Source organism: Zosterops lateralis (assembly GCF_965231275.1).
Source record: "Zosterops lateralis genome assembly, chromosome: 16".
In the NCBI taxonomy this organism is placed as follows: Eukaryota; Metazoa; Chordata; class Aves; order Passeriformes; family Zosteropidae; genus Zosterops; species Zosterops lateralis.
In genome coordinates this window covers 9,089,815-9,218,082 of record NC_139776.1, presented here as the reverse complement: position 1 = coordinate 9,218,082, position 128,268 = coordinate 9,089,815, and the positions used below count along the sequence as shown (strand labels likewise).

General features: G+C 49.3%; 6 protein-coding genes and 2 long non-coding RNA genes across 11 annotated transcripts; 3 read left to right on the top strand and 5 right to left on the bottom strand.

Annotated features, from left to right (window-relative positions):
- Positions 1-1,544: 1,544 nt before the first annotated feature.
- PKIG (cAMP-dependent protein kinase inhibitor gamma) lies at positions 1,545-18,797 on the bottom strand. 2 transcript variants are annotated; one of them, XM_083873313.1, is made up of 4 exons: positions 18,646-18,794; positions 12,972-13,039; positions 3,854-4,029; positions 1,545-2,608 (listed from the first exon to the last, which is right to left on the bottom strand). In XM_083873313.1, the coding sequence occupies exons 3-4, from the start codon at positions 4,002-4,004 to the stop codon at positions 2,529-2,531; spliced, it is 231 nt and encodes a 76-aa protein (XP_083729439.1). In that variant the 5' UTR covers positions 4,005-4,029; positions 12,972-13,039; positions 18,646-18,794; the 3' UTR covers positions 1,545-2,528. The 2 variants fall into 2 exon arrangements, with proteins under 2 accessions (XP_083729439.1, XP_083729438.1); XM_083873312.1 differs by having other exon boundaries at positions 1,546-2,608; positions 18,674-18,797.
- A 15,797-nt stretch (positions 18,798-34,594) lies between these two features.
- SERINC3 (serine incorporator 3) lies at positions 34,595-42,784 on the top strand. The gene is made up of 10 exons (XM_083873033.1): positions 34,595-34,688; positions 35,190-35,351; positions 35,807-36,000; positions 36,719-36,798; positions 37,504-37,641; positions 38,477-38,646; positions 39,371-39,461; positions 39,861-40,038; positions 40,843-41,070; positions 41,854-42,784. Exons 1-10 carry the CDS (start codon positions 34,650-34,652, stop codon positions 41,990-41,992), a joined length of 1,419 nt encoding a protein of 472 aa, XP_083729159.1. The 5' UTR covers positions 34,595-34,649; the 3' UTR covers positions 41,993-42,784.
- Positions 42,785-44,895: 2,111 nt separating this feature from the next.
- On the bottom strand, positions 44,896-52,462 carry TTPAL (alpha tocopherol transfer protein like). Its single transcript, XM_083873034.1, is given in 7 exon segments — positions 44,896-45,160; positions 45,163-45,189; positions 46,888-47,085; positions 47,803-47,913; positions 49,688-49,881; positions 50,599-51,051; positions 52,399-52,462. Coding segments are annotated over 6 exon segments (1,026 nt in total). The 5' UTR covers positions 51,038-51,051; positions 52,399-52,462; the 3' UTR covers positions 44,896-45,103.
- Positions 52,463-53,297: 835 nt separating this feature from the next.
- Positions 53,298-55,377, bottom strand: LOC310915865. Of its 2 annotated transcripts, none has more exons than XR_014591229.1 (3): positions 55,313-55,377; positions 54,761-54,942; positions 53,298-53,860 (listed from the first exon to the last, which is right to left on the bottom strand). It is a non-coding gene; the product is annotated as an uncharacterized lncRNA (long non-coding RNA). The 2 variants fall into 2 exon arrangements; XR_014591230.1 differs by having other exon boundaries at positions 53,298-53,422.
- A 5,040-nt stretch (positions 55,378-60,417) lies between these two features.
- HNF4A (hepatocyte nuclear factor 4 alpha) lies at positions 60,418-80,153 on the bottom strand. Of its 2 annotated transcripts, none has more exons than XM_083873310.1 (10): positions 79,610-80,153; positions 75,895-76,072; positions 73,564-73,658; positions 71,391-71,497; positions 68,768-68,927; positions 65,822-65,905; positions 65,154-65,309; positions 64,012-64,248; positions 63,239-63,361; positions 60,418-62,589 (listed from the first exon to the last, which is right to left on the bottom strand). In XM_083873310.1, exons 1-10 carry the CDS (start codon positions 79,722-79,724, stop codon positions 62,447-62,449), a joined length of 1,398 nt encoding a protein of 465 aa, XP_083729436.1. In that variant the 5' UTR covers positions 79,725-80,153; the 3' UTR covers positions 60,418-62,446. The 2 variants fall into 2 exon arrangements, with proteins under 2 accessions (XP_083729436.1, XP_083729437.1); XM_083873311.1 differs by having other exon boundaries at positions 75,895-76,069; positions 79,610-80,148.
- Positions 80,154-83,378: 3,225 nt separating this feature from the next.
- Positions 83,379-88,060, top strand: LOC310916051. Its single transcript, XR_014591253.1, has 2 exons — positions 83,379-83,813; positions 86,996-88,060. It is a non-coding gene; the product is annotated as an uncharacterized lncRNA (long non-coding RNA).
- Positions 88,061-98,867: 10,807 nt separating this feature from the next.
- R3HDML (R3H domain containing like) lies at positions 98,868-102,620 on the bottom strand (the record flags this gene model as incomplete). The annotated part of the gene is made up of 5 exons (XM_083873225.1): positions 102,248-102,620; positions 100,902-101,020; positions 100,252-100,384; positions 99,100-99,215; positions 98,868-99,000 (listed from the first exon to the last, which is right to left on the bottom strand). Exons 1-5 carry the CDS (start codon positions 102,506-102,508, stop codon positions 98,868-98,870), a joined length of 762 nt encoding a protein of 253 aa, XP_083729351.1. The 5' UTR covers positions 102,509-102,620.
- A 17,181-nt stretch (positions 102,621-119,801) lies between these two features.
- On the top strand, positions 119,802-124,825 carry FITM2 (fat storage inducing transmembrane protein 2; the record flags this gene model as incomplete). Its single annotated transcript, XM_083873306.1, has 2 exons — positions 119,802-119,974; positions 122,134-124,825. 2 exons carry the CDS (start codon positions 119,802-119,804, stop codon positions 122,774-122,776), a joined length of 816 nt encoding a protein of 271 aa, XP_083729432.1. The 3' UTR covers positions 122,777-124,825.
- Between the last annotated feature and the right edge of the window lie 3,443 nt (positions 124,826-128,268).

Below are 128,268 nucleotides of genomic sequence, written 5' to 3'. Positions count from 1 at the left end.
TTGTTAATCCTGTTTAATAAAATAACAAATTTATATTAAAAGAGAAGTCCTTGTGCCTTTCTGTTCAGGGGTGACTGTTAGGGACTGTGGCCTGTGGTCCTTGTCCCCAGCTAGACCACAGAGGTTCATTGACAGATGTGATGGAGGTTTTGGTAGCTCAATTGCTGCCTTCTCCTGTTGCCAGGTTGGAGCTCTTTGCCAGCCAGAGGGGAAGCCTGTTCCCTTGCCAGACAGCCAAGGTGGATTTATGGCTGCAGGTTGTTCCAACCTCCCCTGTCCTTTTCCCTTCAGTAATCCACGGGCTGTGTACCCCTGCTAGAGCAGCAATGCCATCACGGGGTACTCTCACCTTTCCAGGTGCTTATCAAAAGGCAGTCACTTTTATTCCCCTGTCTCCCGGGTTTTGCAGAGTTGGTTGATGCTCAGAGCCAAAGAGGAGCAGTCTGGGCTGCTGGGCTACACCTTCAGTATGGGCAAGGGAGTGTTTGCCCACAGGTTTTTGGGTCATTTAGTGCTTGGTTAGACTTTGACAGGTCTGGCATGCCTGTGTTCAGCTGAAAAGAAGGGCTTGGAGCATCCCTGTGCTCAGCAGCTTTGCAGACCAGGATGTGTCTGGATTAAGGCAGAGCCCTTGGTCCTGCAACAGTCAGTGACAGTGGCTGAGCTGGCTGTCATTTGCAGGGGGAATCCGATGCCTCTCACCCATCCCCTGAGAGAAACTGGCCAACAGGCTCCTACTCCTCTGTCTAAATATAATTCTGAAACAGATATTTTCTGACCAGAGAGAGCTAAGATTAGTCCCCATTTGACTGCTGGAGGTCTTGTGTAGTGCTCAGTCCTTCCGCACTGCCTTTCAGCTCTGTGTGTGTGTGTCAGCATGAGCCAAAATTACTGTTCTGTGGTAAGCAGAGCTGGAAATGGGGCTCAAAGACACAGCTGTGCAGTCAGCCAGGCCCAGGAGCTACCTGCTGGTTTGCCCCCCAGGCATGGGAAGTGGGAGCAGGCCCTTGGCTGCTGTCTGGGCATGGCTGTGCAATGACACCCAGCCACTCCAGGAGCCCTTTGCCAAAGCAGCAGCCACGGCCACTGCCTGGCTGCCAAATCCTCCTTTCCTGTGGGGGCTGGAGCTGTGGACACCTCTGTGCTCACCCCATGGCCATCACTTCTCACAGGCAATTCTCCCTCTGTCTGGCAACCACTTCTCTGCTGATTTATGGCCTTGTTTTGGCTGATAAATCTCAAACTTGTAACATTCAGTTCTTCCCTAGGCTGTCAGGGAGATGCTTGTCCTTGTGTCACCAGTGGAGAGTTTCCCAGGTCAGCTCTGCCCTGTCCCTGTGCTGGTGGTCAGGCCCTGTCAGGCTGCTCCATTGGGATCAGTGAAACACCAGCAATGTTCCTGCAGTTCTGTGCTGCAGAGGGAAAACACCTCTTCCCACTGGCACCAGTCCTGCTGGGGCCTGGGCAGTAAACCTGGGAAAGTGGGGACAGACTTTTATAGTCTGTGCCCAACTACATCTGCCTCCATCTGTGTGCTGCAAACCCGTGGGGTTTCACAGACCCAAACTCAGGAGCTTCTTGCACAGCTCCTTGTCTCCCTATGAAACCACCCTGCAGCTAAAGGCAAAACAAAGCAAGAAGAAACATCCAGGCAGGAAAAAACCACCTTCAGTACTTGAAGGCTGTGTCATTTATTCCAACAGCTTATGTAGTTTTATCAAACCACCTTTAACACAAAACATGTCTCCTTAAAGAGAGAAGGGTGTGAGATCCTACCAGAGATCATCTCAGCTAAACAGCTTGCAAAGTTAAGCCTGAATGTCAACAGTCAACCCAGCAAAGTGTTTCTCCCCTCCCCTTAACAACATCTTGAAGTGTTAAAACCCGAAGAAAAAGATGCCTGTGGCTGGTGCTGCTGGGTCTCCAGGTGGGGCTCATCCCCACAGAGCTGAGCTTTGGTCCTTTCCTGGTGCTAAGCAGCAGCAGCACAGGTGAGTGGTGTTGATGTGAGGGCAGCAGGACAGGTCGGGTCCTGTCCCCACTGCCCACCCTGATGAGGGGCCATGTGGACAATCCAGAGGCCAGGTCTAAGATGCAGAGGGTGAGGCTTAGAAAAACCAATAATCTAAATTCCTAATCTATGGAAACAGAATAAATAATAGACTAAATCTGCAAAAGAGGAAGGTACCTTGGACAGGAAAATCTGGTGTGTCTATTATTACTGAAACTGTTTTTTCCCCTAAGAGAAAATTGCAGCTAAGGCATCTCGAGAATGGCTCATATCACTACAACCAGGGCAGTGTTGCTCTAAACCATTAGGGATGGGGCCAGAAGTCTCTTGGAGGTGCCAGTCCTTGTGTCTTGTGCCTTCTGTCTGTTGTGGGTCTCTCTACACAAGCACAGTTCCAGCAGAGGCATTTGACAGACAACTTGCTGTTCCAGGTTGGCTTTAGTCCACAGATTCAATGAATTCTTGTTTAATGCTCACAGCAAGGCCCTCCTCCTGCCCATCCCACCCCTTTTTGCTCTCATGGGGAGGGGCTGCTTTCTTGCCCCTTTGGTCTTGCTCCAGGGTCGTTGTCAGAAGAACTGGCATCTCTTTGGCTTTCTGCAGAAGGGAGGATTGGGAAGAAAGCACAGTTACACTCTGCTGAGGACACAAGCCATCAGTGATTGCTATAGTTGATTTCATCCAGAAAAACAAAATATTTTCATCCAGAAAAACAAAACAAAACAGAGGATCTATCACTTCCCTCCTGTGACCAGACACTTGGCCCCATCCATGGCTGGATTAGACTGGGAGATATAATGGAAGGTGTCCCTGCCCGTGGCAGGTGGTCTTTAAGGTCCCTTCCAAACCAAACCATTTTCTATGATTCCATGATTAAAAGTATTGGGTTCTCACTTCACACTCCTGGAGTACAAACACTTCTCAACACGCCTGACAATGCTGGGAGGGAGCCTCAAGGTAGTGATGTGCACCCACTCAACTTTCAAGTGCTCCAGAACTGTCTTCTTGACAGTCTGGCAGCTGCCTGAGCTGCTCTCTGGTAGAGCAGCTCCAATTTGTGCTTACTTTGGATGGGTGGATGGACACATCCTGGTATGGTTGTGCTGAAAGCCCAGTTGGGATAATGAATGTATTTTAAAGTGTTTTTGTAGTTACAGGTTGTAGGCTAGATGATTAAGAAAGCAAGGGGAAAAACTGAGTTTCCCTTCTGCAATGATAGTCTGTGTTGTGTTGCTTATTAGTGAAATGAGAGTGGCAGGTTTGGACAGAGGATTCAAGCTCCTCACAGCCAGCTGGCCAGCAGACACTGAGCAGGGTGATACTGCTGCCACATCTGGGCTGAAGGGGAGGATTTGGAGATGGCTGATGGTGTGAAAGATTTTTTTCTGTTATTTGAAAAACTGCAGAACTATTCAAAGGTTGACTTTTTTAACAATCAATCAACAAAGAAGAAACAAACCACAGCCTGCCCAATACATGATTTTTATAAAGCCTAACTGATGTGTAACTTGCTCTAGAAAGGATCTTGGTCAGTTCATGCCTTGTTTAAGCACCAGTGAGGAAAGGGCCTGGGCTGGAGCATGCAGTGCTCCTGTGCCAGGAACCAGGGATCATTCTGCTCACTGCAAGCACCCCTTGACCTGGAGAATCTCCCACTACCTGATCACCTACGAGCACGAAGGCACTGACTGAAGCAGTGGGGAATGGGATGCTCCTCCTGAGCATCAGTGTGATGATGCTCCTGGAGACAGCACTGGTCACTTGTGCTGCCGATTTGTGCCTGCCCTGCCAGCCTGTGCCAGGAGCTGCTGGGCCCTCTGGGGTGTGTGTGTAGCAGCTCACCTGCTCCCTCCACAGCGAGGTCACCCATGTCCTGGGTCAGCTTGCGCATGCTGATGGTGGTGGCCTCTCTCTGGATGTCATGGACAGCGTTCCTCCGGCCAGCCCGGTCACAGGAGATGAAGTCGGTGTAGGTGCTGGACTCTACCTCCATTGCATCTCTATTGGCTGGCAAAACACTGCAGAGAAAACACAGCTGTGAGGCCCAGAGTGCTCGGCATGGCTCAAGTCACAGCTCCCTCCAGGTTGTAACGTTACAGCAGGAGAAAACGGTGCCTGTGACTCTGCTGCAGCTCCTCTGACAGCAGGTACTGAAATGTCAGATATCACCTCCCTCATGTGGAGCGATCTGTGGGGAGACCCACCACACTGGGGGACCCACTGGGCCAGGTGACAAGGATCCATCCCAGATGCCTGACTTGTTCTGCCTTCCCACTGCAAAGGCAGACACAGCATTTGTCTCTCCTTTGAGTTTCCAGCCTTCTCCTTTAGGCACTCAAGGTCGCTTGCAGCAGCTTTTCCCTACAGAAAAAGCATTACAGAGAAAGCCCTGCTTCCTCCTCAGAATGCCAGGGGAGCTTTGAACACAGGCCAAATTTGGCTCACTGCTTGGGGGATGGGGTGGTGACCCAGCCTGAATTTGTAATGGGAAATGATGGATACCCATTGGAAAGTTGGGGGAGCAGGGAGTATTTTATAGGTACAGGGCTTGGAGCAGTACTGGCCTCCACTGGCTGTTGGATGTCACTGAAGAAGCACTGGGCTGGACTGCTGTGAGATAAACATTTTACCATGTGAAAATCAGCCCTTCTGCAAGACATTTGGATCCCTTCACTCCAGACTTGTGCCAGTGCCAAGTGCACAGCACGAAGAAAGGCCCAGAGCAGCCACTTGTCACATGCAAGCTCTGCTGTGAGCCAGCTCCAAGTTCAGCTGATGAATCCTTAAGTTGCTGGGTTTTCATTTGGGCTGCTGGTTTCCCTTGCCAGTGCTTGCACAGCACACAGAGTGCAGGGACCCCAGGATGGTGTTATGGGCATCCTGGCTCCTGGGCACAGAGCTGGCAAGCACACACTGCCTCAGCACAGGAAACCTCCAGCTCTCAGTTCCTGCTCCTGTATACTCTGTTTGGCACTTTGCTTTTCTGTGTGGAATCAGGAGATTAATTGCTGTCTTATCTGTGATTCTGATCACTGTAAAATGTGCCTCTAGCCCTGCTGATTGCTGGCAGTGCTTGGAGCAGGCCCCGATTAGAAACGCTCGTGTGCAGTGAAAACAAATTCATGCACATTTAATGCACATTCACTCGCTTTTGTGCCTTGGAGTTAATGACCCACAAAGGAGTTTGCTCAGCTTCCTTTACAAATCCTGCTTGATATTGATTTCCCTGCCAGGGAAACCTGTTGGCAGATTCAGGCACCAGCCTGAACAGGAATCACACTCCTCACTCTAATCCCTGATGTTATGGCAGTGGAAAGGACATGCAGGTGAAGATGCAATAACTGGTATAAAAGAGATTAGATTCTCTCTGTTCCTGAGCTGAGGAGGGTGCAGTAACCAAAAACCCAGAGAAACCTACCATGTTTTGGTAGCCCCAGGGACTCCCCTCCTAGTACAGACACCAGCTCAGGGAGTGCTGGCACCATCTCACTGGTGGGATGTGGGGCTTGGCCCACCCAGATCTTGCAGGAGATCCTGTTTCCCCAAAGCTAACAATGCTTGTGAACACCTGCCTCCTCTACAGACTTGGCATCCATCGAGCTCCTGCTAAATGAGCACAGGGAAAAGCTGCATCCTTTGTCCCAGGAAGAGATGCCCCAGATGTTTTTCCTCATCTTTCCTCCTTCCATCCCTGGTGTGCCCTTCCTGGGATAAGGCATTTACTCTGGATGAGCTCAGCGAGCAAAGTGCCTTTTCCCCAGGACAGGACAAACATCCATCACTCCCAGACAAGTTCTCACAGGTCACTGAAGCCCAGACACTGCTGACCTTCTACAGCTGCCAGAGAGATGTCATATGGACTCGAGAGACTTCCCTAGAAGCCAGCCAGGCAAGCCCAGGTCCATCTCCAATCAGTGAGGTCATTTCAGAGCTGATATGCTCCAGTCCTGCTGCCCTTGTACCTTGGGCAGGACCACCAGGTTTCCCCAAACTGGGCAGCAGGAGCAGCCCCTGGGATGCAGCATTTCCCCGGTGTCCCTTGATGGAGCTGCCAGTAGTAGTGGCAGTGCTGTGCCAAGTAACTGTTTCCCCTGACACGGGAAAAGGACGGGATCCTGATGAAAAGCAGAAGGCAGCAAAGTGTGTGTGCAGGTCTGGTGGCCAGGACTCGGTGGCCGGGAGATGGCGCATGGGATTTATTTATTCCCGTGGCTGGGACGGCTCCTGCCTTCGGCTCTCCGTGCAAAGAGCTGGAGACAGGCAGGTTTAACAGGGAAGCTTTCATATTTGAGCAATTCCTCCGGGATTTTCAAGGTGGGTGGCTCTCAGAAACCTGGCAGGCAGATCCCTCCCCGCTGGCAGAGAGATTCCAGCCTCCGCCTCCGGGAAGTTGTTGGGCTGAGAGGGTGATGGGAGCAGTTGCCTCGATTGTGATAGGAAAAGTTGACTTTTCAAACAGCATTTCCATACTTCCAGGCACAGAACCCACAGTTCTCTGGGTTTTCACTCAGTAACTGCTTTTAACATCTTTCAGGGACTGCAAAGGGACCTTCCCTCTTGCCTACACAGTTCAGTGGAATCTGAAACTGTCACTGTGGACAGTCCCTTAGGGGTGGCAGGGGGTGCAGAGGGAGATGCATCACCTTCTGGCTCCCCACCTTTGGTTTTTCATTCTGCCGTGGACAGGATGATGGCCCTGCTATTGCCAGGCATTGCAGGAATAATCCCACAGCACACACATACAACGTGCAAAGGTTTCCAGGGTGCTTCACAGAGGTGATTCAGCTTGTCCCCAGAGGGGCCTTTCCTGCCCTCCCTTTCCTCTCTGCTGCTGCTGGGAACAGGAGCAGTCCCTGTGCCCACAGCACAGCGTGGCAGCCCACAGGGATGGGGCAGGGAAGCTGGGATCTGCTGCCTGTTGCCCATTCCTCACAAGTTTGCTGCTTGGAGGGAGGCTGTGTCCCCTCTGCCATGGGGACATGGCGCTGCCTGTCCCAGGACAGGTCGCCACAAATGAAGAAGCCCCTCACAAGCTGCTGCTGACACCAGGTATGTCCCCAGAGCTGCCTCTGCTCCTGTCCCTGGATCTGCCAAGCTGCTCTTTGGTTTGGATTTATTTTTCTGTAATGTCTTGTGAGTACTAAAAAATCTGAGCTGTAACAGTCTTGGCTTTGCTGGTGAGGACTTGGCTTCCTGAGTGGTTTTGCTGCTGGATTATAACTGGACTTGCTGGCATTTTCCAGGGAAATCACCCAGCAGCTGACAGAGCAGCTGGCTCCACTCCGGGGGCTGCAGCTAAACCAGCCCTACTCATTCTGGGGCTGTTTTGCACACTTAGAAGGTGGGTGCTAAGAAATTAAAGGGTTAAATGTTTCCTATGCCTTTTGGTTGAACAAACTGAGGCTTTTTTTTGGCTCAGCTCCATGTCCCATTCGGTTCCACTGACAAGCCTGCACTTAACTCCCCTGTCCCCTGTGCCTGTTACTCAGCACAGATGCCAGGGACTACAGCAAACAGTGACTGCAAACAAGGGAAGAGTGGCAGAGAAGGGACCTGGGCACACTTGGCAGGTCCCCCTCAGCACAGGGCTCTGCCCAAGCTCTGCCATCCCAGCCAGTGACCAAAACTGATCCCTGGGACTGGGTAGATGCTACAGTCACACCCAGCCCTGACTCCAGTCCCAAGGAAACCCTTCACACGATACTGCATCTGTCCCTTGTCCAGGTTACACTTCTTATGGCTAGGAAGGGCTATTTTTGGGTGCTGGTGCTAGCTATCAGCAGGCTGGGCTGCAGATTTCCCTCCCTGCCTGCTTCGTGCCTCCTGCTTTGCCCCTTAACCTTTCACCTTTCGCAGTGTTCTCCTCCTCACCTGGTTCTCTGCACAGATCCGTGAGGCATGAGGCAGCTTAGGCCCCTGCTGGGACATCCTTGTCCCTCCAGGCAGCCAGCACTGCCCTGCCCTGCCCTCTGTGCTGTCCCTGGGACACCTGAGGCAGGGAGCTCTGTACCTCAGGCATCCCTGTGCCTGCTGCAGGCAATTCCCAGCTTCAGGAGCCCTGGCAGAGTCCTGTTCCAAGGTGCTGCAGCCCAGCTTTGGCCTCACACTGTCCATTGCCTGGGGAAGTTGGGACCAAGAGCTGCGGGTTTTGGTTGGAGATGCCTACCTCATCCCACAGCCCAGCCCAGGACACGCTCTCCCTCCTGCTTGGTGGACTGAACCAGTGGATTTAACACTCTCCAAACTTCTGGAGTTGTAAAGCCCCGAAGCTGAGAAAAACTTTGCCACGTTTCTGGGCTGAAATTCCAAAGTTCTGCTTGGGAACAGGGACCTGACCCCTTTTTCTGCTCAAGCATCACATCCCATCATCAAGGCATGAAGTGGTGCAGTCGCCTTGGTGCTCTCCATATTGTGCAGTGCCCCTTGCCCTTTCATTCCAGGTTTCAGGGACTATTATTAGATCTCTCCTGCTGGGGTGGATCCATAACAACAGCAAAACATACTCAACAGCCCTGCTGGGCTTTTAAAATATTTACAGTGTGGAATGGTTTACTGAAGAGGGGGGCCTGGTAGAGCACAAGGACGGAAGCACCGGGATTTCTGTGCTCCCTGTGGGTTTGCTGTGAGGTTTCCTGCTGGGAGAGTCTCATCCAGCGAGGAGAAAAAAATATCCTGTAGGGCTGAAGCCAGCATTTGAGGTCAGGGGGTTTCCACCAACTGTCTGACTACGTCCAGCTGGAATTTCAGCAGATTTTCCACTGGGTCTTGTCTGGGAAGATGCGTGAGGGGCTGCACATCCAAGAAGAAGGGCTCTGTAATGGTGGTTTTGGGGTATTTTGTGATTGTGCCATAAAGGCCTCGTTATGTCTCCTGACCCCCAGGCACTAGAGCTCAGATCCATGGCCAGAAACTGAGTGAAGATGCAGCTGAGGATGAAGTTGCTCCTGTTGGGAGCCCAGTCTGGCTGCAACAAGCTGTGTAAGGCTGGTGAGATGGTCTGCCCCAGATACAGAGCTCCCCTGCCTTCCCTTTGGCTCTGTGCTCTCCGCAGTGTGGTGGTGATGGGTCTTACTGGCCAGAACTGGTGTGCTCTAAACTGCTGAGCTCTGAGTTTCCTGGTTTGGTGAGAAAACAGGCAGGAGCAGGGCAGCAGCCTGATCTCCTACCAGGGCACAGGTGTCCATCTCATGTGCTGAGCAGCTTCTGTCCAGGTGAGAACAGCACAGAAAAGCCTCACCAGACCTCAGTGATGAAGAGAAATCAAGCTAGGTCTGGCACATCAGTATTTATGGAAGGTTTTTGCTGTGGGATTCCTTGTAATAACTCTGCACCCTCAGGCTCTCACACTAAATATGATAAATTCAGCCAGGCCAGACATCACAGCTGCTCCAGCCACTGTAATGGTTTTGCAGGAACAGAGCTTCCAGCATTCTCCAGGACTTGCTGGAAAAATTTAATTCCTTTAGGAGGAGGAGAGCAGATACAGCTGAGGTTTAGTGTCCACAAATAGATCCTTTCTTTTCATTTGGCCTGGTTTTACAGTATAAAGATCATTTAATGCCCATAGAACTGATAACCAATTGCTAAGTCCCATGTTTAAGATTAGGCTTAGACTGACTCCTCTATGACTTCACAAACTTTGTGTTCAGTTCTGCCAAGCTCCCCAAACTCCTTCCCCTCCCTCCTGGACTTCAGCACATCCCCAAGGCCCCCCACTGCAGAGTCCCCACTGTCCCAAGGCACCTCCTACTGTCACAGCCACAGCCTGGCTTCCTGCTGATGTAAGAAATGGTCCAGGTAGATTCCAAAATCACAGCCAACCCTGGGGACTGGGGTAGGGCGAGTCCTTGTGTGCTCTGCTCTGATCCCCAGGGGAGAGGGGGAGCTTGAGGGGGGCAGGAGGGCAATGCTCAGCCCCAGTGGCCTCCTGTTAGCATCGGGATGTGTGGGTGATGGTGATGGCTTTTCCATCCATCCATCCATCCATCCATCCATCCATCCATCCATCCATCCATCCATCCATCCATCCACCTGCCAGGAAGGCAGCCCAGCACCCAGCTCTGGCCATGCAGTGCTGCCAGGCTCCATCCCCATGTCTGGAGCAGGCAGCACCCATCTGTCAGGCCCTCCAAGGCACAGGTGCTGAGAATCTGTTCCAAAAATCCTCCACCACGGGAAGAATCACTGTTTGATGGAGCCCCTCTGCTCCTCCCTCCCCTCACTACCAAGCCTTGATGCAGCTTAAGCCTCTTCTGCAGCTTCTCACTAAGTTGATTAATGGAAATAATTGGTCTCTTTGTGCATCTGGAGACAGTTGCCGTGACAGCAGTTGTATTTTTGTTTTGTTCCCAGGTCGAACTTGTTTTTCCCATCTCTCAGCTTCAAGGTGCTAATTAATCAGGGCACTCTGGTTTGCCCCCAAAGACACATGTCCCTCTGAGGGATGGGGGACAGCAGGCAAAGGGCACACTCAGCCCCAGCAGGCCTTTAGGACATGGCAGGCTGGCACCTTTCTCCCTGCCCATTTCTCACCCCCTCAAGGCAGGCTCGCCCTGGATGGACACAGCACTGTGGCTTTTGCATGGCAGAGAGAACGGAGACAAATCCCTCCTGTTCACCCAGAGCAGCCATGAGCACCCACAGGACCCTCAGAGCCCTGCAGGGACCCTTTCAAAGCTCCAAGGAGTCTGGGGCTATGAGTCCCTTCTCCATTACATTCATTTTCTCACAACTTCTTAATTATTTGCCTTTATGTGTCAATGTATTTTTACATGAACGACTGTGTGGAAGATCTGCCAGTGCCTGAATTTACAAAGCAGACAAACCACAGACCAGTGACCCTTCAGCTACACAAGTCCCACAGCTGCTGTGGGAGGCACGTCCCCACTTGTGATATGCAGTCACCCTATCACTGAGCCAAAGGATGAATTCCTGTGCAATGGGGATCCCCTTCAGGCTTGGGTTCCCTGCCCTCCTCCAGATTATTCATGAAAAAAAGTCTCAATTTGATTCCACCTCAAAGGCTGAAGAATCCCCAGCAGCCCCACAGCTCCTCTGATCACACTGAGGGATCAACCTCTGAGTGAACATCACTTTCTAAAACCCCACCTGAATTCCTGGCCTGGGGATGCTCAACCTCAGAACAAGCTCCCCAAGACCTTGCAGGCTTCTCTGGGTAAGGAGAAGTCAAACAGGTGCTGAGGAGATGCAGCTGGGGCTATTTTCTAGCACAGCTGCCCTTGTCACAAACAAGAGGAAGGCAAAGCCACAGCAGCCTTTGATGCTGTAGCTGTTTCTGGGTTGAGGGAGACCTCTCTGCAAGGACAGAGGTAAGCAAGGATGAGTCCTTATTTTTATGCCTAAAACAAACCAGAGCTATTTAGCCCAGCTCTTCTTTGTCATCTGAGGAGCTGAGCTCTGCTGCTGTGGGAAAGCAGTGCTTGCACGACTGGAGAGGGGAGCTGAGCTTGGAAGAGGAGCTGTGAGGGCTGTAACTGGGCAGGTTTGGCTGCTGCTGCTTGAGGAGGCTTTGCCTGGGGAAGCTGTGCTCAGCACAGAGTGCCTGAAGCTGAGAGCCACCTGCCTTGGCACTGCCTCACTGAGGCTTGCTCAATCCCACAGGAATTTGCATCCAGCATCAAAAGAGTCCTCCTGACTCAGAGCAGTGGAAGGGGCTGAGAGAAAGGCTGTGAAGCCTCCTGGGGTGCAAGAGCCCTGGCAGCTCCCAGTGGCGCCTAAAAATAACCAGGGCACCTCTTAAGAGTGTCAGTACAGAATGAAGCTGATTAGCAAAACCAGGCTTAGCTCTGCTCCCTGGAGCTGGCTGCCCTGTGTGTCTGCTCCACTGCTGGGACTCCCACCATGCCTCTGTTACCCAGTGGAATCAGGAGCCCCTTTGGCTGTGCTACCCTGCTGGGACCCCCATCTGGGCAGGGAAAGCTCTGCAGGCCTGCACACCTCCTTTGCTAAAGATTTCTGTGATGGATGCAACATTTCCTCATAGCTGTGTCAGCTGAGAGTAGCTCCTGATCCTTCCTGCAGGCAGGGTAAATCCTTCTGCCTAAGTCCCCAGGGATGTAACATCTAAACCTGAGCTGAAGTGGTGCTCCAGACGTGCCCATAGCACTGCCCTGGGAGTGCTCAGTGATTGTTGCCAGCTGTAGTCTCAGGAAAGGGAAAGCTCCTAATAAAATCAATTACCAAGTGCTTCATGGTCTGCTGAAGTGCAGCCTGGGCACAGAAAGACACAGGGTGTCTCCAGCACATGTAGGGAAGGTGCTGGATGCAAGAGATGAACTGCTCTGAGAGACCTGCAAGAGGAAGGATGTCTGTCTGTACCAAAATCCCTGAGATCCTGCACTGCAGAGCTCACACAAAACAACCCTGGAAGCTCTGTGCAAGGGACAACACAGCTCAGGAGAGGGAAAGCAGTGACATGACCTGAGGACAGAGGGGATGCTCTGAGTGCAGGAGCCACAGGTGAAACCACAGAGAGGACTTGCCATTAATGCAGGAGCCGTGAAAGGTTAAGCTTTGAGGGTTCCCTGGATCTTGCTGGGCTGACTCTACACACAGAACAGAACTCACATTGTTATGTTCAGGCAAACAACATCCCTGTGCAAAGCATGTGGGCAGCCTTTAGCAGGATTTTCAGAGCACATCCTCATGGCTGGCAGGGAGAGGCCATGGAGCACAGCTGGCACTGGGGCTGCCTGGAGCCAGAGCTGCAACCTGGCTTGGTACAAGGACGTGGCTGTGAGGTGTGGATAATACAGCAGGAATGTCATTACAGTGGAATTGTTGGTATTTTTTTTTCCTCTTAGCAGCTTTCTAGTATCTAGTAATTCAGGATAGAGAGGGAGGTCAAGTCACTCAATACTACAGGAAGGAAAAAACCCATTTCTGTTTGTAATGTTTCCTTGTGAATAAAAGCTTTATCAGCCATAGTGTGAGTCCCTACCTGATTCAGAGGACTTTCCTTCTGGACATGACTTCAAACACGCTTCATGCACAGCAGGACAACAGCTTCTGGGAAAGAAGAAGGAAAAAAAAAAAGTAAGAAAACATTATCTGTGCTTGTTTTGGGAAGCATAAAGCTCAGCTGCTCTTCCCACTCTCTGTGATCAGGACAGCAGACGGGTGGCAGGGGCTGGCAGGGCTCTGCCCAGCAGACTCAGATGGAGCCTGGCTTGGTTGAGGCACCAGCCCAGGAGCTGTGGGATGTTGTGCTGATATGGCACCTCCTCAGGAGGGTTTGTGATAATAGACTGGGACTGTTGTGTTAAAGCACATGGAAAGTCCAGCTGGGCTGCACAGAGAAGTCCTCTTTGGTTTTGTTTCATTCTTTGCTCTCCCACAGGTGCTGGGAGAACTGAGACAACTCATGTCCTGACCTGCACTGCACAGACCAGCAGCTGCCTCCAGACTATAAATGAATATTGGTTTGCAGCTCTGCTGCCCTTTAAAGAAGTGAAATTCCCATATCAGCTTCTACGAGGTGAAAGGGGAAGTTTAATCTGATTCTGGTTGCTTTTCTGGGTCTGTGACCAGTTCCTTGGGTCTCTGCTGTTTGTGCACAGCTGAACCTCCTCCTGCTGTCCCCAAGCCCTGCTCAAAGACATTTCCTCTGTGGCCTCAACATCTGTGGGTGCTTTGCAATTCCCTGACCTGCAGAGCCCAGCCAACAAGACACTTGCTTATTTTAGCAGCTGTTTCAGCTTTCTGACTATTTTGGAACATTATGGACTGTGTTTTTCCCTTTGTCCCAGGGACAAATGTTAGCAGAACAGAAATCAAGAGATGAGCCACTTAACCATATAAGCAGTAGCTCATCCAGCAATTCATCTGTCTGGTCCATCTGGGCTGAGTACCACTGGAACTATTTCCCATCATTTTCCAAACTGGGACAGATCTACAGCCTTTCTCTTTATTTTTCTGACCCACTTTCAAAACTTTGTAGTTGGAGCTGACTACTTGCTGGCTCTGGCCCTGCTTCAAGGACAGGGCACTTGCTGCTTTTATGTGTCAGTTTGCCCATCTGTTAAATGGAGCTATTAATACTCCCTCCCCCTGTTAGATGCTTCAAATATTTTAAAGCACTTTCAGCTCTGCAGATGACAGGCTTGCAGAAGTGGAAAATGCTAATTATGATCATGACGGGAGCTAAACAAAGACACAGGGATTTAACAATAAACTTTTGTTAGTCTTAACCCCATTTATAGCAAAGTGCTTATTGGAAACACTGGACCGGAAAAGAAACAGTATTCCCACAACTCTGGGAATATGCATCGCCCTTTTCGGGCACCAAACGTGCAAACAAAACCAGGAAGGAAGAAACACAGCTTTGGAAAACCCACAAGCCTTTATTTTCCTCCTTTTTTTTTGCCTTCCTGCCCTGGCTTGTGTGTTACACTGCCCAAACAGTTAAACCTCCAGCACTTCAGCACTGTTGCAAAATATCTCAAAACACGTGGGCCTCTGCCAAGAGAGGCTTAAAGTAAACTGGAGCAATGATGCTCTGAAGTAGAAGTTATCACTGAGCAGACCTGTTCATGGTGGGACACCCCCATTTTCTCTCTCAAAAAACAGCTGAGTTTGGAGACAAAAACACTTCAGCAGCTGATATTGGCTTTCCAATCCTGCAGGCCTGGCCCTACCTAGATGTTTCTCCCCACAGCCCTTGCTTGGGCATCTGGAGTCTGCAGATTTGAAGCTGACCCTCCTGCTCCATCCACAAAGGCTGATCCTCTTCTGGCTCACCTGGTCCTGCTGCTCCCAGGGTGATGGGCAGAGCTCCAGAGACCCCTCAGCACAAAGGCCAGGCTGTTTGGAACTTTAATGGTGGCACATGGATTGGTGTCACCTAAGGATGGGCTACATGACTTGTTAAGGGACACTTTGTTTTGTAGTTTAGTCCTGGAATACATCAAGGTGCTGTGGATTATTCTGGGGCCCTACTGGAAATCTTCATTGGCTGGATAAGCACCCATACCCCATCAGGAATGAATTACGAGGGCATCAGCATAGAATTAGAGGATCATTTAGATTGAAAAGATCCTTAAGTTCATCAAGTCCTCCAGTAAGCCATGTCCCCAAATCCCACATCCACATATCTTTTTAATATCTCCAAAGATAGTGACTGTACCACTTCCCTGGGCAGCCCATTTCAGTGTTTGACAACCCTTTTGGTGAAGAAATTTTCCTTAATATTCAATCTAAGCTTTCCATGGTGTAACTTAAGACTATTTTCTCTTGTCCTATTCATTGTGCATGATTGCACATGTCAAGATTCCCTCCATGGTGATCAGCTGTTACCCAAAAGGAGCAAACACACAAAACAACCTCAGTTCTCTCAGCATTGCTTCAAAATGAATGTATGTTCCAAAAAAAACCACACCCCAGAATGTTTTTTTGGCAGAATTCAAGACTATTCTACACAACAGCTGTTGTGGTGCTGCTTTGATCCAGAGAGGAAATCCTTCTTGGTTTCAAGCAAGGTGATAGCAGCAGAGAGAAGGTTGTTCTTGTGTCTCTGGGCTGCTGGGTAAACAACAGGCTGCATGCACGGCTGGCCAGGGCATCAGCCTGGTCCTCCCACAGCAGCCAGACTGCCTCATTCAGTGCCCTGTCTGCAGCAGCAGCTGGCATCCTCGGCTTCAGAGGTACAAGAAAACCTCTAATTGTAAAGGAATGCTTTTCATAAGTCACTAATGACTCTGAACCAGGAGGTGTTACAAGCCTTACAATGCAATATCCTCTTAATCATAGCCGGGATTGTTTTGTTACCGAGATAACTACCTGACATCCATTAAAATGCCTTCGGAGCTCTTTGTTCCACCGGTATCTCAGGGCAATGAGCACCACAGACTAATTACACTTTGTGGAAGCAGTAACTCCAGTAAAGTTGGTGACGTTCTGGTGGGGATATGTATGGCTTATTACATCACTGCAAATATCAACAGAAATGGCATTTCGGCGCCCGCCGGGGAGTTCCCCAGGCAGGGCTGGTGACGGGCAATGTGCCTGCAGACAGGAGCTGAGCAAAGAGCACCCAGCCTCCCTGGGCTCTCCTGGGAAGGGAAGTGCTGGGGAACCGGCTGTGGAAACCAGAAGTGAGTGGTGTTAAGTACATATTCCCTTAGGCTCTAAGAGAGTGAGAGTTTTTGAAGTGGGGCCCAGGGCAGTTCATAGTCCAACTGCTGCTCTTCCTGCTTGTGCTGCAGGTTCCAGGCAAGGTCTGGAGTGACTTCAGCCTCTCTAACTGCAACCATGAGGAGCCTGGGACAAGGCCCATGGAACACCTGAACCTTCCCTTCTCCCTGGCTGGTGCTGGAAGCCTGGGGAGCAGCTTTCCTTATGACTTGTCTTTTTCTAGTCATGAGCAAAAGACAACTAGAAGCTTTCCCCCTCTCACCCTCTCTAAAATGGGTCTTGTGATGGAAAACTTATTTTCCTATCAGTCCATATGAACAGCTTTGGTGACATTAAAGAAACCCCTAAGGGTGTGGAGAAACAATTGGAACGTGAAAATGGGAGTGATCAGAACAGGGTGACACAGGCAAACAAAAAGCCAAGTTGAAGCTTCTGCTGTTCCTTATGGCTTTGTAGATTTGCCCCCCATTCTGCCACAGACCTGTGTGAGCCCAGGGAATAATCTCCTTTGTGTGAGGCCCAGGTAAAAGAGGAATGATGGTGGTATTTGGGTGCCCAGACAGGCTGGAGGCATTAATGCACAGTACTGTGCTGCAGGAACTGGCTCTGAAATGTGGGAGATCAGGAAATGTTAACAGCTTGAAAAACGTCTTCCATAGTTATTTTGGGTGGCAAGGTTGTGTGCCTGTGGGTATTCCTCTGAGTGGGATCTAAAGTACATTGATTTTTCTTTGGAACGAGAGGAAAAAGCAAGGCTCCCATCCTAGCTCATCATGAGCCTGTACACCCCCCAGGATCAGGATCAGCCACGGGGTGTAGAAGTGCCAGGTGGTTGGAACATGCACAGCTGTGAACATTCCTGGGTTTCATCTCTTGGTGACCAAGCTGCCTGTGTACTGTGCTAATGGTCTCCAGTTCTCTGAGGCATCTGAGCCTGCACTCTGTGGAAAGTGTCTCCCTAAAGAACGCTCACATCCCTGTGGAACTCTGTCTGAAGCACTCAATGCTGTGTTCTGTGCCTGAGGCACATTAAGCTCGATTGGTATATCCATGTTTATAAATGGCCATTTAACCTACATGTGCATAATAAACAAATGCAGCCATTGAGGATCTCGTCATGGATCTTTTTTCCCTAAACACCACCCCTTCCCAAGAGCTGAAAGGTGGCAATTTCATAGCTGGGTGGCCACACATTAGCAGGGTGGCCCTTTCCAGCCAAGAGTCTCTGGAACCAAGCGCTGCCCTACAGGAACCAAGGCAGGCACGCCGAGCAAAGAGCCCAGAGCTCGAGGGGATGTCACCATCGGGGAGGGGATGTCACCATGGGGCACTCTCAGGCACCCAATCAAGCCGTCCCCACTCCCCAAGTCCCCCTTCACCCTGACAGTGCAGCAGCATCCCCGCTGCAGCTGCCTCGTGCTCTCTGACCCCAGCCCGTCCTCCTCCTAGTTTGAGTCACCAGCACAGCCACCCAGGGCACTGCCTCTGGGTTCACAGCTATTCTTGGCTCTTGATCTGCAGAACTATTTACCCCTTCCAAGCGAAGGGAAATTTCCCAAACACGCCTTTGGGGCCGAGGCATTACATGCATGTGAAAGCTGCCCACCACGGCTCGCTACCAGCTGCTACGGGGAATCCAGAGAGGGGGAAGACACACAGCTTCGAGGTGGAGGAATTCGCAAAGCCTCCTGAGAATACCACCACACAGCAGTTCTTTTTTTATCCCAAGTCTTTTGCCTTTTCAAACATTTGCTTGGAAAGCCGGATGCCAAGCAAGTCTCCGAGCCTGCGACGCTCTGGAAGCTCTGCCCGTGCCCGCAGCTCCGGGGGAGTCCCGGGCAGTCCCATCACTGCTCCGACATCCCGAGGGATGCGCTCCCTGCACGGCTCCGACATCCCGAGGGATGCGCTCCCTGCACGGCTCCGACATCCCGAGGGATGCGCTCCCAGCACGGCCCCGACATCCCGAGGGATGCGCTCCCTGCACGGCTCCGACATCCCGAGGGATGCGCTCCCAGCACGGCCCCGCACTGCCGGACCGCCGGCCGCCTGTCCCATCCCCTGCGAGCACAGAGCATCTCCCTTCCCCGCGCTGGAAGGGATTCCCCCCGGCAAACCGCTCAGAATAAACGGACACACGTTAGAAATGAGGCCAGAAATCCCCACGGGGGTCACTGATCCTCTGTGATTTCTCTCCTCGGAGTCTGCTCTCCCTGCTCCCCCTTGGCGGCGGGTGCTGAACCGCGTTATTTGCAGAGCGAAACCGCAGCCACCTCCCTGCCATCAGCCTGCCAGGCTTCTCTCTCCCGACAGCAGGAAAACCGGCACGCAGCTCTGCTTTTTCAGCCCGCGCTGTGCCGGCAGCAAACCCCTCGCCGCTGGCAGTCGGTGGGTAAAAGTTCCCCGTGTCCCCGGACAAACCCGGCCCCGTGGCAGGAGAAACCCCCCGGCAGCGCTCCCGGGCAGGTGTCCTTGTCACCCACCGCCCCAGCCGCTCACAGCCCCACTTACAGCCCGGCTCCGCCGCTCCTCAGCTCCCGGTGCCGAGGAAGATCCCAGCTGGATCCCACCCTGCCGCCGTCCCCGCCCGCTGTGGCAGCAGCCAGAGCCGGCCGGGAGCCCCGCAGCCACTTTGAGACTTGCAGTTTCCTTCTGCTGGGAGCTGCTAAATGAAGTTGCACTTGTGGGGCCAAGGGGCGTGTTCTCCTCCCCTGGAGTCAGTCCCTGCCTGCTGTAATCCAATGCTCTGCCCGATGATGTCAAGCGGCTCCCGCTCGGCTCCTACCTTACAGGCGGCAGGAGGGATCCGTTTCCTTTTCACAGGGATCTTTGTTTAGCTTCGGCTTGTAACCCCATCCCCCGGCAGCTGCGTGTGCCCGAGCATCCTCCCTTCGGTGTTCAGCGCTGGGGCTTCTGCTGTTGGGCGCTCCCTCCTGCCGGCTGCTCCCCCCGGTTTCTCCAGCATAATGCTCGGATGTGTGCCCCACCTGCATCCCACCCTCCATCCTGTCCACCAGGGCTGGCCAAAGACACCATCACCCCCCGTGCAGCCTGAACTATCCTACCAGGTGTAGCACTGTGAAAGTACCTCCCAAGAAAACCCAGATTTGTGTTGTTTTGGAGTGCTTCTTGCTCCACTGCTCCCATGGAGTAAAACCCAGGAGTGCTTCAGCTCATCTGCCTCTGTGTGCCAGTTGTATTTGGGGGTGAGGTGCAGAGCTAGTTGGTGACAGCACCTGGATTTAAGGGGGAAGGTGCTAAGGCTGTACCCCATTTAAAACACACCACCTTGTAGCCACCCTGCTGTGTGAAGCACACCCCAGGAGCTCTCAGTGAGCTCGAGGTCACTACAGAAGAAGAGGAGATTTTGGATGTTCTTGGTACCACATGGACTGAGGAATGATGCTGGCATCACCCCCTGGTGTCCCATCAGCCTTGCAGACCCCACCGGGTGGCTGAAACCAATCAATCGAGTTGTTGCAGTTTGATCTCTGGTCCTGAGCTCCTGCCCAGCCTCAGCAGTGTGGAGGGAAGGTGTGTGAGCACACAGGAATGTACCCAGTGCTGCCTGAACTCTGCCTGGAGCAGGGCTCATCAGTGCTAATGGCTTTGCTGAGAGAGTGAAAGATTTGTTCCATCTCTGCTGTGAGAACACTCAGGTCCTCGTAACTCAACTGGGGAGCACAAAAGGGTGTTTGCCAAGGAATGGATCCAGTCCCCACTCGGGCTGGGCGAGTTTTTGTTTCAAGTTGCATGCAAAGCGAGTGGTGTGAGCCAGGAGCACTTTCCCAACCCACTGTCTCTCTGAGCACCAGACAGGCACAGAAGCAGCATCTCTGCATTCCTGCAGCTCTCCCATGACAGATGGGATCCAGAGCCAGGCAGTGCCAGGTGAAGAGCACCAGCCTCTCCTCCCACCCCGGCACCACCCTGCACACTTGGACCTTTTCCACCTCTGCTGCCATCACCACCTCCAGCCAGAATCTGTGTGTGCCCAAAAACGTGGTGACTGCTGTGAAAGATACCCACAGGATCAGAGGAAGAGATAAAATCACCAACAATAACAGCACAGGAAACACCCTGATGACAATACTGAGGCACAGATGAAGGAGAGTGGACCTCAACAGAGTAGAACACACCCATGCTCAGTGCATCCCTAAACCGACCTCATGCAGCCTCCTGACTCAATTCAGTTTTAGCTCAAAAGCAGCCCCAGGAAGCCCACTTGATTTCCTGAGATGCATTACCTGGCAGAACTCATCCCTCTCCAGCTGCTTTGAGTCACACATTGCTGCTGCTCACCCAAAAGTAGCAGTAAGGGATTCACCACAGTGCCCTGCCTGTCTTCATCAGATGCCAGGGAGGGAGGAGGGCTCTGCTGTGCCAAGGGCCAGCACAGCCTCAGGAGACTGCAGTGCTGGTCTGGCCAAGGCTGCAGTTTTCCCTTTACTCCAGCTTACATTTGAAAAGGATCCAGAAGGTTATAGCTTCACACTAACACTTGGACTGCAGGGTTTGGAGGCCAAGTCTGGTAAAGATGCAAGTGCTGCACCAGTTACCCAGGAATTTCCTTGGCAGAATGTGGCCAGTACCATTATAGAACAGACAACAAAGTACAATGGCAACAGCCAAGTCCTTTGGAGAGCCAGGAGCTGTCTGTGTGTACTTCTAAATTAAGAATGTCTTGCTTGAAGCTCCCAATCCTGCGTGTGGTCCTGGATACAAGCCCCCCAGAGCACCTACCACAAAGTCCATCCTTTTCTGCACATACTTGTGCGTCCTTACAGTGACTTTTTCATCTAACACCATCCCCTACAGTCAATATTTTCCATCAAAACTCTTTTTAAGTAAAAAAAAAAAAAACTGGAGTTTCAGTTTTTCTACAGACTGTATTTTTTTTTTTTGCAAGTGGGAGAAAGGGTGGCAATCCCAAGATGCCAGAGAGTTTGCCTGAAATCTTAATGTATTAGGATAAAAATGCATGACTTTCAATGTATTCAGTCTTCCTGTTCTTAAGCAAAAGCTGGCATTTTACAATAATACACCCTAACTTCTAGCTGATCCTCATGCTCACCATCTCTTGTCCTGTTGCTTTGTCCACCATGAGACATTAATCTGGAGGTGGTGGCAGATGTTAGAGCTGCCCTGTGGCTCGCCCTCTGTGACGGATGGTGTCAGAGCCTTGAGCTGTCTGACTCAGCTACAGCCACAATCAGCCTTTAGTGGCTCCTACTTTACTCACACTTAGTCTTTGGTGAGGTTATTGTATCCATCTGCCTCATACTGTGCAGTCCTGCGTAGTCCAGGATCGATGGTGATGCCATTACCACTCTGGACAACTGGAGGTTTGGCTCTGCTGCTTTTGACCTTGCAGTTGGTCGGCAGTGAACTGTGAATTTTTTAGTTCTGTGCCACAGAGTGGGATGCAGAGAGCAATGCCCCAGGGAAAAGATGGTCTTGTGCTGGCTGGCAGCCCATGCTGTGGGTGCCAACTTCACTACTCTGGTGCCACATAGGATGGGAGAGCACGGCTCAGGGAAGAGCAAGAAGCTGCCCTGCAGTTGACAGTCAACCTTTAGCTGGAAGAGGGACAAGACCGAAGCAATCTTAGAGGGCAAATGTCAAAGTGAGGTGAGAGTATCCCCAAGGGTGCAATGTGAAGAAGCCCAGCCCTGAAGCAGCACTGCCGTGCTGGGCTGCACGCTGTCTGCCCCAGCAAGGAAAACCACCAGCACAAAGGACACTCCAGGAAGCTCTGGAGCCCAAGGAGACAGGCTGTCACTTCAGAAGGGTCTGACCTGCCTCTGACCTGAATGTTTTTGCAGCCTGAGCCTTGCTTCCCTGAGAAGCCCGTGCTGCCAGGGTTAGGGCAGAGCTGTGGCAGCGCTGATGTAGCAGCAGCCTCCTCACGTAAGAGCAGCTTCCCACTGCATTTCCCAGGCACTAAGGTCTCCGTGTCACTTGATGTCATCCAGATTGCAAGGAAACGTGGAATGGCACAAGATACGCATGGAAAAAATGGGACAAGCTGGGTTTTTTTCCAGACTTCCTCTCGTAAAATAAATACTCTAAATAAACCATTTGTGATCTAAAAAAACCCCACAGAACATATTTCACTGATGTGCTGGGCTCCCCAAGGCAAGAGTGGATATCTTAAGCCATCAAATAACACTTAGAGATTCACGAGAAGAGAAACCAACAAGTAAAAGCAGCTTTAGTGACAAGCCACTCTTTTTGCTGTCAAGGGAAGGACACAGTTTGCTGTTGATTAGGGAAGAGGGAGTGGGTGTTGGGATGTCTGAATGAATTACCCAGTGGTCAGACCCATTTTGTTTTTATAGAAGTTGCTCATCCAGAAAGGTTCAACAAGTGGAACCATAAAAAAGCTTATAATGAGGCTAAACTCATTAGTGACCTCCTTCCAGGGTCCCCCCTATTAACGGGCAGGGTTGAGGAGTTGAGCAGGGCTGTGGGGAGCCCCTCTGGGCACTGGGACCATGGGGACACGGTTGTGACTGCTGGCATGGTGGCTCTGTGCAGGGCTGGCATTCCAGCAGGGCAGAGCACACTCAAAAACTGTTTACTTTGAGCTGAAGCTATTTTTAGCTGCACTAATCTGTGCAGAGATGATAAAGCTTTTCATTGCAAAGTGAGTGGCTGTGCTTTGCTTCTGGGCAATTTCACTCCACGAGCTCATCCCTTCCCCCTTCCCGGCCGCTTCTTTCCACTGACCTTATCTCCTCTGCCTCTGTGCCAGACAGCTCCAAAAGGTTTGTCCCAACTAGATACGTGGGAGTCTCAGCCCAAACTTGTTTTTTTCATTTTTCCCTTGGGAACGTCTTCAGTTTAGAAAATAAATGAAATTTGTGTTTATTACTGCCCCAAGCCTAGTTCCAAGGCTTTGCTGGAAGCCCATCACGGACATGCACCGTCTCATCTTTCATTTCTACAAAATCCCTTCTTGTCCAAAGGCTCTTGCAAAAGAAGTCACTTGACAGTAAAAGAAAGAAGTCACTTGACAATTACCTCTTTGCAGCTGCAACCAATACAAGCAGATCTCCAACTCGGATCTCATGGCAAGCCAGAGTCCCAAGGCAGTGACAGACTGCCTGCAGCACGTTTTTCCCAAGGGGTCCCACAGCCCATTCCAAAGTCCCTCACACAGTCTCTATAAGAAGCACTTTACCTGCTGCTGATGGAAGCGAGCACGGCAGTGAGCTCGGGACACAAAGGCTACAAAACACGCATAAATCCTGCTTGGTCAGGGGGTTGTTTGTCTAAAGGACTCCAGAAGCTTCTCCAGTGTAATTCCACAAAGGTCACACATCCAGCACATGCTTCATCAGAAAATCATCCCTTGTGGTAAAAGCTTTCTTGTCTGGGACACAGCGTGAATAACGTCTCTGTCGGCTCAGAGTGTGTTCAGAGGGGGGAAGAATATGCAAGTATTAATTAAATAAGTTCATCCTGCTTGCTAGGAAGGGTCAGATATACAGAAAAAGCTAAAAATGATTGTCAGGATGAGAAGATGCAGCAGGAGAGGTATTGCTTAAGTTGATCATGACTGACTGCTCAGGTGGTACTGGCAGGGAAGCAGGAGGTGTCCTGAGGTCCACAAACAGCTTCTTCCCTTTGTCTCTCTGATTCTGACAGAGAATGTAGCTGGAAGAAATCAAGAAGCAGGCTGGGTTGGCAGCTGTGTTTCTCCCTTTTGAAGAGCAAAGAGGTTTGCTGATAAATGAGAAGCAAATAGTCATCTCTGTCAGTGTTTAATACATGCCAGAGCCACCCAGCCAACAGCTGATTGTTCACCGGTGGTTGGCAACCAGACAAGGATTCCTTTTGCCCATGTGCAGCAGACAAGTAAATATTTTGATTCTAACTTGTGCTCTCAGCTAAATGGGCTTTTATATGACTTTATTACACAAAGTCTGCAAAGAAGAGTTCTGCCCTGGAGTAGTGAGGGATCCAACTGATGTTATTAATCCTCTGTGTGAGTCAAAGGACTGCAAACTTCAGGCTTCACCATATACATTCACGCTATACCTGTGGTTGGGAAAAAATTCAGCCTGACCCCTTGCTAAGTTTCCTTGCTTTCCATGTTGGTTGATTAAGGGAGTATATGTAACCAGATGCCTTCTTGTGAAGCAGCTGACCACTGCAACAGCCAGGATGAGCCCAGCAAGGCTGCCCCTGTGTCCTGTGCTATGCCATGCCCTTAGACATGGTGCCATTTATCTATCCCAGCTCTTCCCAAGGCCACAGACCCTGAGGTCAGGGAGGTGCAGCATCACTGTGATTGTGTCTGACAGCAGCAGGAATTCAGGGTGCTCCAAGAGCTCTGTGTTCTGGCCAGAGAACAAAATATCCTGTTTGTGCCAACAGTGTACATGATATAAAACCAGGGTTTTCCTGGTGACCTGGGAGCATTTCACTTGGGCCCTGCACACAGCCCTCTGCTCCCAGCACTGGCAGCATGCCCTGGGTTTCAGGTGTTGCCCAGGTGTGCAGTGGCTGACACAGGGAGGTGTAAGATGTGGTGACAGGGCTGCCCTGTGTATTGGGTGGCCCAGAGAAGGGCTTTGCCACCCTAGGGTGGACACAGTGGATGAGGGAGCCCTGTTCCTCCTTACCACCTGTGGGCAGAGGAGAGTGCTGGCTCCTGGGAGGAATGCAGGATGCTGTGGGGCATAGGATTTGCCAGCCATCAGTTCTCAGTGAATTACAGCAGTGTCTCAATCTGAGGTCCCTGCTCCTTCCCCACTGAAGCAGTAGATCCTAAGGCACAGCCCCAGCCTCAGAAATCTTATTCCTTTTAATAGCCAAGACAGATACAGTTAAGAAAAGAGCTACTTGTACTATGATCTCCTTTGGGCAGGTGCCTGGTGGAAGGAGAGACAGCTGAATGACCTCTACAGAAACAGATTTTCACCCAGCCCAGGACATTAACCTTGTCTGCTGTTACTGGCAGCTCCTCCATGGCCATCACAGATGGATGGCCCGATGCTCTCGTGGGTCTGTGCCAGCAGACAGACCTTCCTCACCTAATCCTGGCCAATCTCACTCCCTGCTGCTTTGAGCAGTATTTTATGCACTGCTGTTTATGTCATGACTTATGACTATTATGGCTATTCCATGACCTTATGGCTATTCCAGGATCTCCAGTTTTCAAAGGGCTCTTCTTACTCTCTTAGTTCACTATATTTGTTTCAGATTCTTACTTTCTCCCAAAGTTGGGCTGAGTTTTCTTGGACAGGTGTAAAATTTTCACTTTTATGCAGGATTATGGCTTTTTGGAGAGTTGAATGTTTTTACACAGACCCCTGTTGCCACGCACTTTTGTGGATTAAGCAATTTCTTTCTATACCATCTCTCAAGCAACTGTTTTCAGCTTCATAAAATTTGGCCTGATAAAGTATCAAGGGTCTTTATTCACATTGTCCATTGCAAGAATAATCCAGCAATAACATTGAAATAGACATCAGCTTTCTTGAGCTATTTGTTAAAACCTTAGCTCCACACAGTCCTGAGTTAGATGTCTCACAGGAAGGTCTTGCAGAAGACCCTTTAATAAAAGCCACCATCCAGGCTGTTTTGGGCCAGAAACTTTCAGTTATATTTGATCTAAAAGTCTGTGTTTGGGGCTGGTTCCTTGCCCTCTGAGTGAGAAGTAGATGCCAATCACCACCCAAAGCCCCCTTTGCCCAAACTGCTGTGGTGCCCAGTGCCTCCTCACACAACGGTGGTGGCAGTGATGTGACCTGCCAGGCATGCAGCAAGCCATCAGTGGGACAGTTGTGCTGTTATTTATGTATGGACAGACTCATTTCTCTGTTTGAACCCACCCCAAAGTGCTGCCCATCCTGCACAGGCATGTTGCAGGGAGAAGCCTCTACAACAACACACTTGCAGTGTCCCACACCAGCCTCAGGGCCCAGGGACTGAGCTGCTGACAAGGGGGATGAGGTACCAAACAGGCATTTGCAGTGCAGAATTGTTGCACAAAAGGGCCTCAGCTCTCCATCTCTATGGCAACCAGCCAGGAGATCTTGCAGGTCAGACGAGGTGTGTGTTCCACTGTAGCCCTACCTGCTTTCCTGCAGGAATGAGGGCTCAAACTGAGAGATCAGGAGGAAAAAGCCACTTCATTGTGGCTAAGAGGCCCTTTTAGTTTTTTATTTATCCAAGTCTCCAGGCACTGTCATTTATCATTAATAATACAATTAAATCTCAGCTGTCTTCAAGGATGAATTGAAGAAGAATGTACCCAGCTGGGCACCTGGAAACATTTTTTTATGCCTCTTCATTGCAGGGGAAGTTCATCCCAGTATCTCCAAGAGCTCCACCAAACACACCAGTTCTATCCTGAAGACAAAAAGTCACCAGCTTTTCAGTATCTAAACCAATTTGGGGCATAAGTCTGTTAGATGTGGTGTTACTGGTTATCAAGAAATTGCATGAAACTGAGAACTAGAATTAATAGAATAACAGACCTGCTTTTCTCATCTTTATTTGCACAAGAAAAAACAAAAACAAAAACAAAAACAAAAACAAAAACAAAAACAAAAACAAAAAACCTCTTGAATCTACTGGTTTATTAGATAAAATTAAGATGCAAACTAAGAGAAACCTGATAGATTTGATATTCAAATGTTGGATGTTGGAGGGAGAAATGTGTGATCCCACGTGCAAAATAATGACTATTTTAGCGTAAACCACTACATGATATAGTTCTTTACCCCAAGAAATAATATGGAAGGGTTTGTGTGCTATGAATTTCATCCCATTTTTCTGCATGCTGACTTCCTCATGTAAGCAGGTCATTTTTGGCAAGGCTCGTGGAATATTTACCACTATTTGTTCCATGGTCTTCAAACTGGGACACCACCACAGTCTAAACAACTGAGCTGTGCCTGCTGGCAGTGGATCCAGCCCAGTGAGAGCCAGGAGCTGGCACTGTCAGTGATGGTATCCAAACCAGCCACATTTGGGAAGCAGTTAGGAGTCATCTTTAATCATTCAGCACTTTCAGTTGGGTTCGTTTAGTTCCAAGCTGGGTAATTACAGCCTCATTATTTTTCTTTTTACAATGAAGACAAGCCTGCAAGCCAGGCAGAATAATTTCTTCTGCTACCGTTGCCAAGATATGATAGCACATCTACGCCATAAGGAATTTGTCATGGTATCAGTTTTATTAATGGTAAATAATGACTCTTCAGTTAAGCAACATCTTCACATCAGCTGGTGCCTAACCATAAAACACAAAGTAAATTTGAAACCCTACAGGCAGGTAATTGAGTTGAGATTCCCAGTGCCCAGCATGTTTCTTGCTGACCAACATGTGTCAGGTTTTCCATGTTATTTTTTTTTTTCACTGAAATTAATACCCAGCTACAATCAGACTTTAATTTTAAAACCACAAAAGCTCATCTAAAAATACAACATCAAAGTTCCCGTGACAGTAAATAGAGGCCAGGACTAAGGGAAGGGTGGTAGATCAGGTATCAGAGAGTAATTCATCCTGTCTGTCCACCTTCACTGGCTGTAGGGAGAGCTCAGTTCTTGCAGGGACTATTTCTCAGCCAGTGACTATTTCTCACTGTCAGTGTGGCATGCACTGACACAGGGGCATTGCTTCTATGGGTCTTGCATCAAATTATTTGAAAACTGTAATGATACAAAATACATGTTTGAAAAAAAATGCTTTGAAAATAAAATATCCACAAGAATTGTACTGTGGGCCTGTCCAGGCATTGGGTTCTGCACAAGCCTGGAAAAACAAGGTAGGAAATACAGTTATACCAGCACACCTTTTAATTAAAATTTTAAGTTGTCTTGTAGAGTCTGAAGAAACTTCTGCCATTTTCTCAAAAAGCCAACAAATTCAGAACTGAACTATTATTCGTAACAGGGGGAAATTACTCTGCTTCTGCCACTGAAACACCTGTGTACGTCATTCTGAGCACAGTGACCTGCTTTTGTTTCCTATGGACACGCTCCGGTTTGCAGGAACACGACACACTCAACGTGCACTTTAAAATGACTGCGTGCATTTGCAGCTCAGTTTGCTCAAGTGTGTTCTGCAGCAGGAAGCTGGTTGTAAGATCCCCTGATAAACCAACACTCAGCCCTCAGTTCTTCCCCTTCCTTCCTTTCCAGGATTAAGATTGTGGCTGTTTCTGCCCCAATGCACGTGGATGCTGTGAATGCTGAGCCTTGTCAGCCCTTGCCCTGTGCTGCCTTCTGCAAACTGCTTGATTTACACCCTCCTGGGCAACAACCCTATTGAACCCAGAGATGTGACTAGCATGGCATTGTATTATTAGACTTCCCCAGTGCGCTTTTTCTTCTAAATCATCTAGGATGGGAAAAACAGTTAGATAAAAAAGAATGTCATCACTCATTCCCCAATGCCATGGAGGTTCAGAACAAGCAGAAAAGAGTTAACAGCACAGCCACCCGCAGTAGTATTTCAGACTTTCTAAATACAGAGTTCCTCTCTGAGCTGGATGCCCATTTTTGTTATCTTAAAAGTATTTCTGGAACTCTTGGCCAACTTTAAACAAACAAACAGGAAGAAATATTTGTGAAGATAACACGGCTAAAAGTGTTTGGTTACTGAGTCTTTCTAAGTTGAAAGTTTTAGTTTTAAAACTATTTCTTTAAAGCTTGTGAATAGAAGAAAAAATTGCTCTGGAGATGTTAAATCACACAACCATCCCAGCTATGGCTTTGGAATAACAGTCATTCAACTTAGCAAATATCAAACGTGGGAAGGGATTTATCTGACGCATCTATATGATCATGTGAACTCTTTTCTCAAGGAGAAACAGTCTCTGTTGGAGACCCAAGAGGAAGGAACTGTTTTGCCTTCTTTAAAAAAATATAACAACATAAGCAACTGTAACATGCTCAAAGCATCCTGGCACAAATGCAAAAATGCAACATCTGAAATGTCAGCTGGTACACTGGGAGGATTTACATGATTTAAAAGATTTATGAGAAAGAACTATCTGGCTGGCTTCAGAGCATCTTGGAAAGCAGCACTGGGGGGGACAATGGAATAGAAGGGGAAAAAAAATCTCCAGCTCAGAGAAATTATCATGGCCAGTGTGATTCTGTATTGCTCATTTTAGTGGGAGAAGAAGAAATGGGTCAGGCACTCATTGGATTTTAAGCTGCATTTAAAGATGAATGAACAGAGTCTGCCATGGCTCTGGGATATGCTTATTTTCTCACATTACATATTGACTCACATAGTCCTGTGGCTCACCTAAAGCCACACAACTTGTCACTGCTCAAGGCAGGATTAAATCAAGAAATTCCTGACTTTTCCTCCCACTGCTGTTTCACTAGAAGCTGTTCTGCTGATACACAAAGGCTGGCCAGCTGGATTTCAGTGCAGGCTCTCAGGGGAGAGATGGGGTCACAGAGACAGGGGAAATAAATCCTGCCTTAATAAAAAGATAATATATCAAGCAAGGAAAAGGCACAAAACCATTTGAAACTATAAACTCAGCAATGTTTGTAAGTGTGCTTTGGCAATGCTCAAGTGGAAGATTGGCTTGCTTTGTGGCTAGCCAGTCTTGAAGTGGCTACTTAAAATCATGGTCCTCAATGCCCTGCACAGCCTGAGGTGCTCCAGCACCAAAGATGAGCCCAGCCCAACTCAGCTCTGCCTGGGGAGCTGGGTTGGTGCTGGCTCTGCTGTGCCAGGATGGGGGAAGTGCCAGCTCCAGCAATGCCTCTGCCTCTAAGGCTCCTCCTAGGACAGCTACAATCAGCTCACATCAGCACAGGGCTGGGGCTGACCCAACGGTGCCAGCCCTGTCTGGGTCAGATCCTGCACCCCTGGGAGCCCTGTCTGAGCAGCCTGTGCTGTTTGCAGGGTACCACATTCACCTAGCATCAAACTGTTCACTCCCTCCTCCTTTTTACCAGCCATCTGTTGCTAGTGCCTTCCATGGTTCATTCACAGATGTCACTGCAGATCTTTTGTGCAAAATATTCCCTCCAATCTATCTCTGTTTGTGTTTTATCGTTATGGTTTTTTTTCTGTATAAGCTTTTGTTTAATTTTATTTAAATACCTTTCAATACATTTAAGTTTCACTAATGCTTCCATAAATAATGAGATGAAAGAGCTCAGTAATATCATTCCAGGGTATTAGATTAAGGTGAACATTTTTCTCCATCTGTTTCACCAATAACCTAAACTAATGCAGTTTCCAGACCAGAGCTCATGATCCTAAGTGAACTGAAGAGAGTGAAAAGGTCTCTGGTGACATATAAAGACTTAGAGGAGACCGAACAAAGGTGTCCTATAAAATAAATTTCTGGCCAAACAGAACTGGAAAGACACAGAGATTACAATTCCTCTATCATAACAGCAGTGACTCATCCAGTTGCATAGTCACTTGGGGTGAAAAAGAAAACAGTTACTCAATCTCTCAGGGATTTAGACACAGAAGAATATATTATGCAAGTTTTAGCTGCGTTACTAATGGCCTTGAAGCACACAACTCTACTATGACTCTCACTCAGCTCAGCAGATCACAAATAAGATGACTCACGTATCCATGACATGATGGGAAAATGGAGAGCCTAAGAAGTGCAGAGGCAGGTGCTAATACAGTCAGAGCACGCAGTCAAGGGAAGAAGAGATTCTTAAAATCATGAGCAAAGGACTGCAGAGAAATCAGCTTGTATTTGAAGACTGGAGGGCATGGACTAGGTTGATGTTTCTCCGTGTCTCATCAGGAGGTTGTGAGGGTGAAGCCAGGCTGTGTGCAGAGATGAGCCAGGCCATGGGCACCACTCACCTGCATGTCCCCAGGGAATGGCAGAGAACTGACCTTGGGCTCTGCAGGGCAGTGCTGAGTGAGCCCCTGTACACACAGCACACAGTGAGATCACACACAACTGAAAGTCACCCACAAACTCAACAATATTTATACTTGGCAGGACTTCCTACCCTGCTGGTACATTGTGATTTTGTAGAAGCTGTTAACTCTGATTGTCTAAAGACTAATTAAACCCACTGGTGGTGCCAGCCATAGCAGTCTTTTGCCCATTATCTCATTACTTACCTCCTCATAGATGAGGGCTCTGACAGCTATTCTCAAAGCACTGGTTAAAATCTGAATGGTTGGGCAGAGCTCAACTCAAATTCTGGGCTAAACAGCTGGAAAAGCAGTTATCCAAAAAAAACCACTGGAATTCTTTATGCTCCGGAGCTCAAATCAAAGCACAGATGTAAATGTAGCTTAAAGCTAAACACTTTACAGAAGTCAAATAATTAGGAGGATTATATTAGGAAGGTGATGGTGATACATCTAAATTTGGAAGTTTATGCAGGCCAGAGCACAGTAAGATGTTTAGACCTGCATATGAGTCAAAACAATGCTACTGAAGAAACACAGACAATGTCTGATTATAATTCTTTAATTTCTACAGACAGTTTGGCACAGCCATTCCAATTTGCAGTTCCCATCACCTGACTAAAAGATTCTGGATGGTCAAAGGTTTATTCAATTATAACGTGTCTGTGGGATCTGTTACCTGCAAAACCACAGCCCATGCAAAGCAGGAACCCTCAAGGACTCAGGGGAACATCAGGAAAAATTCTGCGTTTTTGTTATCACAGAAAGGAGACCCTTGAGAGTAACAAGAATAGCACTAACGCACAAGCTTGAGTGACATTTTTTTTATGAGCTCAGTTGCACAAAGGAACTGCAGAGAACTGCTTTCAAATGACTAAATCTGACACATTTCCTTTAAATATTACCTAATTCCAAGGGGTTTATTCTAGGCATTTCAACTCACATATGTATGGGATGTAACATATAGATACAGAAGGGATGCACCATTTCTTTCTGCTGTCAGAGCTGATTAACAAACCAGAGCAGGGTATTTTTGTACAAACCAGGATAACCTCCTGCCATATCCTGTCTTGTTCCCAGAGCTGACAGTCCCTAGGCTGACTTCATCCTTATCTCCTGTTAAACATGTAAGGGTTTAGGTGATGTGATGCAGAATCAGAGGGGGTTTATGCTGGGGAGTAAAATGAGCACTTGGAAATCTCTTGTTACGTGGACAGTGGAAGGAAAAAGCTTTTTATCTGCATCCCTTGTCTCTGCCCAGCATAACCCAGTGGAGGATCACCAGTACTTAACAGAACTATTTGTCTCATAAATTTCCTGAGAAGAAAACACTTGCAGGTTCAGGATTTAGATGAGTTTCATCACTGCATTATTAATGCATGATATTTCAATATATTTGAATTATTTGCCCGGGATTACTGGGAACACAGGATTTGTGATTGTGCCTTTATTCTGCGTATATTCATTGGAACAAACAGTGAGGGAGCAGGGATATGGCAAAAGCTTTCTTAGAGATCCAGCTGGTGCAACCAGAAGGGTAATAAAAATACATTAGCAATAAAGTAAAGGCTCATCTATTATCTGAAAGAAGCACAGTTTCAATGATTTATGGAGTGACCTTTTTCTGAAAGAAGCCTGTATGTCCTCATGAATAAGGCTGATTGCAAGAGATGATACTGTTAACATAGTGTTCATATATTCTGAGTGTTAAAACTGCTGTGGAAAATAAGTGGCAGGTTTACAGGATGGTTTTTGTCATTTCTTGGCAATTTCAGATGGCAGTAAAGCTGTCATTCTGATTATTAGCGCCTTTCTGTGATGGATGCAGGTTTTTTGGACAGGGACTGTGTCAAGGGTCTGACAGAGTGCAAAGTGACGTGCAATAGCTGGAACTGCTACAGCCAGACTATATCCTGTAACCCCAGCTGGTCAGTTTTTACCCTGCCCTGTGATATTTTGCAACACTAATGCCAATTAAAACCAATGCAAACTACTTTCCTAAACCTCTGTGCAAACTTTTGTCAAATCCTTGTGCTGTTACATCACCACAGCCAACTCTCATCCATTTCATTTGCTCCCAGACTTTTGTGAGGAGGAGTGAAATCACTCAGCTGCCCCTCTCCAGCTCCTCCAGGCTGCAACTTGTGCAGTTTGCTGGGAACTCAGACCCAGGGAGGCCCCTGTGCTCTGGGCAGCTGCAAAACCACGTCTCCTTTCCTTCACCTGGCTCCTCTACCTTCCTTGTCTTCCATGTTAAAGGAGCCCATCTGTAGCTTTTGCAGCTGTGAATCTTCCAAGTATGAACTGAGCCTGGTGTGACCTGCTGCAGAAGTGTCTCCTTGAGAAACTCCACTTCTGAAAAGCTCCAGAGCTTCCTCACTTCCACCCAGAGCTCCCTTTAACTACAGGCCAAAATTCATGGACACCCTTCAGTGCTCAGCAAGTCATAGAGGAAAAGAGGGGCAGCAAAGTGATAGTAGAAAAATGTTTTTCATCCAAATGTTGAAGGACAGGCTGGAACGGGCTCCCCAAGGCAGTGGTCACTGCCCCAGGCCTGGCAGAGCTCAAGGAGTGTCTGGACAACACTCTTGAGCACACAGTGGGATTGTCGGGGTTGTCAGGGTTGTCCCACGCAGGCTATGAGTAGGACCCGATGATCCTGATGGATCTCTGCCAACCTGGGACATTCTGTGTGATGTGAGTTTGGGGGCACAAGCGCTTGTGTTTGTTATCAGGATCGCTCAAGAGTGGGAATGAGTTACCGATCCTGCCCCGGTCAAAGAGCTTCGGGAGGCTGGGCAGGCCCGCGGTGCCCTGGCAGGGCAGGTGACAGCAGCGTCGCCAGCCCCGGGCCACGGCCCCTGCTCGCACCACGATCCACACAGGCTCTACATGAATGGCAGAAGGCTGCCCGCCCGCTGCCTCCGGCATCCCGGGTGTGGCGGTGCCGCCAGTGAGCTCAGCGGTGACGCGGGTGTCACCGCAGGGCCGGGACGCCTGTCACCGCGCCGGGTCACGCCCCGTGGGGCCCGAAGGCGCCGCGGTACCGGGGGCACGGGCCGCGCCAGGGCGCCCTGCGGGCTGCTGGTGCCCGGTGGAGGAAAACACCCCTGTTACAATGCTGGGCGGGGTGAGGGCGGCCCGGTGCCATCCTGGTGCCACCCTGTACCACCCGGTGCCCGCCGCCCGCGCTGCTGCCATGGCAACGGCTGCGCGCCCCGGCACCGCCGAGCGCCCCCAGCGGCCGCGGGCAGGTATGGAACGGCTGCCGGCCAGCCCAACGGCCTCACTCATTGGCTGTCACGCTGTAGGAAACGCCCACTCACTGACCTTTTGACCAATCAGCGTCCTCCCTCTACTTGGCGAAGGCGGAAGAAGTGTTGATAAACAACATCGCCCCGCCCCTGCCCTCGCCGACCCTCCCGCTCCTCCCCCTGGCGCGTGGATGCATTGCGCCTTCTCATTGGCGAGCGGCCGCCTCCGAGCTGGGGAACAGCCAATGAGCGGCGGCGGCGGCCCGGGCCGGAGCCCGGCCGGCACCGCCCCCTGAGGCCGGGGGCTGTGGGCGGAAGCAGGAAGCGGAGGGGCGGCGGCGACGGCGGCGCCATGGGGGCTGTGCTGGGGGTGTGCTCGCTGGCCAGCTGGGTGAGTGCGGGGTTCCCCTCCCACCCCAGACCTGCCCCTTCACACCCCGAGCCTTCCCTTCCATCCCGGGGAGCGGGCCTGGCCCGGAACGGTGCCTCCGCTGGCGGCCCGGGTCGGACCAGGGACGGGTGACCACTCGTGAGACCCCGCGGGCGCGGTCCCGGTCCCGCCAGAGCTGAGGCCGCTCCAGCCCCTCGGAGCAGGGCGGTGCCCGGCTGGGGCCATCCCTGTCCTTGCCGGGGCCCGCCTGGCCGCAGCGGGTGGCTGTGGGCCGGGGCCCGCCCTGGCGAGGCCGCAGGGACAGCTCAGGCCGATAAACCCGGTTATCTCCGGCTGTTGGCAAACGCGCTGTCAGTCCCGGACGCCGATTAGCGGTTTATCTGTGCGCTCCGGGAGTGGAGTGTCTCTAAATGGGGCTCGGGTTTTCCTCTCGGTGTCGCCTAACGCGCCGGTGTCAGCTGAGAGGGGAATGCCCTTACTATTCCTGTCTCTGCCCTTCAGATTCCCTGTCTGTGCAGCGGTGCCTCGTGTTTGCTGTGCCGATGTTGCCCCAACAGCAAGAATTCGACAGTGACACGTCTTATCTATGCCTTCCTCCTCCTCCTCAGTACTGTGCTTGCCTGCATTATGCTGGCACCAGGCATGGAAGAGCAGCTGAAAAAGGTATGGAGGGGGAAAACCTCTTTCTGACTGTTTTAAATGCCTTTGGTTGTCCAAGTGACTATTGATTTTCTTTACTTGGAATGGATTATGTGTGAGACACAAGCACCCAAATGTCCTTGTTCCTGAGTTAAGAGGTTGTATGTGCTGAATGGCTTCTGGCAGAAACAGCAAATTCAGTGAAAGTTCCTTTTTTAGTATGTGCCTGGTCTCTGAAATCTGACCAGACCTGGAGGCAGCCAGTTGTTATCAGAGGCCTGCTGCTGTGGTATCTCAATCTTCCTGGGTGAAAAGTGTTGACATGGGGAGAGACAGATGATAATAAGGTCTGAGCACAAGGTCTTTTGTTCTCTGATCTCCCAGAAGTTTGTTGACTGAAAGCCTTGGCTGTTACAGGACTTAAAAAATGTAATTGCAGATGCAGACGTAAACTCACAATGAGATATGTCTTTATCCAGATACCTGGATTTTGTGACGAAGGGCTTCACACTCATTTCCCCCACTTGGATGGGTTTGTCAGCTGTGATGTGTTTGTGGGATACAGAGCTGTCTACCGTGTCAGCTTTGCCATGGCTGTGTTCTTCTTCCTCCTCTCCCTGCTCATGATAGAAGTGAAAACAAGCAATGACCCCAGAGCCTCGATACACAATGGGTATGTGTGAGCCAGCTGGCTGCCCTTCAGCTGCTTCCCTCCCTCCACAGGGGAAATTCCTTTATGCATACAAGGACAGCCTCAGGTTTCTTGTGGGCCCAATACAGAGCAGTGCTTTGGTCTCTTTGAAAGCTTCCTATTTATGTCAGATGTTCAGTGTCCTGGTTGAGGGTGCCACTCTGAGGCAGGGTAACCAAAAGGACAGTGCTCTGTGTTTCCATAAAGATGTCAGGTAGTTTATATCTCCAACCTTGTGCTGCCTCTGGCACTCATTGGGTCATTCTCAAGGCCAGCCTGACTCAGCCAGAAGAAACTGGTTTCTGATTTCCAGTTCCCTGATTTAACTGAGTTAGTTTGGGGGTAGATGACTGAATCATCATAGAGTCATTTAATTGGAAAGAGACCTTTGGAGAGCACAGAATCATAAAATTATAGAATCATAAGATTATAAAATGATTTGAGTTGGAAGAGACCTTAAGGTCATTCCCTTTCACCCCCCTGCTGTGGGCAGGGACACCTTCCACTAGACCAGGTTGCTCAGAGCCCCATCCAGGGATGAGAAGTCCTCAACCTCCCTGGTCAACAGGACCTTGTGATCCAAAGCCCTCCTTGGAGCAGGACCAAGCTGCTTACAGATCATGTAGCACATGACTGCTGTGTGTGAACTAACTGTGTGTAGAGTAAGACTAATGTTTATGACCTCTGTCTTCTTTTAAAGGTTCTGGTTCTTCAAAATAGCTGCCATTGTGGCTATCATGGTTGGAGCATTTTATATCCCTGAAGGGCCTTTCACAAGAGGTACAGTTCATGTTCATCATGGAATTCTGACTTGTATAAGCTCAAACCTTTTCATAGATTTACTTGGCAACAGTGAAAGTTCTCTCGTAGAAAATGCAGTTTCTGCCCATCTTTGTTGGAATACCTTGGTTCATCTAGTATTTTGGTGACCAGCATTATGGCAATAAGAAATCCCTTTTCAACTGCATAGGTTTTGGTTATTAATAATTTTCTACTTCGTGAGACAGTCACTACTGAGCTGAGTCTTCTGACACTAGACTGGGGGAAACTCAGGACACTTACAAATGCTAAATACTTCCCTAGAGTCTCTGAAAAATCTCTGTGGGCAGCTTCTACTGTCTGGCCACATCAGAGGAGTTTGAAGGGGTTGTTGACCCTCAGATAAATATGGCATGATGGCACTTATGTACATAAAGATGCCTCATGTTAGATGTTGCCTTCATTCTGAAATTGTGTTGGGCTAAACATCCCCATGCTCAGCTTGACCAGTGTTGGCTGCATCCCTGAACAGCTGGGGCTCCTTCCATGCTCCTGCCAGATTGAGGCCAAAGGGATTAACAACATCTGCATTTCTAATTACAGTTTCAGTTTTTTTCATTATTTATCTGCAGTATAATTAGGTGCTTTTTTGTTTTTAAATGGAGGTAGCATGCACATGATGAAAGCTTACTTTTTTTTTTTCCTTGCTTTTTTTTTCTTTTCTAGCTTGGTTTTGGATTGGTGTTTCTGGAGCCTTCTGCTTCATTCTTATCCAGTTGGTTCTACTTGTGGATTTTGCTCACTCTTGGAATGAGAGCTGGGTGGAGAAAATGGAAGAGGGGAATTCTAAATGCTGGTATGCAGGTAAGAATCTTAACCTGTAAAGGATTTGCTTGTACTGGCCAATACCCTGCAGAATATCATTTACTGGTTTGCAGACATACCTAGAATTAAACTCCAGTGTCCTTCAGTCACTGCTGTAAACACCTGAAATTAATATTTCAGTAATAGCTGCAGTGTTTCCTTTTTCTTGTTCAATAATATGCAAAATATTTTAGGCTTGTGGGTCTGGCAGTCCAAATAAACCACACTTGCCTGGTTTGCAGGGCATGTGCAGAGCTCAGAGCCTGGTTCTCTTCAAACCTGAGCTTTGCACTCTCCAGCTGTGCTCCCAGGAGCTCAGTTGTGGCCCTGATAGTGGCTGCAGTGCCACACCGAGTGTGCCTTGGTGCCTGCTCCCCAGCTGGCCACTAATTACAAAGTGCTAATTGTTGTGGTTCTTAGCTCATAGCTAAGAATGCTGCAACAGCATTTTGTAGCTTCTTACAAAGAACAGTGGAAACAAAAATGGGTGACCTCGAGCACAGGAATCCAGGGCAGGTAAATGTCCATGAGAAGTGTGCAACAAGCACTCTCATTATGTCACTGTGGCTCCATACCAGTTAAACTAATTAAACTGCTGCTGAAAGGCAAGTCCTGGTCCCTTGATGGCAGACTGGCCTTCCTCTGAGCTATGCTGCTTAGTGACCTCAAGCAGAAATTTAGCCGTACCTTACAAAAATGCCATCTGCTAGTCTGGTTTTGTGACCCAGACTGCCAGGTGAGGAGAGACTGTCTTATTGCAGTGGTAGCTGTTCATGAAGTCACTTCAGATGTACTATTAAAACTGTATGTGTAATGTAATTTTTTTTTCCTTCAGCTCTGTTCTCCTGTACAACCTTGTTCTATGCCTTGTCTCTGGTTTTTGTTGTTCTCTTCTACGTTTTCTACACGAAACCTGATGACTGCACTGAGAACAAGTTCTTCATAAGCTTCAACATGATCCTGTGCATTGCTGTCTCCATTGTTTCTATCCTTCCAAAAGTTCAGGTATTACTTTTTTCTGCTCTTTTCTTCTGACATATCAAGCAGGGAAGTGAGAGGGATGTAGTACCAATTCAGTCAGACATAAGAACTTTAAAATTGGCTGTCATAGCTGTGCTAGTTAGGAACTTAAAAAAACCTTTCTCTGAAACCATTGCACTACATAGTGACACATTTTCTGAAGAGAGGCTTTTTTGAGCTGACATGGTTTTGGATTTATTTCCATGTGGAGGACTGCTGGCATGGTTTTAGTGGTGAAGGCCATGGCAGAACAGAGAAATCTGTTAGGGAGTATCAAAATAGCTGGAGATTTATTTGCTTAATACTGTGGCTTTGAAATTAGGGGTAAGCTTGTTTAATGTAGGAGGAAAGTTGCATATTGCTCGATTCTGAACTGGTATTGCTCAAGTCACATGCTAGACTCACATCTACAAAATTGCTTGAAAAGGTTGAGATTAACTCAGTAAGAGCCCATAACTGAGTCTTGGGCACAGGAAAAAAATGGATTTGGTTTGCTTATTCCTTCTGTGTTTGAGTTGCTTTTTGCATACATTATATGACTCTAAGGAGTTTCTTCCAGTCTTTTGAACATAGAACAAAGCCCAGTGCATTTCTACACCAATGATTTTCATGCTGGTGATTGTTTAATCTGTGATAGTGAGGTAAAACTATCCAACTCGAGGTAAAACTTGCCCCTTTGACCTTGGCTTGCTCTTCTGCTTTGGAACAGGAGCATCAGCCTCGCTCTGGCCTCCTGCAGTCCTCTGTCATCACCCTCTACACCATGTACCTCACCTGGGCAGCCATGTCCAATGAGCCTGGTAAGCAACACGCTGTCTTGAGTCATGTATTTTGGTGTGAAAGCAGAAGCTGCTGATGGTTATTACAGATCACTCTGTGGGAATTGCTGATCTGTCCAGATCAAATCCAGTGAGGCTGAAAAGCTGACCTGACTGAAACCATCAAACTGCCTCTTTGCAGAACTAAATTGGGGTGTTTTTAAGGGGGGAAAAAGAAACAGCGTCAGGGCATTCTGATGTTACTTATTATACCCTTGTCTAGCTCACAGGGAGGAAAATATTGCAGGCAATTTCTGCCTCTGGAGAATTGAAGAGATCAGCAGTTAAAGGGAATGAAAAGTTGCAAGCTTACCTGTCATCTTTTCTTAGCTGAATAGTGGCAAAGCTCATCTCTCTAATCTGCCTTTAAATCCCTTTCAGAACGAAACTGTAACCCAAGTTTGCTGAATATCATCACCCAGATAGCTGCACCCACAGCTGTTCCAGCCAATGCCACTGTCCCACCTGCCACTCCTGCTCCGCCCAAGTCCCTGCAGTGGTGGGATGCCCAGAGTGTTGTTGGACTGGTTATCTTTGTCCTTTGCCTCTTGTATTCCAGGTAGGATCTGCACTGCTATCCAGTGATAAAGATTTGGGATTTGTCTGCCTCTTTTGTTTGAATCTGGGTCTAATGCAATATGTACCTGCATTTATTCATATCCAGCTGCTGTCTCAGGCCCGAGGCCAAATGTGGCTCATAAACCAGTGTTTTGCTTTGTGCATGAGGATTAGCCTTGTAAGCCCAATCCAGATAACAGAACAACGTGTGTTACAAGGTGATTAGAGGGATGGAGAACCTCTCCTGCGAGGAAAGGCTGGGAGGACTGGGTTTGTTCAGCCTGGAGAAGGGAAGGCTTTTGGGGTGACCTAATTGTGGCTTTCCAGTGTCTGAAGGGAGACTATAAAGAACATGGAGAGACACTTTTACAAGGGCATGGATTAAAACTGGAAGAGTAAGTTTAAATGAGATACTAGGGAAAAATTCTTTACTGTGAGGGTGGTGAGGCACTGGAATGATTGTCCAGAGAAGTTGTGGGTGCTCTGTCCCTGGAAGTGTTCAAGGCCAGGCTGGATGGAGCTCTGAGCAACCTGGTCTAGTGTAATGTGTGTCTGCCCATAGCAGGTGGATTGGAACAAGATCATCTTTAGGGTTCCTTCCAAACCACACCTTGCTATGATTTGGGACTAGGAATGCTGTTTAATTAAGTTAACAAAATAAAAACAGTTGGAGGAATTTCATGTTGCATATATAGCATATTATTTGCTAGTCCCAGACATTCCTTGTGGTCCATTGCTTGTTTTATTAGCAAACACAGCTGTAAAAGGAGTTGCTAACCACGTCTGTCTTTGGGTTGCGCTGCAGCATCCGCTCCTCCAGTAACAGCCAGGTGAACAAGCTGACCCTGTCCAGCAGTGACACTGCCTTCCTGGAGGAGCCCGTGGGGACGGGCAGTGGGGCTGCCGAGGAGGGAGACGTGCGCCGTGTCACGGACAATGAGAAGGATGGGGTTCAGTACAGCTACACTTTCTTCCACTTCATGCTCTTCCTGGCCTCTCTTTACATCATGATGACACTCACAAACTGGTACAGGTAAGAGGCAGATGGGAAGTGATGAGTTCTGTGACAGTGTTTCCATGTGGATAGGAGACTCCTGCCCTGCAGGCTGCTCCTGCCAGGCTGGTGAAGGTGCTGTCCCTGTGCCAGTTGCATTAGAGTTGTGCCATCTCAGCTTAGTGTTATTGAATTCAGATGTGAGAAGGCAGCACAGCACAATCAGCAGCTGTAGTTCCAGGGCACTACCTAAGAGCTGCAAGGGCAGAAAGTGTGGCTGCCATTCTTCAGCTAGACGAGTAGCAGGAAGGGTACATGTGGAATTGGTTTCAGGTGGCCCCCTGCAAAGTTTGTTAGAAGCCAACCTGCTGTTAGTGGCTCTGCATCCTGGGGAAGATGTGCAGGGACAGCCATATGTGCTGCTTATCAGAGCTGTGATTTTTCTACCTCTGTTGGAAACACTTGGACATACCTTCTACAGCTGCAGCTCAGAACCACTGCTCCCAGGACATTGTCTAATTAGCAAATACACCTAGAGATCAGCAGCCAACAGAGTCTATTGCACAGCTCATGCAAATACTTCTTTGAATAGCAGCACACCAGCACAGGCAAGCAGGCTGGAAAACTGGGTTCCAAGAACAACAGCCTGTGAAGGAACCACAGGAAAATGCTGGTTTAGTTGTCTCACTATGTTCTCACAAAGGGTTTTGTATTGGAGTGTCCCAAAGGATTGCCCTCACTTCATTCAGATTCATATGGGAGGTACCAAGGAGCAGTGGGAGGTGCTTTCTGTGTCTACTAATGGACTTCTTTACTTTTTAGCCCTGATGCAGATTTCAAAACCATGACAAGTAAGTGGCCAGCCGTGTGGGTGAAGATGACCTCCAGCTGGGTTTGTCTGCTTCTCTACCTTTGGACCTTAGTGGCTCCTCTTGTCCTTACTAATAGAGACTTCAGTTAAGTTCCTTGAACCTGTCTGAGCTTACAAAAGTGGGGAACTCTTTGCTGAAAGCCAAAATGTTCATTTATTGCTTTAGTTACTGTTTCTTATGTTGGTATTAAAAGGCAGTTGGATAGAGTTACATATCGCATAATGCTTGATGCAGCATCAAAATTATCAGTTTATTTTAACCTTTACCAGGGTTATCTTATTACTGCATTTATAAAACTCACTACAGCTGTGCTGTCAGAGCACAAAAGAAATCTGTTCTGTCCAATAACCACAACCTTCTATTGAATAGAAGTTAACATTTAGTTAAATATGAAGTATATATATTTTAAAGAACAATTATAATCATTATAATGCACTACTGTGCTCATGCTTCAGTTTCTGGAAGTGTAAGCCATGCTGCTTGATTTGTACATTCCACTGCTAAAGTTTATTTACAGGAAAAGTTTATTTAAATTACTTAACTTTGTGTTGTGGCAAAAAGCACCCTTATTCCTCACCAAAAGAACAGAACTCTGAAATTGAAAAACAGGTTAACTCGTAATTCTTTTTAAAACAAACTTGTCCTTTTTAAGAGGCAATTTCTGTGGTAACTTACTTTTTTAGGGTATTGGCCAAATAGAGTGGTAAGTGTTTGAGTAGCTTAATCAGCTTTATGATTATGTTGGAAAAATAGAGCTTATTGGTTGATTGATTTCAGTTGTCCAATATGCTTAATAAAAGTCACATACATGGGAATTATTATTGGCTCTAAAGGCATTTGCACTGTAAACTCATTTGAATAAAGCAGACTAACTACTGAAAGTGGCCCAGCTCTGTTGAAGTGTTAAGAAACAGCAGTCACTTCTCCAGTGGAAAATACTACATGGAGTGATGAGCTGCTGCACTGTCCAGGTGGATGTGACTGGGTGTTTTCTCTGTGCAGTAAATAATAAGTGACATATTTCTTTTGAAACAAACAGTATCTTCCCTGTCAGTCTGTGAATGTCAAATCCTGTTCCTTGAAGTTGTTCAGTTCAAGTAAATTTCTGTTCTCCAGCAGAAAGCAACACCTTTTACTAATGCAATGCTGTGGTGATTATGTGTAGTTGCAACTGTGTGTAAATGTGGAACTTGTGTGTTGTTACTGACATTTACAGTAAAATATCCCAACATGACGTAAGATGAACATATTGAAAATATCAAACAAGCAGCTGTTACAATGTGTTTAATCACCCAGTCATGCATCATAAACTTACACATTTTTGACGACTTTGTTTTATAAAATGCAATATAAAAATAAATTTTATCAAAATAAGATGTACACTTAACCACCCAACACCTCTAAGCCCACATCTAACAGAAGGCAAAATTAATACTTGAATAACACAATGCTTAAACTCATGCCAAAAGGAGATTTAACAAAAACAATACATCAGCCAGTTCCTGAAAATACCTCAGGTCTCCTAACACCCATTTGCAAGAGTATAAATTCAAGTACTTTTATGTACAGTTTGCAGCTACCTTTTGTGCCACCTAATGCCAATGCAGTTCAAGTATCCTTCCTTATTATGTGTTGGATTTGGTAGGGATGGCTTATGTACTGGAAAAGGCATATAACCATGGAAAATAAACTTATTTCAAGTGGGAAGAAGGAAAAAAGTGGTGGTTGTGCTATTAAAAAACCCAAACAACTCCCAAGCAAAAAACTACCCCCTCCTGTAAGCTTTTCCTAGCTATTCTCTTAACCTGCAGATAAGGAGATGCTATATGTGACACAAACATTTGTTTTCCAAAAGCTGAACGAGAAATTCTATGAACAAACAGATTTCTTTGTTACGAAGTGCTAAAGCTCAAAGAACATTCTCAGCTCTGTAGCCAGGCACACATGAGCCAGAGCTGGGCTTTCTGTAAGACATGCCAAGCACTGGTCAGAGATACTTCAGGGTTAGAGACACAGCTCAGTGAAGCTGCAATCCTGGCTGAGTTCTAAAGCCAAGGAACAGCAAATTAGAAATAACAGATGGCTGATAAAGCCTGGCTTAATTCAGCATCCTGCCAGCCACTGCCCAGGAGCCAGCTTTAAGAAAAAGAAGTTCAGGAGGCACAAGACTGGCACTTTTCAGCACTGGCAATTGTGTTGGTTTAACCCCAGCCAGCACTGTGGCTGCTCATTCACAAAATGCCACACGGACTTCTGTGAAGAAAATTCTACCCCAGCCACACCCAGCACAACCATGTAACCTCATTTATTATGTTTAAACCACATCCTTTATTCTTAGTGAGCAGAGGAAAGAAGAGGGTGAGGTGGATCTGGTCTGCCTACTCTTTAAGGCATGCAAGAAAATATAAAAGCCTGAAAAAGGGCGAGTTTTGTAGAGATTCCTCAGCCTTCCGCTGAACAGCACTAGGTATATTTCTTTTTGGAGGACACTAAATTGAATTTGGAATATCCAACCTCCCTCTCTAGTAGTTGCATAACTGGATGAAAGTAGCTGTTCCTACAGTCACTATACCCTCACTTCTAACCCTGCAACACAATCAAGGAAAGACTGAAGTCAGGTCTTTACCTCTAGGTAAAACGGTCCATTCTGGTTTTCTCGGTTGTACATTGTGACTGGAATTAAGAGGCACTAAAACAACAGAGGCACCACTCTGTTCTGGCAGTTCAGCAGTGTGGGCAGCCACTTATCTGTCCAAGTCCTGGTCCTTGCTGTGTGCTACTGGCTTCTAGGTGGCAAAAAACAGAATTAATTTCTGCAAAACACAGAGCATATTCTGGTCACAAAGGAGGAGCTGCCTAGCAGTACTCTTTTACCTTATTTTACATAGATTAAAAGGGTAGTTTGTTTTTTCCCTGCACTAAAGGTAATAGTTATCAAAGAGGAGTTGTAATTGACATCTAAAGGTGAGAAAAACGAGATGCTTTCACTGAGAAAAATTAATGAGATGCTTTTACTGAGGAAAATTAGTCTCTTCCCACCTTTAATCTACAACTGTTCGTTTGATGAGTTTTCTGCTCCTACAGATTCTGAACTGCCACCCAGAAAAGGAAAAAAGCTTCATGGTTTTGCCCCTTTTCAGAACCCAGTTTCTTTTTTCTAATGTTGAGATGACAGGTATGGCATTTACCACCCCTTAGTTCTAGGATGAGGTCAGCTGCCAGGTCAGGAAGTTGTTACAGTCGTAGAGGAGTCTCCTTTTGGCAGTGCAGTCATGCTGCAAGGGGGCTGAGAGGAAGAGAGACATTCAAAACAGAGTTTGGCACTTTGAAAAATGAATGTCTGAGATCCTCGAGATAATTTAGCTTTATATTTACAGAAAGGTAACTGGTGCCCATAATCACATTTGGCACTAAATCAAGATTTCATCCAGAGAAAGTGCTCTAGTGATAAGTTCCCAATTAGAAGGGATGTTCTTTTCCACCAAATAGTGAATTATTTCACCTTGAAGTAACAGACTGTCCTAGTGAGGTTTCCCATCTCCACACCACTATAGTGCAGAAAAATGTGTGCAAAGAGAGTGCTGAGAGTTAAGTTCTAATTTAAGACCATTAAACAGAATGAACTTGGGGAGTGGGAACAGCTTATTCAGACACATGTATCTTACCCTGGTTTGACATCAGTGTTAGTTCTGTTTCTAGACAAAGACCTAGAAGCACAGGCATACAAGTTATGGGTAAACATCACAGATGATTCAAGTCTAACTTCATAAAGAAACATGACAACCAAAGACAAAAGAGGTCAACAAAGTTAAAAACCAAGTTCTAACATTTCACAGAAGAGCTGACAAGCACAGTGAACAAAATGCTACAATATCAGGAAATTTAAGAATGTGCTTTTAAAAAGCCTGTCTGCATTTGGTTTCACAGACTTAAAACTCAAATTCAGCCCAAAAGTAACAAGCTAAAGCAGCACCTTGCTGTCTTACATGAAGTATTGCCTTCTATACATCACATGTCAACTGCTACAAAACCTCCTCACATATCCTGGGTATGAGGTACTTACCCAATTCCTTATCTCAACCAGAAAAGAACTGTCAATGTGGGAAGGTGGCTGACACAGCTTTCTTTTATTTGGTCCTGAACCTCATTATTTGAGGCTCTTGTCCAATCAAAAACCTTAGTAAATGATCTGAAAAACTTGCTGTTTTCTGAAAATGAAGATTGCATCTGTATAAACCTTGGTATAGATGTTGTGATAGTTAATCCATCAATCACAGTTCTTGCAACTGTGAGGAAGTTTAAGAGATGATCTCCATACAGCTATACATGACTAAATTTTGTTCTGTATTAATTTGAAACAAATATTCTCTGAGATATTTCAGAAACACCAACTGACAATCTGAACAATGTAACAGAGGACAGGCCAAGTTAGACTTTTATGTTTTTAAGCAATCTTCACTACAGAATTCTATTTTGCAGGGTTCAAAAGCCATTTTCTTGTCTTGGATTACTGGTGTTTGCAGAAGGGGAAGGGACCAGATGATCACAAAGCTCGTGAATCATCCTTACTTTTCACCTGTGGGGGTGGGGACAAGAAATCTTCAAGCTTACCTATCTGCAATATTTTTTTTTCCCTTTATCATTAGAAAGAATAGGCCAGTTTGCACCATTCACACAGAGGTTGATGAGCCTCAAGTCTTCTACATAACTTGTGCTCTTTGCTTTTACCCTCCCCCGAACTCTGCCCTGCCCCCATTGTGCCCTCTCCAGCTTCCTTTGGTTCTACAGTGTAAAGTGCCTCAGCAGTCTGTCCCTAAACTGCAGGTTTAGGAGTAAGGCAGAGTTCACAACATCATCTAGCAGAGCAGATCCTAACTGTGCTGGAAAACTTCCCTCCAGTGGTTTGTTAGTAACAGTAATAGAGCTGAGGTTTCATCCCTCGCAGGGAATCATCACACTGCTTCTCATCAGCATCCCCACTCACTAGCAGGTCGTGGGGAGAGCTGTCACAGGGCAGCACCAGCTCAGAGAAGTCATGCAGGAAGTCCTCTTCAGAGGCCAGCAGCAGCTCGTTCCAGGCAGAGATGTCCAGCTTGCCTGCAGTACCACCGTACTCTTCAGGAAGGATCACCGGAGGAATGTTTTGGTGAAGGGAATTCAGATCACAGCCATGAAGAAAAAACTGAAGAAGAAAGCGAAAGAGCTTTAAAAGTGCACATCAAACACTTTACAGCAAATTGCTGGAACAGCCAGCTAACAAGATTATTTTGAACTAAAGAACAACTTCAAGAAGTGATGTGTTCATGGGCAAGTGGCAGCACAGAACAGTGGGCAGATCCAGGCAGACACAACAGTGAAAGAAATCTTGAGACAAAATCCACACCTTGTGCAGATTAAATTCCATCAAGAGAGACTTGACATGTGCCTGGACTGAGCTTCCAACTTCAGTTCATCCCCAGATTCACTCATGGGATTGAAAGTACTTATCCTTGTGGAGAAAAAAAAATCATCCCTGGCAACCACACTCCTGTGGAGAGGACACTGGTGCCACAGAGGACCCTTGCATAGAGCAAGGAGAGGGCAACACAGTTTTCCTGTGATGCCACCTCATGAATGAAGTGCTACTGGCAGAAATAATCCAGCCACAGGGATAATGTCCTGGATACAAAGCATATATACTAAAGTTCTTTATTAATATTTTGGCAGTATTGAGTTCCTCAAAGTTTCTGTCTCACAGAGAATTTTCCCAACAGGCATATTTTTAAAAATTAAGGTAGAAAGTAAAATGGCACCAACATTTTTCTAACTGTCAAGTATTGTATTTTTTTTTTTTTTTAACTTAGGAGTGGCCAAGCAAGTACCTTACAAACATTAATATTAATATCACACAGATCCTTACCCTGTTTGCGATCTTTTCCTTCAGAAAAGGCTTGATGATTGCAAAAATGCCTTTGAATATACGAGGCTCATTTATTATGTTAACAGCCTTTATTCGAATAGGGAATCCATCCTGAAGGGTAAAGAAAATTTTTATAATGCAGTTTAAAAAACATTTGCCATCTTTCTCTTTTTAAAATTTCCTGAGACTGACTGCCAGCACAACCCATTGGCTCCCCCACTTTAATCTGAGGTACCAACATAAACCAATACAACAACAGAAATTCAATTTGTTATAGAGAGCAGTCCTAGCATGACATCTGTGAGCATAAAAACAAAGTCAAGGGACAAGAAAACTCTCCATGAAAAAATACACTGCAGTCAGTAAATCCTCATTTCTAATGTTGATGTTTATCTCTCTTGACAAAAACTCTTAGATAATTCCTGTCCTTTGGCTATGCCCAGCCCTGATAAGGATGCAGCCACAAAGGGATCTCTGCAGCTCCTGAGGAGTGCACCACACTCAGTGCCAGAGCAGGCTGCTTCCAACAGTGTGTCCAGCAACAAAATTTGGTGCCCAAGACACTCTAAAATGTATTTTTAAGTGAAGAAGGACTCTAATATCACTAGGACACACTGTTTCCCATGCAGGACCATTTAAAACAACAGCCTATTATGGGATTTTTGCTGCGGAAATTTATTTGCAGAAATATTTTTCATAGGCAAAAGCTCATGATCAGCAATTAAGGACTCACTGACATTTCTTTCCCCTATAAGCAGCTCTACATAGACAAATCAGTCAGTGCTCGGAGTGAAAGAAAAGCAGACAAGAGGCACTGCTGGAGAATTTTGCTCCATAGGAATGTCAGTGAATTACCTCATCTTTACAGGAGCTGCAGCTTAGCAAGGTTTGATGCAACACATTTATATTCCACCATACCTTTATGTCCTTCCCCAAGTCCAGCTACCGTAGGAACAGCAGGACGCCCATGGCTTTATTTGTACAAATTAAACATGGGCTTACAGTTAAATGACACATTTAGATCATAATGTAAAGGAGTGAATTCTTAAAAAGGCCTTCTTTAACTCATCAGTCTCATCTCTATACATTCCCCAGATTCACCCTCTCCTTCCTGATCCCCCCACGGGTACAATAAATGGTGCAACCACCTCAGGCCAGAACAAAAGTAATGATGGAATGAACCATTCAAGAGAAGTTTTCTCATCTCACTCCTCCAGACTGTATCAACATTGACTGGAATCATCAGACCTCTCTGCCACTTTGGCCAGGCTACTCCTGAATCCTTTCCCCTTCCTATTTTGTCCAGCTTCACTGTGTTTACACCCTTGCTCTCCAACATTTTCCTTCCACACAGCCAGGGAGAGATGTTTTCATTGCTGTCTCTTCTGCTGCCCCTGTGCTAAAGAAGCCTCTCCCTTCAGGGCATGGATGGAAATCCTCCTCAAATCGCACCCATTCAAAAGTCCTCTTGAATTTTTTGCAGCAGCACTTGAGCTGGTACCTGCACTTGCCCCATGGTTGGCTCCATCTCGGCTGACAGGAACCTTTTAAATATCAGGCCATTTCCTCATTGTCTCCTCTCTAACTGTAATTATCTGCTCTCTTTCTTCCTTACCACTACCTAGCAGAACTGCTTTTTGTCTGTTCCAACTCAAAGTCTGCATTTCTAATGCAAATTTAGTTTTAAGGATTCAAAAGTCAAAAAAAGGGGCAAGTGAGGTAAGTTGGCTGTAAGGGTGTGAGAAACTGGTTGGGCAGAGAAATGTTTAACTCTGCGAGTGAAAGCCAAAATGATGAAGCCTGTGGTGACACAGTCAAGAACTCTACATAGAGAAGCAGTCATTTACAATGCACAAGCTTATTTTCCCACCAGTTCAGGTCTTACCTGAAGAATTCCAATCACTTTTTTGGCTACAAAAGGACCAAAATGAGACGCCTTAGATAAGCTGACTCCTTTGTAGTCTGCCAGGATTACAATTCCATTCACCTGGGTCTCTTCGGACTGAATGAGTTTTTCTAAGGTTAAGTATATGGCACGAATGTTCTCAGTAATCGGATAATTACTGGGTGTCCATCTGTCTGAGGTTACAAGACAGGGATGGTAAGTCGGAGAGTGAAGATAAGCTAACAATACACATTCCAAAAAAACTGATTTTCTGTTTTCCTGGACTCAAAAGTTAGTCTGTATAGCCACAGTTCTAGTTCAGAGCAGCCTTTTCTTAAGCAAGAGGTAAATGGCAACTCATGTTTACTTCAGGGAGCAAAGGCAATGGTTTTAAGAACCCCATTCTCCACCCAGCACAGCTCATAAATAACAGTTTCAGCTCAGAAAGAAGGCAGGTAAATGGAAAAGAGGAGAATGAATGATGAGAAATTTACAGCAAGCCTGGCAGCACCAAAAGCACAAGAAAGACTGATTATTTACACAGGAGTCAGAGCTATAGGCTTTCTCTCTGTTTATTGTAAAAACAAATTATGAGCCCCTAAGGGTAGGCCAGCAGCCCTGTTTCAATTTGACTTCCTGCATATTAATTTTTCTTGAATTGCCTAATATTTCATCAACCCACCTCACTGCATTTTCATTCTGCCATGACCGCAGTTATTGCTGACACAGGAAAAGGAACTGGAATAACGCTGGCTAAGGACCAGCATGTGCCTTTCTCCGGTCAGCTTTCCAAATTTGAGAGAGCCCACATGCTCTGTGCAAGTCACCACTGCTGACAGGAGAGCAGGGACCAGGCTTTTGGCCCTGACACACCTGGAGCATGGGGAACAGGGACAGTGAGGGCTGCGTACCTGGGCGGATGCAGACGACGTGCCGTCCCTGCGGGTCCCGGTGAGGCAGCACGGTGACAAAGCCTGACTCCAGGACAGGCTTTATTGCAGATGGCTTCAGGTTACTGAACACCTCTGGCCACGTCCTCCTGCAGGTGTGGTAGTTCACCAGGAGCTGAAGGGCTCGATCGTAGTCGAACTTCCTGGCTCGGAGGAACCTTAGCAAAAAAGCATCGTCCAGGCAGGTCCCCAGGGAGGGGTAGTCCTTGCACACCATGTCTCGGAGGGCCTGCACGTCACGGAGCCTCCATTCCGGCTTCTCCTGCAGCTCCTCCCGGGCTTTGGTAACGAGATCAGGAGACAGGGTACAAACATACTTTGGCCGATCTGGCAGGAGCTCAGTGTCTGATGGAGACCCTGCTGACGGACTTGTCCTGGTGCAGTCACTCTCTCCTGACATAATGCAGCAGGAATCTGTCAAAAAACAAGTGCTGCACGTGACAAACAAACCCACAGACTTACTGTTTAAATATTTATTATGTTCTGTATCCCTCCATTTCCTAATTAAAGACTTGCCCTTCCAAGAGCCAGTGCTACAGTCAAGGCACTCGACTCATTTTAATTCTCCTACCAGGATTAGAAAGTGCAAGTTACTCTAATCTCTTTATCCTACCTAGCAGGTAGAATGCTGCCTTGGATGAAACTTAATCAAACAGAGTTAAAATACAGAATTACACAGCTTCATTGCAAAGCACAGAATTTAATTTGCCTTAACATTTATTTCTCTATGTCCAGCTGGAAACTAAAGCAAAGCAAACATCCCAGTTTGTCACGATTCTCCCATTTGGTCAAATTACACCCTTTTTGAGAAACCTCCCCATCTAAGCCCATACAGCCAGGAGTTTTCCTTAACTTCTCTGGCAAACACATGCACTTACCAGCACCTCTGCCCAAATGAATGTTTTGAGCAATTCGGGAGGAGCAGCACTTGGGAATATAAGAAATGGCTGCAGTGCACAGACTGGATGAGCAGGTAAGAAAATTGCAGACTCTTTTGCCAGCACTGCATGGGTATTGAGGCTAGCTTAATCTAATTTTGACTTTTCAATGTAATACCAATATGTCTGACCTGGGAGCTGAAATTCCAAATGCAGTCACAAGTGGATAGAGATGAGTAAAAATTAGAACATCACGAGCCTGCCATAATTCCTGTAGCTGGGCCTGGGGCTGGCAGGGAAACACGGCTTTATTTTGCTGAGCCGTTCACATCCAGTCACTTAGAGCACATCGCAGCGCTCCTGGCTATCACACAGAGCCGCCTGCCACAGGGACACTTGTCACCCACATCCACCTTCCCCCTGCACTGACAGACCCTCAATGCCTCGCTCCCACCTCACCTTCCCCAGCTGCCCGGGACGGCCCCGGATCGCTCCCAGGGACGCGTTTGACCCGGGTACAGCCTGGGCTGGGCAGCACCAACCCCGAGCGCCGGAGAGAGGAGGCTGCCAGGGCCTGCCGGACCCCGCGGGGTCCGTCAGCGCCGGCCCCGCAACCTCGGGCCCTCAGCCCCCGGCCCCCTCAGCCCCCCGGCCCCGCAGCCCGCTCGTACCGGAGCTCCCGGATCCCGCGGCCCCCGGGCCCCACAGCCCACCCGTACCGGAGCCCTCGGAGCTCCTGGGCACACAGCACGCCCATACCGGAGCTCCCGGGCCCTACAGCCCCCGGCTACACAACCCCCCGTACCGCAGCCCCAGGACCCCGCAGCCCCCGGGCCCACAGCCCACCCGTACCGCAGCCCCCGGGCCCCGCAGCCCCCCGTACCGGAGCTCCTGCGGAGCAGCCGCGTCCCGGCCCCGCCGCCCCGGAACGGCCCCGCCGCTCGGAAGTGACGGGCCCGCCGCGCCTGCGCCATGGCCCGGGGCGGGCCCGCGGCCTCGGGGTGTGCAGCGGCCCGCGGGGTGAGGCCGGGGCGGGTCGGCCTCGGGCCCCGAACCCGGGGCTGCTCCATCTCCGGCATCCGCTCCGTGCGGCGAGAGGGGGGCCCGGGGACGCTTCCCGAAGGGACGTCTGTCCTTCAGTTCCGCCTCATCCTCTGTGACAACGCCAGGCCACTGCCTCCAGCCCTGAGCCACGAAGGCAGAATTTTATATATATACGCGTACATACATACATTTTACATATATATATATATACACACATATATATGTATGTATGTACATGTATATATATGTGGGGGTGTGTGGGTGTGTATATACACATACATACATATATGTATATATGCAGAAACATTTCTGTAATACATATATTTTATACAACACATAAGTACATTTTACTCTTGTAAAATACATTTTTTGTGTACAGACTGCATTATGTATAAAATATATTTTTATTAGGTATATATATTACTATTATATATATAATTATATATATTATTATATATTTTTATTAGGTATGTATATGTATGTATACATATACATTTAAATACACTTAAGCATGGATATATGTATTTTATAATGTTGCTATATAATGTATATATAGCATATACATATATAAAATTATATAACATACAACAAATAACTTTACCTATATAATGTGTATATAGCATACTATTTATATAATATATATAAAATACATTTTTATGTATATACATATATATGCACACACACATACATAAAAACATAGATATCCTATATTTTTCATATATATATATGTATCCCAGGGCCTCTCCCAGCCAGAGCCCAGCCTTTGTCCCCCTGTTGTGGCCAAGCCAGCACCTGTGAGGCAGCAGCGACCCCAACAGAAGGGAAAGGCAGCCGAGAACGGGGCCACAGCACCATCTGCGGGACTAAAGGAGATTTTTGGGGTAGTTTGGCTTTGGTTTGCTTTTTGACAGGACAGAAAACTTTATCATCCCACACGAGGTCGGGTGGTGATGCCTGACCTGTCTGCATGGAATTTGTAATAAAAAAAGATGGTCACTCCCAGGTTTGCAGCATTAAAAAAGGTTCCCCGGGGAGTGTTGGCGAGGGGGAAATGCCACGTTTATCCCCACAAATAACGCAGAGGTTAATTGGAAACGCCTCAGCATCCTGCCAGGTGCTGTCTCCAGGGCGCGGTGGTTCCTGCTCTTCCCTCTCGCTGTAAGCCGCGCTCTCAGCCAGGAGAGGGAGTCAAAGATAGCTGGACAAAGAGTGGGAATCCCAGGAACCCGCAGTGGGAATCAAGGCCCTTCTGCAACCATACAGGATTCAGCTCTGATTTGTTTCTCTGCCAAGGGTTCACCCTTCCCAAGTAGAAAATGTTTCAGTGACACCGTGCTTGGTAAGAGATATGCCAACATGGAAACAGAGGGAGTGTGTCCCAGGTGTCCCCCTGTGTTCCAGGGAAGGGGAATACATTCATTCCAGCCTGTGCTCATGGTCAAGCCCAGACCTGGGGCAAGCTGGTGCCTGAAGCTGGGTCCAGCTCGCATCAGAGTAAACTGGACCTTTTTCTGAAGTTGCTCCATGCCCTTTCCAGTAGATTTGTGGGATAAATGAGGTTGGAGGGGACCTCAGGAGGTCAAAAGATTTTGCATTGCTCCCATTTCCACTTGTACAGCTCCTGGGCACAGAGACCTGCAGCACAAGTGTGACAGGAGCAGCCAGGTGGGACCTGGATCCCAGGTGTGTGCTGTGGAGGTGGATCTGTGGCCTCCCAGCTGAAGGGATGACAGAATTTCCTGCATCACCTGATCCACCTAATTGCTGATCTGAGAAAAGGCTTCAAAACACCAAACAGCTGGGAAGTACTGGAGCTGCTAACAGGAATTCATACTAAAGGTTGCAAAATCTGCTTGGAATTTGTACCTCTCAAACAAAGGAGGAAAATTTAGCAGGGAGGTGACAGTTCCAGTCCTGGCTGGTTAATGGCTGCTGCAACAGGGTGTTAGGATTGGCCAGGGATGTTTGAAAGGAATGACATGTGAATGAAGCTCTGTTTTGGGGAACAAGAAGGGCAGAAAATACGGGAGAATCAGTATCAATCGAGAGATATAGAAAAAGAAATTAAAATAAGAGCAAGAGCCTTAGGTAGGTGAGAGAGAATGATGAAGGAAAGTAGAAGTGAGGGTACTGCACAATGAGGAAGAGCTAGGAGTGAAATATAATCTGGGGATGGCCCCCAAATGGAGTGACTGCCTTACCTCAGCTTTTCTTATATGGAGAATGTTGAACTCATAGAGAGCAGTGGGCAGTGAATAGAAGTGAGAGGCTTCAAGCATCAAGCCAAGTTGTTGGGGGAGTTTGAAAATACTGGCACAGGAAATCACAGGAACTGTGGCAAGGACTGCTGTAATTTACTCTTCCTGGTATTGGCATCCTGTGACTAGAAACCAGGAAAGGCAGAACCTGTCTATAAGGAAGTAAAAGCTAAAAACTGAAAACAAACATCCAGGAACTGACAGTTCCAGGAGATGTGATAGCTGTAGCCTTAATTCAAATTCTCCTTCCTAGGAAGGAGAGTTTTGTCCTTGTCCACTGCATCAGAAGGAAGAAGGACATGCAGCACCACATGCCCACAACTCTCCCCAGCAGAGGGGAGATGAACCCCACCAACTGTGCCACTCCATCAGGTCCAAACCTACAGTCTTTGCAGGAGTTTCCATTAGGAGTTGTGACCTTGGGAACCACACCTGGAGCCCCTGGGGAATCCAGCCCTTCTCCTGTTCATCTCTGCTATCACATGTGATTCATACCTTTCTCAGCTCCACTCCTGGGTGCTCCCATGCTCTGCCGTTGTGTTATAAATGAGTGGCTGTTGGTGTTGGTTGATATTTAATGAAGTCCATGTAATACTCTTCACTTATTTACTTATCCAATCCCAGTCTTAATACCAGCCTGGGAAAGTTATCTTGGTTTCTTTAAGCTTTTCCACCATTAGCAATAAACGTTTTACAGTCTTGGCAAGCTGAAGCTGAAAAGCGAGAGGATGACTTCAAACAGCACTGCTCCCAGAGAAGGCTTTAAACTGACATTAAATCACTAAACTGCACAAACATAACAGTCCTGTAATAAAGATAATCTGTGAGCAGTTCTGTCCAGGAGGGGCTTGGGGTTGCAGGTGGAACCTCTGGGCCCCACAGTCTGCAGAACCCTTTTGGGCAACTCAGAATCAGAGCACAGAGTCACTCATGCTGCAGTGCTGGACAAGGTCTGCCTGAGTGTGAGGGTTTCCATCTCAAGCCTGAGCTGCTTCTCCTGCACCAGTGCAGCAGAATGGGAAGGGCTGTGGGGGAGCAGAAATCCCTACTAATCACCCCAGGCAGGGCCATACCAAGCTCCAGACATGGTGCCTGGCAGTGATACAATTCAACAGCTACTCCTCTGTGGTCAGAGAATGAAGTGACTAAGAAAATATGCCCTAAATGACCATAAATATTCCAGTCAGGGCCTGGAAGTGTGCATCCTCCAGGACAGACTTCAGTGCCTGCTGTCACCCTGTGTGAGGAGAGGATCTCACAGGTGGGAGCCTCAGTTGGGAGCAGCACACACTGGGCTGCAGGAGACCATCTCTGCTGTGCTCACACACAGATGGCAGGCCAGACCCACATGCAGAGCTATGAAAACAGGCACTAATGTGTAAACCCACACAAATCTGTAGCATCTGCTGCCAAAGCAGCTGTACACAGGCAGGCACCACCACCCAGGCACATAAAGCTATGCTAAGGTGCTAATAGACTCCCAGAAAGCCCAGTGTAGGACACAGACCCACAGCCTTTACCCAGCTCAGGCTTTGAAGGAAGACTTCCCCTCTCCTTGGCTTTACCAGCTTCAAGATGAGCAGTGTTTTTTGCAAAAGCTTGGTGAGGAATGTGCTTGGCAGGACCTCTGAATGTTTTAAATATTCCAGGATTTCTGTAGTTTAATTTTATAGAATCACAGAATAACTTAGGTTGGAAGGAACCTTTAAAGGTCATCTTATCCAACGCCCAGTTTGCTCTGAACTGAGCATTTCCTTTCACTGTGTTTCATGGTGCTCTTGCACACTGAAAGGAGAGCAGCTGTCTCCAAGGCAGGATGGGTCCCTAGCAGGATTAACCCTTGAAAGGAGCTGTGATGGGGCTGCCCAGGGACTGTGGCAGCTGCCCCTTGCAGCCCCTCCATGGCAACAGGCTGCAGATCTCAGAGCAGTAAAAGCATTCAGGTTTGCTCCTGCAAGAAACCAGTTGGTAAATGGTGGAGGATACTTTCAAAAGGCAGAATGAGGGATGCATTGCTGGAATGCTGAAGCATTGGACTGGGTGCTTCAGCTCTTGGGGCTTTCAGCCTGGGGTTCATCAGAAGCCCCTGTATCAGTGAGAAGGAGTGAAACAGGGCAGGGTTTTAGAGTAACCCCTGAGTGATATTTTTGCACATCCTTGGGGTGGAGGAATGCAGCTGCATAATGACTGTGTGGGGAGGAGCTGCATGTAAGAAATAGTAGGATTTCAATGGAAAATTAGGAGCCTGCAATGCTGGAGCTGTCTCCTGTGCCTCCCCGACTTGCGTGCAGCACAGCAGGTCTCCCGTGTGCTCTTCCAGGTGAGAAAGTACGACTCTAACCCCACACCTTAGAATATGGTTAAGAGAGGGCTAAAATTCACTCAGAAGTGAGGATCCCAATGGTTATCCTTTATCTGTGCTGGAAGTGCTGTAAGTCTGAGTCAAGAATTCTGGGTTTGGCACTAAGGTTTCTCTTTGCTGCTTCTGCCTCAAGCTTTTTTCTCAATGACTTGTCCCTGGAAATTAGCTCTGTGTGGATTCCAGGATATGCATGAGCCAGTGTGCTCCATGTCAGTGGTTAATGGTAAGTAACCCATCAGCAGTATTAATTAAAAAGTGATTTTAAAGCACAGTGACGTTTTGGAGAGTCCTGGAAAGGAACAGAGTATTATGAGTTACTTTATTGTAATGACTTTCCCGGTCAGTGAGGGGGAGCATGTCATGTTCCAGCCAGTGCTGACACCTGGGTTGGCAGCAGCAGAGAGGAATTCCTGTCTGACTTAGGATGCTTTCTGTGGTGGCTGTCTACCCAGGCATTCCCTCAGGCAGCTCTTGTGCTGTTTCCTGCACGCGGCGCAGTTTCTAGGAGGAGCTGGGGAATCACAACAGCTGCCCCAGACCCCTCAGCTGCTGTAGGGTCCCCCAGGCTCATAAGAAGTCCCAGCTCTTTGTGAATCCATGGGGTCCCAAGGGACTGCAGGTTCCAGCCAGGCAGAACCACCAGATGTGAGGGGCTGGAGTGGAGCCTGGCAGCAGAGCCCGGGGCTTTGTGTAACCCATGACTGAACTCCAGGTCAGGGGTGCCCTCAGGCCTCTGGAAGATTTTGGCCACAATCAGGCAAACCTGGCATCACTCCAGATCCAAAGCTGGAGGAAGCCTTGGAAATACAGTTCCCAAACCACCTTCTTTCCAAGACCTTCTTCCCAGCTCTTCTTCGCCTGGGTTTGAACTGGAATCACTCTGTTGGTCCCAGCAGCCTCTTCTCTCCCCCAGGACACTGAACTGCAGGTCATGACTGCAGAGTTGTTTGTGCCAACCTCTCCTGCTCACTCTCACATAACGAAGAAGCTGACAATATATTGCCAGTTTTATTGGCCTGGCTGGCAATTTTTCAGGTGCTAGGTGTGTTTATGACTGTCAGGGTCACACCTCAATTTGGAATGGGGAGAGGGATTTTAGACATACCCACCACACCTTACCATTCCTCCTCCAGCCTCTCTGAGTAGAAAGGACTTGTGCAGTGTGTGGCCTGAGTTCCCCAGTTGGTTGGTGATATTTGCATTAAGCCCAGAGGGATCTGGCCAGCCTGGCACATGGAATTGCCTGGCTCAGCAGTGCCACGTTGCTGAGCCTCTTGGTGTTCATGACTATCTATGCCTGTGTGTGCACTTGTAAGTTTAATAGCAGCAATAGTTCCTTTTGTCACAGATGATATGCAGGCCATAAAACTTGTTTGCCTTTTTCTCCCCCCCCTTCCCACTAAGATATGAAAGCTGTGGAATAGGCTCCAAAGCCTGCTGGCTCTTTCAGATGGAAGTTATATAAGGAATATGAAAAGAATGCATTTCATAGTGGCCAAAGGACCTAAAAATACCACTTTCACAGATCTTTGCTTGGACATCGTGAAAAGATTCCACAGCTGGAGATGGTGCTCTCCAGGAAATCATCCCTAGGCTGAGCTGCAGGCACAGAAAGCTCTTGTGTTCAAAAGCAACGTAAGGAAAGTTGTGTGTTGAAGGCCAGTGCTCAGAGCAGCCATCTCCTGTGACATGGGACATGGTCTGTAGGCTCCAGGGAACCCAGCAGGATAAAGCACAGCCCACGAGTGGCAAGACCAGTGTTTCAGCATGATTCCAGGCTGGAGTGAAAAAAAAGAGGTGAGAGTTTGGATCAAGGATGCCAATTAAGGACAAGGCTGCTTCTGGGATAGTTCATGGGGGTTTTTTTCCACATAAGCTGAATCCAGCAATAAGAAATCTCTTGTAGGAACTGCACTGATTTAAGATTAACCAGAAAAAGGGCAACCTTGATAGAGCAACCTTGATAGACCTTCATGGGAAGGAATCCAAGAGAGTTTATTGCTTCAAAGATTTGATATTACATTATATGGAGTTTTTAGGGCACATACCCGGGTAAAACCAACCATGAATCACAGCAGAGGAGTCCTTTTTTATTCCACATTAAAAAAGAATGAACAAACTCCTTTCTCTTGACTGGGCTAACCACTCAGTCCTGTGTGTGCTGGGATAACATGTCCTGTGGCTGCCTTTGGCAGGCATTCAGCAGTGGTGCTGGGGCTCTGGATCACCACAGGTGCACAGGTAGTGAGTGAGGGCAGGTTATTTGAGATCTGTCCTGTTCTCCCAGGTCCTTGACTCAGAGTGGAGACAGGCTCTAAATGCTGTCTCCAAATAGTCTTCAAACACAGTCTGGATCTCATCCCTGCATCTCATCCCTGCTGACAGTTTTCACCAGCATGACTATCACTGAAAGCCACTGGATGTGTTAATGGCATGGAAAATCAGGCTGCTTTCTCATCCCTTGTGCCTTGGGTGAGACTGCCCACCTCAATTCTCATCAGAGGCAGGAGATGGGGGAACATGAGGGCCAACTCCTGCAGACCAGAGCTGAAAATGCTGGATGTTGTTCCTTCCCAGAGACCTAATCTTTACAGCCATCTACACATCTCTTCCCTCTTCCTGTTCTCTTCCTGGGCATGCTACAGCTGAGCACAGGCTCCCGTGGCCAGAAAAGCAGGTCATTAAGAGCCCTCTCTAATTGCCAGTGTATTTCTTTACCTTTACAGCCAGTGATAAATTGATTCTCACTTGATCATCTCAGTATGCCCCATAGGCTCAGTCTGGCTCCCACCTGCTGCCAGCAGTAGGGTGGCTGTGTTTGAAACAAAGGACAATCACCCACGCCAAAGTGCTCAGAAATCACCTATGAAATACATAAAAATGAACATGTTTGAAATGTGAATAACATCTTTTAGCTTCCTTTGCTTGGCTTTCAGAACATGGTTACCTCAAGCTTTTAAGGTCCCTGGAATCATGAAAGCAAATATTTATTATTCATGTTTGTTTTGCTTTTAATGAAAATTGGGATTGTCATTCAATCTTATGATTCCAGCACACGTGGCTTCAGGACAGACACCAGCTAACATGGGGCTTGCCAGGAAATAGTGACAGCTGGCAACAGCATCAAACACTTGTTTGGGCTTTTTTTCTCCATGCACATATGCTTTGTGCTCAGACCAACAGGGAAGTTAGCCCCTTGATTTAAAATAAATCCTCACAGAAGAAAGAAATCCATCTGTCTGGGAAAAGTTAGAAAATATTTTTGCATTTATTTTTCTTTTTTTTTCCTTTTTTTTTAATGAATACAAACTCTTGTGAAGAAATATTCTTCTGTTTCCATTGGAAGGCAGAAACCAGCAAAAATTAATGTACAATATCGAGGAATACTTGGTGCACATGGACCAAAAAGGATTCCCCACAAAATATGTCTACATACAGGAAAACAGGTTGCTGCTGTTGGGAAAGACAGCCTGGTTATTACAGGGTTGAGGGGTTTTTTTTGCATTGAATCTCCCAATTATAAATAATCAATGTGATTTACAAAATAATTTACAGAAAATGATTGGATTCATCATTGCAATAAATTACCTGGTACGATGCCACCAGCATTGAGACCATACAACACCTCTGAAACACCCCAGCACGAGGTGTTTCATTCTTGCATTGGAAATCAAGGGACAGACTTGCAGCTCCTCTGGCTGAGCTGGCTCAGATTTATCCCCACCAGAGACCTCTTGGCAGCCGTGGGTCACCATCCCCATCCTCTCAAGAGCCCAGTAGTGAGTCAGGCCTGCAGGGGTGCAGGGCTCTGGGAGCTGCAGCCCTGCTGGCACCTGAAGCAGGAGGGCTCCTTTCCTGCTTTCAGCTGTAAACCAAAGGTCAGATCCACGGGTTTTGGCACAGGCAGGCACAAAGCAACAGGGACAGGGGCAGGAGGGAGCAGAGCAGGGCGGGCAGACCCAAGGCTGGGGCAGACCCAAGGGGCTTGGGTGAGACAGGGTTATTGCTTGACTTCTGTCGCTTTTCTCTGCAGGACTCAAAGAAATTGTATTTTTGAGGTTGGTGCTCTCAAACACTCTGAGGTCTGAAGGAGTCATAATGAATTATTATCATGTTATGAAGATCTATAAATTTGTTATCAGCCATTCACTCTAAGCTGAAGGAGTGGCACTGCACTGGAAAAGTAGATTGTGTGGCATATCTTAGCATTAAAGTTGGGTCTGAACTGACATCCTGGGTCCCAATGCTCCCAGCACTCAGAAAGGCCAAGATCTTGGTCCAATCTCTGAGGCTCAAGCTCTCCTTACCCCATAGGTCTCTCCCCTTCCTACATCCTTCCCCCACTTCACTCCAAATAGGCATCCAGTGGTCTTCTTCTGACTGCTGAGAAGCAGGAGTTGGGCCTGAGATATTTTGGGCAGTGCTGCCAGCCTGTAAAGGGGTGACCCCATCCCATTAGCTGAAATCTCTGGGATCCCTCAAATGGTCCCTCAAATTCCCAGGAGGCAGTGAGTGGTGCAAGGGAAGGGCTTGGCAGTGGTTGCCTCTCTGAGCATTGTGAGAAGGCAGGGATGGCACAGAAATATCAAAACCCCTCAAGAGGCAGAGGGATCCAAATAGTGCAGTATCTTGGTGGGCCAGACTTTGCCCCAGCATCAGCTGAACAGATTTGTTAGGCCTGGCTGGGGGGCTTAGTGTGCTCAGGGGTGACACCACACAATGACCTGAGCCTAGCCCAGGCTGCGGAGCAGTTGTGGCAGTGCTGCCTGGGCAAACCCCACGTTCTTCACCTGCTGTGATGCTCCTGGGGAAGCTTCCACCTCCACCAAGTCTGGCTGGACTGGGGGCTGGCAGGGGGGCTGGCAGGGCTGTGGGAGGGAAGCCCTCCACTCCCAGGGCACAGGGAATTGCTTGTTCACAGGGTCTGCTGTGTGCTGAGCCAATGCTAAGGTGGCAGTGGGGCAACAGCCTGTCCCCAGACGGTCACTGCCACCTCCCCACAGAGGGAGGCAGGAATCTGGCCCTCCTTACAAGGACTGAGGGTTTCAGCAAGGCTTCAGCCTTAGTTCTGGGTCTCTGGGGCTGCCCATGACACGTGCTGTCCGTAGCTGCAGGAAGACAGCTCCTGGTGGTGGTCAGTCCAATAAGCAAGTCCGTGTGTTCGTGCCCAGGGACCTCTGGATGGCTTCTCTTTTCACAGTGGCAGAGTCAGGTCGGGCTTTTCTCCCACACAGTGTTCTCAAGGAGGCTGGCTGGTGTGGGGGCTGCTAGATGACCTCCTGTTTTGTGATGGCAGGCTGTGGGATGGACGTGGGCTGCTTGGCCACGGTTGCAATGGCTCCAGGCAGCAGTTTGTACTGCTCTGATCCTGAGCCCGCGGGTGGAGAAGGCTGTGGAGTTTCTGGAGTAGCTAAAGAGAGAGAAAAAAAATTAAAAGAGGGCCCCACAAACCTGACAGCACTGGGATCTGTCCTCAGTCGTGCAGGGTTCAGATGTCAGCACAGCAGAGGCTCTTAAGGGCTTGTGTGTTTGCTGTAGGACAGCCCAGGCACGCAGGCATGGTTTGATGCCCCAGCAGAATTCCTATAACCAACATCAAATAAGGGGAGCTGCTGACATTTTGACCCGTACTAACCACATTTTTGGTCAGCGAAGGTCATATCAGCCCAAGACCCCATGTGGTGGCCTCACATGGTGGGCCAGATCCTCCTGTGTTTTTGCAGAGGACAAACTGAGGTGTGTCTGAACCACTCAAGGGAAGGGGAGCCTTTCCACTGATTTCACTAATCTCTGGATAGGATCATTCATCCTTTAAGGGCTATGTAAAAGTTGCAGTCTGCCAAGGAGTATCTTGCTGAATCAGTTAGTCTGACCTAATCTAATCTAACCCACCTCTCTGTTTGTCTTTACCTCCTTTCTGCATAGGAATTTCTCACACGCTCATTACCAGAGACTTTGTCTTGCTTGCAGATTTCCCTGAGAGGTAGAAACTACCTCCACAGGCACCCTGGAAAGCTCCTGGTTTCTCCCAGGAGCTCCCTGTCTCTGGATATACTCACACATCTGCCCGTTGTGCATCTGAGGAGGCATTGTGTTGGCCACAATGACGTTTGTTCCCAGGTTCTCCTGGATCAGGTGAGGGTGCAGGGGGTGGTGGGCGTGCGGCGCTTCACTTGATGAGCCTAAGAGCATGCATAAGACATTAATGGCCACAATGGCAGGAGACAGTTCAGACCCACTGCACCCAAATGTCCAAGCTTTGTGCATGATCTGCTTGTGCACAGGTGACTGGAGCACACCCTGCCCTTTTTCCTCCATGGATGCCTTGAACTAACTAACCCCTGCTGCCTGCATGTCCTCTTACACAGGGTTATATTCCTTAGTCACACCTCCACATGAAGAATAGCACAGTGGGAACTTTTCATTTTGTTTTGTCCCCTTGGATGCTCCCTCTAGAAAATCTAAGATGTTCTTTCAACCTGAACTTTTTGTTTTGATGAGTCCCTTCTGACAGAGGAGGATTGGTGAAATGTTTGCCAGGTAGGAGTCTGGGGGTGCACAGCAATGTTTGTCCATGTGCAGAGGGTTGGGGATGCCTCTCTGTAAACAGAGGCACAGCTAATGCATCTCTTTAGGTGAGAAGAAGTAGAGAACCCTTGGTTAGCCCTGTCAAGGACAGGGGAGATGATTTTGTGTGAGTCAAGGGTTGACCTGACCTGCAGACTGGCTGTCTCTAACTTCTCTAGATAGAGAGCAGTGACTAAGGAGGGTCACAAGGGGACAACAACCAGGGAAGGCTGAGAGGCCTCTTGTCGGACCCTCAAGCACTCACCTCCCAGCAGCATCTCCTGCAGCAGGTTGTCAATCTTAGCCATGCCAAAGAGCTTGACGAACTGGATCTGCTCTATCATCTGCCAGGTGATGCTCTGCAGCACGGGCAGCAGCAGCAGCAGCTCCCCGAAGCGGCCCCGTGAGTCGTACTGCCGGTCGTTGATGTAATCCTCCAGGCTCACCTGCACCTGGTACCGCATCCGCTTGATCTTGGATGGGTCGCTCAGCCCCTTGGCATCTGCAACAACACACACAGCAAACCCTGCAGGCTGCTGCCCTGGGAGCTGCCTGTCAGTGTGACAACATGGAATGTGGGCACAGCCTGAGGTGAGCTGCCTCTGATTGCCCGTCATCTGCTGTGATGTGTGGACCTGATATTTTCTGAGCCTGAGCTCTTGCCAAGGGAAACTTTTCAACAGTTTTCTTTTTCCCAAAACAACCTTGTGTAAACAATATTTCTTTCCCATAACAGCAGGTGTTGTTTATTATTTCTGTTACTTAGCCAATGAGAGAGGTCTCAGTCCCATGGACCAATAACATTCCTTTTAGCACAGCGTGTTATAAAAGGGCTGAATGAATTGTAAATAAAACCTTCTGATTTCTACTGCCTCTGACTGGAGTTAAACATCTTTATTTCATGTCCTACTGCAACAGTGATGGACTGTGGCCTTGAGAGATTTTAGCCTGCTAGCAGCTGCTAACTTTTTCCCCAAAGAAAAATTTCTCAAGAAAGCTTCTTCTCAAAACAATCTTGGCAGGCAACTATCCTTCCTCAAAACAGTCTTTCTCCAGGTGGTGTTTTGCTGTTTCTCTAGTTTAACCAGTGGGATTAGAGAGGTGTCATTCCTATACACCAACCATGTTAAATCTGTATGGGAACACCTTATAAAAGGTAGTAAGAATTAAAAAATAAAGCTTCTTTTTCTATTCTCTTTGCCTTCTGAAATATTTGGAGTCTTTCGTGTCGTACAGCAACAATGGACAACTTTTCTCTTCTTGAACTGACTTCCCCCCTCCCTCTCTAAGAACAGTTTGGCCCAGATAGGAGACCAGGCAGCATTTCCACCACTCAAGACCAGTGTTAGGCAGCATAATCCAGAACTAGGCCCCTCTGATGGTAACCCTCACCAAGCTGGGGCATACCTGGGTCAAAGAAGATGATGGCTTTCAGGCAGGCATATTCATTGTCATCTATCTGCAGCTCCTGGAAGGGCAGGACCAGCTCGTCCAGGATGCGGATGGCCACACGGTTCACCTCCACCAGCTCGGGGCAGTTCCGTGGGATGATGTGATCATTTCCTTCAGACAAGCAGCACAGAGACCATCACCCTTTCATTGCTCAACACTTATCTGGGGTGACAAGGAGTTCAAAATGCAGGTAACTAATGCTGAGATAATTCTGGGGGTGGAGGAATTAGGAAGTTCCTCCCTCAGCCTCTACCCTGTCTCAGAACACCAGAAAATTTGACCTGTTTTACCAGAGCAGTTTCTCTTTACACAGGAGCCACTCAAGTGAGATAAAGCTGACCAAGGAGTGAGAGCTTTTTTCTCAATCCCACCACAGGCTGCTTACACACACCTGGAGTGCACCATGAATGTTCACACAGCCCCCAACTTTGCCACACGTTATGGCCTTGATGTCAATGTCAGCCAGGCCTAGCTGCACCCAAAAGTTGTGCTGGGCTTCCTAAAATACAGAACAGTTCAAGCCACCACCCTTCAGTCCACAAACACTGAGCCACCCTCTCCTTCACCCCAGCAGGGGAGTGTCACAGAAGCAGATGGGCTGGGAGCAGAAGTGCAATTTTTACCTAGCAGCAAGACATCCTTGAACACCATGGACCTCTTGGCAGCTCCCAGTAACAGATGCTCCCCTGCGTGTGCACGTAGCAGTGCTACCTGCAAGGGCAGGGAAAAGTTATTTGAGTGATGCACAGACTGAGACAAAGCTGTGATTTCATGTTAGCAAGAGGGAAAGCTCAGCATTCCTGTACTGCACTCAAGGATGGGGAGTGAGGGCCCCTCTTCACTTAAAGGCAGAGAAACAGACAAAAAAATGGTCTGTGCTAAACCAGTTATAAATCCAGCAGAACCAGCAGATAGTAGACAGTACCTGAAATATCCCATATTCAGGACACCTGTCATGAGCAGGACCATGCTAGACTGTCCCAGGACCTCCCACCAGTGTGGGCTGTTGGCAGACAACTGCTGCAAGTGCAGAACCAGGGACCACACTCCATCCTGGGAACTGGGGAGAAGTGCAGTCCCCTGCTGCTGGACAGTTGCTGTCCCTCTGGGCTGTGAAATCTGTGACCACTAGGGTCACCCCCTGGCCATTCATCCCCTCCACAGCCACAGCAACTGGGGACAGGGAAGCCAAAGGGATGTTTTTCTCTCCTCATGTTAATGATTGAAGTGTTTCACTTTACACCCTCCAGTGGCTCCTGAGAATGTTCTGAATCTTTTGCCCTCCTTCAGTTAAAAATTTCAGGGATTTAGGCAGAAAGAGAAGTTAACAATTGGACATCCTGACACAGAGGCTTCTTAATATCCAGCCAGGAGCTTCTGCTGGAGAAAACAATCATTAAACATTAATAGAGAAGTGCTGAAAAGTATGTACTGATGGGAATGGTCCTCTTTTCCAGTGTCTTATCCTCAGCATCTGTCAAAGCCAGAAGAAGTCTTACCCTACCAGAAATGCCAGGAGAATGTATTATCCATAGAAGAGAGCTCTGGTTAGGGAAGATGCTGATGTCTAGGAGATGGGGTTTGTTTTTTTGTTTTTTGGGGTTTTTTTCCCCAGATGGTAAAAAAGGTTATGCAAAATAAACAGAGTAGAGATCCTTGCAAAAAGACTGCACACACATGATAATGGAGAATCTTATCTACATGCCAAAATCTACCCTTTCTGTCTTGCTGTCCAGACATGGGTGGATATGTTAGCTGAGCTGCTTGGAATTACCAGAACTGCACAAAATTGAGCTTTCCTACCTGACAAAACTTTGACAAGGAAAAAACTGCCAGTGCCAGGGGGGAGTGAAGCTCTCACCTAGAAATTTCCTGCCTATTGCGAATTCAAGAAGGTTCAGTTTGTAACCACCTTTTTTGTGTCCATAAAATTTCCTTGTTTGAGCAGGGTTAAAGAGAATTACTTCAAGAAGGCCAAACCATCTCAATTGATATTTGTTCTTGCAGTGATGAACCCGAGATACATTGTTCCATTGTGAACTAGGATAAATATACAGTTGTGGCACAACAAAGGAGAACTTGAACTTTGAGATGAAATGGCTTTGCCCCACCAAATATTTTGCTGTAGAAGGAGAATGAGGGGTTGAACACAATCTTTTCTAAAAAGAAAAGATCTATTTTGTGCTTGTGGGGCAGCCTTTCCCTTGTGGGAAGTCAGGGTTCAAACTGTGCCATCTTTAGGTTTTGTTTTCTCCTTTGAGGAATTTTGCAGCCCCACAGCTGTAAAATGAGCTCGTGTGGAAGTTGCTGTAGTTTGCAGAGTTCCTGGGCAGGTTTAGGGCCTCTGTTCCAAAAGGCACAAGGATGTGATGGGTTGTGCAGAGCTGCCCCAGGTCTGTGCTGGGCTGCAGCCTGTTTGCCCTGTAAATGGCATTTGCCATTGGAGCCCAGTTTGGTTTCCATAAATTATGAATTGTATTTTCCTTAGCAATATAACAGATCTCTTATAATTTTAAACAATTTAGCACACAATAGAAAAGAAGGAAACATGCTCCCATTTTAAGAGAACTGAATTCCCCAGAGCTCTGGGTGCTGCTGGGGGGTTACTAAAGTGCTCAGATTTAGGATTTAGGGGGGTTTGATCAGCTGGATACTCTCAACTGGATCCTTTTTCTTCGTTATATAATAATTACCTCTAGGTCAGTAGGGCTGGAGTCTGGTCCTAGCTGAAGAGAACACATGCTGGTTTTGTGACAGTACACTGGACAGACAGGAAATCCCTTCCTACCTGTGACAGGACCTGTGCTGGCCCTGCCAGATGTGCTATCCCAGCCACATGTGCTGTTCAGGGCTGGGCACACATCGTGTCCTTCAACACCTGTTGTAGACCTCTGAAATTTAGGCTTCCATAGGAGGCCTCTCCTTGTACCTCTCTGAGGCTGCCTGAGATCCTGCAATGCAGTTCTACACCAAACCCACTGTGCTCATCTTCATTAGGGAACCCACAAAAGTCATATTTGTAATTTCTGTTAAATGCAGATATATTCTTGCTTTTTAATCCTGGAAAAAGATTTTCTACTGCCTTGGGGGAAAACTAGTGTTCAGCTTCAAAATTCCACGCTGGGAGCATGGACACAAACATACCCCTAGGCAGGAAGCAGCAAGAGACAGGCAAATTTTAAGTTTTGGGCAGACCTTAGGCCAGAAATCTCTCCTGCTAATTCTGATTACCCCGAGCATTTGTATAGCACTTCAGGTTTTCAAAGTGCTGTGCAAACCATAATTAATAAATGACTGGCTGACCCCAAAATGCTCTTCTGGTAACGACCTCATTCAAGCTCAGTGTTATCTGGCTGCGCTCATGGGCTGATTAGCAGCACATGCAAGTGGCCCGTGCTAGCATTGTATGGATGCCTGGCCCGTGCTGGCATTGTATGGATGCTGCTCCCAATCAGCTGCAGCAGCCAGGATAACAGAGTGCACAATGAGCATTTTCTTTGAAGGTCTCAGCTGGCTTTGGCTCCTGCTGCCTTTACCAGGGCAGGGTGAGGTGGGGTGGATGGGGGGACTTGCCTGGTCATCCAGGGGCAGCTCACAGAAAGGGGGGATGTACTTGGCCCACTCCACCAGCACCAGCAGCTGCTGCTTCATGGACTCACACACGTCAGAAATATTGGCAATCTTCTTCCCTCGGATGTCCCCATTGAGCACAGGAACTGGGGATGATATCTGGAAGGGGGGAAGAGATCCTTCAGCTTTCAGTGCCACAGAGGAACCACAGAAAGTCCCCAGCCCATGGGTTGTGTTGATACAGACTCCAGAAATTACAATTACATTTTTCTGTTGCACACACCCAGCTCCCAGAATAGGTGACCCAACAAGACTCATTGAAACTGAGATGAGCTTGGGGATCTGTGAACATGAAACGCTGCAGAGTAGAGGCTGTGGATCATCTTGATAAACTGTAATGCCTTGAATAGACTGGAAAGCACAGAAGAAACATTCCTAAAGCCAGGCTCTTCCTCCCACTGAACACATATGCTCAGTCAAGATCCAGGAGGGAACAGAGGGGCTTGTGTGGCAGTCAGCCTCACCAGCAGAAAGGACACATCCACCCAGTGCTGCTGCAGTGCCACCAAAGCGCAGAGCACTGCTCCCCTTCCACCCTGCCTGAGGCAGTGCTTGGCCAGAGCTGCCCTGTCTGCTTTCCACAGGAGGCAGGCAGGCTCTGCTCCTCTCCTGAGTCATCATGAGCACACCAGGCCACAGCTCTCTAGGGCTGACATTGCCCTCTGTGAGCACCAGGTCAATAATATTTGACATCACCCACTTTGAATAGCTTAAGAGACTTTAAAGATAACAGTCTCCCACCTCCCATTGTCTTTTAGGTCCTTTTGGCAAAACTGGGCAAGTGCAGACATGCCCACAACACAGGTCACATTTGTTACATGGCAAGTGATTTGTGATTGCCATTTCATTTGCAAAGGACAAACCTGACAACTCTGCAAGTACTGTCACACAGAGCTGGACAGAACATCTCACCCAAACCAGGCACCCAACCTCCTGCCTGGTTCTCATGCATAGCTGCTCACCCAGGTCATCTAAAAATTTGCCCTTAGTCACTACTTTATCCTCATGCTTCTGTAAGCAATTAACTCAACCCCATCACTGCCCTCTGCCTGCCCTCTGTGCTCTTGTACAACATCAGCTCTTCCTGTCCTATTCCTGCCAGCATTTTCAGCTCGGACCCTGCCAGCCTCCCCAAGGAAATGCAATTCAAATGCCACCTGCATTTTTTTTTTTTCAGGTTGCATTACCTGGAGGCTTTCCAGCTCACCAGCTATTATTGAATAAATAAGATTGTAAAAATCTCACCATGTATTACCCTAATCAGAGGGCCCGGAAGGCTTAGCAAATAAATAAAGACCTCTGAGTGAGTGACCCTAGATCTTGGAGAAAGCAGCTCCTCAGCAGTATCTTGTTCTAATTAGCCAGGCACATAAAAGTTACCAATTACCGTGCTGGAGCCTGCCTTGTTTAATGAGTCTCTCTGTGCTCTGTGGGAGAGCAGGAGCTCCCCTGGATTTGTGGATGGTTGTAGTTTTTATCAGCAGACACTGCTTACATGTGATGGCACTGCAGAACTCTGAGCCCCAGAAATGTCCTTTCCTTGTAGATTTGGTGACTTGAGACCCCATTATCCTACACCTCTGGGAGCAGCACTAATCTTATTTTTTTAGGGTATATAGATATATTAGGGCCTATATGCGGGATGAGATTGGATGTGCTTTTTGTGTACAAAATTGGCCCTTGGCCCTTCTGGCATATCCCCTCCTTGGGGAAGTGGACCTTACAGCCTGAGCCTAATGTGGAGCCCAGAGCACAGCACGTCCTGTCCTGGAGCATCTCCCAGGGCAGCCTTCAGGGTCGTGTGACCCTTGAAGCAGCAGGGACTGCCAACTCAACCCCTTGCTCATCTTCCCCAGGACACAGAGTGCTCTTCTCCCCAGCTCTCATGGCGAGTGGCAGCTCTTGCTTCCAGCTCCATCCTCTTCACTTGTTCTCACAGACAAACCCTCCCTGCAGGCTGTGTGTGCCCATCCTGTTCTATGTCCTCCCAGAGAGTGCTGAGCTGTGCTCTGCACACCATTTGCAGTATCCAGTCTCTTAAATCAGAGCCATCTTTTCAATGGGAACACTCTAGGAAACGAATCTTGGCAGTGTGCAAATGGAAACAGGGAATTTCAAGCAAGCACTGGAAAAGGTATCTGCATAAGACAAGCAGGAAACTGATTCCTCATGAAACTGTGCAGGAATCCAAAGCTCCTAACAGCTCATGGGGAAGGGAGGCTGCTCATGCAAGGCCAGCCCCTCAGGGTTTGGGCAGTCACAGCTCTTTGGATTGCAAGGATTCTACCCTATTTTCTTCCATCAGGCTCTCCAGCCTTCCTGTGTCCCGTTAAAGCAGAACAAATCATCGCATATTGTTACAGCTGAGTTCTGGACTAAGGAGATTTAAAGGGATGGTTTCAGGTAACAAATTATTTTTGAAAAATTAGTGTAGAGTTGGCAGATAAGCCACTTAGAAAAGAGGTGATAATTTGAAGATTCAACTATGAAATACTCGGCTGGCTCTACAAGCCAGGGAGTGCCTGATGCATTTGTATTTGCTAAAGAAGAAAGAAAAGGTACCTGCTGTGCCAGGGCTTCTGCGTGCAGGAGGGCATTGATGGAGGGCAGGCTGCTGTCCTCATAACTTGATCTGCGGGTGCTGATTCGGTCCCGTTCATTTTGAACAGCTGCAAGAGAGGATTTTGGCTGAGCTGCAGGTCGCTCATGGCAGTGCACACTGAAAATTAGCACAGACTTTTGGCGTTCCCCTTCCTTAGCTGCAGTTTCCCAGGTTCCCTGCCAGGCAGGGCGGAGGTGCAGCTGTGTCTGGTTTGTGATGGGATGCCAGCAAGAGCTGACTGCATCTGGTGGATCTGATTTCTTATTTGCTTTACTAGACTTTCCAGGGATGGGGTTGATTCAGAACCCAAACACCTGTAGTGTTCAGTAGGGAAAATTTCCTGGCAAAGGATCTGAGTTTTTTTGATTTCACGATATGGGGTTTGAAATGGTGGCCATGCTCATGTATGCAGCCCAAAGCTGATGTGTGAAATGGAGGAGTATCTGCAAGGTTTCCTTGCGCACATGACTCCTGTGAGCTCCATTCAGAAAGCTGTTGCACTGGGTAGGTGTAGTTGGAAAATTTCTGTCTCAACTACAATAAGGAAGGAAGCACAGAGCTGCCCCTGCTTATCTCTCCAGAGCAAAAGAGCTGTCTCAAACCTTATTGTAAAAGCATCCCAGGACAGGTTTGACCTCAGTGTGCCTCCCTGTTTGGTCTAGTCTTGAGAGCCTTGAGGGCTTTGGAGGGGAGGATTTGCCTGCTCTGTCAGTCACGAGGCCTGGGCTGGCCAAAGCCATCTGCTCAAATAAGCTATTGATCCATGGCAGGGGACACAGCACAGTGCCTGCCTTGGGCTGGTGGCTCTCTGGATTGATACGTTCTCGATGTATAAATCCGCCTGATAAAAAGCAATAACGAGGCTGGGCCAGGAGAAAAGCCCTGCAGTCAGCGGCTGTAAATAGGAGCTCTCAAGGTTATGCTGCTTGTTATCAGTAGCAGGCCCCCGAGTTCAGTCACGCCATGATGTTTTCCAAATGTTTGCTCAGTATTAGCTGGTCATGCACCTAATGTAACTTCTATTGAATATTAACAGACAACAGCACAGCTCTGGGCAGGGGATGAGCTGCATGGAGAGGAGGATTCCTATGTTCTTCAGGAAAAGTCAAGAAAAGTCGCTTGTGATACATCATCCCCTTTTACATGGAATAAATGTTCCTGCTCAGAGGTCTTCCTGCAGCCACTAATGAACCACTGGTACTTCCCTGTTGTCTTCAAGGACCCTTTAACTCCAAAGTTTCTCCTTGAGGCGGTATGAACTGGGAGGAGCATGGGTTTTAATTTCCCTGCATGGAATAATAGGGCCAAATGCCTCCTAGTTGTCCCTTTGCAGACATGAGTGGGGTGAACTCTGTGGGATGCCTCTGCTCCTGGCAGTTTGTCCCTCCACTAACAGGACCACCATCAAGGCCACCAGGTTCTCCTGCCACTTCTAGAAACGGGGCTAAACACAGGGAGAATCCTGCCATGGACCTGTGAGGGCTGCAGAGACAGGGAGGTAAGGGAGCTGAGGGGTGAGCATGGGCCATGTAGGGATATCTCTACTCTTTTCATATATTTAAATAGCAAAAATGCTCCCGTTTACTCTGGATCCTTTCAGCTGTGGCTGAAGGATCACTAAACTAAACTCACTCCTCTCTGCAGAGGGTCAGCAAGAATTGATATATCTATCAGGGAAAAAAGGTACAAAATGGCTATGTGACTTTTGCTGGACTCACCCATTCAGTTGTGGATTTTGTGGTTGCTCTGGGACAACAGCACTTGGAGCAGGTTTACCAAAGTCTTCCCAGATTTCCAGGCCTTTTTGAAGTTTCTGCTCCTCAGTGATGTGGAGAAGTATTCCCAAACCCCTCCAGTGGACTGGCTGTGTGGGAGCCTGGGTGATGTGTGTGTCAGTGTGAGCAAGAGTGAGCTGGGTGTGATTTGTGTGCAGTTCTGAGACACAGGCATGGACTGTCCCTAAATCCCCCCATGGTGGGGGTCAGGCTCTGTGCCCAGGAGAGCACTGTGGAGGGAAGGCAGGGCTAAGGTGGCTGGGCAAATGTGCACCTGGCAGGGACCAGGACTGCAAGGGCTTCCTCAAACATACACAACATGAAGGACTGCTGCTGGGGGAAAGCCAGAGTCACCCACCTTCCTTCTTCATTCCTGCTCGGAAGCACTTCTTAAGCCTGCAGTACCGGCACTGGTTTCTTTTGTCTTTGTCTACCACACACTGCCTGTTAAACCTGGGAAGGAAGAAACAAAGAAAGAAAGGTGTGAGGAGCAGCAAAACTGAGGCTGAAGGCAGGACAAGACGGAGCCCCAAGCTCGAAGACATGCTCAGAGTAGGTTCCCAGAGGGTCACCCTGAGAAAGGAGCCCTAGTCTGTGATTTTTCCACTCTTGCTTTAGCTTGTGGTTTCTTTTTTGCACTGAACATCTCAGCTCTCCCCTCTGCCTCTGGATGTTCAATAAGGACAGACTAGAACTGAGTCACAAGCAGGAGCTCAAGCTGCTGGTCTTATTCTGTAGCCATTAGGGATAGAATATCTACAGTGAACTAACAAACTCCAGGGAAGTTAAAAGTGTGGTCTAGGAGAGTCACAACCAGCTTGGAAGCTGCTGTTATAAGTTAGAGCCAGGTAGAATGGAAGGCAGAATGCATTTATTCTGAATTTTAGAAAGAGGTGGAAGGTTGTAGTAGCCCATTTGTGAGGTTAAGAAGGCAGTTTAAGTCCCTGCATCTCTCCAGGGCTGTGTCTGGGATTCTCAGATGTTGTTTCTGACCTCTGGACAGCATTGCTGGTGTGCAAACTGCTCTGCTGCCACTTGCACTTCAGAGAGGACTTGGGAAGCAACCAGCTCCTTCCCTCCAGACTTGTGTCATCAAATCCTCTGCATATGGTAGGGAAAACACTGATCTCCCGTGTGTGTGACTCACGAGCCTGGTGGCCACTTGCAGCATGAATTTCACTTGCAAATTTGCTCTAATTTACAGCAGATTGATCCAGCTTGCAGAGTAAAGACAATGGAGTACAGAGCTGGAGATGGGCTCCCAGCCATGTGTCCCAGCTGAATTCTGTAGCATTTGAAAAGGCTTCCTTCTACTGTGCTTTTTCAAGTCCCCAAGCCATGATTTGCCCAAATCATCCCCATGGATGCCTGAAAGCAGCATTTAAAATATTCCTGTAGCGCATAGAAAAGCCTCAGCTTCCAAACAACTGGGCACCTTGGCTTTTCTCATGGAGTTGTGGGGAGGGGGCTCCCTGGGCAGCCACCTTAATTAACCCTGGGGTGCAAATGATGATGTGTTTCACAGGCACTCATAAACCTGGGCCTTCTGTCACTCAGGTTTTAGTCATGCTGCTCTTCAAGTGGCTGTCAGACCATCAGGAGTAACTGACTCAAAAAGCCCAAGGGATTTAGACACTGAACTGAGGATTGTTCAGTTTCCTCTGTGACTCTAGATATGAGCTGCTCAAAGCCAGCAGCAAGAAGGTCACAGCTGCTGATGACACAGGAGAGCCATGGGCTACCACCAATGGCATAGGATGCAGTGCATGAGTTTCAGGAGCAACACGAGTGCCTGATCCTCAGAAAAGTGCATGTTGTGCTGCTCCTCATGGTGCCCCTCGGGTGTTCTTGTATCATGGAACAGACAGTGACAGCATTGTAGCTGGATGGCAGGCACACACCCATCTCCTGATGGAGGGTTGGCCCAGGGAGTGAGGATGGCAGGCACACACCCATCTCCTGATGGAGGGTTGGCCCAGGGAGTGAGCAGGGTTTGTGCTGGCACTGAGTGTGAGGGGCTAAGGCCCTGAAATGGGGCTTCTCCCCTGGCACCTTGCAGCTTCCTGGCCACATCCACAGTTGGCCATACTCATTTGCAAGAGCATGTGCTTGGCCCCTAAAGTACAGGGCAAGACCTCCCAGGGTCTTTACCCAGTGATCAGTGGAGGGCAGTCCCAAAGCCAGGGCAGCCACTGACCCCTCCCAGCTGAGGACTTAGGTCAGGGACAGTGGAGGAGGATGCAGGGAGGATGAAGGGCTGTGTGGGCCTGATATTTCTGGGTCTGAGAGATTTTACCCTGCTAGCAGCTGCTAACTTTTTCCCCAAGGAACAATTTCTCAAGAAAGCTTCTTCTCAAAACAATCTTGGCAAAAAAACTATCTTTTCTCAAAACAATCTTTCTCCAGGTGATGTTTTGCTGCTTCTCTAGTTTAACCAATGGGATCAGAGAGGTGTCGTTCCTATTCACCAACCATGTTAAGTCTGTATTAGAACACCTTATAAGAGATAGTAAGAATTAGACAATAAAGCCTTTTTTCTATGCTCTTTGCCTTCTGAAATATTTGGAGACTCATCTTTCTTTTGTGTCCTACAGTGACAGGGCTGTGCTGTGCACTTTGAGGGCTTTGCTGTTGAGCTGTGAGGGGCTCTTCTGCCTGGGCCATGGCTCCCTGTGCCCTCTGTCCTTACCTGCAGGAGTACATGTGGTTCTTCCTGACGCTCCTCCTGAAGAAGCCCTTGCAGCCATCGCAGCTGGAAGCGCCGTAGTGTTTCCCCGTGGCGCGGTCCCCGCAGATGGCACACAGCGTGCTCACCCCGAGGCTGCTGGAGCTGGTGAGGTTGGCTGCTTCTGGTGGAGATGTGTCTGCTTGGGGAAGGACACAGCAGGAAGAAGACAGTGAGACAGCCAGCCAGAAGTTGCTAGCTCAGCTACCAGTCAGAGACTCTTTGGAGAAACCAGGCAGGTGCAGCCTGGCTGTGTGGCAGGGGACAGACGGTCAGGGAGGTGTGTAAGGAGAGAGTGTGTAAGCTCTCAGTGCTAAAGTAATGGCATTTTGGGTGCACTAAAACATCCTGTATTCCATGGTGAGACCCCTCTTTCCCAAAGGCCTGGCTGCAGCAATGCCTTCCAATAAAATGGAAGCTCATTTGCAGGAGTCACAGGGCAGAGCTAAAATTCCTTGGGGATTTGCAGACACTTTGGGCTGCACTAGTGTGGCCAGAGAAAAAGCTGATGCGGAGTTAAAGCTGAGGTATTACAGCTCAGTGTGAGCAGCTGATTTATTAGGGAGGTGTTTTTGTTACAGCACTGAAAGAGCCCAAGACAGCCCTGAGCAGATGAGGTGAAGAGTTCCCTTCTCCAGGCATGGAGCTCCAGCCTGCACAGCCCTTCTTTGGGAAAACAAGACTTTAGGTAAATAACAAACTCAAATGACTTCAGCTGGAAAACTCATGTGGGCAAAGGCTGCCCATGCAAGGAAGGACTGATTAAAGAAAAAAGGTGGCACTCTGCATGGAGAAGGCTGTAGGCTGGGTATCTTCCAGACTCTGGTAGGATCACAGTGGACATTGATTTGTCTTGACGTCCTTACAGACCAAGGGGGACTGGGACTTGCAGGGCTTTTTTTGGAGGATAGGGAATTGCAGCAGCCTTTGGAGGAAAGGACATCTGAAAGGCTAAAAACCATACAAGGGCTACACTAAACCCCTCCAGCAAGCCAAACAAACCTCAAGGCTGAAGGGATCAGCCCTTAATTCAGTTGATCTAATTGTCCCCTCCCATGTACATTTTTCTGTGTCAGCACAGGCACATCCCCCTCCCTCAGTGGAAATGCCAGTCACAGATCATACCCAGGATCTACAAAGCCATAGAAACCTGCTGGGATTTTTAATGCTTGAGTCTATTGGCCCCTGATTTCTGGGTTTTTGTAGGGACTCAGATAAGGTTCACCATGGAAGGGCCACAGTCGCTCCCACCTGGCACCCAGCAGAGGGGCTGGTCCCAGCTGTGGGTGCTGGGGGGGCCAAGGCAAATCTGGCTGGGGCAAGGCTGCATTTTTAGCTTCTGATCTGCAGAGAAATGGGTATTTCAGCAGGTGCTGCACATCCTGCTCATGCCACCCCTCAGCAGGAGTAACTGGCACAGAACCAGCAGTGAGCAAGCACAGGGGTTTTTGAGACTTCCCAACCTCTGGCATCATCTTTCATTTCCCTGACTGCTTTCTGTCTTTACAATTCCTTGTGTCCCTCCTGTATTTCTTTCTGAGTTTGCTGCCTCTCTGTGTCCCTGCCTGCCACACCCTGTCAGACAGCTGCAGCAATGGCAGTGCAAAGCTCCTGTCCCCACTCCCAAAGCCTTGAGCTTTCCCAAGGCTGTCCTGGCTGACTCTTGTCCCTGTGAGCAGCTTGCTTTTGAAAACATCCTTCCTCCATACATATCCCTAGGGCTCAGCTGGATGCAGGTCACTGAAGAAGGAAAGTCAAATTCCCAGTTTCAGCTAAACATAGGACTTAGATGTGAGAGGAAGAGCTGATCTGCCTGTAATCCCATTACTTGTATAATCTGTGACAGCCCAGATAAATCTCTTTTTAGCAATCTATCATGCTGTAATCAGATGGACATAGAACAGGAGAAACTGGCACTCTTATCAAAGAAATTGCAACATCTCAGTCTAATAGTCAACAACAATGAAATTATTGCCTAATGGATAATTTTCCAATTAAGTTTATTTTGCTAAATATGTGCCAAAAATGTGAGCTCTGGCTGCTGCAATCAAGTGGTTGGAGATAAAGTAAATAGAGGAAAGAAAAAACTTCGAGACCTCAAGCTGAGCCTTGTGTTAGGACAGGAGCTGCTCTAGGAGTCCCTGAGCCTGTCTGAACACAGGATACATTTTGCCTGTGAGAGGCAAACTTGGTTCCTGCTGAGCAGCTGCCCCAGGGCTGGAGCTGCAGAGCTGTGCAGGGCAGTGGCCGGGCTCTGAGGCAGTCGTTGGCCAGAAGAAGAGGCACGGGCTGTGCAGGTGGAGGTCCTGCAGGAGGTGTGTCCTCCAGGGCAGCTGCTGCAGTGCCAAAACAGCCCTGGAAGCAAGGGCTGTCCCTGGGCTGGAGCTGGGCCCAGCAGGTGAGGAGTTGGTGCTGCCTGCCCCAGCTGACTCATCCACCCCTGGAGTGTCACAGCACACTGGATCTTGTCACAGGAAATTATCCTGTCCCTGTGCACCATGGAGCCCTGGGTATGGGGTGGGCAAATCACAGGCCCTCGTGCAGAGGCTTCCTGGATGGGAGAGGGGCACGGAGAGGGAGCAGGGCCTGAGCTTGTCCCAGAGAGTCCAGATGGATATCAGCAAAGCCAAAGGGGGTCACTTTTGGCCCCAAAGCACCTGAATGGGTGGGACCAGCCCCCAGGAGTGGAGAAGGGGCTGGGACCCAGAGTGGTGGGGTTGGGGGTTATTGCACAGCAGAGCCACTTTGGCACCCCAGTGTTACATCCCTGAGGAGCAGAGCCATAGCCCAGGGAAGACCCACACGGGCTGTGATGGAAGAGTCCACCCAGCCAGCACAGCCCCTCTGGGACAGAGGTGTCCAGAAGCCCCGGTGACACAACACATGGGAGGAAAGGGCTCAGAGGGCCACTTTCTGTGCCTTCGTTTAGTCATTAACCTCAAATTTAGAGAGACTTTAGGGGGGACTTGGAGAGGAATCTCTTCTTATCTCTGAGTATTTAATCACCAAAACTCTTTGGTCCCCAAATGGGTGGGCCAGCATTGTGAATTCTGGAGGGTTAGGTGTGATGGCACCCTCCTGAAAGGATGGGAACATTTGTCTATCCTCTCAAGGTCCCCTTGTCCCTCTTACTGGGAGCTGAGCCAGGAAAGGGGATGCCTCCCCACACCCCAGCAATGCACTGGGGAAGGGCTGTGGCCTCACAGCAGCTGCAGCGGCAGTGCCTAAGTCACTTCTGAGAGTGATTTTCACCCTTTCCAAGGTGCTAAATGTCTTTCTGCTCCAGGGACTGGCTCTCAGCTCCGGAGACACGGGGTCACTTGTCTGTCTGGTGAACCATCAACAGCACTTCACGCAGAAACTTTTGCTTGGGGTCTGGGAGACCCCCACCGTGTTCAGCCCCAGCCCCATTCCCGGGGCGGAATGTCTGGAGGGGGCCTCTCATCCCACCAGCTCCTGGTGTGTCCCGGCTCCCAGGGGCTCTGGGCTGCACCATCCCACCTGTACCAAGCACAGCTCTGCTCTATTTTCCCCCGGGGAAACAGAAACCCCTGCCGGGAGCTCCCCATCTGACACCCCTTCCCTCCCCGGGAACATTTGTGCAGCCACCCCTGGACTTCTCCTCCTGCAGCCCCCGGTTCATCCCACCCAGGAGAGGGGAGAAGGCAGACTGACTTACCATTGCCCATAGCCAGCACCTGCATGTTCTCAAACTCCAGGGTGGTGTAAGCCGGGTCTAGCGCTGCGCTATAATCTGCCATCTCCATGTCTATGAGGGCTTTGGAAAGGCGCATTATCCTCGGCAAACACGGGCCAGATTGTACCGATTCCCTTGCCCCAGGCTATTGGCCCTGCTGCCTCCCTGTGCCTTCACTGCGTCCCCTACCTGTTGTCTTTTAATTCAGATATTTCTCTGAAAGGATTTGCTGAGCCTCAAGGCCTATACTCCCAGAGGGGTGGAGGCAGGAGGCAGGGGGTTAATCTTTAATCATCTCACCCATTGCCGAATACTGCTAAGCTGGTTTCTTTTTTTTTTTTTTTTTTTTTTTTTTTTTTTTTTTTTTTTTTTGGTGGAGCAGCAGTGATTCTTGTTGACTGTTTATTATTGAATCTCAAGGCGTTTCTGATCCTGACTCCTGGGTGCAGGCAGCACCATGGGAGTAGGCATTCACCAAGGGCTATTGACCTTGATGCTGAGGTGCTGCTCTTAATTCTACCTGGGGTGGAAAACTTGGGAAAAACCCTACCAAGAGAACAAGGTTCTTCTCCACTTCTGTCATTGCCTTCCTCTCCTCACCACTGGCTGCCTACACCCCCGTTTTTCCCTTATTTTACTCCCTCCATCCCTTCTCCTCCTTCTCCTTTTCTCTCCCTCACGGTCAGAGAAGGTCAGCTCCTGCATAGAAATTCACACGTTGCTATGTAAAGTAAAACGTATGACTCCTTTTACTTCCCTATAAACCAAGTTTTACAGGGGGCTGGATGCCCTATAAACAGACCCCATTCTGCAGCCATGCCCAAACAGCGAGTGGGGCTGAGGGGTGGCACAGACACCCTTGGAATCACCAGGGTGGCTCCTGTCCCACAGCTGAAATCACTCTGTGCCAGTCATCCCCCTAGCCTTGGGTTTTGGCTGATATGTCATAAAAGTTTCATGAGACTTGTTACAATAGAACAGCAGGAGTTTTCCTTCTGCTGTCTGACCCTGCTGGTGCTGGGCAGTTGGGGCCAGAGCTGCCTGTGCTCTCCTCCCCAGCTGCCCCATGGCACATCACTCCTCCACTTCAGACAGAACTGAGACTTTCCAGTGCAATTGTGAGACCATTGAGTGGGAATTTAATCGATCTCTGAATGACACCGGCTGCATGGCGCAAGAGAACCAGCAATTAATGATTTGGTATCAGTTCACTCTGCATTGAAAACAGCCCCGTGGTTTCGCAACCAGCAGCGACTGAGTCCACACGCTGCTGATCTGGGCTCCCAGTGCTTTGTGTTTGTTCTTCCCAGGCACCCCAATGCAGCCCCAACCCCACTGGCACCACAAGCTGCCCTGGCCGCAGTGCCATCACTGCCACAACATGAATCCAAGGTCTCTGGCTCCACACCAGTACATGCCTTTGGGCAGTTATGCTAGTGGTCATTTTCTATTCACATTTTAGGAGCACACAGAATTGTTCAAACACCTCTTTGCTCCCCAAAACCATGACCTACATGGCACTTTTAAACAACTCTTCTACCCTGAGGCTACAGGTCTGCAGGAATGAATCTGAGCACAGGGGAGAGCCCCTGCTTTCTCACTTGGGAATGGTGACAAATGAGCCTTTGCTGCAGGAGAAACAGTCATTCAGTCAGTGCTCCTAAGGGACAGGCCAGAGCTCATGTGCTGGTGGCTCTTCCTTTAGGCAGATACAGTCCTTGCCAAAAATTGGTTTTATGATGTGCAGACTGGGATGGAGATGCAAGAATAGAGCATAACCCCCTCCATAGCCTCATCCCAGGGACCTCCATCCCAATCCCAGCCAGGCCACGGTGATCCCTTTGATTAGATAAATGCTACAGACACCAGGTCAAATATGTGCAGGATTTGCCACAGCGTCTAGTAAAATATCGTAAAAACAGGGCCTGTTCTGCTCTGCTCAGCAAAACAAACCTTTTGCTTCAATAGCCTGCTGAGCAAGGAGGCTGCAAAGGCCATTTGCTTCCCAGGCAGGAAGGATTAAAAGGGCCAGGAATAGAAATCAGAGAGGCAGCGTGTGCGGGAGAGCGGCAGATAAGGAGCCGGGAAGTTTGGACAGCATTAGGTGGCTCACGAGGCCAGGGCTGTCAATGGGACGTGGTGTTTTCCTCCCAGGGTTGTGTGGACTGTTGTTTCCTCACTGCCAGTGTCCTCTGTGGGTCACCAGTGCCCCCTCCCAAATCCCTCATGTTGGTGTGGAGATTAAGGGCCAGACCAGCCAAGGACACCACACACTTTCTTTGCCCTGGAGATGGGCTCTGATGGAAAAGCACCAGCTGCTCCCTGGGCACTGCTGCTAGAGATGGTGCCTCCCCTGGTGTCCTCTGCCTGGGGAGTCCTTGTCTCCCCCTGGCATCCTTGTGTGGTGAGTTTTGGGACAGCTTGCTAATACAGTCATGGCTTGCACTGGCCAACAGGACCCCACAGCTCCATAGCTGTTTTAGGTGGGAGATGTTTGAGTCAGCAGCTGCTTCTGGGGCTGTTTCAAACACTTCTGGCTACAGAAGACGTTTTGGCATTTTTATTCCACAGAGAGACAATTCAGAGGTGGAAGACCCCCACAGATAGGTCAAGGCTGTTCCCAGGCTAAGTGCTTCAGGGAAGTTCAGCTCCCAGACCTGCTCCACTCTCCTGTCCCCATTTTCTGTATGCCCCACCCACTGTTTCCTATGTCAGGACATGGTTGTAAAGGAGACCATGACAGCTCTGGGGTATGATCTGTTCTGTGCCAAGTGATTATTTTTTTTTTATCTGTTGAGCAGTAAATCCTTTCCCACACTGGAACATCATGGCACTAATTCTGCCTTATCTATATATCCCCATCTGGCAAATGTATGCAAACCTAAAGGGGATTCCCTGAAAATAAGATCTATGCTACTCAATAGGTGAGGATCAGGAACAGAGTATTTAATAGGGCGTTTTTGGTAAGGAAGCTGCAAACATATACTGTGCTTGCTAGCTCTGCGTGTCAAGCAGGTGAGCAGGGTCCCTCAAGGGGCTCCTCCCTGTTGCTTCTTGAACAGGGTGTTGTAGGATCAGAGGATAATTGATGTTGGAAGGGACCCCAGAGTCTCTGCTCCAGACTCCTGCTGGAAGCAGGGCCAGCTGTGAGAACAGCATGGGTTCCTTGCAGCTTTATCAAGTTGGGTCTTTAACACATCAGAGGATGGAGAGCAGCCTCAGCAGCCAGCTGGTGCTTCACTGTCCTCATGGTCAGACACTGGCTGAAAATCTCTCCAGTTTTTTTGCCCCTTGATCTCCAGCCATGCACCCTGTGAGGGTCTGGCCCCATCTTTTTGATGTCCCTCTGTGTGTTATGCTCCTGCAGCTCCTGCTGGCCCATCTCTCCTGCCTGATGCAGGATACAGGTGGATTGACCAGGCACCCCAGTCTGGGGTTGCCTACAGACTTTCTGAGCATGGACCACAACCAGGGGCCCTCCTGCCTTTTGCTTTTCTCTCTCACAGCTCTGCACTCCTAAGAAATGCCCAGCAGAAAAGCCAGTGCCCAGAGGCAGCAGGACCCCCTCAGCTTTCACCAGCAATACCATCACTGGCCCCGGCAGCCCTGACTCCAGAGCTCTGCTCCCGTGTCACTCACAGCTCCAAGGGACCTCTGTAGAGCTGGAATATTTCACATGGCTTTTTTTTTTCCACACACATGCACAGAAAGCAGAGATGGGCTCAGGTGTGAAACCTCTGCAGAGCAGCAAAGCCCTGAGCACGGCCAGGGCCCTGCTGAGCCCATTGCCATTTCACGGGCCAGCCGTGGGGAAGCAGGAAGCCCAGAGTTACAAGACAAAGAACAAAAGTCCCAGGAGAACGTCACCGGCGTAGTCATCTCCACACATGCAAAGGTCCCTTCTGCCTTTTTTTTTTTTTTCCCCTTTGAAATTTCAAATTCCAGTTTGTGGACAAAGTCCTGCCTATCTGAGAATATAGATCTCCGACCACTGACCAAACTCCACTTCAAGCAGTCCCGAGGACTGCTCTTCCCCTTGCCACGGACCTGTCTGCTCAGCCCTTGGATCTCCCAGGATCATGCTGAAAATTTTGCACTGGAGCACAGCGCTGGTACTTGCACAAAGCGGATTTTTGCTCTTAATGTCAGCAGCTTCCTTCCTGGGAAGAACCTCAGGAATAACCAGGTAGGAGCCTTATCACCTGCAACTCATTTGGCCAGACATTGCAGAGAGAAAACGAGAAGGAGAAACAAGGGCTTCCATTGTGCTTGTACCAGCAATTTTAGCTCATCATTTAAGTAAGGGAAGGGTGGGGGAAACAGCCTCAGAGAGGATGAAAAACAAGAGGGAACATGAGCTTGTGGAGGCAGAGCCACTCTGTATAGTTAACTGATAACTCCAATTTGCCTCTTCCCTCTCATCTTTTCTGATTCTCCCAATTAAGCTCAACTTATTCTCATGCTAATCATTTCTTGACCTGTTTATTCTGCATTAAAAAATTAACAGAGAGCAGTTTACTGCATGACTTGCTCACACAGAACTGCTACAGATTAGCAGGCATGCTTTAAGCCCCTACACAGGACTTTTGGGTCTCATAGCCAGTCTGCACAGCTCAAGGATGAGCTTTTTTTCCTGTTTTTAAAGAACAGCTTTTTCTAAAGTCAATATAAACCCCCCTCTTTTCATGCCTTGAGTATATTTGCTCGGTGACTATTTCCAAATGGGAAAGATAAAGCCAAGGGCTTGTGTTTTGTCAGACTTTTTGTAAACAGGGGTATTTAGGCCATACTGTCAAACCCTCCTGCCTTCTACCTCGGCGTGCCGTGACTCCAGGGCAGACTTGTCTGTGTGTTAATAAGAAGCTCCAAGGAATTTTTTGGGGCTGGGGGGCTGCAGGTCAGTGCAGCTGCACAAGCCCCCAGCTCAGGGGGCAGATCTTTGCCTCTGCTCTGGGCAATGATATGACAGACACACAGATGGGGGTCTGCTCCCATGTCCCTCCCCAGAACATCCCCAGAAGCTGTGAGAAGGATCCAGGAAAACAGATGATTCAGCAGAGGCTGTTCAGGGTCTGTTTGCCCCTTGCCAGCTACACACTCCATGTCCTTGCCCCAGCAAAACACTTTGTGAAGGTGAAAATGAGCCACCAGCCCCATCCAGGGAGGTGGATCAGAAAGATCCAGCAGTGAAAGGCAGGAGAAGATCACAGCCATGTGCCAGACCTTGCCTGGGGGAGATGCAATCAATTTTATCATCCTGTTCAGCAGCAATCACTCTTGGTGATTTACTTTCCCCAGGGCTGAAGGGCCCCAGCTGGGCTTGGGGCAGGTTTGCTGTTTGGAGCTGGGGGCAATGCCCAGGACAGACAATCCCTGAGCAGAGCCCAGACACGTTGTCACTGATGAGCATGTGACATGCGGTGGCACCCCAGGCTCCCCAGCACAGCTCAGGGTCACAGAGACAGCTTCATTGCAACCTTAGGCTGTTTCTGACCAAAGTTATCAAAAAGTAGCCAAACCAACCAATATTGTCCTGGTCTCTAGAGCACAAAATCCCTGTATGGAGAATCAAGGCAGCTTTTGGGCATGGGGAAGAGTTACTTTAAAGAAGGTATAAGACTCTCCCTGAAGTCCTCTCCAAAAGCAACACGTGCATTTCAGCCAAAGCTGGGATGATGCTGAGCCTGGAGGCAATTATTGGAGCTAAAATAAATAGCTGCTCTGCAGAAGTGGTAGAGAAAGAACTGCAAACATGGGGACAGACAGACCATTTCAGCATATACTGCTCTGGTGATAACACTGTGCTTGCTTTACATCCCAGGACTGGAGAGGGGTTTATTATCCTGCCTAACGAGGGCTCTGAACTCTTGAGGAAGTAATTATTATTTCTCCTGGGAGCTGTTATTATGCAAGGACAGTAAATTTGAACTGTTCCCAAGAAGGGCGGCTGTACTTGGAAATGCCAGGGTATTTGCTGATGTGTGTTTGCCATCACCCTGCCTGCACTGCAGCCCCAAAGCAGCATCTGGCTCTGGGGCCTGCAGTTTTGTGACTCTGGAAATCTGTCAGCTCTGTTTTCATATAAAGTCACTCAATGAGCCTGGAACCAAGAGAGGAAAAGGAATAGATTCATCTTCTTCCATTACACCACAGGCTGCAACGTGGCCCAGGCTACGGCTCCCACCACTGATCCCACTTGCCCCCTGAAAACCCTACACGACAACACTGCAGCCCATCCAAACCCCAACCCAGCAGAGACCCAGACACTTTCCTGCTAAACACTCTCCTGCCTGTTTGAGAGAAGTCCAGAAGAGCTCTGACTTTGCCACGTGCTGTTCCAGGTTCACTGACTACACTGGCAAAAGCTTGGCTGAAATCCAGTAGTTTAAGCCCCATATAAATGGAGGAGCAGGAGCCTCAGGGAAGCAGCAGCACTGGAGAGAGGGTGTGCTGCCAGAAACAGACAACTGTTGCTCCCCATTCCTCACCAGCTCACACATTTAGTGTGGCAGGGATCTCAGCTGCCCGCTCTGGACCTGGGGAAAACTCGTTCAGCAGGTGGATATGATTCCTTTGGGCCTGAAGTAATCCTGAAGCTTCCAAGGAAAAAGATCCCTACTGAGCTCACAGTCTGGCAGGCCAGTGAGTCTCTACCTTCAGCCCTGCCAGCTGTTTGTGGGGCTTTTATGTTTCATTGACTTTATACATTCATTATACACACATGAAACAGCCCCTGAATCATTTCAGCTGTGGAGCAATAGGTGAAGGAGGAGAACAGCCAAAATCAACAGTGGTTACACATCAAGTTTTACCTTTTTTTAAAAAAATATCTTTTTTGGAAAGCTGGGTGCATCAGCAAACCATACCTGGAAGTGACCTCCAGTGGCTGCTGGAGTTCTTGGGATCAGCCCTCCCTCAAAATTAAGGCAAAAGATCTCAGTGCTGCTGAGAGGAGGTGGGGTGGAGGGAGAGCTGAAACAGGGCAAGGCTGTCAGGGGGCAGTCTGAGCCCACGGCCCTGGAGGAGGGCAAGTCAAGGGCACCTCAAGGGCAAAAAGCATCTTTCTGGACCCAACAGCTCCAGCTGCCCTCCTGCCCTGGGCTGGCTGGCAAAGTCAGCCCCTGCTGGGGAGCTGAACTTGGGGAACATCAGGACAGTGCCATGTGTGCCTGAGGGGAGGAAGCAGGAGGAAGGAGGGAGGCTGCTGCAGGTGGGAGCACTGGCAGGTCTGAATCGGGAAGGGTAGGCTGGGCATGGAACAAAAAACAAAACAAAACAAAACAAAACACAAAAGGGTTAAAATTTGGGAGATTCTAGTTTCTGGAGATAGAAGGAAACAAGTTAGTGCAAAATGCTTTTTCTCTGCAGGACTGTGCAGAGTGCCTGAATAACCTGTCGTGTCCCCGGTGTCCTCAAACACTAGAGCACAGCAAGGGGTGAGTGAGAACCAGACAACACTCAGGAGCTCCATGTCCACAGCAGCTGCACGCCCACCACACACCCTCCTGTGTGACACAACCCTCCTGTCCCCTGCCAGAGAAACAAAAACACAGCAGAAAGCAAGGCATGGGAACATGGGAGCCTTCTGCATGCAAGGTTTGTTGCATGGGGGACAGCAAGGGCAGGGGATCACACATCCCTGCAGTTCCAGAAACCCACGGCCAGGACACTTCAGGACCCACTGCCTGGCTCCCAGGTAACAACATGGGAAACTGCTAATCAGCCTGTGAGTATTCCATCTAGGTCTGTAACACTGGATAACACTACTGTTTGTGCCTTTACATTCCTGCAAGTCCCGGTGCCATTGGCCTCTTGAATCATAAAGAAATTAAAATATATTATGACCATAAACTACATCATTTGAGGAAATGAACCACTTCTAGTAAACGTATAATGGGACGCTGAAGCCATGAACTTTCCTAAATCAATTGCCAGCTGATAAAGAGCTGCAGGTACTGCTGGGAGCAGCCCCCAGCATGTGACTCCCCACTGGATGGGGAGCACCATGGGATGGTGACTGGGGTGCAGGCCATCCCAGGAAGCACAAACCCCACCACCAGCACAAGCCCTGCTTGGGAGGAATTGCTCAAGCAAGAGAAGCAGCTCAATTTTTGCTGAGTCCCAGAGTGAAATGGAGGCTGCTGGGGTGTTTTGGGGATGAGGTTCTGTGTGAGGCAAAGGGGTCCAGAGCTCTGGAAGCACCAAACATGTCCAAGTTCCTCACGGTGCTGGCAGTGGTCTGCAGGAACTTGGATGTGTTTGGTGCACCCCAAGCCCACCCAGCCTCCTGGCCTCCACACCAAGGTCCCCATGGGTGCTGGGGCTGAGGGGCTGAGCACAGAGCTGGCTGGAGAGAGCCACAGAGGGGAACCCTAAAAACCTTTCTGGTAAGGACTCGCTGCAACCAGTAAAGTTTGAAGTGTTCTTCTCTCAGTTGCTTTGAAGTTTTCATTATGAGGGTTGGGAAGTCCCGCTGCAGATCTGGCTCAGGAGCAGAGGCTGTGCTATGAATGGCAGGATCTGTCCCCAGGCCAGCTGAGGCTGCAGCCCTGGGCAGTAATGCCAGGCACTGGGAACTGGCCTGAGAATGGCTGAACCACTTCCCAGACAGCACAGGCAATCACTGGACTATCCAAGGGATGCCGGCCTGAGTCTACCACCTCTTCCCGCAGCAGTCACAACACCCACCCTGCTGCCCATGTTGGGGTATCTCTCTCTGGAGCCCCAGAACCAACCTGGGGACATGAGCCATTCCCACCCACAAACCTGGTATGTTCACCCTGCACAAAGCAAAACAGAACCAGAGACATGGGGGGCCCATCCAATGGGGACCAGCAATACCAGTAGGAATGGGTGTATTTTGGCAACTCCAAACCCACACTGGAGACCCTGTCAACACCCTTCACTCACACAAACTCTGCAGCGCTGGTTATGCAGCTGCTTCTCTCCCTGCTGCAGGTGCTGGGGGAGCTGGGGGGTACCTGGTGTGTCCTGGAACAGGTCGTATCTGCTGCCATTCATCTTCCAGGGGTGCTCAGCTCCGTGGGCAGAGCTAGGGGAGTCTGGCCCCGGGCTGGGGCCGTGCAGCCAGCAAGCCCCGCGCGGGCAGCAGGGGCATGGGCCATGCCCAGGAGCTGGTTGTGGTGCAGGGGCAGGGCCAGGATAATCCCTTAATGCTGGTCACAATGAGATTTGATGGGGAGCAGGAGTTTGTGCTGCAGAGCTGCAGGTTTTAAAGGGTTCTGGCCACGACCCGGAGGAGAATATAAGGTGGCTCTGGGTGTGTGCCCCACTGCCAGTGCCCACAGCAATGCCTGCTGCTTTCTGGGCCTCCTTTCTGAGGTCCCTTACCCTGGTCTCTGGCCTGACTCTGGATTTCTTTAGGGCAGGGGGTACCTGACCATATGTGCAGCCCTGGAGGTTGATGCAGAAAATGTGCCTGGGTGTGTCTAACAACAGTAGTGCTGTTCCTGGCTCCTCAGGGAGAGGCCGACTGCTTTTGCTTTAAAGTGTTTCTATATAAATAGCCAGAACACCATATCCTTCAGCAACAACCTTGGGCTCCCCTCCCAGCTGATATCACAACACAGGATGGCTCAGTCCAGAGAGGAGCAGGGAGGCTGCTGAGCACCCAGGGTTTTCTCCTCTGCAGGAAGTGTGTTCTGGCAAATGTGGCCCTGTTTATAATGAAGGAGGAAAATCGTGTGAGGGAATAGAGTGGCACTTCACTAGAGTTTCACAGGCCCTGAGTCACTGAATTGCTGAAAGGGAGACCTGGGCACCTCTGAATTCAGCCTTGGGCTGCATGGCTGTGACCCGACTAGGGCCAGGTCTCATCAGCCTCTGTGTCCAGAAGAACCAACTCAGACACAAGCCCATCTGAAACACCCATTTTCCTGCATTTTCCTTCCTCCTCGGATGACTCTCTTCCTGCCCAGCCCACCTCTGCTTTTGCTGTCCCCAGGAGAAGAGAGCTCACTCCTGCCCTCCAGACACTGGGTCCCAAGCACCACCTCAAAGGCACCAGTCTAATGCAGCAAAAGCATTCCTAAATCATTCCTGTCCTGTCTCCACAAGTTTCTGCCTCCACTCAGGCCTACCTGAGGTGAATTTGAGTTAATTTGGAGTGCCCACAGTCAGCAGCTTCCAGAATGCTCCTGGTGGGTCAGGAATGGGGAGTGACCAGCAGCTCTGTCTCTCAGAGCTGTGCCCAGGGAGGGGTGTCCTGGCAATAGGGGCTGATGCCCAACATTCCCATGTGGAGCAGGGAGCAGCATCAAGGGCAGGGCTGGGACTGAACTGTGTGTAACCCCATGACAGCTCCCTGCACCCTTGTATTGCCACACAGGTTTTAGTGGCTCTAGCAGGGAACCACACCCGAGTCAACAGACATTTCTCCCAGACAATGGCAGTCTGCAGGCACACACCCCTGGATGAGCCACAGGCAGCACTTGGCTCTGCTTCCACTGCCTTGGTCCCAACACCTTGGTGGCAGCAGACTCTGGGAAGGGGAGTAGGCAGGGCTGTGGATCTGAAGCTTGGCTGTTTGTCCCCTTGTCCCTCCTGCCTCCTTATTCCACTCTTCATTTCCTGTTGTCACATCTGGCCTGCCAACACTGAACTCTGCATGAGCTGGTTCCCTCAGGCATCCATCAGTGCTTTGTCCATTCTTCCCCGCTGAGCCACCTCCACCTGAGTGTGCCTGTCCCTGGCACAGGACCTGCTCAAGCTGCAGTGACTGCAGGTGAGAGGCTGCTGAGCTGCATGGGGACCTGCAGCAGTTGTTACTTTACACCTTCTGCTGAGCCCCCTGGTGCTGCCCTGTCCATTATCCTGACACCATGCCCAACCTCACAGCCCATGGCAAGGCTCCTTGGGTGGTGTAGGCACCGGAGAATCCTCTTCCCATGCTGAGCTGCTGGTTTCACCAGGGTGGTGGGGTGGATGGGATGCAGGGCAGGCTGGAATGCTGCAGAGGAGCAGCAGCAGCCTCTTAACATGGGGTATCAAGGCTTTGGGGACCATGTGGCAAAATGGTCAGCATCCCTTGGGAGCAGAGTGGGAGAGAAGTGGCTGAGTGAGACAGGAAGAGCTGTGCTCTGCCTCCCTGAAGGGCACTGGGCCATAAACCCAGCACAGTGTCGTTTGTGTGTTGGCAAACACGTTGAGTGGGCTTGACTATTGATTCTGACCATATAAACCAGTGTTGTGGCACTTATTCAGGTTTGTGCAGGTTTTACAGCCCTTGTACTGAGAAGTGCCATGTATTTGGTTTTGCTCCTTCCTTCAGGTCTATCTGTTGACATTGGCTCTCCTAACCAGAGCGTTGGGCCACGCCAGGAAGCTGAGTGTGCCTCTCTCCTTGTGTTTCCCACTTTCCCAGGGTTATCACCTATAAAATCTCACACACACCCATGGCTGGGACAGGTTTCTGGTGCAGAGGCAGGTGAAAGGTGTCCACTGGTCCCCCCCACTGGTTGGTGGGTTTGGGTTCCTTGTGCTCAGTGACAGGAGATGAGCCACCCACCCTGACAGACAGATGAGCAAAGCTGCAGAGAAGGTGCTGCCCTGGGAAGTCTGGAGTGGAGTGAGCAAGGTCTGAGGTCTGTAGGGCTGTGCTGAAAATCAAGCTGTGAAACCAACTTGGATGTGCAGAGAAGGAGAAGATGTTCCCAGAGCATCATCACAGAGGATATGGGCTATGCCTGGTGTGATGCCTGGTGTGATGGAGACACACTATCACCCATTCCCTGCCTCCAATCCTCTTCCCAGAAGGAGTTGCCAGCAGCAGTTGTGCCCTCAGGGATACTTGGTGCTGGAGGGTCAGAGGCCTTGAGCTCACAGTGATGGTCCCCATCTGTCTCTCAGCACCAGAGCTCCATTACTGTAGGATGCAGCTGGAATCCCTCTGGTGGCTGCAGGATTTGGGGATAGAAAGTCTGGTCCAGCCTCTCAGTTCCAGGGTCTGTTTGCTCCTTGACTGCTGGTGCATTTTCACAGCCACTTGCTCTGCATGACCTGCTCCTCCCACCCCTTTGGTGCAGCATCCTGAGCCTACCTTTACTTTTTGAGACATGTATTTCCTGAAGGGATTTGCTGAGTAATCTCTGTTGATGCTCAGGTCAAAGCTTGGACAGGAGCTGTTCCTGGGAGTAATTGCTATTGGGACCCAGCTTTGCTCAGAGGCCCCAGTGCCTCTGCCCAGGGCAGGAGGGCAGAGCCCTCAGCCCCACATTCACCACACAACTGCTACCTTGAAATCCACCTTCCATGAAAATTCTGCAACATTTGGCATTTCCACATACATTTCTGCCAGGAACCTTGTTTGCTTGAATATTTGAGGAAAGCAAACAGAGAAGGAGCCTGAACACAAACAGTCATGGATGTTTTTTGCAGTCTTTGCCCTGTTCTAACCCCAAGCCTGCTGACAGTGACACTTGCAGGCATCCCCTGATGTACCCCCTGGCTCTGCCCTGTGTGCTGCCTGTCCCCCACTGCTGGCCCTGGTCCTGCTGCAAATACTGTTGTATGTAAAAGAAACTCACCCAGCCTCTGCTGTCTGTGGGACCACCATCACTCACCACCCCTTTGCTCTCATGCTAAGTAAACATTTTTAATGTCATTTAAGAAATGTCAGCAGATGACTAACAGAGTGTGACTGGCAGACCTGACCTGCCCTCCTGAGCTCAGAACATCTCTCAGACACTCCTCAAGCCTTCCTGAGCCTCTTGCTGCTCACCTCCCAGAGCTGGAGCTCATTTCCTGCTGACAGCAGCCCTCTGGGCTCACTCCTCCTATAAAAATACCGTTGTGTTTCAAGCAAAGCCAAAGTTGAGGGTGTGCTGCTGGCCCCATAAATGGCTGGAATGAGGTGGGAGAAGTCACAGCCCTGTGGGTAAGTGCAGACACCCTGTGACACTGAGCAGCATCCCAGCTCTTCCTCAAGGAAACCTTCACCAAGCACCAGCAAACAGCTCTTGGGAGCAGGCCAAGGTGCTAACACAGTGATTGTCCCTTTTCCATCCCAGAAAATACCTGTGCTTATTCCTGGCTGCATCAACACGCTGCTCAGGCACTGGAAAGTGCTGACCTTGCCAGCACCAGTGTTACAGCCACCCCAACATCCAGCAGGGGTGGCCAGAGTGGGGACAAGGAAGGGGGCTGTGCCAGGTGTCCTAAGACCCATCAGTCCCTGATGGCTGCCAGACCATGGACACAGAGAACAAGGAGCAACAGAGGGATTAAAGAGCAGCTGACATGAGCATTCGAGGAAGAAAAGCTCAGTTCAGGTCATAGCTACAGGAAACCTGTAAAAATTTGATGCATTTGGCAGTGAAATTTTAAAAAACTCAGAAAATCAGCCCCCTCTTATGTTTCTCAGTTGAAACTATTCCCCACATCTGACCAGAGCTCCTGAGCAGTGATGACGTCTCGCATTTTTCAGCTGTTTTCCAAAGCTGCTTTACTGCCCAGGGCCAGCCCTGATCATGAGCTGGTCCCTGCTGTAACCACCAGCCCTGGGGATCCACAGCTCTGAGAAGATCCAAAATATGAAGGAGTGGTGCTGCCTGCACTGGGATTGAGACCAATTGCCCAAGTCTCAGCAGGAGGATAAAGGTGGATCAAAGGGCTCATCCCTTCCTCACTGCCCAGGAGATGTTCCCCTTGTCCCCTCTCCATCCTCCACCTTCTCACACACCTATTTGCATCTTCCTGCAGGGATTTACCACCAGTGGATCTCTTTCCAGCTCACAGCCTGTCCTCAGCAGATGCTGGTGAGGATTTTAAATGTATCTCCAGCTCCACATCTCTCCAGAGCTGCAGCATCACTCCCTTCTCCCCCAGGGACCCACCCAGGCTGTTGGGGACAGCCAGTTTGTCACTGCCTGGCAGGGCATCCTCTAAGTCCTCATACAAGGCACAGGTCTGCTGGGAGGGACATAAGTGCCCCCAAGGTGTCGTTTAGGAGAAATGCTGGTGACAGTCTGGGGCAGGGATGGATGGGGAGGGTTGCAGTAACTGCAGTGGGGGGATGCTCTTACTGATGCCACCACTGCCAAGAGAGGGCCAGACCTGTTCACTGTCCCCAGGCTGAGTGCCAGTGCCAAGCTTCCCCATTAGAATATATTCCTGGCTTCAGATGGATGCTGAAATCCTGAAGCTCCTAAGATGGATGGGGAGAAGGGAAAATCAGAAAAAAATAATTTCCATCTATCAAAAGAAACTGAAAGTAATTCTGTGACCCTCTCCAAAGCTGACGGCTCTCCTCCATCAGGCACACCAGCTCCATGGCCTGTCCTGCTGAGGGCAGGGAGCTGCTGCCAGCAAGGGCATCACCATGGGCATGGCTGGGGCTCAGCACCACCACTGCTGTGTGAGCTCCCACACCACTTTGCAGGGGAATAAACTTCCCAGTGACCCTGGGAGGGGTTTGGCCACCACTTTGCCATCTGCAGGATGGTGCATCCTGGCTGCTGTGCCCACTCTGCTGCCCAGCCCCAGCCCAACCCTACAGAGCTCTGAGGGAAGCCAGTCACTTCCCAGTCCTCCATCCCTTCCTCACCTCTATTTGGATAACTTTTTCACCTGTTTTGTTTATGAGGACTCCCCTCCTTCTGCCAACACTCTCAGTTTCCTCTCACTTTAGTCTGGGAGGCCCATCTCACTTTTTTATTCTTATTATTTCTCTCTACCCCTTGCCTGGCCCCAGGCTTACAGCAGGTGCTGGCCAGAGCCTGCTTTTGTTGGGCCATGGGAGCAGATGGGGAGAGTGACCACAGGTGGGATGGGCAGTGATTCCTCCCCAGCCTCCCCACAGCACACCTGGCTCTGCCTGCACTTGCCCAACCTCAGCACGTGGCTCAGTTACCAACTGTCATACTGAAAAATTAACACAAAAACAACTTTAAAAATCATAATTAATAAAAATAATTGTTAACAAATTCAAGAGAAAATTACTGTCAGAAATGTCTGTGTTTAAGGTCACTGGTGTGCCAGGACTGGCAAGTGGCTGTTCACAGCAGAGCCAGCTACAAGTGGGCAGAATAACTTCATCCTAAGTGATTAAAGAGCTTGTTCAGCTCCTCATGTTGCATGTGTCAGGCCGAACTGGTTGCTCACTGCAGAAATGAGGTTGGCTTTCCATCCTGGGGCAAAGCTGGCTGCAGGCACCTTGGATGTGGGGACAGCCAGACTCGGCCACCCTGCACCACCAGGTCTCCCAAACTGATGGAACATGCCTTGAACATCCCCTTTTCCTGCAAATGAGTTGCAAGTCAGTCCCTGTGAGCTGGGTGGGTCAGGAGCCATCTCCCACCAGCAGCAGGGGCTTCAGCCTGGAGGATGCTCAGCACTGGCTCCTCCTGGGCCAGTTCTCACTCTAGGATGTGACCTCTGCACATCTCAGAGGTATCAATCCTTCATTTCACCAGCTCACACATGTCCTTCACCACGCGGCTCCTTGCACTTTGTCCAAGCAGCATCAGCTGGACACAAAGACACAGCCTGCACTAAACAGACCAAACCTGAACAGTTTTCTGGGTATTTTCCTGCTGCTGGCTCCTGCAGCTCAGAGGCAGGAGTGAACAGAGCTCTTCCAGTGAGCTGGCTCCTGTGGGCTGGGGATGCACAAATGAGCAACCTGATAAAAGCAGCCTAAAACTCCATAACTGCTTGATCACAACTCCTGCTCACAACTCCCTGATCACAACTCCTCAGACCAACCCAGTGGCACTACAGCAGGTCCTATACAATTCCTACACATTTCCATTGCCATAGGCCATGGACCCACTGAAATACTGGGGTGATGTGACCTGAAATAAAGTGATCTGCAGGGTACTGAAGTGCTGGGGGCTGGGGCAGGGAGGCACAAAGGGAGCATGAATGCCACAACAGAGGTGGGTTAGGGCTGGAAGTGACACCCATGGGAGGCTGCAGGCCCAGATCAAGGGAAGCAACCATCCAAACAGAGGCCACAATCAAAGTGCAAGAAGGTGGCCTATGATTCCCACAAACCCTCCTGGGACCTGGGTTTGCACACATAGTACCTGGAAGGTGGGCTGGGCAGCGGCTGCACACTTGTAAAAGAGGAGGAGCAGGACATGAAAAATAGAGTGAGGAAAGGCAAGGTGGTATGATGGAGAGCTCCATGGGGTGTGATGAAAAGCTAGGGGAAGTAATGGAGAGCCCTTGAGAGTGATGGAGGGCCATAAGGATCTGATGGAGAGCCACAAGGAAGTGCTGGAGAGCCATGAGGATGTGATGGAGAACCTCATGACTGTGAGACCTCAACTGCTGAGTATGCTCACTCCACACCCTGGCCGTGCCCAGGGAACCAGGATTCACAAAACACATGTGACCAAACTAGCCATGTGGGGATGCTGCAGCACAGGCACATCCTGAGGATAACCATGGGCTGATGTCAGCCCAGGCAGGGGCTCCTGTCCCCTGGGGCCCATGTGCATTTCTTGGGCAGCTGGCACAGCCAAGGAGCACAACACGGGGCTGCTCCAGGCACCACTGTGCCATGCCAGGAGCATGGACACAGGCCTGGCAGGCATCTCTCTGTGGCCAGGTGCCCAGGCAGCACTGTGCCACCTGATGCTGTGCCCCACAGAGGCTGGAGGCTGCTGCTTGTCCAGGCTCTACACTTTCTGCTGGGAAACCTGCCCAGCTGTAACACCGGCCCTCGGCAGGAGCACGGCGCTGGCAGGAGCCCACTGTGCCCACTCGCAGCCCAGGCATGCCACGGGCCACCTGCAGCCTGTGCATCAGGGCTGGCTGTGTGTCCTAGGGCACCACTTCACCTCCTCTACACTGCTGCCACTCCTGCTGCCAGCCCAGCAGCATCATCAGCAGCCCCTCTGCCAGCACGTGGGGCCGGCCCTGCTCTCTGGGGCACGTGCCTTCCTCTTTGGGTCAAGCCCAGTGAAATAGAGAGAAAACACACGCAACGCACACAGGCTTTTACATCGTGCCAAAACCAACCAGCACCCTTCTGCTGCCTCCATCTCCAGCTTTTGGCCCGTGGGGCTGGGGGCTGCTGGCTGCTCCCGGCCCCACTCCCCGCGAGCGACGGCGGGCGGGGGGAACGCTGTACTCACCATATGGAGCCTCCATCTTTGCGCTTAGCTGGGTGCTTACATTGACCATGTCTCGCCGGCTGCCGCTACGGGCACGCTTGGGGCGAAAAAAACAGAGGAAGTAGAGGAATAAAAAAAAAAAAAAGAAATCTAAATAAATAAATAAAAAAAAATGTCTCTCGCTTAAGGAACTGGGTGAAGGCAGGAGGCAGCGCGGAGAGGCAGGGCGAGGAAACCTGCCTCTCCTGTTATCTTATTGATTCGCTTAATCAGGGCTAATGTGGGTGGAGATGTTAAATAGTAACCAAGCTCTTATGGAAACCAATCTGCAAGGTGCCGTTGTTGTAGCTATAGTAACTGCTGCCAAGCTAGAAACTCAAACATGGCTTTTACTGGACTCTTTTGGGGCTCCCGCTTGCAGATGGTGTCAAGGCCGGGGCAGCCGCCGGGCCAGGGTTACCCCTGGCCACGGGGAGCCAGAGGCTGGATCCAACTCTGCAGTGCCCCACGTGCTGCTGCGTTCTGTGCCACCACCCACCCGAGATGGGAAATCCAGGTCTGAGCCTGTACAAAGCAACAAGTGTAGGGACTGGCAAGGGCAGAGCAGAGCCTGGCTGAGGCACAAGGGGCAAAATGCCCAGGCCATGAGTTGGGGTTTGTCCACCTGGTGCCAAACCAGAGAGGTTGGTTTGGGATGGGGAGCTGCAGGGATGCTGTGGTGGGATGCAGGGTGATACCCTGAGCACAGGACTGGGCACGGGGTGCTTGCAGCTCCTCTCTGTCTCTCTCTGCTCCCCAAATTGGAGATACTCATGAGGTTCCATAGCCACTTATGGTCATCTGTGCTCCCTCTGGGACTGCTGCATCCAGGACCTCATGGTGGCAGATGTGCAGATGGGCTCCCCAACCTCCCCATGAGGCTGTGGCAGCCCCTGTGTCACTGGGAGCTCCATGACAGGAGCAGTCTAGGCTGCCATGGGCTGTGCTGAGCCCAGCAGGGCCATGTGCAAGAAGTGTTGCTGAGAGGACACCAAGTATGTGGGGAATCCAGAACTGAGGCTGAAAAAAATATTATCCACCAGCACAGAGCCTTCCATATCTCCTGTACACCTCAGGAAGAGACCAGGCTGCAGGGGGCACAGAGGGTCAGAATCCCCTTGACACCTCAGCTATTGAAACCCTGCAGCCCTGAGTGGGAAGGATTAAGGATATCTGCTCCTCTGAATGGAAAAGCACATCCCAAGGGAGCATGCTGTGAGGAAAGTGATGCTGGATGCAGAGGGCTGCAGCGCAGGAATCCACAGCTGGAAGCTCAAATCCAAGGACTTGTAATTCAAAACTTGTAATGAGTTTTCTGAGTGCTGAGAGATTCTAGAGAGGGAGAGGATGTGGAAAATGAGGTGCTCAGTGGCACTGGGGGCGAGGTGGAGTAGTGGGATAGTGTGGGATGGTCTGGGCGGGACAGGGAGTTTGTGGCCCTTCAGCGTCATCATCACCCGGTGTCCCAGCAGTGCTGGCTTCTCCCACACGATGGAGCAAAGCGCCCAGGCATCTCCCGTGCCCATAGCCCGTGGCCCCACCAAGGGCTTCTGCCCCTCCTTTGCTGCTTACCCCCAAAACCAGAGCAAGGGCACTGGCTCGGTGTTACCCCGAGGCTTCAGGCTGCGAGTGAGGGAGGACCAACGGCATGGGGGTCTCCAGGCTGCTTTATTAGGACGCTCAGAGCTGGGGGCCCCACAGTCAGAGGGGCTGCTGTGAAGCAGGAGCATGTTTGGGGCTCCCCACTTATCCAGCTGCTCACCACGAGGGGAACATCTTGGTATCCATTTACACCAGGCTCTGCCTTAGCACCGGGGGGGGCAGTGGGGAAAGCCCCCTGAGTCTGCAGAGCAGGGACCATCCCAGACAGCCCCACTCCCTCCATGCACCCTTAAACCATCCCTATTTCAGGAAACAGGGATCTGAACTGTCCCTGGTTCCCCCACAGTGGGCAGCAGCCAGACAACCCTGCTGGAGAGGTGTGTTAGAAAAGCATTTTCCTACGTGTCATTAGGGATGAAGCAGGTTGGACAGCCAGGCTGCCGGGGGGGGGCTCAGTGTTATAAATAATTCTTGTTCACCCCATCTCCATTCCCAGGGCTCCTCCTGGGGCTGCAGCCCTAGAACCAGCTGACTTGGTTGGATTTGACTCCGCTGAAGCACATGTTGTTGGAGCAGCCCCCGCCGTAGGTGGGGGGGCAGGCTGAGCACGGCCGCCCCACTTTGTAGGGTGCTTCTCCCAGCCAGTTGCCCCTAAAAAGAGAGAAGGGGGGGGTCACCTCTGAGCATCATCATCAGCTGGCACTGCTGTGGGGAGGGAGGATGGCAGGGGGACTGTCCCCAGTCACTTACTTGATGGCGTAGTTGCAGACCAGGAGGGTGGCGTGGCGCCACGTGCTGCCCCACACCCGCACGTTGGCACAGGTGCCCAGGGCACAGCCCAGCCGGCTGGAGGTGGCCCACACCATCTGTGCCAGGACAGAGAACAGACACTGTTGGTGTCCATCCACCCAGGCAGCTGATAGCCCCAGGATGTCAGTACAGGGCTCTGTCCCACCAGGGAATCTCATCCCAGCTGCCCTAATCTCTTTGGCTGGATGCTGTCTCATCACAGGCAGTGCTTTGTTACCAGAGAGTGACTTTTTGCTCTCTCTCTCTCCTAACTGCAACCTGCACTGCCCTGCATGGAACTGCCTTGCTGAGCTCACATCCATGAACAGCAGAGTCTGGGTCACTGCTCCATTTACCCAAATTAGCTCCTAAACCTCCCAGTGAATCATGGCAAGCAGCTCACCCTGCACACAGGGAGGTAGACCAAAGACAAAAGCTCTTCCAGAAGCCTCTCCAGGTCAATTCTCTTCCATAAAAAGTGTGTATTGCCCTTTTGCAACTGAGAGCATCCCTGAGTATCCCCATGGATGAGCCACATGGGGATGCAGATGTTCAGGTAAAGGTTGGAGCCATGAAGAAGAGGTAATTAGGAGTTGGCACAGCTCTGCTGCCAGGCAAGAGAAACAGAGGAGTTTTCCACCTTCTTCTGGCCAGGCTGTGTGGGGATGTGCCAGGGGATGAAGGGCCTGCATTCCCAGGGAGCCAGAAACAGCTGGGTGCTATGAAGCTGTTCCATCACAGAGAAGAGGATTCATGCTTGGCAAAAGTACAAAGCGGCTTATTTTTTCTCCTCACCACCTTTAAGTTGCCAGAGGTGCAGTGAGGAGAGAAAGGCCAAAGGAGGGGGAAAAAAGCTTTAAAAAAATTGGAAACCTCCATGTCAACTGGCCAGAAGGTCACAGCTGGGTTGTGAACCCCTGGGACCTTCCTGCAACAGCCCAAATGCTGGAGAAGCCCAGGGTGGAAGGGCATCACCAGCATCCCTCCAGCTGCCAGGACCACTGCCTGATCTGAAGCTGGCAGCTGGAAAAACCGATCCTGGATCCCAGCTGCTGATGTGAGCTGCACAAGGCCCCCCTTTGCCTCTGGCTCCGGGGAGGCTGCAGTGCTCACCTGTGTGTAGTGGCTGCAGACGGAGCCACTGCATTTGGAGGGGCAGCGGGGGTTGCACTCGCGGGGGTGGGGGAAGGAGTAGTGCTGCTTCTCCTGGTGCCAGGATTTCACCATGTCCATGACAGAGCGGTACCTGCAACGGGGATACAGGTGAGGCAAGGTGGATCTTCTCCACATCAGAGGTCATGGACAAAAGAAAGGATGGGAAAGCTCCACACTGAGGAAGTGGGGGAGAGAAATGGTTTGGAGCCAGGGTCCATTGGGAACAAGAATTCCTGGGAATAAGGGGTAATGACATCCTTGTGCCAAGCCCACTTGTGCTCGAGGCCATAAGACCAGAGAGACTTGAGGGCTCAGACTCATGTGGAGGAGATCAAGGACCCATATCCCCCTGGTCCAGGTGCCTGGCAGAGAGGGGAATAATGGCATACTTCCCAAATGAGCAGCAGGCACATCTGCTTTCCTGTATTTACCCATCTGCAAGAGCTGGGTCCTCCTGCCCCCCAGGATGTGCCTCTCAGCTACATCTCCTGTACAATTCCAGCTCAGAGCCCCTCTGCTCCTTGACTGAGGGGCTGCTGCTGCTCCTCCTGCAGCACTGTGGGGCGTGGGGGCTTCCCAGGAGCTCATTCTGCCTGCAGGGCACTCACCTGCCCGATTGGATGGAGAGGTTCTGTCCCACATACTTCATCAGCTCAGGGGGGCCGTGGTCCCACAGGCAGCGTGCAGCCCACGCCTCTGCTGCCCTGGCCAGCCGCTCATCCCACACCTGGACACACAAAAGGAAAAGGGAGGCAGGAGTTTTGGCTTCCTAGAAGAGCAAAGAGGAGAAACCTGCTCCCTTGTGCTATGGGGGCTTTCTGAGCACCCATGAGTGTCCAAAAAATAAGAAAGTACAGCAGCATGTCCAGGAGCAATGGACCTCCCCAGCTGCCACCACAGCTCCTGGACACACAACACAGCAGAGCAGGGATGCCCTGCAGCACTGCAAGCCCTGTGGGTGTGATTCTCTCCAGGAATGAGCTCCAGCACAAGGTGGAGCTGAGCACAGGGGTGAAACCCTGCAGCCCTGTGCTGGCACTGCAGGTCACAGCTGTCCCAGCCCTCAGTGCAGCCCTGCCCGGTGAGCATAGCTGGTTCCTTCATGCATTATTTAAAGCCTCCTCACTCATCCTGAACGCCTTTGGGGAGATGCCTGTGTGAGTTATTTTGGAAGGCAGGAATTTAGACCAAGCAAGAAGCAGTGCAGGATGCTCCCAGGCATGTCTGACCTGCCTTGGTACCCAGCAAGCTGAGCTGCTGTGTTCTTCTCCCAAACCAAATCCAGGGACCACCCAGCTGCTCCCTCAGAGCTCTGGTCCCCTTCCTGGGCCAGAGCAGCATGTGTCACCTCCTGCCCTGAGGGTCCTGCCCTCTGTAGGCTGGAAGTAACTCCTCTTGGAGGACCTTTAGGGATGGGTTAGGAGCTCCAAGCAGGGTGGACAGAACCTGAGGAAAGCTCTGCCCAGGTGACCCTCTGGAGATACCCAACCTGTCAAGGCTGTGCATCCCCTCCTTGACTCCCTCCTGCATGTTTCTTCTCCTGGGAGCTGGCACCACTTGGAACACTCAAAGGGGACCCTGGAGATTCTGATGGTATCATTTCTCACAGTTGCAATCAGGGGAGAGGCTCCTACCTGGGCTTTGGGTTGGGACCTGACCTTTTCATGCTTATAGCCACCTCCCAGATGTCCCAGACACAGGCCCACAGATCCCAAATCTGCCCTCGTGGAGAAGGGCAGAAGGTCTCTGTGCTGGGACTCCATCCCTCCTACACAGAGGCTGCAGGGGTCTGCTGAGCCCCTGGGACACAAAAAATCCCCCAGGGCACTTTTTGGCCAGGAATCCAGCCAGCACCCTGACATCCCTACCAGGCTGGGGCTCCCACATCAGAGGTGAGCCCCTTGAGCCCAGCAGAGCTGTGGACCCAGAAATCCCCTGCCACAGCCCAACTCACCATATATTCCATGTTGGCGGCGGGGGGGGACACCTGTGCCCGCACCTGGTTGTGGTAGTCCAGGATGACACTCATGTCCTGGGGGGAGAGGTGCCTCCTCCGCCGGCCCCGCGGGAGCCCCTCGCCCCAGAGCGGGGCCCCGGCCGCGCCCTCGGGTGGGGACAGCAGCTCCGTGGCGTTGGGCAGCAGGAAGGAGCTGGACAGCTGTGTCACCCAGCAGCCCAGGGCCGTGAGGTACAGGTGCAGGTGCAGCACAGCCATGCCAGCCCACCTGGTGGGGTCAGCCGGCAGAGTTCTGCTCCTGGCCCGGGGTTAAACAAGGACAAAGGGGGATTGCTGGTCCCTGCTGCTGGTGTGCAGATCTAGGAGAGAAAACAGCACAGGCATCACTCAGGATTGCAAACACCCTGCAAGCACCACTTCCCAAAATGAGGTGGAAACAAATTTTCTTCCTTTTTTCCCCTATTAATAATAATAGGGGGTTTTCCTATTAAAATTAGTAATAATTAAAAATAGTATCTGTAATAACCTTATTTACCAGAGCAAATTCCCCAGGGCTGGCAGGGAGATGCCTGGGGAATCGGTTTTCTTGTTTGTTTAAAAAATAATAAATCAATAGAAAGTTTTTTCCCCCATTTTTTCACTTATGGCACATTCCTGTGGCACAGGGGATGGATAGTTAGGAGTATGCTGAGAGTCACCGCAGCTGCCCGCCCTGTAACTTCCCAGGAGTTTGGTTCATTGAATAAATCCCCGGCACAATCAGAAATCTCACACAGATAGAGACGCACGGCAAGACTTAAAAGCACTGTCGAGAAATCCTAACGACTCTTTTACCTCGGGAAAAGAAAAATAGCCACAGCCAAAGCAGAGTACTTTATTAAAAAAAAAAAAAAAAAAAAAAAAAAAAAAAAAAAAAAAAAAAAAAAAAAAAAAAAGGAAAACGCTGGAATATCCCCTTATCCGCCAGCCGATGCACCTCCTAGCATCCCTGCCAGCCCTTCCCGGAGCAGCGGGAGGATGTTCCAGCACTACGTACCGTGAGCGCTGAGCCCGGAGCGGCAGCGGCGGGATGGACCTGCGGGAACAACCTGCTGGGGCAGATGCAGATGCGGAGGGAGCTCGGCTCGGCTCAGCCCCGGCGGGCAGCCCGCTGCGGCCGCTGACGCACAAGCTGCATCTTAACTCTTCCCCCGGGGAACGTCCTGAAGTTTGGAAAGAGCCCTGCCAGGAGATTTATAGGCTGGTGAATGCCTCCGCGCACACGGGCTCACGCAGGCACACGGAGCCCCGCGCGGGGCCGGGGGGAGCGCGCAGAGCACGGCTCGATGCCCCGGCGGGCAGAGGGGCTGGGGATTTGTCCGGGCTACCTACAGGGAGACATTCCCAAAGTCATCCCTTTCCTGCCCGTTCCCTAGCTGGGATCTTGCTGGAAGCAGTGGACAGGGGAGCGGATCCAGGTCGGTGAGGGATGCAGAGGAGGTTTTGTCCCGTTAAAGGAGCAGCAGGGCTGGGACCAGCCAGGAGCAGCAGGGTCACCCCGCTTTGGTGCCGGCTTAGCAGATGGCAGAGATGTCCCTTTATGGGGGTGGCTGGGAGGGGACCTGGTGGCCACACACGTCCCTGGTCAGCAGCTGTCCCCGTTATAGATGAAGCCACTGGCTGGGCTGGGCACTGTCACCTGTGTGTAACCCAAGGACTGGGGCTTGTCACAGCCCACAGGGACTCTGCCCACGGTCCCAGCACCGACCTGAGCTGGCAGTGCCCAACCAGGGTTATCTCAGGGGAAAGCAGTGGGCTGTGCTCCCTCCATGTGCCCATGTGTCTGTCCCCAGGGAGGGGAAATGGCTGTAACATCTGAAAGCCATATCCTGCAGCATTAAGTGTGTTTCCCTACAACATCCCACACAGTCACAACGCCAGGGGACAACTGAGTTATTGCAGGTCACAGAGACACCTGGCCAACTGGAGGGGCTGCTTGCAATGCCTGTCACATCTTCCTGCCACTGTGCTCAGAGCCAGCACGGGTGGCCATGTGTGACCTGCAGCAGGGCTCGCTGCTGTCCCCCCCCATGCCACAGTGCCCAGGTAAGCAAAGTGCTGGTCCCCCTGTGCCTCACCAGGTTTGGGTTCACCACAGGTGGGATTGGGGACAAGATCTGGCTCTTCAAGTGCATGAAGAGGAGCACCAAGGCCAAACTCCCACTCCTGAGCTGGCAAGGGGCACAGAGATGGAGTGCAGGGAGGAGAAGACAGTCCTCCAGCAGCAGCTTCTCATCCCCACGGCTCTGACTGGGACAAGAACTGAGGATCCCAAACCCATAATTCCTGCCTGTGCATGGACTGACAGCACGTCCAGAGTCTGACTGGCTGCACCCAGCTGCCCCAGAGACCTGATGTGCAGCAGAAGCTGACCAGGAGCTCAGGGATGTGCAGACCTGAGCATGGAGTATGAAAAATGCCCAGATGCTGAGCTGATGTGCTGGATCAATACAGCCTCACCCTTCTGGGAGCCTCCAGCAAGAGACCCCTTTGGATATTTTTTCCTGGCATTGTCTCTCTCATAAAGCAGCTCAAGATGCTGTGGGCCCTGGGAGCTGCTGAGATGTGTGCCAGAGGGGCATTTCTATCCACTCCCCACCCAGCAGGTGGAATGATGGTTGTGCCAGCAAGGAGACAGGGAAAACTCATCTGAGGCATCTCTGGCCTCACTGCAGCACTGTAGGAGCACTCAGTGCAGAGAGCAGCAGCACCCCCTGAGCCAGCAGGGCTGGGTATCCTATGGGGGGCTGTGCTGTGCTGTGGATGGCACTGGGAATGCCAGGGTGTCAGGCTGGCTCCCACAGCCCTCTGACTTTCCAGGCTGCCTGTTGTAGGAGTCTAACCAGCTCAGCTTCATCTTTCAGCACCAGATCACCCCAAAACACCAGCCACCTCTCTGTAGGTGCTGGGCAAAGTGCCAGTTTGCCAGTCCTGCAGACACCCCTGTTTCATGTTCATCTTTGGAGACAGGTGTGTCAGCTCCAGGGGCCAGCAGCAGGACAGCTCTTCATGCTGCACTAGGGGGCAGGCACTGGTGCTGCCTCCCTCCACTCAACCCCAGATCTCAAATCTCTCATTAACGAGGCTGGTAAAGGCAGTTTCATTCCCAGCAGATTAAAAAGGCAGATGGGGACATGCAGCAGTGATCTTAACTGGGCAGACTGGGAGGCACAGCTGCTGCCAAGTGCGCACTGAGGTAAGGACACTGGGGCTGTGTTGTGGAGGGGGTGGTTTTTAATGATCTTATTTCACAAAAGACAGAGTCCTGAGCAACAAATTATCCTCCAACACTGTGAACTTCAAAGCTTTTAATTTATGAAATTTTTTTTGAGTTTTTGTCCCCCTGAGGGCTCAGGGAGAGTGAACCCACCGCGGCTCCCTCTGCCACGCAGCAGCTGAGCCTCTGCACAGAGGCAAGGCGAGGGTTTTGTCTTGGGTGCAGATTGAAAGCACTGCTTAATCAGCACTCCGCGAGACAATCCAAATTCCAGGAACTGGAAGGGGTTTGTGTCCCTGCCAGGCGTAATATCCTGCAGCCCAGACTGGCCCGGCTGCCAAAGCACACGGTATCTGCAGCGAGGACCTTGCTGGGAGCCAAGAAGCACATGCATTCAGCTGGATACAGCAGCAGCCGGCAAATTCCCATTTTAATGAGCATCAGGGGGAACAAAAAAAGATAAATCACTGGGTTCGAGCACTCTCTTGGCAGAGACACCCTCTGATGCTTTTATGACCAACAGACAGCAGCTCGCCCCAGAATAAGACATAATGGGACTTGCAGGATTTCTCTGTCATGTTTATTTCTCCCATCTGTGGGCTTTGGGCATGACCCATCAACCACATTCCAAGGTGGCAGACGGTGACTTGAGCCTATAAAGAACTGAGCAGGGCTTTGCCCTTTGCTGATGTCAGGATCTGCTGTGGTCCCTGAGCATCCTGATGCCTGGAGCAGGTTGATGTGGATTTCCATAGCAGGAGCCTTCTCTTTACTGGGGTAAAATAAAATGAAACCAAGGTCCTGTCTGAACAAAACTTTCCCCAGGCAATGAACACGCTCTGTTTCTCAAGTGAAATATTCCCCTCCTATCAACTGACAGAAAGGCCCATTTTCCATCTTTGCTGAAAGATGTTCCTTTTCCCCAGCCCCACCCCAAAACATCAACAAGAGCTCCAGCTACCTTGGTGCCCACCCTGGCAGGGAAGGAAAATAGGGCTTTTGGTGGATTTTTGCATTTCTGGAGCCCTGTAGAGGTCCAGCATATCCAGAGCTTGGTGCCTCCTAACACACCATGAAGGGAGATCTTCTGTCTGACTTGAAGGTTAGAAAATTTGATCTCCACATTTTATACTTGAGTAAACCCAGACTGAGCTCCTGTATGTTCTTTTGTGATCATCCAGGAGTGAAACACCCGTTGAGGTGTAAACACAACTGAGATCTGTCCTGAAGTCTGAGGGCTCCAAAGTCATCCTTCTTCCTATTTAGGAGCAGTTTCTTGTAAATGCTGAATCCCTTGCTGAGCTAAGCTGAACCTTGGAGGAAGAGCTACTGTCAAATCTCACACTGAAGAGGTGACCATCAACAGGGACAGGAGGTCTCCAGGAGCCTTTCATACATCCCAGCTCATCCCTCTGCTTCAGGTGCAATACCCTCTCATAACCCACAGTTTCTACTTGTGTATTTGCTAAGGTGGAAAAAACCTTTCCCATTTTATATATAGTGATGGTGTAGGGAGCCAGCAGTCAAGAGTGTGGGCAGGAGCCTGCACGTGTGGGTCTGACCACCCAGGCTGGGCTCAGCAGGGCAGCACAGAGCAGCCTTGCCCTCAGTCTGCCTCCTGACCCCTCTCCAAAAGTGACCTGGGCACTGCAATTAGCTCCTTTTAGTGGTACAACTGGCCAGGATTAATGCTTTTGAGTCCTGAAGTAAAAAACACTTGTTTTGGGGTATTAACTAAAGCACCCCTCAAGGTTGACATAATCTTCCATGAACTCCTTGGTGAGGAGGTGGGTGTCAGCCCCCCACCTCTCCCCACAACACCTGTGGCACTGTCAGGGCTGTGGCCCCACCATCAGCCTGAGACTGCCTGCAAGGAAACTCTGATGGCCAATGGCTTCAGCCAGCACCAAGATATATTTGGAACCTTTGAAAGGTGAGAAATTTTTCCACTAGTTCTAGAAATAAACATCTCTGAAGTCAAGCTCTGTGGACAGTAGTTGCTCACAAAGGTATTTTTTTACAGTAACTGGGCTAAGTTTAGAAGTTCACTTAAATAGCACGGAAGCTCCTCTCAGCACAATTTGGAAGATAGTTAATTTGCTGCTTGCTGACAAATGGTTGTTTAGCCCATGCTGTGGGTGTGTGATGGTCTCCCTGCACACTGCCAAGGTGAGAAGAAACTCTCAGTTCAGTGGGAAGAGGGACCCATCAAACCCCGGGTCAGCTGAGACCAAGACACACCCAAACCTTGGAGCTGAACATCAGTTGTGATCTCCTCACCAGCTGCAGCCAGGCTGAGCCCTGAGACCCCCTGCCCCACAGCAGTGCTGTGCCCACCATCCCATCCATCCCCACTGCACACCCACAGCACACCCATACAGGTGCTGCCCACATCCAGCTGTGCCCACAGACAGGTGCCAGAACCAACAGCCCTGGAAACATGGTGCTGGTGGGGCTTTTACTGCTCTGCTGCCAGCTTTCTGCATGATTGTTTTCCAGGCTCAGTGGTGGGAAACCCATCGCTCACACCCAGGAGTCCTGCTGGGAATTTCCCATCTCACCAGCCTGCACAAAATTCGTCATCTGGGGTGAGCTGAGATCATGCCTTTGCTCATCATCTGACACAGTACCTGTGTAATGGTTGGGAGTGCTGTGGCTCCAGCAAAGGGCTGGATCAGCTGCTGGATGGGGGCTACTGGATCCCAGCCTTGAAAGCCCAGACCCAGGGAAGTGAAGTCAGGACACCCTGGCAGCCTCACCGTGTAATTTTCTTGCTTGGACGGGGGTGTGCCACAGCTTGACTGCAGCCCCTGTGTGTTCACTCCATTCCCTTTTTTTCCAAGACCAAAATTAAGATAGAAACTGAGCACCTGGCACTGGTTCACAGGCAGGTTTTTTGTGGCTGCACAGGGAGGTCTTGTTCCCATTACTCCTCTTCTTGGGGTGGCCCCACTGCTCACATGCCCAGAACTCCACACCAGCAAACACCCTCTGACCATCCCAGCAGTGCAAGGTTCCTTGTCTCCAGGTGAAAAATGTTTTCACTGTAGAAAAATGCTGCCAGTGTTTGTTTGTTTGGCTCAGATTAAATGGGACTAAAAGAGATGCTGCTTTTCCTCCCTGCCTCTGAAGGAAGAGGGCGATGTTTGCAGTGTTTTTTCATGCCGTGGGATGTTGGGATGTAAGTTCTCCCTTGGGTCTGACTAGGGCAGGAAGGAGATGCAGCTTAGGTGGGTAATGACCTTTCAAAGCCTGAGGGGATTTAAAAGCAGGCTCTGGTGAGCACAGGAAGGTGGTGCAGAAGGAAGGAGAGAGCACGGGAGCTCTCAGGGACATCTGGAGGTGATTCAGGGGCTTTGAGCAGGGAGGATGTACCTACAGAGGCTCTGGGTGTATTAACATTTATTCACAAGGTTGTCAAACAGCAGCGGCTCAGCTCTTCCAGCAGTGCTGAAGGAGAGTGAGCACCTGACAGGTGACATGGGGATGAAATATGGAAGCTTTCAATCTGTCCAAACCACATTCCATATTTATTTCTCTGCCCATACTCTCCCCTCTTGATTGATCACATCTATCAGAGGGCTCTGAGGGGTGCCTGTGACCTGTCCTGCATCAGAGCCAGCCCTGCCCTTCCAGGTGAGCAGGGCAGGACCATGCAGGATTTCTGTGACATTTGCCAGCTCCTGGCATTGCAGCTGAAAGGACCCCATTATATCTTTCCTCACTTTTAAAACCTCTTGCTGTACCTGCACATCTTGGAGCTTCCTGGCTTCTGCCTACAGAAAGTGAGAAGTTTGATGGACATTTTGCATTTCCCCTCCACTCTCCCATAAAGATGTATCATGAATCTTTGCCAAGAAATCTCCCTTTTCTTGTGGGACTTCCAAGCTTTCCCACGTCCAGATGGCTGGATCCAAGCCACTAAATTTCTCTCTGCCTAGACATGAAATTTCTCAAGTTTAGCCATGGAGGCTGAGAAGTTTGCAAGAACCACTTTGCTCAAAGCTGGAAAAAATGGAAAAGCAGAAATTGAGACTCTCGGGTTGCTCTGCAAAATGGGAGTGATTATATCTCTCTCAGAAGGGAGACACATTTCTCAGGGCCTTTCCTCCCTGGCCAGGGGACATGCTGGCAGTGAGTTCCAGAAAATCCTGGAAGTGGTACACCTTGTCTGAAGATACCTGCTGTGAGATTGGTGTGAGTGCTGGCAGCTCCACTGTCCCTGTGTCCAGACTTTGAAGGACAGAAGGAGCAGAATGGGGAAATCCTGCAGCCCACTGACATCTCTGTCCATCACTCAGGCTGTGTCCACACCATGACACAGAGGCCTGACAGTAGCTTGTCTGACACACCCACTGACCTTGCCTGTGAGCCAGGGGCAATGGGGAGGAAAGAGCAGCAGGGCTGGGCACATCCCAGTGCCAGGAGCACACATCCCTCAGGGACCTGGCCTTGTGGTGGCCCCTGAGGACCAGGGCTGATAAGGCTCATGCTGCCTCATCCTCCTGGCTGCTGCAAGACTGGACCGTCCTGCACAGGCGAGTGTGGCACAGCCCAGCCTTGCCGGGGCCAGATGTGCTGGGGGCAGCCCTCACAGAGGCACCTGGCAGGTCGGAGGAGGTGAAGGAAGGACAGAGCCCATCTGCCCTGGGGCCAGCATCTCGGGCAGCAAACACTGAGCTCATCGAGCTGCTGCCTTTGGCACGGTCCTCTCCCGGCTCCGCATCCCCGGCACGGGCGGAGCGCGGTCCTATCCCGGTCCTGTCCCGGTTGATGCTGTCCTATCCCGGTCCTGCCCCGGCTGCTGCTGCCGAGCTGATCCCGCCGGGCCCTTGGGCCCCTCCTGTGCTTGCCCCTGCCCTGAATGCACCAGGGGAGGTGAGAGCCGTGTGCGGGGTCAGTGCCCCGGGCAGGGGCACCCCCAGAGCCTCCCCCGGCATTTCTCCCAGCCCGTGTCGCTCAAAGACACCCTCAGGGGCTTTGCATGTTCCCAGCTGGACCCCGTTACAGCCCCTGCACTTCCTTTTGTGGTTTTAACATCCAGCTGAGGGTTTCTGGCCGAGAGGAACGGAGAGTGGCATTGCCCCAGGGCCATGTCGGGGCGGTGAAGGAGCAGGTCAGGTTTGGGCAGGAGGGAAGAATTGGCCTGGCCCCATCCATCTGCATTCGCCTCATCTGGTACTCAGCTGTTTCTACTTTTTCTCTTCCCTTTTTCTTATTTAAGCAGCATTTTCATGCTGTGCTGATAAGCAAGAGGAAGCCTGGAAGCGTTGGTGGGTGGTTTGGTGGCTGGGTGTCTGCATTTCCCCTCCACCGGCTGCTGCAGCACAGACACCATGGACAGAGTGGTCCAGCAGAGCCCTCTTCCCAAAAGAAACACCCTGAGACCCCCTGCCATGGGCTGATGAGACATCAGAAGACAAAACTTGATAAATTCATGGAAATGTTGTGTGAATGTGTGTCTCCTGGAATAGGTGACTCACAGTGTCCATGGCTGAACCTGCAGCAGCAGGTGGGACGTGTGATGTGCTCTTGTGCTCTGTGAGCAGCTGATGCCCATCTGGAGTAACTGCCATGAATGAAGGTGTTATAAGGCTACAGCAGCACTGCTGGGAGCAGGACTGGTCTTCTCCCCAGACGAAAAAAGGATTTTCCCCTCTGCCTGCCCCAGTGATGGAAAGGATGAGGTGTCTGCAGGAGTTCATGGGCCGTGCTGAGGGGAGGCCTCTCACCACAGTGTTTTGTGTCTGCCCACCTCCTGAAGTGGTTCAGTAAATCAACAAGGCTCCCCTCTGTGCCTGCTGAAACCCCTCCAGCCGTGGGGTGAGGAGGGGGGTTAATTGACTCTGACAAATATTTACCTGTTTCTCTGGGTTTACAGAAACCTCCTCCAGCCCCAGCTTTGAAGTGCAGTTCAAAGCCCCAGCAATGCTGACGTCTTGGGAGGATCGAGCTCTCCCCAGTGTGCAAAAACTCTCCTCCCAAAGGAGGGAAACTGCATCCCCCCATCCTCCTCCCTGGGCACCAGGTGCAGTCCTGGCATTTTCCATCATCTCACAGGGTCCTGCTCATCTTCCCATCCCAGAGCAAGATCTGCTTTGCCAGTGGTTTGGGGCCTACATGAAATAATCAGCCCAAAGAAAGGCCTTGTTCCAGCAAAGAGGCAGAACATATTACACTTGTGTTTTTGTTCCCAACCTCCAAGTGGTGTCAACAGAGATTGGGCTGAGTTGCACATCTGTGGTGGGCTTATATTAAAAAAAAAAAAAATCTTGTTTGGACTATACAAATAAACACTTGTGAAAAGAATCTTGTTTCTTTAAGTGAAGTTGTTAAATGCTCTGATTTAGTTAAAGCATTAAGATTTGGCTTTGATTTTATTTTTCACCAGAATTAAAGCTTCAGGAGGAAAAAATTGTTTATTCTCAGAACAGGTAAGTCTAGGCAGGAGGAGCACAACATTCATCACCTCCCTCCTCCTCCTCCTCGGGCTATTGGTGACAGGGGCTGGTCTCTATGCACTCTTGACCACCCTCCACACCTTCCTTCCACTTGGTAAGGTGCAGGCTGAGTTGGTGTATTTTGGGAGTTGCTGTGTGCCTGGCAGGCTGGGATGTGCTTCCTTGGTGAAAGCCAAGAGCAGCCAGGCTGGTCCACCTCACACACACCTGAAAATCTGGGCCAGACTGTAACAAACCAGTAATGGTCCTGCCAGCCTTTCGTGCCTGACAGTCAAATGTCAGGAGATGCCTTGGAGGAGGTTCAGAAGCTCAAGAACAGATACTTCAGGCTTAATCTGATATTTGGGAGCATTTCAGCCTACTGGCAGTTCTTCTGTCCATGGGGCTCCAAAACTCCTGCAGATGATAGAGAGAAGAGTCCTGGATGGGAAAAAAAGTGTGAAAAACTGGAGCCCAGGCACCAGAACAGCTCTGAGCTTCGTCTTGAGGTAAATTCATTCCTTCCCTGCCCTGACCCTGGGGATGGCTGAGCTGGGCATTGCTCACACTCACACTGACACATCCTCTCACCTCAGTGCCTTCCTGCCCATCTTGTCCTTGGGATGCCACCCATGGTTGATGACCACCCCAATAAATTCCATGGCCTGGGCATCCTGGGTTCTTCTGCCAAAGGCTGAGATGTGGGGCAGCCCCGCAGTGAAAGAGCATGGCAAGGTTAGTAGACATGCTGAGCTCACTGAACACAGGGAATGCATAGGTAAAAAACTGAACAAATAACTTTTAAAAATAATAATTTATAATATTGGGCATCCAAATTAAGCCTGTGACAGAATTGAGTACACTGGCTCTTCAGCACGCCCTTTGAACATCTTTGTAATTATTATTTTTTTGTCTGCAGGGCATTTCAATGGTCATTGTGGTCAGGAAAAATCCAAATCACATTTTGAGCCAACACTTTTATCATTTTCCAAGCCAGTAAAGCACAGATTAAATATTATGTATGTATATATTTTAGATTTATACTTAAATATTTGTAATTATATGTTGGACTGAAATAGCTCATGTTTTGTGGCTGGCTGTACCTGGTATCCAGTCAAGAAACCAGAACTGTGAACTGTGGTCCTGCAACTAATCAACACAAAGTCACTTCCAAATTTTTATACTCTGATTCTTTCCTGCAAATATATGAGCTAAAAATGCACCAGTGAAGTTTGAAAACGTCATATTTCTGAATTTGAATTAATAAGCACAGACCATTTCCTTCCCATATTTGATCAGTTGCAATAAATCTTAGTTTCTTAATATAAAAATAAAAAATCATTGTTCTGGTACAATAGCTTGAGGGCCACCCAGCAAATGGTTTAATGGAAATTGAGTTCTGTGTGATCTTTAATCTATGCTTGATAATCCTTATAGAAAGGGAATAAATGGGAACAATAAATAATGATTTTAGTGCATGTCTAACAGGAAGGTTAATTGGTCTGGGCAGGAATTGATTCCCAGTAACTGCTGCTGGGAGAGCACTGCCCACTCAGCCTACAGGGAAAAACTTCTCAGCAGCTACTCCTGAAAGACAACACATCGATGATCAAATTAATTCAAATGCACAGGTGTGGGGAGGTTCTTTGGCAAACACAGAAGGTGTGAATTATGTGTTGTGGAAAAAAAAGGGGAGTTTTTCATCAAGGAGCTGCAAGTGCAGCCACCACAGCTGCTCAAGGAAGTCAGGCAATTAGAGATAAACATGTGTAATTAAGACCATTTTCTGTCCAAGAACATGTACCCTTAATCACATGAATTATATATTTTTACACATGTAATCTCATCCCCACTTCATCTGCTAATGGGCTCCTTGATCTGTATTCTAGGCAGAGTAGCTATTTTACATCTTTGTGAACTCTGCTTATTTTTAATCTCACGATTATTGCAGCCCTCCGCAACCTCACCATTTTCTCTGAAAGACATTTAGGAAGGAGAAGAACAGAATCTCTCCCGTACTCTGCTCAGGGTGTGGGGATACAGAGCCCAAGAGTCTGTGCCTGGGGAGGGAGTCTGTCAGAGCCACAAATTAAACTCAGCTCTTCATGCTTGTCACAAGACCATTCTCTCCTGTACATCAAACCCTGTCATTAGTCTGCTCGGCTGTGATCTAGCTGTGCCAAACAAGAAATGTAAATATTTTGTAGCAAGAAGTATTAATTTTTAGCATTAATAAAGTTTGCACCACTGAAAACTGAATTGGTTCTTTCTTATGCCTTGCCCCATATACCAAAATATTTTGATCTTTGGATGTAACCACCAAACCTGCTGCAAATTCCCTCCAGCTCAGATCATACTCTTCCTACTCACTCGAGGAGAGCTGGGGAGAAATGTGTGACCTGCAGAGGTTTTCAGTCTGGGTCCAGCCAGGTTCACTCTGTTTAAATTCCCTAGAGTTAATTTCCACACCTTTTTCTAAAGCTCCTGGGGTTTCAGGACAGGGAAAGACCTTTCCCCTTTATTTGGGCAGCCACACAGGTGATGAGTTACCAATGTCTCCCTTCTGTTTCCCAGCTCAGCATCTCCACTGTAAACAACCCATCATCCCCTCACAGGTCAGCCTTGGTTCTGCCTGGACTGATGGCAAGTCTAGGGCTGGTTGGAAGAGCATCTCTTCCCATCAGAGATGGGCAGCAAAGATCCAGGCCAGCTGAGAGAAAGGCTCCACCCTGGGCTGCATTTCAAAGGCATCACCGACACAAGGGAACAAAGCACGATATTATTTTTTTAATCTCTTTTCCTAAGCCAGCAGTGAATAGAGAAGGCTGCGGAGCTCAAAGCACTGAGGTTGATGGACAGTGTCTCAGCAAAGGGCCAAAACTATCTTAACTTCAAGCTTAAAGCTCCCATTAGGCAAAGAAAATACAGCCCAAATTATGCTTATGTAGCACCTCTCGTGCAAACATCCCAGGACACTCCAGGATCAAACTCAAACACAATCAATCATGGAGATGTGAGCAGTGCTCACCAAGGAAAACAGAGAGCTGGGCAGGAATGAGCAGCACGGCTGCCACCAGCACCTGGCTCCCCCTGGGAAGGGCTGGGGGCTGTGAGGGCCCCCGGGCAGGCAGGGATGGGGGAGCAGGTGCTGCCAGGCTGTGGGAATTTCTGGGGGGGAGGAGGATGAGCTGGGAAGACATAAGATGTCCCAGATCCAAAGGGGTTGTTACCACTGGGGTAACTCATCCCCACCCAGTGTGTGGACACAGGCTGAGAGCTCTGCCAGCCCCCACAGGCTGGATGCTCTCATGGGCACCCACCCTCTGCTCCTGATGTCCCTGCAGCACACCTTCCCTCTGGGGCTGACTGGGCTCTGGGAACCCACCTTACCCCAAACATGGCTCAGAGAAGAACCGTTGCTTGAGTTTGGTAAAAAAAAAAAGGGTCATTTTGTCTCCTTCTCCTCACAGCATCCTTCCTTGGCCACAACACATCCCAGAAATCACACAAAATAAAGTGATTCCCATTTAGCATGGTCAAGAGGCTTAGTTTGACTGTTTGAGCTGAGATTTCAGTTCAAATGTCTTGGTCCTGTTCCACAGCAAACCTCACAACCTTTGCCAATTCATTTTTAAGCGTCAGGACACTCATGACGGCTGAACATCCTGCAGAGCTTTGTCAAAGGGCTGAAGAAATAAACTCCAGTAACTCATCCTGTGATGCTTTTAAGGCATAATCAGCTTTTCAGTAATGATCTTGCCACTTTCTAGCCTGTAATATTTTTAAATGATCAGCAGGGAGAACTTGTGAGCAGGGGTCTTGTGACAATGAGGAGTGACCCCACTGCAGCATCATTTTCTCAGCATTGATGCGACAGCAGATCACAAATACAGCACCTGAGCAAGATGCCACTGCCTTGCAAGAAGGTCTGAATTTCTCCACAGCTAATTTTAAGCATGCAAATTAGGTGAACAGTTGCCCTGGGCTACTGGAAAGGGCTGCTAAGGCAGTCTTTCCACTGATTATGTTGAAACTGGGGTGTCTGCTTCCAGATGAGGAGCCTCAGTTCTGAAGATGTCCATAGCATAGTCTCACATCAACAAGACAGACTTCTTTGCACTTGAAATAATTAGCAGATAATTAACAGAATCACCAAAACAAGACAAATAAAGTTTCTAAGCAACCTAATTATTTAAAATAATTAACAACTCCTAGTGTCACTGTTCTTTCTCTAATTGACAGTTGATACTATGTGAACTCTACAAACAGGAAAGATTTCCCCCCCAGCCTGCTGCAGCTCATGAGTGAGGATGCTTTTTTCAGCTCTGTTGGATCCTATTTCAAATCTCTGCTCAGGGATCTGGGATCTCCCCATTACCTGTCCAAATAAGTGTCCTAAGCTCTGGGTGACTGGGAATGAGGGGACAAGGTGTACCAACCATTCTTCAGTTCTGAAAGTTGTTCTACAGCTCCTAATAAATCTGTCCCTGTGGATCTTAGACGCAAAATGGGATTTCTCAAAGAGAGGCAATTTGTGGGAGGCCTTGATTCAAATTAAACCAGAAAAAGAAATTACTCCCAAACCAGTTTTTAAAATCAAATAGTCTGAAAAATTTCAGCTTCAGGGATTTGGTGAGGCTAAGGAAGAAGTTAAGGCAAAACTCACATCTGCTATACCTGACAAATTAATTCAGTTTAGTGTGGTTTATACCTGTTACACCTTGACCAAGTATCCATGAGAGCTTTTTAGGAGCCTTCTATAATTCCCTTAGAACAAACCTTAGTCCTTGTTTATGAATGAAAGCTTTATCTGCTGCTTTGAAAGACCTAAATTCCACTTCTCTGATTCTTTACAGAGGCATGGCAGTCGGCTCCTCAGAAGGTCTACTGGCCTTGGCTTGGTGCTCATGGCAGCAAATACATGGCCTGAATGTGGAGATTTTCTCTAAATCTGCAGAACACCTGGACTCAGCTGAGCTTTGCTCACTGCACTTGCGAGAATCCGTGATTTACAGAGATAATCCTCAGACATTTCAAGCTGGGCTGAGGATAGACAATATTTCCAGCCCATGCCATCAACTGCATTCATCTGGAGCAGGTGCCAAGCTTACGAAACCCCCCTGCGTGTGGCAGACACCACAGCACGCTTCATTAGCAGCCAGCCGAGCAGCTCCCACCTCCAGCACTGCAAACAGTCTGCAGATCACAGGCACAAACCTGGGAAGCAGAGGAGGCAAGGTTTCAAAGGCAAGAGGGGATTTAGGCAGACAATGAGGGACTCTGTGAAACCTGCTCCCAGCCCCTGTTATCCTCACTCGTTTGAGTGAGCGCAGCTGCCTGTCGTTTCTAATTCGGGGTGCAATGCTGGGGCTGGGAGTGCTGGACATGGCTGTGGCAGCCTTATTAAAAACAACAGCTACTAAATTGCCAAATGCCATTTACCCTGGATAACCTCCTTAGCCAAAACCCTCCATATCTGCTGGGGCTGCTTTGATGTGTTGTTCTGCTCTCTCAGCCCAGATGTTGTCATAGATTTGCTGACGATGACGGCGAAACAGCTTTGAAATGCTCCGGCAAGAAATACTTTCCCATCCTGTCTCAGATAGGGTCTGCTTCTTCCACCCCCCCACCCCTCCCCACTCTCACATTTTTATTACTGAGGCCATTGAGATGAATAAAGGCTCTTTGTTCATTGAGCCACTTCTCTTCTTGCTAATGCTTTTTTTCTATTTTAAAAACTAAGCTGAAATGACAGCAGCAGCTGTTTAATAGATGAAATAGGTCTCAAATACCACAGTGACAGCCAGGGTTTGGACACCACTTTCACCCATAAACATGGATAGTGAAAAGGCACAGGAGCCAGAAATACTTTCTCCCTGCCTTTTAAGTCATAGGAAGAATGAAAATAATTCTACTGATTGAGAAAATTCTCAGATTTTCTCATGAATATCATGGTAAGGCCCTCTTTTCAGATATACTGGTACCCTACTTAAAAGTAGTCCTTGTCTTTTACAGGACAAAGTGAACACAGCCTCAAGTTGCACCAGGGGAGGTTTAGGTTGGAGATTAGGAAAAATTTCTTCACCAAAAGTGTTACAAGCACTGGCAGAGGGTTCCCAAGAAAGTGGACGGGTCACAATCCCACAAGATGTGCAGATGTGGCACTTGGGGACATAGTTTTGTGAAGGGCCAATGCTCTCAGGTACATGGTGTGACTCTCAGGGCTGTGCTGTGCAGGGCTAAGAGTTGAGCTCAGTGATCCTTATGGATCCTTCCAGCTCAGAATACTCTGTGTTTCTGAGAGTCTTTGATTCCACAGCACTGATGCTGCAGCCCACAAGCCCTTGGAGCATCTCTTCTGCTGTTCTGCTCTGGGAGCATTGTGAGCATCTGGGGAGAGATACAAAAGCCCATCTGTGTGCTCATTGTGACAGGCAAGGGTGGGAAATGGATGTTTCTGAACACAACTTTATTCCTCTGACATGGACACACCTCAAGGTGCTGTAGATGGATACATGTGGATAGATTTGTGTGGATGGGTCTGTGCAGGTGGATCCATGTTGGTGGATCTGGGTAGATGGATCCATGTTGATGGGTTTGTGTGGATGGATCGGCGTGGATGGATCCGTGTGGATCGGTTTGTGTGTGTGGATCCACGTGGATAGATCTGTAAGAATGGATCTGTGGGCATGGATCCTTGTAGATGGATCTGTGTGGTTCTATGTGAAACTGTGTAGATGGATCCTTGTTAATGGCTCTGTGTGGATGGATCCATGTGGATCTATGTGGATGGATCTACACAGGTAGATCCGTGTAGATGGCTCTGTGTGGATGGGTCTGTGTAGATCCCTGTGGATGGATCTCTATGTGCAGGTGGATTCATATGTATCTGTGTGGATGATAGATCCCTGCAGATCTCTGTGGATAGTTCCCTGTGGATGGATCCCTGTAGATGGCTCCCTGTGCATGGATCCCTGTGTGGATGGATGCCTGTGCATGGCTCTGTGTGGATGGATCTGTATGGATGGGTATATCCCTAGCCCTGTCCCTAGCCCCAGCAGTAGCCCTAGCCCTAGCAGTAGCCCTAGCCATACTCATACCCATCCCCATCCCCATCCCCATCCCCATACCCATACTCATATCCATACCCATATCCATACGCATACCCACATCCATACCCATAAACATCCATATCCATATCCATACCCATCCATATCCACACCCATACCCATACCTGTACCCATATCCATACCCATACCCATATCCATACCCATACCCATCCCCATCCCCATCCCCATATCCATATCCATACCCATCCATATCCACACCCATACCCATACCTGTACCCATATCCATGCCCATACCCATATCCATACCCATACCCATACCCATCCCCATCCCCATACCCATACCCATATCCATCCCCATACCCATACCCATCCCCCTATCCATTCTCATCCCCATATCCATCCCCATATCCATCCCCATTCCCATCCCCATCCCCATCCCCATCCCCATCCCCATACCCATATCCATACCCATATCCATCCCCATCCCCATACCCATTCTCATCCCCATATCCATCCCCATACCCATACCCATACCCATCCATATCCATGCCCATACGCATACGCATACCCATACCCATACGCATATCCATACCCGTACCCATACCCATATACCCATACCCATATCCGTATCCATACCCATATCCCCTCCCTCGGGCGTCCAGCAGGGGGCGCAGGGCGGCGCTGCGGGGCGGTTCCGGCGGTGTCCGCGCGGGGGCGCTGTGGCGGTGTCGGGGCGGGGCCGGGCCGGGCGCTGTGGCGGTGCCGGGGCGGGCGCGGTGGCGGCCATGGAGCGGCTGGAGCGGAGCGGGCGCTGCCTGCGGGCCGCCCTGGCCCGGGGCCGGGTGCGCCGCCGCCTCCCCGCGCTGCTGCTCGCCATCGTCGTGCTCGGCTCCGCGCTCAAGGACAACGACCTGGTGCCCGACACGCCGCTTCAGAACAAGCGCAACCCGCTCAACGTGTGAGGAGGGGCGCGGGGTCGCGGGCCGGGCGGGCCGGGAGCGGCCGGGGGTCGGTGCGGGCCCCGTGTGCCGCGCCGGGCCGGGGCATGGAGCTTCAAATGACGAGATTGCCCGGCCCTGACTCAAAGGGTTCAGAATATCGGGAGTTTCTGGCTCAGTCTTTGTTGGAAGGGGAAGAAAGGACGGGGTTTGTCTTTCTTAACCTCGCAGATAAATCCTCGTGTGTGAGTGGACTGATTTCACTCTCCGGCAGGCACTGACAGGACCCGGGGCACGGCCTGGTGCTGTGTCAGGGCAGGGTTACAGTGGATGTTGGGCAAAGGTTCTGCATCGAGAGGGTAGCTGGGCACTGGAACAGGTTCCCCAGGGCAGTGCTAACAGCATCGAGGCTGACAGAACTCAGCATTTTGACATTTTGACAGCCGTTTGACAATACTCTCAGGCACATGGTGAGACTCCTGGGCTGTCCTGTGCAGGGCCAAGAGTTGGGCTCCAAGATCCTTGTGGGTCCCTTCCCACTCAGCATAGTCTGTGATTCTGTGATAGTTACTGAACTGATTTAAAACCCAGCTGAAGGAAATAGGTCTTTTAGCATCTCTCCTAAAAGCAGAGTGACTGCCATCCTTTTCTAGCACTTGGGCAATGATCTAACCGGCTTAGTCATTCTGTGAAAGTAGTTTGAGCATTTTGAAGGAAGCAAAGAGCTGGGCCAGAGCACGTGTGCTGTCCTGCTACAGGTCTGAAAGTAAAACCAACGTTTCTGATTTCCTCTCTGACTTCTGACTTTCCTGATTCAAATTTGTCATTTGGTGATGTGAGAGAGGAGCTGCTTTTAGTGTGGTTGAAAGAGCATTGACAGGAAACAGAGAGAAATTGATCTTACAGTAAAAGCATATTTCAGTTCAGTTCTCCCGTTTAAATAGAGGAAGGTGATCTGTTCTGACAGTTCTTGAAACAAGTATTTTTTTCCCTGCAAATTACTTACCTCCTGGTTTGTCAGCAGTAACCTTGGTAGCCTTTTTTGCTTTTAAATAAAATAGGGGATTTATTTTCAGTTACTGTTCCATGGTAGCAGCTGCAGTTGCCACGCAGGCATCACTTCTGTAAAATTAAAGAGTGAAGCAGGTACACCTCAAAGTCCTGGGCAAGGCCCTGACAGGTTTGTTAGGGTCATAAGGAAGATGCAGAACTCTAGACTGGTTTGGCTTTGCCTTTGATGCTCAGATGAGGATTAAATGATGACTCTGTGTGTCATAGCTCACCACAGAGCAGAATTCAGCTGTCTCTGTTTTCAGACTGCACTCTGGGTAGCAAAGGGGCTGGACAATTCCCCTCTCCCACCAGCTGATAGGAAGCAAGCTCCATTGGAAGGTGTTGATGGGAGAAGCAAGATCCTGGACTGTGATCTCTTTAACTCATTAATAAATTCACTTCATGTGCTCTATTTTAAGATTTGAAAAGAGAACGAGTTACACAATACGATCTTCTGTTAAACAAGATATCAACACATCGTCAGCTGGGTTTCAAGATTTTATGGACATCACAGGGAAAGTTTTCAGGACAGAGAGTGAATTTAGAGATGGAAGGATTTGTGTATGCTAAAAGAAGGCTCTCATGAATTGAAAGGGCAACAAAGGAACAGACACACTGTGCTGTTTAATTTATTTAGAAGTACATGAGAGAGGAAGAGCTTCACAGGCTGATGAGGGGAAAGAGCCAGCCCTTCTGGCTGCCTTAAGAGGTTGAGGTTGTGAAGGGCTTTGTAAGCAAGGATAATTGAGATGGTGGAGGAGTCAGAGAAGGGGTTACTGTGGTCAGGGTGGCAAGCTAAAAATACATTCTTTGCAGCTGCATTTTGAATAGGGCAGGGTTGAGCTGGTTTGTAGGGTAAAAGTGATTGCAAAACTGAACTGCAAGTCTGCTGCAATGAATGAGGGCTCTGGGCCCAAGGCAACGCTGCCTTGGGAACAAGTGTCTGACTGAGGAAGTGTTCAGGTTTTGGGCTTGAGGGAGGTACTGGGGAGAGGGCTAAGATACATTTTGAGAGAAGGGCACAAATCTCTAACTTAGCTGGTTCTGCACACTGACCTTGAGCCCTTACTCCACCGCTGTGCCGTTTCACATGTGCTCCTGTCCCCTTTCCCTTCTCCTCTGGCAGATACTTCGTGAAGCTGGCCTGGGCTTGGACTCTGTGGCTGCTGCTGCCCTTCATTGCCCTGACCACATACGAGCTGTCCCGCAGCCGGCTCCTGCACGGCCGGGCCCGGAGCGCTCTGCTGGCCCTGCGGCGCCTGTGCGCGCTGCTGGTGGGCACGGCCGTGTGGTTTCTGTGCACGCAGCTCTTCCTGCACGTGGAGAACCTCACCGGGGAGTGCTCCCTGCGGGCCAAGCCCGGCCAGCCCCCCCGGGTTTACACCAGCAAACCCGAGTGCCACCAGGACGGCGGCGTCTGGAACGGCTTCGACATCTCGGGGCACTGCTTCCTGCTCTCCTACTGCGCCATGATGATCCTGGAGGAGGTGGCTGTGCTGGAGGCGCTGGCCATGGACCGCAAATCCAAGCTGCATGTGGTGATCAACGTGCTGTTCGTTTCCCTGTGTCTGCTCACCATGATCTGGGTGTTCATGTTCCTCTGCACTGCCCTGTATTTCCATGACTTCAGCCAAAAGCTGCTCGGTGTGCTGATAGGTCTGTCAGCGTGGTACGGGACGTACAGGTTTTGGTATTTAAAGCCCTTTTCTCCTGGACTGCCTCTTCCAAATATACCTTTGAGTTCAAAGAAATACAGCTATAGCAGGTAGAATAAGGTTTGGAATGTTTTGGATTTTGCTTTCAGTACTGGAGTAGTTGAATGTAGGAATGGTTGCTGTATTTCCACTGTAAGGAACAGGGTGATGGGTGGAGGAAACCAGATCTGTACTAGCCATTGGCTGGCAGGTGGTAATGAGCTTCTTCCCTGGGAGAAGAAAAGAATCAGGATTGGAAGAGGTCTGCTCTTGTTTAGGAGCTGACAACTGGGATTGTCAGCAAAGAAATCAGAAGCTGAATCTGTTTCTCGTACTAATAAATGGAGAAGCAGACCCAAGGCTAAAAGAGGCCTTTGATCTTTAGCAGTGTGATTTATCTCAGTTAATTCTGCCTCTTCCTTTTTGATTATGTCAAGATATTGTGGATGATCCAAACCTCATGCTTTTTTTAATGTTCCTATTTGTATTGCCTTATGGGAAAGCTCTAATAATCACAGTGCTGCTGAGCATTGCAAAAATACCAATTCTTATTAAAGCAGTTCTGTTGTGAAACTGGAACATCTCATGTTCTCAAGTGTTAAAATCACTAACTTGCCAGAAATGCCTCATAGCTGCCTGTACCTTCTGCAACAGAGAGTAAATCTGAGATGCAATGACTGAAGTAGACTGTGACTCTAAATTCATGCCTGCCTCCGAAAAGGAAACTCTTGAAAAAACAAGCCTTAACTTTCTCCTTAGATGAAGTAGATGTAATAATATTTCATCATTTTATTCTTGACACTAAAAAACCCGAACTCCTTTCTGTTTTCCTAAAAAAATTTTATGAGGATTGGGGTTTTAATTTTTAAAAAATCTAATCCATTGCACATACTTTGCAACAACAAATTCCTTGGGTTTGTTCTTTCTTCTAGAACAACAGTGGAATTCTGGTGTTCTGAACAAGCTAGCTTATCCTCCTATTTCCCAAGTAGTCTGCTTGGTAATGAGTGAAATGCATTGTTTATCCTGGGAGCTGCAAAGCAGAGTGTGCTTGAAGCAATATTTATTCTTGCAATACCAATAAGCTATTTAATTTTGATTGCACATAAAGCTGTGGCCATTTTTGATGTGGCTGGAAACCCACTGCTGAATAAAACACTATCAGATAATGAATAGGGGTGAGGTGGGTTTGCTCACCATATCAGCCAGATGTTTAGCATAGTTTTTATCTCAAAAAGCTTTTAATTATTTCATAAAGGCTCATTCATGGTGCAGTTGCATGAAGTGTGTGTGACAGTGATGACAGGACAGCAGGAGGGTGTGTGGGCAGGGCTGTGGGTCACCTGCACTGACCCCACAGTGGGGTCACTTGGGCTCCAAAGTGACTTTTTCTCGGTACACGGGGTGTGATGCTCCATCAGGTAATCTTGGCACATTTTGCCAGCTCAGCTTCTCTCTTGCAGCAAGAGAGTGGAAGCATTTGCAGTTCCTCCAGCAGTGTTAGTTCATGCCATGGTCTGCCTCTGAGGAGAGCTAAATTCACTGGAATCCCCACTGAATCTGGTGGCAAGTGGGAGTTGTGTGTCCTGAGAAAGAACAATTCACCTCTCAGAAAGAAGCTGTCCAGGGGGTTATGTATTTTCTGTCAAGCTCCTCTTGGTTTTGTATTAAATTGCCTTTTAAGCTGACTCTTTGAAAATTGCACTGATTAACTCATATTGGGTTTAACTAAATTTGTTTAAACAATGCAAATTTATTTGCAGACACTCTTTTGATGTAATTTAAGCCTACTCCCAACAGAGCTAAGCTAGACCACAAGCCATTTCACCATGAAAAAGGATTATATACCCAGAAGGTTTTATGATTAACTTCATTAAGTTCCTATTTTAGGTTATCTTTATGTAACTTTGCTGTATAGACAAGCCCTTGGAACAGGAAATGCTGTTTACTTAAACCAACTGACTTGCTGAAATGATGTTCATTTTCAGAAATGTTTTGTGCAATCACTGTGGATATTTCAGTCCACTTTACCCAGTGTCATGCAGATTATTTTTTTAATGGAAATAATGTAGGATATGGTTATTCTCTTATTTAAAAAAATTAAAGAAAAACATTTGAAAACTTTATCAGTGTTTGTGTCTTTGAGAATCTGTTCCTGATGTCTGTAAAGATGCTGCTGTTGCTTTTCACATCCCTGGATGACCCAGCCCCCCAGAATTCGTGTGACTACTGAGATGTGTGATCAAACTGGCACTGAAGGTCCTGCACTGTTTGAAAGGGTTAACAGAGCATGGGTTCTCAGGAGTGCAGGGTTTTAAAAAGTAACAAAACCAAACAAAAGCTGTGGCTGACTAAAGCAGGTTTCCCAATGTGTGCCTGTTACACCAAGCAGTTCATTTTGTGGGCATGGACATTGGTTTATTGTTGCAGACAAGAATATTGCAGACAGTATTGTTGCAAACAATTGGTTTATTGTTTCCCATTGAAATGTATGGGAAAACTCCAGTGGGTGTAATAGTGCTTGGGAGTTTGGAAATCTTGGGGTCTTTCTCAGTGCCCAGACACCATGGGCCAGATCTTGGCTCAGAAGGTTCCCTTGTGCTCCAGACTTTTATTTGTGCTTTTTGATTTTACTCCAGAGTAGGAGTGGGAGTCTGCTTCCTTGTACTTCATCTGGAAACTTAGAGTCACAAATTGCTTGTTCACATATTTGCCATCACATTTTTCTGACTTCCCTTTCTCTCTCAAATTTTACCATTAAAATAAAAATTGCAACCTCTCCACAACAGATTTGCAGCCAAAGAGAAACGGTGCTGGGAGCAGCTGGATTTGGTGTGCTGTGCCAAAGGCACAAATCAGCTGTCGACAGGTATTACTGGTTTGTTCCAAGTGCTGGGGTAGGGTTTTTTTTGTTGTTGTTGTTTTTTTCTGTATTAAAGTATTCCTGCTCTTCTCACAGAGCTGTCTTTCTGTCTGTAGAATTACCTAGGAAATTTTTGTCTCCAACATATTACATATTTCAACATCTGTCTGCTAATCTTTCATTGCCTGTGTTTGGCCTGGTGGGCCCTGTTTCACAGTTCTTTCACAGAAGCAGCATTTGGCCTGACTGCTGTGGCCAAGGCAGCTCTTGGTGCCTTAAACGTTTTCCTCTGCTGGGAACAGGTAGAGCACAGTGAGAAGAGAAACTGCCTTAGGATTCATTGCACTCTTCACTTACCTGGGGCTCTTCCAAATGTTGTCGTCAATGCAGACGAAATCAGGCAAACAGGAAAGTTGAGGTCTTTCATAAGAGCCATGTGAGCAGTTCAGACTTTAAACATGTCTGGACCCAGGGTTTGATTCTTCCTCCAAGTTTGTTCAAAGCAAACGTGATCCATGACTGCTTCTCTGATGCTAAATGATATTCCTGGTTTCCCAATTTATTTGTGTGTGCTGAAACATGGGATGTGGGTGGCTGCAAAAAAGGAATCCTGTTTTCTGTTTTGGTGTGTGGCAATTGGTGACAAAGTGAGAAACACCCAGTTATGCCCTGGGGTGCACTTTAATGGAAGAAACTACTGTGATGTGTTAAATATTTTGGGAAATCAGTCTTTAGTTGTGAACACAAATCTGTGGTCACTTCATGAAATAGTATCTGATTTTTCCACTGTATCTTAATGTCCCTCAAACCAGGACACTTAAAGTAGTTCTCTGCAGCTTCTCTGCAATTGGCTTTTTCTAGCTCTTTGATCACCTTGTGTTATCTCCTTTTGCTCAGAAACCTGTTTCCTGGGATTATTTCTTTTCATAGCTTCATCTCTCCTCCTGGAGCACAGATTAGTAATAAATGCTCTTCACCTCTGCTGGATGTGTGCTCTCTCTCAGTATTTTGCCTTCCCTTCTTTGAGGTATTTTGCAAAGCTTAAGATGAAAGTAATTAACAGACACAAAAAGACTGTTGTGACTCTGAACTGATGTTTAACTATTGTTAAACAGAGCTGTCCTGTCACTGTACTGGTTGAAAACCTGGAGAAAAGCACATTTGTTTTTATTTAAAAAATATTATTATTTATTGAATTGAATTGAAATTATTATAATTTACTCATTGAAGCAGAACTGCACCTGATATGCATGAGCTTAGGGAAGGACAAAGGTGATGGGACAGCAGAGCTCAATGCATTAAGAGAGTTACCTTTATCTCTTGGGGACCGAGTGCTCACTTCAGTAAGAGGGTACTTTCACCCAGGTGCTTAGCAGGAAATAATTTAGATACAGGAAGAGTGCCTTAGTGCTCAAATGAAGTACAGAATGAGAACATAAAGTTTAAAAGCTGAAAAAGCAGACATGGAAATGGCTATCAAGATGGAGTGCAGTCCGTGAAATCTCAGGCAATTTTGTGATTGTAATGTTTAGTCTGAATGGTTATTTATTTTTAAACTACCCCCTGTCCATCACAAAACAAAAGGCAATGCCATGTGCTTATAACAAGCCAAATAACTCCTTTGTAAAGCTTTGGGACTAAAAGATGGCACAGAAAATAAGCAGTAGGGGAAGAGCTTTTGCCAGATTTTCAGGAGGGTTGGATATCAAGGGAAAAAGCACTTGGAAAAATGCCCTTTCCCTGTCGTGCTCTTCCTGACAATGTGTGCAGTGGCAGGAGATCTGTGGCAGAACTGAGGAACTCCCCAGTGGTGAATGCTGAAGAAAGGAAAATGTGCAACAAGAATAATTACAAACTATTACTTTTTCTCTCACATCTCCGAAGCTTTTTCCCATGTCCAGTCCGTGCTAATTTTGCAGGTGTGGGCTGTGTATTCCCTCAGTCATGGTTGATGCCAGAGCAGGAACCAGGCACATCCTCAGTGTAAATGTCAGCTCTTCTGAAAACCTTCCCTGGATCGTGCCCTGCCTGCAGAGCCTTCCCACCTCATGGGACTGTGCTGGGAGGTCACACGTGGTGTCACCGTATCTGTGACAGCCTTAACGTGGTGACTCATCACCGAGGCAAATCCAGCTAAATCGGCTGTGCCTCAGAGCAGCCCACTGTGCTGGAGAGAGCCGTGCAAAAGCAGCGGAAAATAAGGATGATGCTCAGCCCACAGAGAGCTGCTGGCCTTATCCAAATGTGTGAATTGTTGTTCCCACACCTAGCAGGATTGTGCTGTTGGGAATGGCACCCTGGGCCTGCCCTCTGCAGGTTTTACAGGTGATGGGAGTGAGCAGGGATCTGCTGTGGGCTTGGTACAGCATCACTCTGGACCACAGTTCAGTTGCTTCAGCTTTGTCATAGCCTGACCTGATTCAGTTTTTAGAAGAATGGGAGCGATAGAGGTTTGAGGTTTTTAAGAATATTTGTATTATTTATCTTGATTGTCATAGTTTGGAAGTTAGAAGAAAAAAATGTGCTAGTGGGTTTTTGGTTGATTTTGTTTATTGAGGATTTTTCTTTGTTGTTTTCAGAGATTTTGGGGTTTTTTTCTTGTCACAAAAAAAAAAAAAAAAAAAAAAAAAAAAAAAAGCAAAAAAGCAGCGACCTATTGCTGTTTAGTGCTTGGATATAAAGGCACGGAATGGAAAGGAATTGC

What these genes read in the sequence shown, in the direction of transcription:
- PKIG (XM_083873312.1), bottom strand. Translation starts at nt 4,004, where the DNA reads ATGGAGGTAGAGTCCAGCACCTACACCGACTTCATCTCCTGTGACCGG. An exon ending in CCTCGCTGTGGAGGGAGCAG is followed by an intron (nt 2,609 to 3,853) that starts GTGAGCTGCTAC and finishes TCCCTTCTGCAG; the next exon opens with AAAGCCAAAGAGATGCCAGT.
- SERINC3 (XM_083873033.1), top strand. Translation starts at nt 34,650, where the DNA reads ATGGGGGCTGTGCTGGGGGTGTGCTCGCTGGCCAGCTGG. An exon ending in TGTGCTCGCTGGCCAGCTGG is followed by an intron (nt 34,689 to 35,189) that starts GTGAGTGCGGGG and finishes TCTGCCCTTCAG; the next exon opens with ATTCCCTGTCTGTGCAGCGG. An exon ending in TGAAGGGCCTTTCACAAGAG is followed by an intron (nt 36,799 to 37,503) that starts GTACAGTTCATG and finishes TTTCTTTTCTAG; the next exon opens with CTTGGTTTTGGATTGGTGTT.
- HNF4A (XM_083873310.1), bottom strand. Translation starts at nt 79,724, where the DNA reads ATGCGCCTTTCCAAAGCCCTCATAGACATGGAGATGGCAGATTATAGC. An exon ending in CAGAAGCCCTGGCACAGCAG is followed by an intron (nt 68,928 to 71,390) that starts GTACCTTTTCTT and finishes CCCCCCTTCCAG; the next exon opens with ATATCATCCCCAGTTCCTGT. An exon ending in CATCATCTTCTTTGACCCAG is followed by an intron (nt 64,249 to 65,153) that starts GTATGCCCCAGC and finishes GTGTTGTTGCAG; the next exon opens with ATGCCAAGGGGCTGAGCGAC.